This window comes from Erpetoichthys calabaricus, chromosome 9 (assembly GCF_900747795.2).
Source record: "Erpetoichthys calabaricus chromosome 9, fErpCal1.3, whole genome shotgun sequence".
NCBI classification, from domain to species: domain Eukaryota; kingdom Metazoa; phylum Chordata; class Cladistia; order Polypteriformes; family Polypteridae; genus Erpetoichthys; species Erpetoichthys calabaricus.
In genome coordinates this window covers 63043550-63187728 of record NC_041402.2, presented here as the reverse complement: position 1 = coordinate 63187728, position 144179 = coordinate 63043550, and the positions used below count along the sequence as shown (strand labels likewise).

Below are 144179 nucleotides of genomic sequence, written 5' to 3'. Positions count from 1 at the left end.
TTATCATCAGGCTATAACTGAAAATAAAATGAGATTAAAAAAATGCATCAGTATAGAATAACCAGTTCCACAGCAGTGCAATTTTTTTCTCTCTTTATAGCCTCTTAAATTAACTGATTCAATGTCTGATGAGAATCATCTCAAACATCCTGATACTGTAAATCTTGCATTGGTTAAATTCTGCACTAATATGTCATGGACAAAGTTAAGTGCTTCCATTTTAAAAGCAGGTGTTTGAAATAGTAAAATGACACAATTTATAGATGACATGGAACAAGAGTCTTTACTTTCACTGCTGGATATGCCACTAATGAGCTGCTTTCTGCCCATGTCATATCATTCCTTTGACAGGTCCTCTTTTAAGCAAGTAATTTTAGCTTTTATGAAAAGATTGTAAATATGGTTAATTTACATGATCAGTTCATCTAATAAGTTTATGGGCTTCAGTTATACCGTAGGTGTTGCAAACATTGCATGATAGTCCAGCAGCTGCTAGATTGCTATAGACAGATTTAAAGGCATGAATGTTAATAATGCTTGGATCTGTACGGTGACAAGATGTCTGGAGTCACAACATGACTTGCATATAAATCAAGCTCACAAGAGTCTGGCATCTACAGTACATCATGCCAAATTCGCGGACCACATTATAATATTTTACAAAGCAGGTGTCATTTTATGATGTTGCTGGATGAACAACTACAGTACATACCGTAGTAAAGTTAACTTTTGCACTGATGGGCTGACATGCACATTTCAGAACAGCACAAAGAAGCAAATGCTTTACAGTCTTGTTTAGTTTTCTATTTCTGCCAGGTCAGGTATCTTATTGGGAAAAAGCTTCCAATGAAAGTGATCTGATTTCCCATGTGCTCTGTAAGATTCTATTCACTTTTGTAGCAAAGGTGCCACATCAGGACTGTGCTCTTTATTTGATTTGTTCTGGGCATTTTGCCACTGCGCTAATGATTTCTTGCAGTCACACTTGTTTGATTTCGTCTTATATATTGTGAAATGCCCTTGTTCAGGAATTTGTTGCAGCATCTGGTCTTTGAAGTTCTTACTTCTTCTGTTTAAAATTTTGATACAGTATTATTAATTTTAAAATTATGTTGTTTATTATCCAATGAAATAAAATAAACCTAATACAAATAAGAGGGCATAACATTTGTCAGTTTTTCTGAGTTCTGGTTTTCTATCTGGGAGCACTCTGTGTGGGGTTTTGTCAGATTCTCTCAATTTCTCATGGACTTTTCTCTGAGACCTTTAGTTTCCCTATCCATGACCCAACGATGTCTGTGTTAGGCTGATTGCAGTCTCTGAACTGGCTCGACATGAGGGGTTGAGGGACTGTGCATACACCATGACCAATGTTGACTTCTGCCTTGAGTCAGATGCTGTCAGAATAGGCAACAGCTCTCTGAAAACTTAACCTTGATTAAGTGGGTTTAGTAATTGATACATAAAAATATTCAGCTTAATGGAAGTGCATTTTGCTTAGAGATTATTATATACGTATACTCATTATTATATGTTTTTTTTCTCTCAATGTTAGTTTTCTTTATTACACATTTGTAATTATAAGAATTGCTCTTACACACCGGGTGGTACAGTGGCACAGTGGTAGCACTGCTGCCTCGCAGTTAGGAGACCTGGGTTTACTTCCTGGGTCCTCCCTGCGTGCAGTTTGCATGTTCTCCCCATGTCTGCATGGGTTTCCTCTGGGTGCTCCGGTTTCCTCCCACAGTCCAAAGACATACAGTTTAGGTGCATTGATGATCCTAAATTGTCCCTGGTGTGTGTGTGCCCTGCGGTGGGCTGGCGCCCTGCCCAGGATTTGTTCTGGTCTTGCGCCCTGTGCTGGCTGGATTGGCTCCAGCAGACCCCTGTGTTAGAATATAGCGGGTTGGAAAATGACTGACTGACTGGCTGTTTCACACCTACCATAATGTATTTAGTTAAGACTTCACAATTTCAAATGTACATAATTTAATTCTAATAGCCATTCTAATAGTGATTTTGCTCACTAAAGCCAAAAAAGGTAGGAAATTTACCCAGCAAATAAATCTAGTAATATATGTACTGATAATACTGGCTAAAGTATAGTTCAAATGACACCTTCCGAAGTTATAATCATGTTTTTGAATTCCTCTAAACAACAGCTCAAGGACTGAAAATGAAACTGCTGCTTTTAAAGAGATGTTATGCAACTAATAAATACATAACCAAAAGGTTTGCAGCACTGCCTTATTGTTAGTAACTGTTTCCGTACAATTTACATAATAGCAGCTTTCACTCTACCTTTAAAGTCTTGTTATTTAGGATCATGACAAAGCGCTGCTTGGAAATACATTTCTTCGTTAAATTTTGCATCATATTAAGAGCAAAATTTTATTTTGTACAGAGACTTTCAAAAGTGAACACTATTCCAAAGTATTTTACAAGTATTGAGAAATGTAATTGTTTGTTGTCATATTATTTAAAGGCTGTCACACACGTGCGATTAGGAGGGAGCTGAGTGGACCAAGTGGAGGTAATTACCCACCAGGCCAGGGGGTGGAGGGGAGTGCTAAACCTACTTCTGTTATCTCTGCACTGCTGGTTCTGGTGCCATGATGGACATCACTTCCGGTTCCGATGCCACGACAGACATCACTTCCAGTTACAGCGTCAGATGACATCACTTCTGGTTCCGGCAGAAGATGACATTGCTTCCGGGCTTTGCCTTTAAATCCGCCATCTTTTCCTCAGTCAAATCAGTTCAGTCTGGAACTCAACCTATGCATATCAGTGCTCATTACAAGACCCTTTTACAGCCAGGGACAATATATGGGTGGCTGCCTCAAACCTTTTACTTTGTGTTGAGACTATTTCTTTCACAAGGCAGAATACAGGCAAGTTAAATGACATGCTTAGGGAAGATCACACAAAGAGTCAGTGATGAGAGTTAAAGCAGCAAATTTACAATTTATAGATTAAGTGCTTAATCATTCTATACTGGGCTTTACAGTAATGTTACAGAGTGGACAATTATAATTTTGGGAGTGCAAGCACTATATTAAAAGCAACATAAGATATGGTTTACAAGCTTGCATCCAGACTGACTACAGTGACCTGTAAATGATTTTTCTGGACACAGAGCTGAGCCATGAAATCCTGTGAAGAGCAATGCTGTGAGTGACACTCTGGGAACATTTTCTGTTTTTGTTTGAATTCTCTGTCATTTGTATTTTTTTCCTTTTTATGATATCTAAGTGTATGCACATTTTCTTTCATTACCATTTATAGCAGGAATTCTTAAAACTTTTTTTGTCACAACCTCATCTTGCACTTTTGAATACCCGGATGATCTTCAGAGGGTCCCCCTTGAAGAATCATGTCCGAACGTCAGCTGAGGGTGCTTAGTCGAGGATGATCATGGTAGCAATGTTGATTGCTTAATGAACCTGCAACAACCCACTGTGTCCCACTTTGCAAACCATCCGCGCATAACTCAAAAGTCTCATGGGAGTAAAGTGAATTTTAGACAGAAGTATCTCTTTTCCCAAGGGAACTGGAGACACCACAGATAGTGCCTTGACAAGATAAATTGTTTTGTATATATTTTTGTGATCAAAGCTTTTAGGCAAAGATGGAATAGCTAGACAATTATCTGTGTGTAGCATCACAAGGTTCAAAACTCTATGTGACCATTTGAAAAATACAACAGACCGTCGAAGAGAGAGGCGACCTCAGAGACAGAGAGAGACTCTCCATTCCATCATAGACAGGCTGTCCATTACTTTCTATAATTTATTTCATATACAGTACTTCACTTGCTAGTGTACAATTTTAATAGATACTGCTTTGCTTTTAAATTTGCTATACTTTGTATATTTTGAATGATTAAAGTAATAAAGTAGAGTGAAGGTAGCAAGTGTGGAGAGATTGACACTTTGTTTCTCACAGTGTTAGCAGGCTAAGAGAGGATGCTCTCAACAGAGGACAGCACGGTAGGCGTAATGCATCATTTGCTGGTAAGTTGTATTGTCCAAGGTGTTTCAGCCTCCATGTGTTGAGGTTATTCTCTTTGACCATGGTGTGTCAGCATATAGTTCGAGATTCTATCCAGAGACACAATGAAGATGTGTCAGCCTTTATGTATTTAGACTATTCTCAGGGACCAAGGCATATCAGCCTTTAGGCCTTGGTTATATCTAGGGAAACCCATGTGTTGTTCATGCTAAAGCTAGTGAGTCCCTGCATGGCATCACTCAAGATCCTTGCTTAAGTGGATGGGTCTGTGTTTATGCATCTTTGTGTGTGTGTTTTAGGGATAGTGTGCTAGAGTAGGCCAACCCATAATTAACTTGGTGAGTTCAACTCGCCTAACAATAACCGTTCAAACTACAGATACATTATTTATGTAAATACAAATATATTTATTTTTTGCCACATGTAAAACAGTGTATCTCATTCTATACTTATGTCAATGCTGAACAAATCTGCCCTGTTAGAAATTCCAGCGATCATCCATTCGTTCCTTTTCTGAACATTACAGGGTTACAGGGAATGGAAGCCTAACCCAGCATAACTGACTACAGACATGAATAGATCATATAAACTTGGCACCCTCAATTGCCAGGCTGGAATGTGAATCCAGGAGCAGAATATTAGCTATAGTATTAATTGTGTGTTATTGATTCCTGTGTGCAGGACTCGCATATTTCTTTTTATGTTAGTGTTGTGAAGGGCTGTTATCTGTGAAAGCATTATGAAAACTGGGAAAACAAAAAACTGAAACCTAAAAACCTGTAGTGTGCAGAAAAGACGAATTTCAGCATTTCACAGGGTGAAGTGCCAGAAAGAATAAAAACGAAATCCCAGAAGAGTAGTAAAGGGGTGAGCTTTGCCAAAATTGGGATTCAGGATCCATTGCATAAGCACTTTTCATGGATGATTAAACAGTTCAGCACTATCAGCATGTGTGGGAAGGTTCCAGTGCTGTCTGTGGAGTAGTGCCAACATGAAATGTTCAGCATCATACTTAGTGATGGAATGGTCCTCCATGCAGCTTACCTGAGATATTGTCTTATTTTGGCCTGACATAACCTGGGAATCTTCATGGTCCAAACATAATAGCAAACCATTAACTCCATTTTAAGAGCTAATCAAGTATTTTAAATGTAAGGAATTGAAAACAGAAGCAGAAGTGAGGTCAAAAAGGTTGGCCTGAGCAGAGCTTTTAGAAATTTCTTGAGGTAATCTCTTGAAGTAATATTACATCTTGCATGAAGAAGGGGCCTGAGTTGCCTTGAAAGCTTGCATATTGTAATCTTTTTAGTTAGCCAATAAAAGATGTAATTTTGCTTGACTTCTCACTACATCCCAAAACATTAAAACACAAATCATTGTGAAGCATGTAACTTTATAACAGCTAAAAGACTACTTTGCTTTGAGTAGAACACTCACAGCACACTTGTAGGCAAGGAAATTGTGAAACAAGAACCATTTGCTTAGGGGATTTTGAAATGTTCAGAATACTTTATGGTGTTCTGGTATATAAAAAAAGAAAAAGAACCCTTCTTTAGAAATATTAAAATCAATTAAGTTACAGAATAGAAAGTGGACATAAATAAAGGATGATCAGAGTGCAAATGAATTTTAAGTATTTAAGAAAAATTACACAAAAAATGTTTTAGACTTGCCTTATAAGCGAACAAATGTATAAGCCCTGAGTATCTGGGAGCTATTTGAATTTCAAATGGCAAAAGTCACTTGCTCTGAGAAGTTAAGATTACAAAAAAGCAACTGTACACCTCTGAGCCGAGCCACACACCATTACATGATGTTACATGTTTTCTGGATCCATTCTATAATGTGATGATGTCCAAATCTTAATGGACAATTCAGCTCTCTTCGCTTATAGATATATTTTATCAAACTGGGGTTACGTAATCAGACACCAGTCCCCCTCTACTTGAGGAATGTAAACTGAGGGGCAAAGGGTTTTCCCCGGTTAAAGAATTTTAGGCTTCAATAAGTGCAGGGTGTCGTTCATCTTCAATTAAATATAACAACTTCGATTATTCTACATGCTCTTACCTCAAATTATCTCACCTCATCAAAACATATAAATATGTCATTAATTACCTTTGTGTGTACTGAAAGCTATTTCTTATTCTAATGCTGTCTCCATTTTTTATCTGTCTGTATGCATTTACTTCTTATGTCAGAAATCTCGACAATCTCAAATACCAACACAATTTTTCATGAGCTTTTCTCCACATTTAATTCCCAAAGCTTGCCTTCAGCCAGCCTCAAGACAGAGAGGAGGAGAATATGCGGTAATCATCCAAATCCCAAATGTTCAGGTAATTAAGCTCATTTTTCTCTTCCATTCAAACTCAAAATCTACAAAGATGTTTTAAATTTGCTCTCAGGCTCCTCAGACCAATGATTTAAACAGCAAAATAAGGAAAAAAGCACAACTTTTTTTTTTAATATTGCCTTTTGCCATTGGCAGAAAAATTATCTTAAACACCATGTGTATTTTTACATTTCAAAGAAAGACTAAACAATCAATGTTTGTTACAATGCCAGCAAATTACTGGTCGGCAAAAGGCATTTCTATGAAGAGGTGTTAAACTGAAACACTACAAACACAAAAATCTGTGGTTTTCGGTGGCTAATGTATGTTCCTATGAGATAATTAAGAACATAATCTTTAAATGCTATCATTTAAAGTATTGGAACCACAAGCAATCTGCAATTGCTGGCTAAAGGTTATATGTTTAGGAAATGGCTTTATAAATAGAAATTAACATACTATATTCAAAAATAGTTGTATTCTCTTGGTAGACTAATCTTTTGTATAAGAGTAATCCTTAATTATTTTAAACAAATAAGACAATGGGACAGCATAGTAGTACAATACCTAGCACTGCTGCTTCAATGATCCAGCCTATTGGATTTAAATCCCATGTCCAGTCCTTTTCCATGTACAGATTGCACATTATATCTAAAGGTTTCTTCGGGGGGTTTGGAGGGGCTCCACTTTTCCTCACGACATCCCCAAACACATGTATATGAAGTTAATTGGCAACTATAAATTATATTCAGTATATGTATGCATGACTGAGCTCTGCATGTGTTTTGTTTTTTGCCTTGTTAACGTGACCATGAAATGAAATTAACAGATTTGAAGATGCTGTAATGAAACTGCATAATCATTTTCCTTACAAATTACCTGCAATTTATATAATTTATACAAAAAATAGTAATGTGACTTATGTGCTGCCCACTTATCCATCCATCCATTGCTAGACCTGCTTTCAACATTCTAGCGTCAAGAGAAGAGAACAGGCGCGATAATGAGCATCCAACTCATGTTATGGCAGTATCTAAATTATTATAAAATTAAAGGATACTGTCCTATATTATGAAACTGTTATAGACTGAAATTAAAAGCCTTAAATATCATATCCTACCCATCCTCCTTTGTCCGGTAGACACCTTAGGCCTATTGAGACCACAGCTAACAGGATTCATAACAGAACAATCCTCTCAAGCTGTGAAATGTTTTGATTTTAGCACCCTAACCTTAAGAGTCTCTTGCACTAATTTGATGACTGCTATATGTCTAATTGTTTTTCATTAAATTGCTTGCTTTGATAGTGCTGGTGAATGTTTATTAATGTCTTTTTTAGTTATGAGCTTAATCCAAACAAATTCTATAAAGCCAATCTAAATAAGTATTCTTCTGAACGCTGCTGAAATTTTTATCTACAATTGTTTCTGTCAAACTGCACAGTACTCTGTATAAAGGTGCTTTCAGCCTTCTAGTTCTGTGTGTTGTTAGAGTGGAACCATTTTGCTTTTGTACTATTGCAGAAAGTGAAAACTATTCAAATAATATATTCATTTTTGCTGTGTGTTACAGTCGTTTGAATCGTATTACTTCTCCCAGATATATGACTTTGCTTTTAGTACAAGTCATTTCTCTTTAAGCTCTATGGAGCCCTGGTATCTGTTTAGGCTACCTGTTTAATTTGGACTCATTTGCTTTCAGGAAGAGCACTGCTTCTGTGGAGTCTGTACATTCTTCTTTTGTCTGTGTGAGTTTTTTCTAAGTACAGTACTCTGTTTTTCCACCCACATCCCAAAGCTCTAAATAGACCATGTGTGGTTGACTAATGTTATATCCTGAATTGGGTCCTGCCTCATGCTTAATGGTAACAACCCAATATCTAGATAGATTTGTAGGATCATGATTTGTCATTTGTCCACAGTCTACATTTGCTGCCACTCTGTGCTGCCATTATTAGTTGTTAACACTGAGTCAGTATGCATCAGTAGTCTGTATGAGAAATAGTAGTCTGTATGTAGTAGTTGTATTGTGTGTACAATCTATATGAAGAATACCGTAACAGCACTGGTAAGTTGCATCAACCTGGGCATGACGTTGCAGTGAGTCACTAATAATACAAGCTGGCATTCCATCTTGAAAATGAGCAGCTTCAGAGCAAACTGCAGGAGTGTCAATAAAAATAACAAGCCTGCCAAAAAAAGAGGATTCCAACTAGCATGTCGAAGGCAAGCCGTCCTTCTAAGGGAAGTGAGCTACCTAAAAGAGAGACTTAAAAGTGCAAAAACAAAGTGCAGCACTACAATATTACAGGTATACAGTTTACATAGAAAGGTCTGACAATAGTTTGGGACAAGGCAGGAGAAAACTCAGTGGTGATCAGAAGTCAAAAGTCAACAGATGGGTACATTTTCTATAGATCTCATAATATTACAGCCAAAATAGTTTGAGTAAAGGAAAATCAAATACAAAATGAAGGCAGTTTTAAAACATGCATTTACAAAAAAAAGATAATCATAGTGAATATTGTGAATAAAACATTTATAGACCTTTTATATGAATATTTTGGCTTTGGGAAGGCTCAAATAAATATTCAACCTCTCTGTAATATCTAAAGCCAAACCCTACAAAACATTATTCTCAACATTCAATCACCAAGCTAAAATGACAACCTTTGAGTGCTGATATATGCTCATCATATATCTCCTAAATGAATTTGAACACAGATGACCAGGATGAAAGCACTTTTATTTAATAAGTGACTGCAAGCCCTTCTAGTATAATGCAGATCTTTAATTGGGTGAAGGCCTGGAGTGTTTTATTTGGACAGTTGCAAGATAACAATATACAGCAGCAGCTGCTGTTTTTTTATCTTAGTATTTTCCAGAACACCAAGGCTAATGCTGTTGGGCTCTTAAAGATGTAATATTCCTTTGATCTCTGCCTGAGACACTGTGTACTCTTAGTGGGCTTTTTCATGTAGTAATATTTTTTAACATTTCTTATCAGATCCATTTTGTTTCATTTCTTTTTTACAAGGAAACTGGCCAGTACTATACTTCCATTGAAAACTGGAACCTTTACTAGTGCATTAAAATTACATCAAATAGATAAAAATCAATCAACCCATTTTTTTAACCCACTTAATACTATACAGAGTATATATACTACTACTTTACAGATAAAGAGATCTGTTCACACTAATATCTATCAACAATTTTTCTCTGGATGCTGACAAATTTGAATTTGCCAAATTTGAGGGGAACAATAGGTGTGTGCATGACATCCTTTTCACTCTTTTGGGTTTGTGTCTGATGCAACTAGTATCAGCTCCAAGTGTCTGCACTCATTTAATGGAGAATAGCAGTTTTGGAATGTAAGTAAATTGAGTAAATACAAGTGCTTTAAGATATCTTTTCCCATCAGCATACTCAAGCAGATTCACTACGCAGCACTGTGGTGCCAGCTTACTGCCTAGCCATCTTCGAGGCTCATTAAAATAGACATTTTCTTAGAGAAGATACTTTAACCTTTTCAGCTGACAGATATCAGGTGATACGTATTAGCCTGTGTTTGGTTCATCTGAACAGGAGGGCATTTCGAGAAAGCTGAATGACAAAGCAGGATTCTGAGTGTTTTGCATAGTTAGATGGAGCAGCTTTCAAAACTGAGGGAAATCGATCGTCTGATTGAGTGATGAAATTGGAACATTTTCTGTAACTATTTTGATGTGTTTTAAGTAACTGCAAAATATCAGGACACCCTGCTAACAGAGATGAAACTCACTAAGTGAGGTGTTCCATGTCTAGTATGTGCTCATCTGGGCAAGAAGGGAGGAGAACCCTGCACTGTTGCTTTAAACAATGACATGTTGTTTTTCAGAGCTCTCTTTACATCTCTGTTTGCAACTAAAGAAAATAAGTAATCTTGGAATGTTAATCAGCATCTTGATGTTGTTAATGGGACTGCATGAAGACTTAACCCATCCAGGAATTTCTATGTATCACTTTATATTTGCTGTTATTTTTTTGAATGCAAATGAATTAAGTTTTTGAGTGAAGGCTTAAAGGCCAGTTTGTCTGTCTGACTGCTACAAGTGAGCCTGGAGGTTTAGACTGTTCATTTCTTGTCTAACAGTAATCCTTTAAGGTCTCAAGGGGATGCCTTTGAGAAGCCCTCTGTTGGTGTAATATGGATAGAAACAAAAGAGTGAAAGTAAAGAGGTGGAGTGACTAAAATATCTGGGCTGGTAACTTCCAACTTCAAATCCCGGCAGTGACCGAAGGAATGCTACTCTGTTGGGCCCTTGAGCAAGGCCCTTAATCTGAAGTTGCTCCAGGGGTGCTATGCAAATAGGTGACCCTGCACTCTGACTCCAAAACTCTCTGGAGAGTAAGTTAGGGTATGCAAAAAATCACAAGAAATTGTATATGGCAATTAAAGAATTAAAAATAGCTAAAGACAGAGCTCCAGTTTGCAAAACAGCCTGATATAAGGGTCTCCAGGGTGAAACATATGTGATACAGCATAGACTGTCATGATATGGAATCAGAACCATAGCAAGAAAGGATATGAGGCCTTCTGAACTCTCACTAGCCATGACAGCACTCTGTTACCTGCCTAGAATAAGCCTCACTCCTAAGAACTGAATCACCCCAGGCTTCACGTACCCTAAAGGCAATTTGGCCTCAAGAATAAACTTCAAAAGATGCTTTTCAAAGAATGAAAACTGTAAAAACTTTTGGGTGAAGAGACCAATCTATCAAATAAACTTTATAAAACTATAAATAAAAAATGTTCATTTCAAAGTACCAGGTTTTTATTTAGTTATGTTTACACAAGAAAACATGAAATTTGCCTTCTCAATTGCATCCAATAACCAACAGAAATAAAATAAAATAAATAGAAACAACATAGTTTAAACCATCCATTATCCAACCCGCTATAACCTAACTACAGGGTCACGGGGGTCTGCTGGAGCCAATCCCAGCCAACACAGGGCGCAAGGCAGGAAACAAACCCCGGTCAGGGCGCTAGCCCACCGCAGTAGTTTAAACCTTACACAGAAATTCTAAAATATTTACATTATTTGAAAAACAGATTTTTTTCTGTTTCTAGCAGTTTAATAATATGTTTTTATCTAAAATGATTACATGATAAATATTTAAACTGTACACTTTTGAAAATTTTTATTATCTCTGATATTCTGGAAAGACATGTATTTCTGGAGCTATTTATATGGGCTTTTAAAATTTGTCGTCTTTTAAAAGACTATCCACGATGATTCACTAAAATTAAGTTCTGTGTATAATGGGAGTCAGTCATCTGCTGAGATGATTTCCAGTTTTTCAGTAACGCATTCTGACACACACTTACCAAATCGTCTACATCACCCACCAAAAAATGTACCTGCATATTTGGTAATCTGCTGAAGCTTTTTAAGCTTTTCATTTTGACAGACTACGAAGCTAGCCAATGAAGTTAGACGTGACAGACTGAAACCCACTGCAATTAAAGGACATTATCCATCCATCCATCCAATTTCCAACCCGCTGAATCCGAACACAGGGTCACGGGGGTCTGCCGGAGCCAATCCCAGCCAACACAGGGCACAAGGCAGGGAACCAATCCCGGGCAGGGTGCCAACCCACCACAGGAGACACACAAACACTAAGCACACACTAGGGCCAATTTAGAATCACCAATCCACCTAACCTGCATGTCTTTGGACTGTGGGAGGAAACCGGAGCGCCCGGAGGAAACCCACGCAGACACGGGGAGAACATGCAAACTCCACGCAGGGTGGACCCGGGAAGCGAACCCGGCTCTCCTAACTGCGAGGCAGCAGCGCTACCACTGCGCCACCATGCCGCCTAAAGGACATTATGTTTATCAAAAAATAAAATAACAAAGATGCCCAAAATTATGTGAATTTCCCCTGGCGATTAATAAAGTATCTATCTATCTATCTATCTATCTATCTATCTATCTATCTATCTATCTATCTATCTATCTATCTATCTATCTATCTATCTATCTATCAAAAGAGCAAAAAGGAGTTGCCTGAAAAGTCAATCGACATAAAACTAGCCCTAATATGTGATCCAGTTACAGTAAACCCAAAACAGAAGCAAAACCCCAAAAACCAGAAGGAAAAATAACAAGAAATGCAAAACCCACACAAAACATAAAATCAGATTCAATGTTTTGCTGCTTAGTCTCTCATTCCTGTCTGAATATAAAGCCAGAAGAAAGACCCAGAAACAGATGTCTCTGGGGAGCCACCCACAAAGTACACAGTAAGACCATACATTTAAAGTTACAGGACAGAATTAGTAAATCATAGATAACATAACAAAAATTACATAAAAACATGAAAAATAATAATTCATAAAATATATATAAATTCTGTCTGTAATATAACACAAACAGTTAGACAGGTAAGTATTTACAAGTAACAGCTGTATGTCTGGTTTTGACATTTCTTCCTATCCCCTTTCTTGAAAAGAACCTAAGAGTTTAGTTGGTACCCTTTGTGTTAGGTAAGCTAAAAACATAATAAAACAGATTTTTAACACAAAACCATTTTCACAACTCTTTTACACGCTTTATACAGGTATAAACTGCACAGCTCAGTGGTGCAGGTGCAGCAATGGCGACTCACAGCTCTTGATCCTAAGCACACTCATTGTATGTCTGGAACTTCTGAGTTATCTCCGTGACTCCGTGCATCATGTGCTCCTGTTTCCCAATGTGTGACAAAAAGGTTGTCTGGCAACTCTAAATGGATCGTATCTTCATGAGTGTGTTCTGTGATGGCCTGGTGATCTGATGCTGCAGAAGATATAACTTGCCACAATATTGGATTTAATGACTTCTGTAATGGATGGAGGGAGATTGTTCTGTATTCTGTACAGGACGTTCCATGTTGTTTCTGTTGTTTTGTCAGACTATGAGGCACCAGTGATGAGTTTCAGTAGATAATTAAAACTTATTCTAGAAATGTTTAATTCAAAACCAAATGTTAACATCTTGCCTTGCTATTTCTGAAATGTATACAACCCAAATTTTGAAACCATAATAATAAATAAACAGCCAACAAAAGATATACTGTACATAATATACTGAAAATGGGGAGAATTATAAAAAACAAAGCATGGATAGTTGCAGAAATATTGATTCTTTTTCTCTGTTTAATTTTCATTCATTATAATGAAACCTTGTTAAGTGGCTGAGACAGACTATCCTGCAGCGTGTGCTGCATGTGTGTATGAGCCTGGCATTATAGTCTCCTTTACTTAATACAAAGTGCTTAGCTGAGCAGGTTCCACTGAATGACGCACAAACATTCAAGAAAATTGGTCACCTCAAGGCCCCAAGGGGTTTCTTCCAGCACATAAAAAACACATGGCTTCGGTTATTTCAACACATAGAAAAACTTGCATGTGGCTATGTTGGTAAGCGTGGGCTCTTATTAGAATGAGTTCACAAGAATAATGCGCACTTATTGCCTTAGAAGCAGTACCGAGTAATGATTGTCCTGACAATTCATAAAAAGTCATAAAAGAAAATGAAAGTCTCTTTGTTTGCACCATTTCCCTTTATATATTAAAATATGACAACTATAGTGAGAATGTTCAAGTTCACTTGTATTGAGCCTGATGAAAAAAGATGTTTAAATTAAATGTCAAATTTACATGGTCATTAATCTTTTGAATAACTGAGAAACACATACTATTGGAGCTGTTTGATAAAAATGTTCATGGTACTTACAAAGAATATGCCACAGAAACATTGTACAAAAGATCATGAGAAGACAAAACAGGGTATATAAAGAGATTAAAAGAGATCTTACAGCAGTGAAAAAGGAGAAGAATTTGAAAAGATGGGACATGGTGCATGCGCAATCCACATCTTGGCAGTGTGCAGGCAATTAAAAATATATTATCATTTGGTGCAGCTCTCCAAAGCAATATTTACATCAGAAAATGTGATTCTGCAGCAGTTCAGTGACTCATGTATGCCCTTAAAAAATGATGACTGTTCAGTGTTCCTTTACAAAAAGGGAATCTTCACTATCTATTGCAGTACTCCCTTTACATCTTTTTAAATGGCTCACTTTTTAAACACATTTTTGCTTTGCTTCCTCTACCACCATAACTTATCGCCTACGGGAGAATAGCGAAATCTTTAGATTAATCAAAAATTTCGATCTCCAGTTTTCAACTGATCTCGACGTTTCAGGATCCCGATACCAGAAACATCAATATCTTGATAATGGGTGTGTGTCTGTGAGTCACAGTTTCTTGAGTACTGTCTAGAGCAGGGGTCCTCAATCACAGTCCTGGGGGGGCCGCAGTGGCTGCAGGTTTTTGCTCCAACCCAATTGCTTAATAAGAAGCACTTATTGCTCAAGTAACACTTCTGTTTCACTTTGTTTATTTTAGTCTTAAACAGCGATATTCTTGGCTTTTAATTGCTCTTAATTAGCAATAACCTGCAAATGACAAAAGAGACCAGCATTTCTCCATTTAGCTTGTTACCATTTACACCTGTGTGTAATCATGCACTATTGGAAGGAAATTGAAGAGGAAAAAGTGAAGGACTGAGAATTACTCATCCATTTTAGCCTTCAAATCATTTGGATGATATCCTTAGAAAGGGAAAGAAAATCCAGGATATAAGAATTACCTGACATAGCAAGTTAAAGCACTAACAAGCCATGAAATTAAATTATTGGCAAGAATTGCTTTCTAATTAAGCAACCAGGTTAGAAAAAAAACCTACAGCTACTGCAGCCCTCCAGGACTGTGATTGAGGACCCCTGGTCTAGAGGTAAAATGGCTGGATGGAAAAATACCAAACTCAAAACTTAAGCCTGTTATGAGATGATGTGCTGATTAGTGTTTGAGCAAAATGGTGCAAGAGAATGAGGAACTCTAGAGGAGCTCTCAAATACCATAATTCTGCAATTAATGATGTATTCTTCTCATCAAGTGCTATCGTAATGACCTATTTTAGGATCAGAAAGATCAGCATCAGATTGGTAAATGTTATAGAATAGTTTGGGTAACTAGGTTCCTCGGGTGCAAAGCCTATGGACACTCATGTCTGAATTTTTAATCTTATGCCTTAAACGTTTTATCAACAAATTGTTAAAGATTGAGAAAGATTTGTACCCTACAAGGGTGCCTTACTTAGTCGGAAACAAAACTACTGTCAAATGAGTAAAGTAAATGGGTGGTATGTTGTCTTAACAGCCAGCATGTTTTAAATAATGAAAGCTTGTAGGAAGGTCTCTTTCTATTGATACATTCTTCTGGGACTGTTGCTCTTTTATGTGGAATGAGGCGGAATGGGGGGGAGGGGGTCCTTACGAAACTGCATTTAGGTCATGTCACGTGTCTTCTGGGCATTAGATCTTGCCTGAAGAAGGGGCCTGAGCTGCCTCAAAATCTTGCATATCATAATCTTTTTATTTAGCCAATAAAAGGTGTCATTTTGCTTGACTTCTCATTACTCTCTCATTTTAAATGCTCCTCAAGATGCTGGGAGGATGGCAATGCTGTATTAATGTTAAGATTTAAATTCTGTTCAAAGTTTTCTATCTGTAGGTCAGCTCCACCCCACCAATCATCCAATTCAAATTAAATTCCTTTCACCAGTAGGTAGCACATTGCTCATGTATCTTGTTAATGATATTTTCCCAGTATTTGCTGGATTTGAAAGACTGTCTAGATCTTTATCATTTGTTTTTGCAGTCTCCTTGGTATTTACTATTCTGTAAATAGTAGTGCCATCTACAAATTTCACAAGGTTTTTTTTATATAAATTATAACAGTACTAGCTCATACCCCTGTGAGATTCTAGTGTACTTGCCTCCTATCTGTGCTCTTTGTCTAATGCATATTAACAAGCTAGAAATCTAGCTTTCAATGTTATCACATTGATGTTATCACGGCTGTCAATACCATCTAGCTCCTTAATTAATCTTAACCCACAGCACTCTTGGCTATGAACCTCTCCAAACTGTGCAAGAGATTATAGTCAGATGCACTAAAGAGAACAATATTATACACAAATATATTGAATATTCAAGACTTCAGACTGGATGCGCAGTAAGATTTATGTGTTAGTATTCTGTTGATTAGAATGACACCCTGAAAGGGAGCAAAAATGTCATGCCTATCCTGAACTGATATGATCTACCACTGAGAACTTAGTCACAGCTCTCACTCTGCATGTACTGACTGCACAGGGCAACTGCCATTTAAAGTAAGATGAGTTGTATTATAACAAGAAGGTAACCAGGAGGCGAGGAATTATGTAAACAGCCCCCCAGGGCATGAGACAAAATTGTAGAACAAGAAGCATAGGAAGAGCATCAGTAATCAGAATATTTCATACTGCCTAAGACAAAATACAAGATGTTTATCAAAGTGATAGAATAAAGCAGAAAAGAATCAGTAACTAGAAATATCTGAACAATAATAATGTGAAGGAGTTTTTGTTTGATTTTCCACAAACTTGAATGGTTAGGAAGTGAATGACGTTTACCGTTACTTTACAGCATTACTGTAAAGATGTCATGTGTCACATACCCCTGATTGCCCATGCATCACAAACAGCAAATAATGGTGGTGCCTATAAAAAGAAAAATGGAATCACAGGAAGGCATATTTCAAAAATATCCATCTTTGCACCTTCTTAACCCATTTACACGAGGCAAGGTTGGGAGGCAGCTGGAGCATATCCCAGACATTAACACCTGGGTAGGGCACCAGCTTACCACAGAGTGAACATACACACTCACTAGGGTCAATTTAGCAATGCCAGTTCACTCAACCTGCAGGCCTTCTAGGGGAAACCCACACAGACACTGGGAGAATGTGCAAATTCTCCATTCGCACACCAGTCTATTTTTTGTGATGCAGCAGTACTGCTCATTTAAAAAATAATGTCTGAAAATACATTTCTAAATCAAACAATCACTAAGGCCATTTAACTCCTTGACCTCTAAAATGCTCAGAATGATATCACCATTATTTTTTGAAACCAAGGAAGAGAGATTAGCACCACGTGCTGATACAGCACTTTGCCGCACCCACCACATGACAAACTAACTCAGGATCCCAGATTAGGACCCGAGTGCAGCCATGCAACAGGGGACACCTTAGTACCACACTAGTTCAGATGGAGTCTAACAGTGTGATGTTTTCTATGGTGGCTGGACTGCCAAATTCTGCCACCAACCCCGAGGTTTTTCCCCTGTAAGTTGAAGGACCTACATGCAGGGCTGGATGCAGATTAACGGCATACCCAGGACAGAGCAATTGGAGGTTAAGGGCCTTGCTCAAGGACCCAATGAAGTAGAGTCACTTTTGGCATTTACGGGTTTTGAACCAGCAACCTTCCAATTACCAGTGCAGACCCCTAGCTTTAGAGCCACCACTCCACCCAAAACCAAGGGAAAGGCTGAATAATTGTAAAAGAAAGTCCAGATCATGATCCTACACATAAAGAAATCAAAAACCACCATACTCTTGTACTGTGTCCTCAAATACCCAGCATACACAGTCATAATCTTGCTTTAAATCCATTAATACAAATGGTCACTGCTCTCTGTTGGGACATCTAGTAATCATGACAAAGAAGGACCAGGGCAAGTGAAGAGGCAGACATGACTTTCAGATCAAAAGTGTAACATGAATTTATTAAAATAACAACAAATTAAAGTGTCAAAGTGCAAAAGAGCATAAATTAAATCAGTCAATGAATAATTCCTCCTAAAATCATGCCCATGAAAACAGTGTCCTTGAGTGTGCTTCATAAATAAGTATCCTAATTAAATAAGTGAATAAATTCAAAGAAATTATTCAGGAGGTATTTATAATTCTCCTCATCAATACATCATAAAGATGTCCTGTTACATAGTCTGCCATCCTGATCTGCCATCTCGGTCAGTACACCACAGACCTGAACAGTGTCCTCGGCCAGTGCCCACAACTCCTGAACTGCCACCTCAATTGGTGCTCCACAGCTCACATGGCTTCTTGCCCTATATATGGACACTGCTATAATCTGCATCCTCTTTTCTTCTAATTGTCCCTGCCACCCCACTCCACTCTCATTTACTCATTGAACATAGCCACACTCTGGAGCCACTGTACCAGCCATCGGTCCTGCTCCCCTTTTGAACCACAACAGAGCAAAAGCTGCATCTCTTGTTATGCCAACAAAGCATACCTCTCGTCAAAACTAATCTTCATACAAGAAATTGCTCTTTCTTGTTATCTTTTCCTTCTCTTGTTTTCTTTCCTCCTAAGAATTTACTCTACCTCTTCACCTTTACACACTTACTGCTCTCTGCTTTGTATCCCACAAGAATTACTGCACTGCTTCTACAATATTAACTGCAGCAACTTCATGCACTTATGTGCGACGCACTACCTAAAAGCCACTGGGTAAATCTTTAAATCTCTCAAATCTATAAATAAGTTACATTTTTAAAATACCCCACACGGCAACATGACTTACAACACAGACTCCCTCAGATCTGTAAATATCACTGTAAGAATGCATGTGGTCTTTTGTTCCATGTCCAGTTTCTTATGTTACCCCAGGGAAAAGCAGGCGGATTCTATGCAGAAGGCACATTGGTTTGAGTTATAGATAGGCAACTTTTCAAGGTCCTTTGTATACCGTATAATGTATGTGCCCAACATATATTCCCTTAATTAGAAAATGTTGAAGAGGAGCTGCACTAAAGACTGGAAAACTTTAACATTCACATAAGTGGATAGATCTGAGTGGTGAATTGTTTACTAGATAACTTAATTAGTCATTGATTGTTCATAGAAAACTTCATGTTTGAACACCAGAACACTCATAAATGCGTTCTGGAGGAGTATGGATCCAAGTAGTCATATCACCTCATCTAAAGCTGTTTATTTTGGGCATTCAGATAAAATGCAGATGGTGACCTTTCATATGATTATTTTAAGTCTTACTAATTCAGAGACCCAAATGGCTGCAAGTGTTCACATGTTCCACATTTTTCTTTATGTGACTTGTGTTCTGAATAGGTGCAGTTTATGACCTTGAAAGTGGAGACAGCGGCAAGGAGTTGTGACTAAAACAAGTTCAGTGCCTGGAATACTGGCTAGAAACAGTTGGTGGACACCAGCAGTATATGAGGATATTCACTTCAAAAAGAAGGCTTCCAGGCAATGTTATCAGGTTCAAATATGACTAAAGGTTACCATAGAAAAAATAATGCAATGCAAGCCCAGATTTAAGATGAGTTCAATGAGGCCATGGGAAATTAATTTTAAACTGCCTCAGGAAGGTTCTGATAATACATTTTAATAACCTCAAATGCAGAAAGTGCTGGATGTTGTTGTGGTTGCTTGGTTAGTGTATTTCTTCCAACATAGCACTGAAGGCTGGGATAGCATCTTGAAACAAACTAAATGAAATAGTGCTCCTCCTTTCCAGAAATGTTTGTTCCATTTTTGGAGGAGTTACATTTCAATAATTACATGCATGTATCTGACTGCATTTGAGTATGGAATTGCCAGTAACCCATATAAAAGCACCAAGTATGTTCAACACCTTAGCTTTTTTTCCCTACTGTGTCTTCAGATTCCCCTCAAAGTACATAAGTAGCGCTTATTACAGTATTGTTTAAACCTACAAGTACTTGGCCACTAAACACTGCGTCCTTATCTGATCTTTATGGAAGTTGGTCTGAGAGAATTTTGATATGGTATACCCTAAAACTAGGCAAGTATGATGTTGAGTCTCTGATGCAAACTAAGCAATTACTAATTTCTAATAATTCTAGCTTTTCCTTTGTAATCATCTCACTTTATTTTGCTTTTCTGCAGTCTCTGAAATGCTGCATGACTCAGAGTCGCATAGCCAGCGCCTTCATGCCTTAGAGCAGCAAACTGATTTGTCGTCTTAAGAAGACAGGAATTTAAATCTTTCTGGCATGCACACCCTCGCTTTCTCAAATTAACTGATTTCCCATCTGCAGCTCTCTTTTTGTTTCTTTCATCCCCAGTCACAAGTGTATTGTCTTCTCCCTAGTTTGCTAATAACATGCATCTCAACCAGCTGTCACTTAAGGTCACCGACATGAGCCTTGAGTGACACACCAAGTGAGCACTTTTCACAAGTGGAGACTGTAGGTGTTTCATCGACTATAAAGGTGTTCACTCAGTTTATCCTCTTCTTTCAAATGATGTTACAGTGTGAAATTGGATTTTATTTACATCTACCAATGATCAACTCAAAAAATATGTCAAAGTGAAAACAACATTCTACAGTATATACAATAATCAAAAGGTATAAAGCTGTTAATGAAGAATGTTCAGGATATGACACATCCATGGAAGTGAGTCTACACAGGAGCAACTTTATTATTATAGCTCATAGGGCTCCAATATTGATCTATGGCATTGAGCTGGGTTTGGGAACTAAGTGAATGGAGCATTCTTTTTATATTAACAATTTTTTTTCTATTAGCAAATACTCATTGTTCTATCCTCCAGACTTCATGTTTTTTAAAAATAGATAGATAGATAGATAGATAGATAGATAGATAGATAGATAGATAGATAGATAGATAGATAGATAGATAGATAGATAGATAGATAGATAGATAGATAGATAGATAGATAGATAGATCGACCATTTTTTGTTACCAGGGGAAATTTTGGCTTTTTAGAGAAGCTTGTTTTAATAAAATAAATAAATAAGTATACAGTATATATGCACACATTATGGTCTGAACACACACCAGAACGACCAAAAAGGAAGAAAATTAAAAAGAAAGTTTATTGTCATTTGTATATAGCCTAATGACATTAGTACTTGCATTTCTTCTCAGAATAGTTGATTAAAATGCATTAGGAAAATAAATAAATAAGTATAATATAATAAATTCACAACATATTGACCTCTACATTTATTGGCTTTGTGCATGCTTTTATCTAACATAATTGAGTGAACATCAGATAGGAGGACTGTTTAGGAGCAAGTGTTACACAACATGGTTAGAAAATACAAGCTAGTTACAATTCCTAGGTTACAACATCATCAGTTACACAAAAATGTACCATGAAGATAGTCTACAAATGCTTTTTAAACACTTTAAATGAGAGGTTCGATTGGAGGTGAGGAACTCATTCCTTCAGCTTGGAGCTACATGTGAAATGAATTTGATTGAGATTTGATACCATGCAGAGATGGCATCACCAGAGGCCTTTCAACTGTGTGCAAGTAGTGAAACTGGACCATATGTTTAGCACCATTTGCCTTTCATCAGCAGACTTAAGTGGTCAGGCAAGAGCATAGGACCTCAGAACTGTCTCTGTATTTATAGGTGCTGACCCACTGACTACTCTGTAGGCCAGCAGCAAGGATTTGAACATAATATGGGTTGCTACAGGGAGTTAGTGTATTTATCTGAAAATTGGAGTGACATGTACCCATCTTGGCTGGTGGAATGCCAGACATGCCACTGCATTTATAATCATCTGCAACATTTTGGTGACAAATGGAAGTGCTCTGGTTAGTGGAGAGTTTCAGTTGTCCAGATGTTCTAAGATGAAAGTCTATATCAGGTGTAGTGTTGCATTCACTGTTAGATATGATCTTATCTGGGGATGTTGCATAGAGTGAAACTGCAAGACTGAAAACACACTGTGTTTGTGTGTGTGTGTGTGTGTGTATATATATATATATATATACAGTATATATATATATATATATATATATATATATATATATATATATATATATATATATATATATATATATATATATATATATATTAATATGTACAGTACTGTGCAAAAGTTTTAGGCAGGTGTGAAAAAATGCTGTAAACAAAGAATGCTTTCAGAAGTTTAAATAATGATTGTTTATTGTTATTAATTTACAAAATGCAAAGTGAGCGAACAAAAGAAAAATCTAAATGAAATCAATATTTGGTGTTACTACCTTTTGCTTTCAAACCAGCATCAATTCTTATAGGTACACTTGCACAAAGTCAGGGATTTTGTAGGATTATAGTCAGGTGTATGATCAACCAGTTCTACCAAACAGGTGCTAATGATCATCAATGTCACACGTAGGTTGAAACACAGTCATTAACTGAAACAGAAACAGCTGTGTAGGAGGCTTAAAACTGGGTGAGGAACAGCCAAACTCTGCTACCAAGGTGAGGTTGTGGAAGACAGTTTCATGTCATGGCAAGATTGAGCACAGCAACAAGACACAAGGTAGTTATACTGCATCAGCAATGTCTCTCCCAGACAAAGATTTCAAAGCAGACTGGGGTTTCAAGATGCGCTGTTCAAGCTCTTTTGAAGAAGCACAAAGAAACGGGCAACGTTGAGGGTCATAGACGCAGTGGTCGGCCAAGGAAACTTAGTGCAGCAGATGAAAGACACATCAAGCTTATTACCCTTCGAAATCGGAAGATGTCCAGCAGTGCCATCAGCTCAGAACTGGCAGAAACCAGTGGGACCCAGGTACACCCATCTACTGCCCGGAGAAGTCTGGCCAGAAGTGGTCTTCGTGGAAGAGTTGCAGCCAAAAAGCTATACCTCCGACATGGAAACAAGGCCAAGCGACTCAAGTATGCACGAAAACATAGGAACTGGGGTGCAGAAAAATGGCAGCAGGTGCTCTGGACTGATGAGTCAAAATTTGAAATATTTGGTTGTAGCAGAAGGCAGTTTGTTCGTCGAAGGGCTGGAGAGCGGTACAATAATGAGTGTCTGCAGGCAACAGTGAAGCATGGTGGAGGTTCCTTGAACGTCTGGGGCTGCATTTCTGCAAATTGAGTTGGAGATTTGGTCAGGATTAATGGTGTTCTCAATGCTGAGAAATACAGGCAGATACTTACTTATCCATCATACAATAACATCAGGGAGGCGTATGATTGGCCCCAAATTTATTCTGCAGCAGGACAACGACCCCAAACATACAGCCAAAGTCATTAAGAACTATCTTCAGCGTAAAGAAGAACAAGAAGTCCTGGAAGTGATGGTATGGCCCCCACAGAGCCCTGATCTCAACATCATCGAGTGTGTCTGGGATTACATGAAGAGACAGAAGGATGTGAGGAAGCCTACATCCACAGAAGATCTGTGGTTAGTTCTCCAAGATGTTCGGAACAACCTACCATCCGAGTTCCTTCAAAAACTGTGTGCAAGTGTACCTAGAAGAATTGATGCTATTTTGAAGGCAAAGGGTGGTCACACCAAATATTGATTTGATTTAGATTTCTCTTTTGTTCATTCACTCAATTTTGTTGATTGATGAAAATAAATGATTAACACTTCCATTTTCGAAAGCATTCTTTGTTTACAGCATTTTTTCACACCTGCCTAAAACTTTTGCACAATATTGTATATATATATCGTGGTAGTGAAACAGGACAGTGAGGAGGGCCCTGCCCGGCTCCCTACTTCTGACGTCACGCTCCCAGCCTGTGTCTCAGATTATCGCGAATATATCTCTCCTGTAAGCGAATTATGATTCTTAGTATGATGAGAGAAATTGCAAAATCAACCAGAATGTTTAAGCAAATGATCGGAAAAAAAACCTGATCTAAATCCATTGAATAGTTCTCTCATTCGCTAGCTAAGCGGAGGTAAGGTACATGCCCTGAGGCTGGTGCGTGAGTGAGGAGGTCTCTGCTCCCTCTCCCCTTGGCCCGTTGCATGTCTCTCGGATATGTGCAAATAAATCGGTACTGCAAGCAAACTATGATACTTAGTGTGATGAGAGAAGTCGCAAAATCAACCGAAATGTTCAAGCAAATTATAGAAAAAAACAGATCTAAATTCGTTAAGTAGTTCTCTATATCAAATGTTTAATTTAATCTTCATATAAAACGTTTAATTATATTTAAAATATACAACATGTATTTGCAAGTATTATATTTTTATACACAGTGTTTGTTATGTTACAATATTTCACTTTGATTGGATGTCGAACAACCTTATGACTTGAGGACAGAAGCTCCCTCTGAATCTACTGATGTTAGTTACAATGATGGAAGGGAGGAGTGAGAAAACAGGCTCTGCAGGAAGGCTAAGTTGTTTAATTACGCTGTTTGCCTTTTCAAGGCAGTGCATTTTGTATATGTCCTGATTAAAAGGCAGCTTTGTGCAAGCAATGAAACTGGACCACATTTTAGTACCATTTTTTAAATACCTCTTCTACATTTGATAAGCAGTAGTTCCAAGGTTATTTAAGTAATTTATTCATTCATTTCCCAAACTTGTCATATTGTGATGGGGCCAATCCTGGCAGTATCAAGAGCCAGTCCTGAATGGTGTGCTATCTCCATTGGAGGTCATTACTTCATACACATACCATCACCCCTACACCAGCTGGAAATTGAATTTAGTCTCCTACAGGACCAAGGTGGCTGCAGCATCATCTACTGACTCACTAAGCTCCCCTTGGGTAAACTGAATAATTTGCACTAAGATTGTAATTGTTTTTAAATATCTTACACTTCAGCATTTGTGTTAAAATTCATCATGGGTATGCATTCCTGATACTCTTATGATACTAGTGCACATGGAAAAGGCCATTAAGATTGCTAACTATAGAAATTTTCCTCTGGGTGTTTTCTGAAAGCATTCAGGAACTGGAAGCATAACTGAACATAAGGTAAGCCATTTTTTGTTTTCTGCATCTTAAATTGAGTTGCTTATCATGGTTCTAGAGACTGGCAACTTGGACATGCAAGCAAAAATTTCAGTGCTTGCACATGCAATTAAAAATTATATTGTTCTCTGTCCACGTTACAAAACTATTACCACTACTTCTTTATATAGAAAAGGAATACAAGTATTAAAAGGTAGAAAATACATCAGTCTTATTCACCTAATTTCTCCAAAGTGACATACTGTAAAGTTTGGAAGATCCCTGAAGTGATTCTTTTTACCACAGTACTTGGTAACTTATTCCATGTATCTGTGGCTCTCTGCATGAAGAAAATCATTCTAACATTTGTGCAAAATCTGCCCTTAACAAGTAACAGTTGGGATCAACCATACAAATTCCCTTCATAATTTTAAATATATCAAAAAAATTTTTCATTTGTTCAGACTAATCTAAAAATGTTCAACTCCTTCAAATTTTCCTCATACCTCACAGTCCTTGAAAGGACTTGCGTATCTCTATACATTTTCAAGTGCTGTTATGTGTTTTTGAAATATGAAGGTCAAAACTACACAGAGTACTCCAGATGAGGCCTCAAGAGTGTTTGGTACAGCTTAAAAATAACCGAAAGAGTACTTTGGTAAAATAACTTTTTAGTCTCTTTGAGCTGCAAGTAACACTGGAGTTAAGGTTGCATCTTATAACTCAATTTCTAAAACTCTTCAAAAGGTGTTCAAAAATGCTATATATCTGATGGGTGAACTATGTATTTAAGTCATATATATACTGTATATATATATATATATATATATATATATATATATACAGTATATATATATATATATATATATATATATATATATATATATATATATATATATATATACAGTATATATATATATATATATATATATATATATATATATATATATATATATATATATATATTAATTTAACGATAAACCCAACCCCCCCTTTTGATCATACGGACTTAGTCACCTCCACCCACCACCCCCCTGAATGTGTTGCTATATATTGCCTTTGATTCTTGTAAGTCTAAGCATTATCCTCTGATGAAGACCCCTGATAGGGGTTGAAAGCTCAGGAATAAAACTATTTTATGATACGTGATTCGTTTTTTCTCCCTTTGTGGATCTCCAACTGCAAATATGCAAACCGTATCACAGACCTTCTCTTCCATTCATATATATATATATATACAGTATATATATATATATATAGTGAAGAATTGGCGGCTTTCTACTCCGGCCCTCACCCCCAGGCCGCCAGGAGGAGCTCTCCCGGCAGCGTGGACGTGCCCCGAATTCCAGCAGGGCATCAGGGACTCTGTAGTTTATATGCACAGCCCTGCTGGATACCATGGGGGCCACCAGGAGTCGCTGTAGGGAGGCTGTTGGACTCTTACGTGCCCTATAACCCGGAGGTGCATCATGATCACATGACAGGAAACGACGTGCCTCCGGGGTGAAGAAGAGTTTTTATATGACCCGGAAGTGTTCCTAGTCTCGTGGACAGAAAGGGCGAAACACTTCCGGATCAGGACTATAAAAGGACTATGGGAAATCCCAGACGTCGAGCTGAGCTGGGTGGAAGGGTGGCAACGCGTCTGGGAGTGGAGGATTGATTATTGTGTATTGATTAGTTATATGAGTATTGGGGAGTGGAGGGTGCTTTGTGCACATTATTGTCTAAATAAAAGAAATATTTGGACTTTTACCTGGTGTCTATATATATATATATATATATATAATATTGTAATACACATGTGCCTGACTTGCAATTTCACCCTGAGTTGCAGGTTGGCACTGCCACCTGAAGTCCCTCCTCTCCTTCCCACTGCAGCTTCGGAGAATCATAGACAGTTCAGGAGCCTGAACCTGCTCTTTTGCCTCATTGACTTCATAACTGGAATCACCGCAACCTCTCCCCAGTCTGGTCGGAGACTCCTGTCTATAAAGACATGTTTTTTTCCCAACTCACCTGATTTTTGTGTTCAAAGATTTATGTACACAATTCGGTGCCCCAACACTTCATCTTTGCTTCAGTTTTCATTACTATATACTGTATATGAATAAATAAATAATGTATGAATAAATACTACTATTTAAATATCTTTGTATAAATTGCATGGTGTATTTGCATCCAACATTGTGTTTTATTTATTTTGTGGTTGGCATTTAACTTTCCCCTTGGGTGCTCTTAATTTTTTCCTCCCACATCCCCAAAGATGTTCATATTAATTCAATTGTCAGATCCAAATTGGCCCTGCATGAGTGTGAGTGTGGGTGTGTGCCATGTGTGGGCATTATAGCCCTAAACTGGATTGTGAATATTATGTTAATGTGGTATTTATTGCCATGAATGTGACCATACTGATGTGTTTACTTGAATAAAGGAAACACAGGAAGGGTTTGTAAGGCTGAATGCTGGAGGTATGGAATGCTTGTCTGGTTTTCTCGGAGTTCAGAAATCTCTTAACTGATTCTATACACCAGTTCACCCAATTTATACATCCAATCAGTCACTTCTGTCTTTGATTGGCTATCTCATCCAAACGTCAACTGCAATGGACATTACACACCTGTCACACTTTCAGCATCTGTATATTAAACAGGTTACCCAATAATTTATCCTCCTATGTGTGTTCTTTTCACACTGTGCTTTATTTGTAAGTTCATACAATAAGTCAGTGTCCTAGGCTTTAAGAACGTGTAATTAGTGTAAAAATCAATTAAACTGAAACCATACTTGTATACAGTATGGTGTGATTCATAGTGAAGCCATCACACTATACTAGAAACAGAACTCAGGGATGTCTCATGTGATATTGTAGGATTTGGGTTCCATGCAACAAAGCGCAGAAATACAAGATGAAAATATCAGTTATTTTATTTCCTTAAAACAATCCTACCATGAGAAAAAGCTCAAGTCAAAAAATCACTTTAATAGTTTCTAGAGTAAATTAACATTGTGTAATTGTGCTAATAGGTTTGCATTACCATTGAATTATTAACATGCCGTAAAATAGTTCAATTTCAAATAACAAACACATTGTGAATTATGAATGTGCACATTTAAGTTTTTGAACTAAAACAGTCTAAGCTTTAACCCAAAGAGGTGAACAGACAAGTGATTTTGTGACCCATGTGCAAGAGAGCACATCAAGCTAATCAGACGAATGCCATTGGTGGATTTGTTTATTTGGTTAGCTGGGCAGTGAAAGAGCATTTTTCCCCTAATTTGTGCCACTTTAACTGTAAATAAAAAAATGAAGCACAGTTCATTGGGTAAAAGCATTACTGATTAGAGAGGCTTGCTTCTGACAGTAATGCGCAAAGGGAATTGACTTTCAGATACCTTCCATTTTCATCACTGTGCTAAGAGGCAAGGATTTTAACTACCAAAGGTGAAATCCATTCAAACGGCCAATCAGGCCTAATCTACTATTCTTAAAATATTTACAAAGTAAAGTAATCAAATTTACAGAATAAACAGTTCATCTCTTTGAAGTAGATTTGTATACTTATTGCAGATGGTGTCTTATTTATTCTGCTACTGTGATCATTTCCAAAAACTAATTAAATTAGATATAATCAGAAGAGTGCTTGCGGAAATTGAATATGAACAAATTTAAGTATATTAGCGGAAATTCTCTTCACATAGCTAAGCTGTCACGATTCAGAAAGTTTCCTTCAAAATAAACTAAGAAACATTTAAAAAAAATCAATTCCTATATCGTTATATTTTTACGGTTCTTTTCCTTGCACAATCAAGTCAATGTAGGTAAAGATAGATAGATAGATAGATAGATAGATAGATAGATAGATAGATAGATAGATAGATAGATAGATAGATAGATAGATAGATAGATAGATAGATAGATTCTTTATTAATCCCAAGGGGAAATTCACATTTGAATGAAAATGAGCTGAATGCCAAGCTTTATGTCATCAGCACAGGTGGGTGCCATTTTAGTTACACCCAACCTCTCTACACACTTTACTTTCAAAAGAAATGTTATCCACAGAAGGGTGACTACAGAAAGGTGCGCTGAATCATAAAGTGCTTGTTTTCCTTATAAGCGACTGTAAATGGTGTTTCTCATGAAAGGTCCACCCAACTGTTTTCAAACACATCCCTTCATTTTGTAAATCTGCTGATCTAACTCACGGCCACTAGCTGCTACAACTTACTGTGACTGCATTGAGCATAACACAGCCATTCTTCTTTGATGTAAGAATAAAAAATAATAATTAAAATGCTTTATACAGAGGATAAAGAAAGTAAACAGACCCCTTCACTTTCTGAACACTTTGTTGAATGTAGTTTTAATTTTAAATGGATAAATGTGTCATTTTTTCCCATCAATCTAAATTCAATAATCCATAATGACAAAAAAACATGTTTCTTTTACAAATTTATTAAAAATCAAAAACTGAAAAATCTCACGCATATAACTATTAACAACCTAATTTCAGTACTTTGTAGGAACCCCCTTGGCAGCAATTACAGCTTCAAGTCTTCTTGGGTAAGTTTCTACAAGCTTTGCACCCTGTGATTTAGGCAGCATGTCTTGTTTTTACTGGTAGATCCTCTCAAGCTCAATTAGATTGGACTTAAAGCATCTGTAAACTGCCATCTTCACGTCTCTCCACAGATGTTCTGCGGGGATTACCTCTGGGCTTTGGTTAGGCCACTCAAAGACAGTCAGAGACTTGTTCCAAAGCCACTGTACCATTGTCTTGGCTTTATGCTTTGACTCATTGTCATGGTGAAAGGTGAACAGTCATCCAAGTCTGAGGTCGGATGCAATCTAGAGCAAGTTTTCTTTATTTGGCTGCATTTATCCTCATTTCAATTCTGACCAATTTCAATGTCTCTGCTGCTGAAAAGCACCTCTGTAGCATGATGCTGCCACCTCCATGCTTCACCGTAGGGATGGAATTAGGCAGGTAACAAACAGTGCCTTGGCTTCGCTTGATATAATGCTTGGAGTTCTGCCTAAAGAGCTCAATTTACAGTATGTCTTCTCAGACCAGACAGTCTTTTTCCTCATACTTTCATGATATTTTAAATGCTGTTTAGTAAGCTCTACCATGAACACCTGAATGATGGACTGCTGCAGAGATGGTCGTCCTTCTGACAGGTTCTCTCATATCAACAAAGGACTTCTGAAGCTCTGTTAGAGTGACCATTTGGTTCACCTCCGTGACCAAGGCCCTTCTTGCCTGATTACTCAATGTGGCCATACAGCCAACTCTAGGTGATTCCAAACTTCTTCTGTTTCACAATTATTGAGGCCACTGTGCCCCCTGGGAACAGTCAAAGTTTTAGATACAGTTTTATAACTGTCCTCTGATCTCTGCCTCATCAAAGTTTGGTCACAGTGTTCTACAGGGAAAGTTTTGGACTTCATGGCTTTGTTTTTGTCCTTACATGCAGTGAGAATTGTGGGACCCTATATACACAGGTGTGTGCTTTTTTAAACTTTGTCCAATCAATTCAATTTGCAGCACGTGGACTCCAATCAAGTTCTAGACACACCTCAAGATAATTAAAGCAAACTGGATGCACCTGAGCATAATTTGGATCACCACAGAAAAGAGTCTGAATAAGTTAGAGATTTCAGCTGTTGATTATCAAAAAATTTGCAAACCTTCCTGAAAATATGTTTCCACTTTGTCCTAATCAGTTATTAAGTGATGGGCAAAAATTGCAAATATATCCAGTTAAAATTAAATCTGCAATGCAATAAAGTGTGCAGAACGGGAAGGGGTGTGCATACTTTCTAAATCTACTGTATATAGCTTGATCTTCAAAACTCAAAGATGTGGTACAGGTTGAACTCAAAATGATGAGCACATACATGAAAATAAATAAATAACATTAAAAACAAAGATTGAAAACATTTGATAAATTGGTATAGTACACTGATGTGGTTTAAGCCTGCTTTTAAAAAACAGGAAGAGCTTTACATTCAAAATTACACTGAGTTAGGCCTGCATTGCCCATAGTAAACAAGCTGACCATGGTGAGACATGCCATATAAAATTAAAATTCACTAATATAACAAAGATGCACATTTATGGCACTGCAAATATAGCTGTAATCTTGGTACACCTTTACAGAATTGTGTTCTGAACATTAATTTAATGGACATGTGACAAATTAGACACTGAAGAGCAGTGTCTATAAATGCTTGTGGATCACATTGAAGATGTTTTTCAAAGTGGGCAGTGTATAACCATTATACAGTATATTGAAAGAAATGGATCGAACTGTTGCCTCACAGATCCACCATCCTGAAATCGCATCCAGCATATGGTCACTGTCTGTATATTGTTTATACATGTTCTCCCATGTCTGCATAAATATTTCTCTAGCCACTTAGGGCTTGTCTTCGAAATCTCAATTTGCAATTCAAACTTGCTATTTTGGGGGTGTGTACATGAGCATGACATTCAATGAATTTGTGCTCTTTCTCAATTTACTTCTTGCCTTGCACTTGACCTTTTTGAGTTATGGTGCAGAACAATGAATTAGATGCAATTACTAACTGGAAGGATGGATGGATCTTGTTCAATAAATAATTACAAACTTGTGTACCAGCGTTTTGCATCCCATACCAATGCCAGCTTTGTTGCACATCGTGCAGTTTATTTTTTTTTGACCACAACTCATTTACTTTATGTGCATTGTGGTGGCATAGAATATTGAGTGCCTGTATTGCGCTCTTTTTCTTTGCTTCTTCTGTTTTATTTGATTCTGTTAATGGCTTTTGTAAGTAACATTTCCATTGTATTGTTTAAACATAATCAAGTACATACATTATATTTTGTTATCAAAACTGAAATTCAAATAGAGAATTACTGTTTTAGTTGTCATATAAAAGCTTCAGAAAAAGTTAAAACTGAAGAGTTACTTTTTTTAAGATTTTGGAATCACTTGCCATGTTAACCATGCCCCCCCCCATCCCCCTCCCCCCATGAGGCCTCCACAGAAAATCATGTCAGTAGCATGTAGTTCTTGGCAAATTCAGCTTTGTGGCTCTTTCTCTCTGGATCTTTCTTCTGGCTCCATCTGTCTAGACTTTCAAATCCAAACTGAACATCCACCTGTTCTCTTTGGTTTTTCTGGTTGCTGTCCCACCATCTGTGAGTTTCAAGATTGCCTCCTATTCACTGTGAAACTAACAACACCACCATGTTGGACACTGTCTTGGACTACTAGCTGTCAAGTTTCATGTTTTACCCAGAACTTTAGAATTTTTTCCTGTATTTTTAACTTGTTGCACCCGTTGTGGTAGCTTTATATTGTAATTCTGTTTCATTTGTAAAGATACTTGCTATTTATACTAAATGCTTAATTTATCAGGCATACATGCTGTCATACTACAGTACATTATTTGCTTTTATTTGTGTTTATTTTTCCTATTTTTATTTTATGGTTTTCACTGTATTGTTATCGTGTTCATTTTGTAGAATTCCTGGTAATGGTGCATACTGTTAATGGGACTAAGGCTGACTGAGAGATGGCATGGTGGTATAGTGGTTAGCACTGCAGTCTCACAGTAGCAAAATCCCAGGCGCAAACTAGTCTACGGACACTGTCTTGAGTTGTTGAGTTTACACATTTCCGCATAGGTTAAGACTTCAAGCGAACGGTTTTTGTCTGCTTCCTGGATTATGCAATTAGTGACACTGAATTGGTCTATCGTGAGGATAGATTTTGCCGTATGATGAAGCCACTTCTAATGATGAAATAGTCTCTGGACTCCTGCTGACACTGTATAGGAATAAGCATATTTGAAAAGCTTTTCTTTAAAAACTGGAGTATACTCAGCAACTAAAAATCGTTTTACGCAATAAAATCACCAGTGTTAAATAATTCTCAAAAGTGTATATGGAAAAAGTGGACCTTTGCGTAGATTTTATGTGGTTGAAATGACAATAACAGGAAAACAAAGCATTACAACAAAAAATTGTGAACATTAACAATAGTTGACTTACAGTCTTGCAGTATTCTTTGCAATCACCTTTTTCAGCCAACACTGCTAGACACCTCTGGAACATATAATGAATGAGACTTTGAATCTGAAGCTGTGAGAAGTTATTCCATTTGTGCAAAAATTCATGATTGAGTTGCTGGCCATTGACAGACAGGGTGTGATGTGTCTGGATGTTGAAATCCAAAGTGCTCCATGGGTCAGGAGAGGTGACAGGCAAAACATCACCTGCATGGCATTGATGACCATAAAAGCTTTGTGTGGTCTGGCACTGTCCTGCTGTAGGGCAAGGTCATGTCGAACGTGTTAGCAGAAGGCCTCTGATGGACCAGCAGCATGCAGCCTTTCTCTCACTGTACTCTGATCACAAGCATTGCATGTACCAGCAGTTTCAGCACCAGCGTGGGTGGCAAATCTGGAACAATGTCTCAAAAGGACCTGATATGTTGGTTTTTCTAAGTAAAGTTCAACAAGGTCTTCAATGGTCATCTGTGTTTCAATTCTGCTAAAACCTTGACTGCATCTGGGACACAATGAAGTGTTTTAGACTAGAGAGGCTGAGAATGTTGGAACATGATATGCCTGTTTGTAGCATGCCAATGGCCCATTTCTTTGCTTTTGGTGTCATTCAGACTCACTACAGTAAGTGTTACCTTTGCCTTTTTATGATCTAAGGTTTGAATTAAATTAGCACTACGCTCACTTTTTTAAAAATCACTTTGTGTATAATGATGTTAAGGACAATATCTGAGCCAGATGATTATTGTGTGCACAAGAAGAAACGACCAGGAGATGATCATGGAAGGAGAAAGCAAAAACTTAGTTAGCGATGAGAAAAAAATCAGGAAATCAAAAAGAATACTGAAGTGTCAATATTCAAGGGGTGAAACAAGCACAAAGACATAGGAAAAAGGAAGGTAAAAATCGAAACCAAATCTTTTTAAATCTGATTATAACTAATAGGGAATTTGTAACATGGATACTGAGAATGAAAAATGCATTTTTCCATATTTTTCTAGATTTTATATAATGTATGTGTTTATTTATATACAACATATATTGATCTTATAAAACACAGGACCACTGTTCTATACACCTTAAAATGTGACCAATTTGATAACTTGTTTACTCTAATGATATGTTCACACTTCTGTGTCTTCACTGAACAACAATATTTTTGAATGAAAATTATCTCCATCTATACTAGCATTTTAACATTATTTACAAAAATATCTTCATCCACATTAAAACAACTGAAAACGCTTATGATGCAGATGTCTGCCTACACTGGGGATGTGCGAAACATAGGAAAAATCCTTGAAGGTATGGCAAGGCCTTTGGGATTTATCACAGAACTTTACCGACTGGTAAATGACTTGTCTTTGTACAGATGCAAAACAATAAGCAACACAAAAAGCACCTTGGAAAGCGATTTTTCTATGTCTGATATATTGGAGTATGGTTTTGTTCTCCAGTCAGGGAAAGAGTCATTGTAATGAGCAGAATCCAATCAGGTAAGGGCTATGTAATAAACATGAACCATAATAAACATGTGATTATAGTCTGCATTTTTTTTAATCTGTTGTTTTTGCCCACCCCTATTACAATGCATTTTCAGAAGTGTACAACTCTGTAGACCATTTTCAAAAGTATCAATTCTCAGGGGTTGAAAATACCAGTGCAGTGTGGATGAAACTCGAAAAGTGAGACAAATGTTTGTCTTTTTGAACAAAACAGTAGTGTGAACAGGTCATGAGTTTCTAATTTTCTTCGTAGCTTTCCACAGTCAAAAAGATATTAGCTACTCTCTAGCTGTTGTTTCTTATTTATGCCTATATAAGTCTAGGAAAGTCTTCTTCTATTCAGAGCAACTTATGAAAAATAAGAATTCACTTGCTGTTCTCTAATAAATGTATTGAGTAAAAGAAAAGAGACCTTAAAGAACGATTTCAAAATGATTATTTAAAAGAAATCAACAATAATGTCCACCATTATACACTAGACGCCATATTTATAAATGGTGCCATATTTATAAAGAATAGTATAATGATGTCACTGACTGCAACTGGAAACTTCCAGTAGTTGCAGTAAACAAAAAAAATGATGTTAACAAAATTTCAGCTAGTTGAAAGTTGTTTTAAATTACAAAATAAAATATAAAAACATTTTTTAAGTAAAACAATTTTATTTACTTTAATTATAAATACACTAACAACAAAAAAATACATTTTTCTTTCACCACAATTTCGTGGATACAGTATATGTGACTAAATAAAATTGTGGGGTGCACATAAATTAATTGATTTAAACAATTTTTGAAAAAGGTTTAGCATGCTGGGGAATTACAATGCTGTTGTTTTTTTATATTTTATGATGAAAGTAGCTATTCTATTAATTGATTGAATTAATTAATTTATGTTCATCCCACGATAATTTATGTTCATCCCACGATTTTAGTTAGTCACATATAACCGCGAAAATTGTGGTTAAAGAAAATGTATTTTTTGCTTTTTAGTGCTTGTATAACTAAAGTAAATCTAATCATTTTACTTAAAAAAAATTTTTTTATATATTTTATTTTTTACTTTTTGAGAATTTTGCAAATTATTTTTCTTTAATCATTTGTCATGAACGGGAAGCTTCTTTAAAACAATTATATATTTTCTTTGCAGAATTTTTTGAATACTAAAAAAAATTATATTTCTGTCTCTATTTTTCTGTTCAGGCTCTTATGGGATTAGCGCTCGGTCGCGGTGAAAAGAAATATCGATGACAGAACGGCCAGCTTACAGCAATACATCCTCACCGTAATCACCAAAGCTACTCCTTCACAAAAGTAAACAAGTAAAGTCGGTATGCATATTTACCCACTCTACTCACTGGAAGAGGCAAGTGTGGGCAATCCGATGCGTCTCTCAGTTGTATGCTCCTATATCTCACTATATTCTCTCTCCGTCATTGTTGTGTATGCGTTAATTGGAATCGCATAACCATTGATTACGGCAAAATTTGTTATGTAATTCCATCGGTTTTGACAGATTATTGTATTGTCATTGATTCTGAACACGTATGCAGAATTTGAAGAAATTTGTTTTGCCAAAAGTGGGTTTAAAATCAGTTGCAAGATTTGACCCAGACAAACAAATAGACAGAGGAGTCAAGTTAAATAAAATTGTTTAGCAATACATTTGGAATTTTCATGTTCCATGACTCCTTTATATATTTTTCTTACAACAAAGAACAATTTATAATTACCAAAAAATCAAGAAAACATAATTAATAAAATTGTGATAGAAAAGCTTTTAATCACATGTTTTCATGGAGATCACAAAATTCCTGATACAATGGTCTTCAATGGTGGCCAGATTTGAACAACAACAAATAATATCAAACATCCATGAAAAAAATTTCGCGTTACTCATGTTGTGTAATCCAAATGTCATGTATCAAGTTGTAGGCTCTCAACACCTCTAACATATGCATTTTGGCTAAATTGTTGTTAAATAAAGCATTTTAGGCCTTTAAAGCCTTTTCAGTGGTGATCTGATCAGGCATGACTCTACTCCTTGGGTAAAAATGCATCCAACAAGGTTTTAGGTGTTTGGCAAGTTGCAATGCTTTACTGAACAAGCTTTGTCACCAGTCAAAGAATCTGAAACAAAGTGAAAACGTTTTGTTAAAGTGCACAAGCCAAAGATATAGCGTTCTCATTTCAAAAATTCAAATTTCTTTTTACCATTGGTATATTATACATTTTCTTGTTAAAATGTTTCTTCCTTTGTACCCAGAATAATGCTAAGGACTAAAGGCTCAACATTTTCAACTTTGTAACAAAAGAAGTGAAATACGCTTTGTAAGCTATACTCATGTTTTAATAATAATATGTTTGGTTGAAAAACAGAATGCAGTGTCTGATGACAGAAAGGGATGCACGCTGTGCATAAATGTGTAACAATGACAAGCTCCTTTATCAGGGTAGACAGACAACTCAAATATATATGCTTCTTTTTTTCCTTGCTATTAGTCAATAAAAGAGCTATGCTGAGACACTTTTGTTAAAGTTCCCTTTTATCCATGACCCGTCGTGGCACCCTATGCTACCTTTGTTTCCACTCCTGCTGGCTTTGATTGTAACTTAATTGGACGCAGAGCCTGGCAGCCTCTAGGGATGCTTGCTTAATGGCATGTTGCTATCGGCAAGCTGGTTGGAGTCATCCTATTGATAGAATGAAATGTACTACTCTAAAATAATGGCTAAACGACTTATTTTTAACAGGATTTGTCAGACTTAACACCCAGGTAGGAAAAGAGTGTTATAGATAGTTCTAAACAATCTAAGCACAGTATGATGAATCTCTGTTACATTTATGAACTTTCAAATTATGTGCATTAAAAACTTTCATGTTTGTGTCACTTATTAATTTTATACTTGATATATTGGATATTGGTCATTTCCACCTTTTTTAGTGGTGCATTTAAAAATGATAATTTTCATTCTGTGATTGCATACCTGGCGGCACGGTGGCGCAGTGGGTAGCACTGCTGCCTCGCAGTTGGGAGACCTGGGGACCTGGGTTCGCTTCCCGGGTCCTCCCTGCGTGGAGTTTGCATGTTCTCCCCGTGTCTGCGTGGGTTTCCTCCCACAGTCCAAAGACATGCAGGTTAGGTGGATTGGCGATTCTAAATTGGCCCTAGTGTGTGCATGGTGTGTTTGTGTGTGTCCTGCAGTGGGTTGGCACCCTGCCCGGGATTGGTTCCTGCCTTGTGCCCTGTGTTGGCTGGGATTGGCTCCAGCAGACCCCCGTGACCCTGTGTTCGGGTTCAGCGGGTTGGAAACTGGATGGATGGATGGATTGCATACCTTGCAATAAATTAAACAAGAGAAACTTTTTCTTGAGAATGACCTCTCTTTATTTTTTTGCTTTCATTGTAGCCCACATTAGTCACTTTTAAAACAATTCCGGAAGTGCAATTCTTCTACAAGCAAGTGAAAATTAGGCAAATAAGGTATCCTGGAAGACCCATCTTGCCTCCACGGACTTCATATCCCCATTTCTTGTGCTGACTTGACATGAAACAATGCTTTGTAAGCTTTAAAGAGGTAATTTCCTGGCATGTTGTTCTGCCTACTACAGAAACTGCCTTTCTTCACTGCTTCAGTAAAGTCTGGACAATGTGCTAACAACTAAGCACAGGTAAGTTCTCTTGTCATACTTCATCATGGGATGTGAGAGAATGTCAGACCATATGGAGAAATGCAACACAAAGTGAAGGATATTGTGCAAACTCCAAACAATTACCCAATTAAGAATTGCTCTGAGACTATGTGTCTGCTGTGCTGCCAAACAAAATCAATTGTAATGTAGATTGACCTCTATTGTGGGAAAGAGAAAGGTAAAAAAGTATACACTGCATATATATGTCATACATTGTAGGAGGCACACGGGATGAATAGGAATCCCAGCAGGTAGTTGAGAAGAATCTCTTACCCGGACGGGAAGCTCTGAGAATACAGAAAGGCAAGAGAGGGAATGAGGTCTAAGGCTACCCAAAGGGATGGATGGACATCCCAGCAGGACTTGATTTCAGTACCATCCCTGGCTGGGATAAAAGAAGATGACAGGGAAGGAGTGTCACAGATGCAACAGATAGCAGCAGCCCTCCAGATTGGTGCCCATTCTGGAGCCAGCAGGGAATGGCACGAGTTGTTGTCCGGCAGCGCATGCCTGCTGGAGTCCGGGGGTGCTGCAAGGGGCAAGCTGCTGTACAGGCTTTAAAATGTTTGAATCGCAGTGAGAAGTGCATGGCACGGCCACAATAGCAAGCCAGCAGCTGATCAAGCAAAGAGGAGGTAAAAAAAAAAAAAACTGTATTTGTTTCCCATTGTATCACTGTTTAAGAGGGGGTTTTAGAGGGGCAACTGCACCTCTTCACAATGCAAGCAGCAGAGATGCGAGAGGCTGGCAAGCGAAGCAAGGGGGGAGCCCCCTAGTGTATATATATTGTCACAGGTTGATGGGGGTGGTACCCAGCCGGGATGCCCAGGAGGATTGGAGGAGGGCTTACACCTCCCTCAGAGCACGTGGGGGCGACCACCCTGGTGGCTTTGTGGAACAAAGGCTTAGAAGCTCAACCCTGTAGGGGCCCGTGGTCACCGCCAGGGTGTGCCCCAATGCCTTTGGAGCCCTGGACCACAGCACTTCCGCCACACCCGGAAGTGCTGGGGGGAAAAGGATCGGGGACACCCGGAGTGCTTCCGGGTGCGCAGCCGGTACTTCTGCCGCACTGGGGAGTGCCGGCGGAAGATTGTCGGGAGGCACCTGGATCACATCCGGGTGATTATAAAAGGGGCCACCTCCCTCCATTCGATGGCTGGAGTCAGGTGGAAGAGGACAGAGCTCGGAGGAGAGGAGTGGAGGCGGTCAGGAGAAGAGAAAGGCATTGTGAAAGGGCCTGGACTTTGGGGTGATTGATGCTATGGCACTGGGGTGTGCGTGTTGCACTGTGTATATATATTTGTAAATAAACGTGTGTTGGGTGACAAAATGATGTCTGCCTGTCAGTGTCTGTCCTGTATCCCACAATATATATATATATACTAATCATTTAGCCCGTTACAATAACGGGCGCTAGAACAATAGTGCATAAACATTAGTAGGAACAGTCTATATTAAATGGCAAGGGACTTTGACCTCATTCTTTATGTTGGTCGTACTTTTCTTTCTTTCAGCCTTTCTTTTGTTGATGTTTACTTGCTGAGCTGACCGTTCTTCATGTGCTGCCGCCGTGTATTGTGTGTCTTTAATTTTCTGTGACAGTAATACTGTCTTGTACGGCTCCATTCAATAAGGGCGCACACAAAAAGCGAGCTTCAAAAGGGCGACCTCAATTGAGCGTGGCGAATAAAGGCGTTCGTAGATAATTTAGTTCAAATGGCTCTGGAATATGTGAAGAGCAACAAAGGTGCAGATCTATTTACGCACGCCTTTATTCGCTGCGGCCAATTGAGGTGGCCCTTTAGAGGCTCGCCTTTTTGTGCGCGCCCTTATTGAAGGATACTGTCTTGTATGTCCGCTGGCTTGTACGTCCGTAATATACCTTTAATTTTCTCTGGCGGTAATACAGGAGTGCACGTCGGTAATATGCCTTTAATCTCCTCTGACAGTAATACTGGCTTGTATGTGGCTGTAATATGCGTCACTGTATTGTGTACCTTTAATTTCCTCTCGCAGTAATACTGGTTTGTATTTCCGTAAAACGCCTCTAACTTTCTCTGACAGTAATATCGCGCATCGCACCATGCCCCGCGCATGCGCACTTCACCAGAAGACACCCACACACGGACACCTGGACGCACACAGGGATTTTATATATATAATATATATATATATATATATATATATATATATATATATATATATATATATATATATATATATATATATATATACACCAGTAATGGTGCACTGCAAGATAATGTGCAGTGAATACACTTGGCTTGAACATTCATAGTTTTCATACTCTTTCTCTGTATGTTTAGCATTCATTTGCTCAGAAGTTGATGCTCTTCTTTTCTCCACTCTAGCAGCCCACTTCTTCTCTTCTTTCGTCGGCATCTTTTCATGTTAAAACTGATTGAGTCAGTGTTTGTGTTGCAATTACTTACGTTTTCCTTAATTTTTCACTTGAGCCTGCACTTAAGCCATCAATCTGCCTCAAGAGTGATTTAAGATATGAAGAGGTAAATGAAGTGATGGCAATGGTGGTAGGGATGAGCTGCATGGCTGCCTGTCTGGCCGCTGCTGAGAGTTGATCTATACTAATAAAAGGCAAAGCCCTCACTGACTCACTCACTCACTGACTGACTGACTGACTCACTCATCACTAATTGTCCAACTTCCCGTGTAGGTAGAAGGCTGAAATTTGGCAGGCTCATTCCTTACAGCTTACTTACAAAAGTTAGGCAGGTTTCATTTCAAAATTCAACGCGTAATGGTCATAACTGGAACCTCTTTTTTGACAATATACTGTAATGGACGGCAGCTCGATGGCCGTGGGAGGCGGAGTTGAGTGTCACGTCATCACGCCTCCCACGTAATCACGTGAAAAGACTGTGAACGCAGTAGGGAGAAATGAAGGAAGAGCCGCAGACAGCGAAGAACAAAAAATTCATTAAACAATTGAGAAGGGAGCGAAACAATAAGAAGCGAGCGAGTGAAGCATACAAGCATCTTCATAAGGGAAACAAAGCATGGTGTAAAACGTAAGTTTAAATTAAGTTTATAGAAACGCTCCAGCTGCGGATTGCAGTAACATATTCGCCAGATAACAGAACACAGTAGGGAGAAATGAAGGAAGAGCCGCAAACAGCGAAGAACAAAAAATTCATTAAACAATTGAGAAGGGAGCGAAACAATAAGAAGCGAGCGAGTGAAGTATACAAGCATCTTCATAAGGGAAACAAAGCACGGTGTAAAACGTAAGTTTAAATTAAGTTTATAGAAACGCTCCCGCTGCGGATTGCAATAACATATTCGCAAGATAAAAGTTTAATGTGAAGACACGAGGTATAAACGAACCACACGCCGTAGCGCAAACGTTAGGGGCTTCACCTCTGGCGCTGACGTTCGAGATTCGATTCCCGAGAGGGGATGCAATGAGTGTGTACGCATGAAGAGCACAGAATTAGGGCGAAACACGTGTCGCGTACTCTTTGCATAATTTGAAAGTAAACAATTTCAACCATTCTATGATCTGCTTCTCGCAACTGAAAGAGGGCACGTGGCGGACGTAAGGCGACTTGCTGACCAACCACAAGCGTAACCTGGCAGGTAACCACCCATACAATCAGATTGTGATTCAGAAAACGAATGCCATGAATGGCGGATGTTAACTGACTTGCTGACCGCAACGTTAGGGGCTTCAACTCTGGCGCTGACGATAGAGATTCAATTCCTGAGAGGGGATGCCGTGAGTGTGTACGCCTGATGAGCCCAGAATTAGGGAGAAACACGTGTCGCATACTCTTTGCATTATTTGAAAGTAAACTATTAAAACCATTCTATGATCTGCTTCTGGGAACAGAAAGAGGGCACGTGGCGGACGTAAGGCGACTTGCTGACCAACCACAAGCGTAACCTGGCAGGTAATCACCCATACAATCAGATTGTGATTCAGAAAACGAATGCCATGAATGTAATTACCACGATCTACATACTGTCAAATAAACGAAACACACGCCGTAGCGCGACAGCTGTGAAAAGGGAGGTTCACAAAAAAACAGATCCTTAACAAATTGTTATTGGTATATTTTCGATCCGTTTAAAAAGGTTTTCTTTTCTTCTTAATAAAAAATTAAAAGCAGTACTTCGCCGCAACAAAGCGCGAGAATTTGGCTATATATATCTGCTTCTCGCAATTAAAAGAGGGCACGTGGCGGATGTTAGACAACTTGATGACCAAGCATAAGCGTTACCTGCCAGGTAACCACCCATACAATCAGATGTCGTTTTACTTGCTGTAGATTTTAGTCAAACATTACCAGTTATTCCACGAGGGAGACCAGCAGATGAACTCAACGCGTGTTTAAAATCCATGCTTCTCCCACGGTCGGTTATATGTCACGTGTTCTCGGGTAGGTACACCAAAAAATGTATACATTTAAGCATGTAATGGTCAAACAAAAAATGAGGTATACCCGAAGGCATTGCAGTAGTACTCAATGTAACTTTACTTCTTAAATGTTAATGTTTTACTGTTTAATAATTTATACGCTTCTTATATGTTGTTCAAATTCTTTTATCTAAATACCAGTGACAGCGCAATGCACGATAACATGGAGTGAATACACCATACGCATCTGCCCACGGCCTCCCTGGTGTGCGCAGATAGGAGTTGATTCTACAATAAAATAAAATAAAGATAAAAAGAGTAATACAATCATCACCCATAAAGCAGATAGTAGACGTGACGTACTATTTGTGTACCAGATTTCAAGTCAATAGGTGAAATGGTTTGCGAGCTACAGGTGATTTAAAATCCTGGACAGACAAACGAATAGCCACGGTAGCAAATTATAGAAGATTTTACTGTTTAATAATTTATATTTATATGAAATGTGCTTCTTATATATTACTTCATATTCTCATATGATAATGATGTTAATGTTGTTTATATTGATTTCTATGTTATTGTAAGTGCATGTATGTGTGTATATGTATGTATGTATATATATAATATATGTGTATATATATATAATATGTGTATATATATATAATATGTGTATATATATATAATATATGTGTATATATATATAATATATGTGTATATGTATATATATATATATATATAATATATGTGTATATGTGTATATATATATATATATATATAATATATATGTATATATATATATATATATATATATATATATGTATATATAATATATGTGTATATGTATATGTATATATATATATGACAGCAACACTCAGAACAATGACAACACAATTACATTGACAATCATGATACGTTATTTTTAAAATGTTTCCTTTACTTTTTCATAACCTCTTTAACACACTACTTCTCCGCTGCGAAGCGGGGGTATTTTGCTAGTATATACATATATACATATATATATATATACATATACACATCCACATATATATACATATATATATATATACACATATCAACATATATATACACATATATATACACACATACATAAACACACACATATACATCCATCCATCCATCCATCCTCTTCATATATACATATATACATAGTGCGTTGTAACACGGGCTGTGATTGTTACATGGGAGGGAGACGACAAATCACAGCTTCCCGCTTTCTAATCGGGCCTGTGATTGGTGCTTTGACTGATGCCTAGATCCCACAGTATGTCCCCTTAGGAGAGGCGTTAGGCAAGTGTAATTGAATAGCGGTGCTGCAAGTTTAGCTTTACACCTGTTTTTAAGGCTTATTGACTGAAAGGGGCTTTCATGAAAAAACTTAGGGCTTTGCTACAGGATACACCCTCCACAAGTTAAGGAAGTAAAAATAAAGGTATATATTTCTGTTTTATTTAAACCTTTTAAGTTTGTATGCGGGCGGCATGGTGGCGCAGTGAAAGGTGCCAGGTAGGAGACCCGGGTTCGCTTCCCTGCGTGGAGTTTGAATGTTCTCCCTGTGTCTGTCTGGGTTTCCTCTGGGTACTCTGATTTCCTCCCACAGTCCAAAGACATGCAGGTTAGGTGCATTGTCGATTCTAAATTGTCCCTGGTGTGTGGGTGTGTGCACCCTGCGGTGGGCTGGCACCTTACCCGGGGTTTGTTTCCTGCCTTGTGCCCTGTGTTGGCAGGGATTGGCTCCTGTATTTAGGATATAGCGGGTTGGATAATGGATGGATGGACATTTGTATGCATAGCCCTATTTGCCCGTTTTCGTTTTTTTTTCTTTCTTCAGTAATATTTCAGCAAACCTGGAGCTTGTCAGTTCAAATCCTGGTACTGACACCACTGTGTGACCCTGAGGAAGTCACTTCACCTGCCTGTGCTGTAAAAAACAAAAGTAATGTAACAAATTGTACCTCAGATGTTGCAAGTTGGTGGAATAAAGGCATAAGTAAAATAGATAAATATGTATTATACACATAGGAACTATTCATTTATTTTCAGTTAAGTCATCTGCAGCAAACCTTTATAAATGAGAGTTTCTTCTTCATTGAGGTTTTCTCTTGGAGAGCTTTTTTCATTTCATTGAAAATTAAAGCAGCAGCTGCCAAAATATGTAGCTTTCTTATTAATTTTTCAACATTGTGTAAAATAACTTTATAAAGTAACATAAAAGGTTTAAATACTGGTTATCCTTTTACACTAAAATATTACTAAAGAGATACAAAAAAAGTAAAATGCATATGTTCTTTTTCTTTAAGGAGATTAAATATTACTGAAGACAGAAAAAAAAACACTAAAACAGCCAAATGGGGCTATGCATACGAACTTAAAAGGTTTAAATAAAACAGAAATATATACTTTTATTTTCACTTCCTTAACTTGTGAAGGGTGTATCCTGTAGCAAAGCCCTAACTTTTTTCTTGAAAGCCCGTTTCAGTCAATAAGTCTTAAAAACAGGTGTAAAGATATTGACAATAAGCTACGCAAACCCACCAAGACATGGAATCGTTTAAATCAAGTATCATTACGTCTTCCTTTCTTAAAGAGAAGTAAGGCAGTACTTATAAGCTTACATATATATATATAGACATACATACATATATATATATATCTATATCTACATATATCTATATCTATATATGTATATCTATATATCTGTATCTATATATATCTATATCTCTATATACATCTATATATATATATATATATCTATATATATATATATATATATATCTAGATCTATATATATATATATATATATATATATATATATATATATATATATATATATATATATATATATATCTAGATCTATATATATATATATATATATATATATATATATATCTATATCTAAATCCCCGCGAAGTACTGCTTTTAAATTTTTATTAAGAAGAAAAGAAAACCTTTTTAAATTGAGGGAAAATATACCAATAACAATTTGTTAAGGATCTGGTTTTTTTGTGAAGCTGACTTCACACAGCCTCTCCGCTGTTTTATAAATGAACGCCATATAAGGTCTTCCTTTTTTGTTGCTTCGCCAACAGAAGCAGCCTTTTTATTTAATCCACGGGTTGTCCGCTGTTTTTTTTGTTCGTTTATTACGATTGTTATAGTTCTGTTTGTATACCACGTTGTCAGTTCAGCACTCCGGTTGTAATATGACCAAGCTGTGCAAGCACACTCTTGAGAATGCAACGTATAGTTGTACAGGAGAAAAGCAATCTTGCCTGAAATCAATGGCAACCTTTTGTAGGTCTATGAACTTAATTTAAACTTTAGGTTTACACGGTGCTTTCTTTCCGAAGTACCTGCACTCATGAATATGTCTGTATGCGTCAGTCGCTCAAATCCCCGTGCTTCGCACCGGCGAAGTACTGCTTTTAAATTTTTATTAAGAAGAAAAGAAAACCTTTTTAAATTGAGGGAAAATATACCAATAACAATTTGTTAAGGATCTGTTTTTTTGTGAAGCTGCCTTCACTCGAGTGATCACTTCGAGCTGACTTGATGGCTAACCATAAGCGTTACCTGGTAGGTAACCACCCATACAATCAGATTGTGAATCAGACTACGAATGCCGTGAATGTAATTACCCCGATCAACATGCTGTCAAATAAACGAACCACACGCCGTGGCGCAATTTTAGGGGCTTCGCCTCTAGCGCTGACGTCCGAGGTTCGATTCCCGTAAGGGAGTGAAGTGAATGGGTGGTTACCTACCAGGTAACGCTTATGGTTGGCCAGTAAGTCAGCTAACATCAGCCACGGTGCCTTCATTTGTGAGAAGCAGATCATAGAATGGTTGAAAATAGTTTACTGTCAAATAATGCAGAGAGTACGTGACACGTGTTTCCCCCTTATTCTTGGCTCATGAGGCGTACACACTCACTGCACTCGCTTACGGTAATCGAACCTCGGATGTCAGCGCTAGTGGGGCTTCGCAGAGGTGAAGTATTGCTTTTAAATTTTAATTAAGAAGAAAAGAAAACCTTTTTAAATTAAGTCTTAAAAAGAGGTGTAAAGATATTAACAATGAGCTACGCAAACCCACCAAGACATGCAATCGTTTAAATCAAGGCGCGAGTCGAAAAACACCATCCCATAATATTAGTTAACGATTAACACATTTCTATATGTATTGTAAGCGTACAATACAACTGATAATATGTTGCGCTTATTTATCTGGTGTACCGACATTTTTGCGCATTTAACGGCTGAAATCTAACGTGGTTTGTGCCCTTCAGAATGAAAAGAGTTTGCATTTACCTTTTTAATAAAAGGCGAGCTTTTAAGCCTGAGAAATCACCTCGTCAATGCACACGTTTAATTGCACATGTGTTAATATGTATGCTTACACAGTATTAAAAGACACTCAACAATTAACGTCATTAACCTTCGTTCCCGCGTTTGACTCGTGCTGTAAATCTCTTCCTTGTTTTCAGTTCACGTGATTACGTAGGAGGCGTGATGATGCGATACGTGACTCCGCCTCCTCCATTAGAGTGTATGGACAAAAAACAGGTTCCAGTTATGACCATTACGCGTAGAATTTCGAAATGAAACCTGCCTAACTTTTGTAAGTAAGCTGTAAGGAATGAGCCTGCCAAATTTCAGCCGTCTACCTACACGGGAAGTTGGAGAATTAGTGATGAATGAGTGCGTCAGTCAGTCAGTCAGTCAGTGAGGGCTTTGCCTTTTATTAGTATAGATATAATATATATATATATATATATATATATATATATATATATATATATACAGTATAGTTTATCAGACTCTGAGGGGAATCCCACTTGCGTTCAGCGACTGTTAGTGTATTATAGCACTCAAGAGTACTGGCCATTAAGTATTTCTGCTTCAGGCACTAATTGCAATTATACAGTACATATTATGCTGTCTATAATTATTACATGTAATTCATCCATCCAGTTACAGAACATACATATATGTAGGAATATCAAGTAAGAATTTTAACTCTGTACATTTACCAGTGAATTTGAATTTGAACTTGTATTGTCACTGTAAACAAAAGTATGTCCAAGCAGCATCAGGTTCAAAACAGAAGCCAACTCATGAATGGCCATCAGACCATTAATAGGCTCACTTGCAGAAGTACTCCTGCTCAGTTATACTGGGCCAATATAGAGTTAGTGATATAACACATACTTCATTGGATTGTGAGTGGAAGACTAGAGTAGCAGGAAGAAACCCAGTTAAGAACATGCAAACTCCACAGCAAAAAGTCATAAGGCTGGGATTTAAGCCCTGCAATTGTGATGCAGCAGCATCATGCACTCCTTGAAATTACCACTTTTTTAAAGCTTTATCAAGACTGCAAAATAAAAACGAAAATGAAACTACCCAGCTGTTAGTGAGATACTGCCAAGTAATATAATCTTAAAACATGCTTTGTTCGATCTTGCTAAGCCTTAAATCACCAAAGCCCTTTTGAATCGGGACTACCTATAGTGAATCTATTAGTAACCTGCTGCTATGTAACAATCTAATAAGAGCTTAACCGATGTTTTGTTTTTTGTTAAATAAGCAGTAAGTCATCAATGCACAAGACTGAGCCCTTAAAGCTCTTATTCTAAAGTGCAGCTAAAAAATGGTTACATTTTAAAATTAAAAATTTCAGGTGGATTCCTCTCTCAACATCAATAATGGTGGAATAAATTACAGCTCCATTTGAGGCTTTACTGTATGAAGTAGGTGTTGAAAATCAATGGCTGTAAGGATAAATAAATACTAGTATATATTTAAATTAAAATATTTTCAGTTTTGGATTAAGACTGTTCTGGAATGGGTATATGAATGGATGGATGTGCTCACTTGATCTGTCTTGGTCCAATTTATGACAAAATATTAGAAACTCCTGAAGTGGCTAAAATGGTACTATACATTAATATGTCCTAAAACCAATAACAACACTGTTTAGACAGCGTGTGATAAAGTAATGGGTCCCAGAATAGCAAACTTCTAAATTAAAATGATAATTACTTTGCATGCATATTTACACCTATATTAATAGTAATGAATAGTTGAATCCAATACCAATAATTCTGCATTAATATTGAAGCCTAAATGTCAGAAACGACAGAGAAAGAAGATGATTTTGAAATAAATCTGGATATTTAATGTTGAACATGCCTAAAAAAACAATCTGCACTTTAATCCACACAACACACCCTTAGCTAATTTAATTAAAAAGCTTCAACTAAAAGTTCAACTAAACCTGAAAGTTTAATGTGTTTCAGGAAAAAAATAATTACAGTTCTGGAGCATAATAAGCCTGTGCAAGCATAGATTTAGAAATGGCTACCACATACAGTATGCCTTGGCAGAGGAAGGTGGGTGATGGAGTGTTCACTGATTGATAACTTTAACAATGTGCTGTATAATGGGTGAGGTCAGTCAACAGAGCAATTCTGTAATCATAGTTTGCTTGGAAAGAGAAAAATCAAAAAATGTTTCTAGCCTTTTGGAATCTTGACAGTGCAATGGAACACTGGGGTGAGAATGTCGTGGTCTGTACAGCAGAGCCCACATGCACCACATATGGAGGACATGAACAGAGGATGGGTGCAATAGGCTCTGCATCAACCAAGAGTAGATCAGAGTGGGTGACTGCTTTCAGCAAAATAAATTTCAGCAGGTTTCTATATATGAAGTGGAGAGTGAGCATACCCTGTGCTTATTAGGTGAGAAGGGGACCTTATCAAATGGCAGGCCATAGACTTCTTCCTAATTTAACTGAAATAAAAAATATTACAGGCAATGTTGATTCTTTATCTCTTATGAGTTTATTATAACAAGGCCAGTGTTGATACTCCAAATATAATCTTGTAAAAAACAATTCCAAGTCCTCAAATATAGAAATTTTAAAATAAAAGTCCATGTTACATACCCTTTAACATCTCTTTAGACTTCTCGTTGCTGCAACATGTCCATTATAAATCAGATGTAGCATGATTTTCATTACACTGATTATTTTATTAGTTCAAAATGAATACATTGTTTACATTTTTAAAATAGTGCATGACTTCTGATGAGGACTTGTCTCAATATAACAAACATGCTGTGTTTCACTTCACTTATGTGCTCCAGTCTCCACATACCAAAAGAGGATGCATTGTCACAGCTTCCATGAGCTTGAAAGAAGATTGAGATTGAAACCAAGTTGCCTTTATGATTTTCAAAAAACTATTTCTTTGCATTCAGTGCAGTGTTTAACAGGGTTAGAGCCATTCCTAAATTGAATTGAAAGCAAATGGTGAATTCCAATTAAATTCAAGAAGTTGGAATTTCACCCACCTCTAAGGAAACCAAATTGGAATTTAATTGGTGACAGAAATTCCATTAAATTCCACTTTTAAAAAGACATAGTTGTGATTTGCTAAACATTGTAACTCAAACATTAGGTTATCAAATAAAAGAAAGTCAAATAAAACACATATATTCAATCATAATGCATGTATTATGATTATATATTATTCAGGATCAATTCTCAACTCATTTGCAGTTGTTTGATGTTTTATTTTCATCTTCCAGTCTGCCAAGTTATTCTCCATACTAACATTATTCAAAATCCCATACGGTCTTTCTGAATTGAGTCAAGGTTCAGGATTTCACCTGAGAAAAGTTCATTACTTCTCAATTTATTCTCAAGGACTTCAGAAAGTGCACTGCAAAATCTTCACCAGCTACAGAACATCCTAGTATGGCACCTGCTGGCTGAATAAAGTAAAACCATGTAGAAGAAGTTAGTAAAGGCATCACAGAACATTACAGGCACCTAGCTGCCTTCTGTTCAGGTCTGTCACACACGTGCGATTGGGAGGCAGGTAAAGGGCCTGAATAATAGTAGTACCACGCCAGACCAGGGGGTGGCGAGTTGCACTGACTTTCTGTCTCAATCCTCTGCAGACCATCCACGGGAAATCCCACTAGGTTCCGGCGCTATTGATGATGTCACTTCCGGTACTGGGGCCATTGATGACATCACTTCCGGCACTGACACTATCAATGACGTTACTTCCGGTCCAGAAGACATCACTTCTGGGTCCGGCGCTATGGATGGCGTAACTTCTGGTCCCAGTGACATCACTTCCAGTTCTGGGCCCAATTACGTCACTTCCTGTCCCCGCCTTTAAAGTCACCATATTTTTAAACTCAAATCAGTTCTGTTTTTGACTCTGACTTGTGAACATCTCACAACTATTTATCCATTTTGTAGCCAGGGCATATTATACGGGTGGCTGGCCCAAACCTTTTTGATGTCTTTTGGTCATTTTTGTAACAGGACATATGCGCCTTCTACTGCCTTAGAAAGGCAAAAACTATTATTAAAAACCTCTGGCACAACTGCTTTTTCTTAATTCTTCCAGATAGCAAATAGAACAGGACCAGTTCCAGGCACTCATTACAGTAGATTTAGGGCTTGTTTCCAGCCAAGCATAATAACAAGCACCGTCTCACGCTTGAGCATCAATGGATCACCCTCCAGGCTTGTCTAAAACTGGTAATACCACTCTGGGCTGAGAGGGGGTGCTTGTGCTAACCTTCTCCTCTTCTTTTCCCTCTGCAGTGAGAAGACCCCCAATGAGACCAATTGACTCTGCCCCTTCTTGTCTTCTACTGTTAAAGCCCACCGCTGCCGGAGAGAGGCGTATGTCCTGACTTGACTGAGCCAAAAGATGGAGCTTCGAAATCCCTAAAGAACATCTGCCAGAAAGGATTGGCTTATTTGTTTTGATAACTATTAGTCGCAGAGGTGTGTATAGCAGCCCTTTTTGTTTCATTTGCTGGACTACATTAAACAGGGATGAGCGGGTTGGTGCCCCAATATTTCCTGAGAGAACTGAAGTCCCTTATTTCAACCACAACTGTTCCACCTGAACTTAAGCTTGATTTTAAGCCACAATAGATTTCCTTACTTGGCCCAACTTGTATGCAACTATTTAGCCATCCTTGCCTCACCTGCAGCCGTGGAATTCATTTTCAGTGCTGCTGACAAGAAACCTAGGCCTGAGAGTTGAACATGTAATGCAAACAAGATCTGACATATATGAATGAATGAACATTAATGTATCAATGAATGTATCAATACAAACTGCGTTTTAAGGTTAGAGGCATCATGTATTACAACATAGCAGCAAGACCATAAACAGCATAATCAAGTAATTCTTTACAAGTAGAAACAATACATTGGTGCAGATTTCTGTCTGTGTCTTGTTTCTACTATTATACTGATCACTCCTCGTTCCTTGATCGTCAACCTCAAATTCAGATTTTTATCCAATTTAGTTCTTCATGCATCAAATAGCATGTGAAAGGTACTTTTAACATTTCATTATATTCACTATTGGAAGTATGTATCACTACATGTAATCTCAGACAGAATTTCCTTAAATTATATTCAGCTTTGTGAAATTACAGTTCAATTCCAATTCTGATTCCTATAGGTTTCTCCTTGGTTGTTTTAGAATTGGTGAGTTTATTCATGATTTGACCCCAATCCTGGTTAATATAATGGTAAGTTAAAGAAACCTCTATCAATTTTCAGGACCAGTTTAAAAAGGAGCATTTTGGTAAAATAATACAAATACTCCAAAATTCCACAACAACATATTATAACAGTTTGGGTATCTCACTCACAGTGATAAATGGTTTAATGAGTCAGTCTCAAAAAACAGTGAACAGTAAAATGCAAGTCAAAGTGAACAGTGATAATGAAATAAACAGCAATGAAATGGTTTGTTAAAAAATATTAAAATGTATGTTTGCTGAATTTAAATGTTCTACATGTTTTTCTGTAATTTGCCATACAACACAAAAAGTTATTCACTTTAAACTGTCAGTCTTGAATGGTTCTGAGAGTTTTCGTTTCTTGATCTGCATTTGATTTTCACACATCTTCTTTATTGTGATTTTAGATGACTGGTATAATCTGTTCTTGCATTTTACCTTGTAGTTTGCACTAATATATTGTATTTCTGAGGTGGAAATGATAGACTGGCCATCTAGCTCTGTGAAGAGGATTACTTGTGTTCTGTTTTGTGCATTGTATTTACCAAATTTTTGATACCCATTGTACACCCAACCTACCTGGATGGGGGTCTTCCTCTGAATTGCCTTTCCCAAGATTTCTTTCATTTTTTTCCTACAAGGTTCATTTTGTTGGGAGTTTTTTCTTGTCCTCTTAAAGAGCCAAGGCTGTGGGGCTGTTAAAAACCAGGGCCTAATTAGGCCCATCGAGGCATTCCTTGTGTGATTTTGGGCTATAGAAAAAATAAATTGTTGTTGTTGTTGTACAAATTATACAAGAGACGTTCAAAACATTTCTGCACTTTTATATTTTTGTTGGAAGCGGTGAAGGCGGGAGGAGTAGTAATTGGGCATTAAAAAGTTAGTACAACGCTGGGAAAATTGCATCGCAAAGGATGGTGACTATGTAGAAAAGTGATGTCATTTGTTTTTGAAATTCTTAATAAACAGTTAAAAAAAAAGTGCAGAAACTTTTTGAACGTCCTTCATACGATGTTTGTAAAGTCAGCGATATTTAGATATAGTCAACCAAAGGAGGAAATGTCTTGCAGTGAAAATTTAATTACAAAAACATTTTGGGTAACACTTAAAAATAAATATATTGAGGAATTATATCTGCAAACAATTTAGTAAAGCTACTTACTGAGATTATGAAAATGATACAATAACATCTGATCTAGTAATTACTATGAAACTTACCTTTTCCTTTTAAAATCTGTTATAGCAAAATGTGGTCTTGTCATCCAATAATTCACCAATTCGTTGCTTATGCACAAACAGTTTTCTCTTCACTATGTAAGCAGACCCACTTTGTCATCACCTTCTCAAATGTTTGCTCCATAATGAACTTGCCGGTATTATAATTCCAGAATTGTTTTCCTTATAAATATCAGACAGAAGACCATCCAATTTATTTCAAAATCCTTTATTTCAATTGGTGTTGGCAATATACCAATACTGTTTATAAATGAATGTCATACCTTGTTTACCATCTTTAATAAAAATAAACATTATTGATGGTGGATAGTAACTATGATAAGGTGTGCCTTATTTAATCAAAATATATTAGAAGGTCATATTTTATATATAACATAAAATGCCTGGAAAGATTAATCCTAGAACACACAATCTACATAAATATTCTTCTCTTTCTCCCGTACTTCATTTTGTTTGACATGTAAAAGAATGGCTAACTGCTCAACAGTTCGTGCAAAAAATAAAGCAGAAAAAAATTACAAAGGAAAATAGTTTTACTTACAATAATTTAAATAATAGATGCCATGCACACAGCAGGGCTTGACACTTTAGTATTTGGAAAGGAGATGCATCGTTTTGTGAACGTTGGCTTTGTGCAACACTAGGTTTCCCACAGTCGTGAAGCTTGGTTTCACACAAATTCTGTTTTCATCATGCTTCTAGTTCCTTTATATCCGGCTTCAAGGCAGTAGGCCTCCAGTAAATCACAGTTTGTAAGTTTACTTATTTTTCCTTGCTTAGTTTATCCTACACAATGGTGTCCCATTATCTTTCATATCCCTTTGTAGACGGTATATAAGTGGAAAAAAAAAATTGAGGATTGTTGTTTTCTTGTCCAGAGTCTATCAGTGATTCACTACCATGGAGAAAAGGCTATGCAAGATTAAAAGGGAAATGTACAGGAAAGGGTCTGTGGTGCACAAAGTGGTTCCAGAACCTGCGAAAAAACAAAAAAGAATAAAAGAAAAAATTATTTCATTACTTTCTAAAATATACACTGTGAACATTTTTAGAATGTCATTTACGTGTATGGATTCTTACTTTACAGACATTTGTACAACGTTCATCTCCTAAGGAAAACTGCTGACAACTAAACAAAAAAAATATTTCGTAACATGTGAAATTTCCCTTTTGTAAAACCACCAGCTTTGCAGTTTATATAATTTAGTTATTTCCTTTTAGGGATTCTGTACAGTATCACAATGCAGTCTGTCTCCTGGCACATATTGTTCTGGGTGTTTCTGGGAAGACCACTAGAAAGGGGCTTGAAAATTCCAGGTGCCTTAGATTAGTCTATTTCTCATTGCAGGAAAACAGTAGCAAGTTGTGCCTGGAAAGGGAAGCTGCAAATGTGAAGAGTCCGGCATGGCCCAGGAAGGTCTCAAAGGGCACTATTAGGACCTCCTGTTCCACTTACATCCCTGTTGGAGGATATAAAAAGTTAAATATGGATGGCAGTGTGTTTTTGAAGAAGACAGGAACTCTGCCTGCTCCAGGCATCCCCTTGGCAATGAAAAGAACAGTATAGTGGGATGGAGGATGAGAGAGTTTGCAGATCCTTGTATTTTTTAGTGAATAAATGATTCCAAATGCCTTGGGCCAAACAATTTCATCTCATATCATGCTGATCACCTCTTACTAGTCACAATAGTAATAGACAACACATACTACAAACACATACTGAGTATCCATCCATTATCCTACCCACTTTATCCTAACTACAGGGTCACAGGGGTCTGTTGGAGCCAATCCCAGCCAACATGGCAGGAAACAAACCCCGGGCAGAGCGCCAGCCCACCGCAGGGCATGCACACACACACCAACACACCAAGCACACACACTAGGGACAATTTAGGATCGCCAATGCACCTAACCTGCATGTCTTTGGACTGTGGGAGGAAACTGGAGTACCCAGAGGAAACCCATGCAGACACGGGGAGAACATGCAAACTCCACACAGGGAGGATCCGGGAAGTGAACCCAGGTCTCCTTACTGCGAGGCAGCAGTGCTACCCACACTGAGTATAGATCCTTGCAAATTAAATTCTACTAAGGAAGATCAGTCACTTATATCACTTCATGTTTTGGGGTAAATATAAATCATTCTTAATTTACACTTAAAGATTTTTGGTCTGTTTCTTGAATGCTGTTATACCTGCCAGAATGGTTAAAAGGGGCAGTTAATTTTTATTTTAAAATAGACATTTTCTACGCAAATGAATCAGACAAAATCTCTTAAGAAACAGAATGTGGAAATTTTCATCAAATATTCTTTATAGCATCATTTGTTTTGTATTTTCAAGACTTTGGCAACTCAGAGAGCATATAAAAAGTAAAAGAAACTGATAATTATTCCTAGAAAGGGATTTTTTTATGAACCAACCTATAACTGGATTTCTGTATTAGGCCAGTGTGTCGACTCCAGTCTTAAGACTTAAGGAACTGAAATGTGAAGCTCCTTTCCTATGTGCTTCCAGCAATTAAGGTAAAGTAAGGCTTTACAGTTTTCTCTGTGTTCCTAGATTGTGATTTGTGCATTTAAATGTTAAAGTGTGTGTGAGATCACGTACACCAAGCCATGGCTATGTATAATTTCCATGGTCATGTTTCAAAGCATTTCTATAAAGAGTAAACAGGCATCAGAAAACTTTTTTTAGTAGTTCCTTTGCATAACAAAAGAACAGTGTGAACCCTGGCAGACATTTTACATATTATGTATATAAAATGCACTTTTCTTCTCAAGCTTTGAGATCAGCAGATTATTATGCTGCATTTCAGTAAATGGTGTCAATGTTTCCCCCTTACATAAGAGACACATCTAAGAGTAACAGCATAACCTTTCTCCATAGTAAATGTAATATGACCACAGGGATTTGTAAATGATTTTTAGAACATTTATCTGAAAAAGATTTTTGTAAAAATAATTTTAGGACACTTTCTGTAGAAACAAAAGAACTCTTTCTTTAATAGGTTAAAAGTTAAATGTACATTTGCTTAAAAATAATAGGCTTTATTGCATTTTTGCATAGTAATAGCAGTACTAGGGTGTTGTACCTTGTTAGCCATTATGAATGTAGTGAGAAGTCAAGCAAAATTACACCTTTTATTGACTAACTATAAAGATTACAATATGCAAGCTTTCGAGGCAACTCAGGCCCCTTCGTTATTACATCTTGCCTGAAGAAGGGGCCTAAGTTGCCTCGAAAGCTTGCATATTGTAATCTTTTTAGTTAGCTTAGTAATAAGAATACCAAACTTAGTAGTTGTCATAGTTGTCACAATTTATGCAATTCACAAATGCAGAAACACACATGGATGCACTAGCTGACATGTGCACACACAGAGACATCATATCAGAAATCAAAAGAACACCTTCAGGGATGCATAAAAATGTAAATCCATTACAACTTGAGATTGAATAGCATTTGAACCCCTTTACAATGCTTTCTCATGTTACAAATAAATAACTAACTAAGGATGCAGAGTTTTTCACTCTGTATTGTAAACCTTATTGTTCATAGCGGTTACCTAATGATTAATAGTACTATGATCAACTTTTGCACAAACAAGTAAACAGTCATCAGGCAGCAGATAATGATAATGGCAGATCTTGAGCTCTTACACACTATAACCAATTTGACTTAAGGATAGAATTGTTGTTTCGTGATTGCATTGATCCATTTTCAGATAGTAATGAGTGTGCTAAAATGCATTATCAGCTTCCAAGGGAGTTTCTTCTGAGTTTCTAAAATTCAGCAAAAAAAAATAAAATGGAGCACAGACTGGTCTTGTACTACTAAGCACACAGAGATTTTCAATGTAATCTGATTTTGTTTTATTGCAAGAACATTCTAGCAAGAGGTAAAAGATAAATTTAGCATTTATCATCACTTTGTGAGCTACATACTGTCAAATGTGTAAATGGCATTGCCTAACTAATGCCAATTTACCTATAGTATACAGGAAGCATGCTATTGCTGGACTAAATTCGAGAAAAATGATAACAAACCCTCATATTTCAAGATCTATCATTTTGCTAAATGTGGAATGGCAATTAGCAAAGATCATCCAATATATAAAATAATTACAGTTCATTTAAAACCAAATTAACTGTTTTGCCTCCTGGAATTCTAGTTTATGATCACAATATAAATATACACTGCTCGTGAATGCTAACAGGCTTTAACATTATCTGTTTCTGCCAGCAAACATTTTTTAGGTTTACGTCTATGTAAGATTGCAGTTACCACATTTCCAGTAGCCTGAATTTAGACATTCTTGGTTGCCAAAACATTTGTCCTGTTTTGTTTTAACCTTTTAGGTTTTGCATATAAAGTATATAGTGTACTAAAACACTATGAAAAGAGAACATTAGATTTAGTGGAGGAAGGATCTGGGACGCCATGACTCCTTAATGGACAAAGCAGGTTCAGTGCACTGAGATAATACAGCATGTGTCACTGCAAATTTCTGTTCGCAGCTGTGTTTTCCGTGATGTGCACTGCCCCCCATTTGAATTGTCTGGTAAGGGTAATCTAATTGAGGTACTGCTGAAAGTGAAGAATTTCGAACAACGGCCAGCTCAATAAGGGCCAAGGTTCAGGGGGCCCTCTTAAGTCTTGGAAACTGAACACAGATGCAGTGATAAGGATTTTGCGTCCCCTTCCATGGTTGACTTTTCTACTGTTTTAAGACCTAGTGATTGTTAAGTTAACATATTAAACTGAGATAATACTGATGGCCACTGTTTGTTCGGCTTTAGTGAGAACAGTCTTGGACTGAACTAGCAACTGTGATTTGGTGATTGCTTGTGGAGAAGGAAGGCTTTTTTCCCAGTTCATATTACAGGTGAAATTCCGTTACAACAAATATCGTTACAACGAAATTTTCATTACTACAAAGTATTTTTACGGTCCCGACAGTGACACGAGTCTATAGAAATCTCGTTACTACGAAATACATTCAGCAGATACTTTCATTACAAAGAAATGCCCAAAAGACCGTGAAATGCCTGAATGAATCATCCACAGAGCAGTTAGTTCTGTGGTTGCAGCTCAGTTGTGCACAATGATCCCTGAACACAAACATTGTAAATTTTTCTCTTTCTTCGAACTTTCCTCAAATTGTTTTTTTGTTGTGTTTGTTTTCTATGGTTTTCAGTGATACATTTTGCTTATTGCTCATCAACATTTTTAAAACATCCATTGGAGTTTAACTCATTGTCACCCTCCAATAGAAATGGCAGATGCTTGTTCAAGAAACATTCCTATTAGTGTACTACTCATTCAAGAAAAAGCAAAGTCCCAGTTGTGAGGTTTCTAAACTCTTTTAATAATAATAAGAATAATAAGAATAATAAATAATTAAAAATAATTATAAATAATAAATAATTATGCCGAAGATCGTCCCAAAGTAAGATCACCGTGTCTGTAGAAGACTGTTTATCCATTGACGGGGCAACTGCAGGCTCACAGCACTGCAGCGGCTTGCAGTTGATGCAACTCCAAAAGATTTCGATGGGTGATGCAAGGAACATTATAAATGCAGGGAACAGTATTACATGGCCACTCACCTGGCTTATAGCGTGACCGCAATGTTTTTGGATTTTCTTCCATGGAATTCTGCTGCAGCGGAGTGAGCCTGTGGTTGCCCTGCCCCGGCAACGGACAAACAATCTTCTATAGATGCTGCAATCGCGCTTCAGACACCTCACAATATGAAGAAGAATTAAAGGAATATTCTGCTTCTGACTGATAACGGTGCTGCCAATAGCATGCTTAAACATTTAGATAGTGCTTCAGCCATTGGATTTGGGCATCATTTGGGCCCTGTAGTGTATTATCGCAAGGAAAATGCTGAAAAAAATTCTCGGCAGCGTAACTTGTAGACAGGAGGAGTTGAAAACTAACATGAAAGAAGCTATTGAAATGATTGCCAACGCCTGAACGCAAGTTAAATCAACAAAAATAGAATCTCATTACTACAAAATTTTCATTACAACATTTTTTTAGGTTCTTGGCATTTCGTTGTAATGGGATTTAACCTGTAGTATGGTGCATGTTATCACATGGTTTGACTGTATTTGTATTATAATATTGAATGCAAAGCATGTTTGGTCTAATGTGCATTTCCTCAATTGCCAGTTCTTACTGTATATTACAAAGTACACTAATCCCATCACAGCTCTTACTTCTGCAAATTATGTAGTACTGTATGTGTTGTCTATTCAGCTAGTATAACATTGTATATATTAGATTATGTTTGATGTCCTTTAATGTCAAATAAACATTGACATTGGGTTGAATAATACATATTTATTTGATGTGTCTGTTGGCTGGCTCTTACTGGAGACAGGTGTTGGAAGTGGGGGAGCCTGATGTGTTCTTAACCCCAGGGGCCCATGGACTCCAAATACAACCCTGGTCACATACTTAAAAATGTGACTTTCAAATGTGAAAAGTGGTAGGTGTCAATAGACTAGTATTTTTCTCAGTATTCTAATATACTTTCACTTATTTGTGTCAGAGGCACCTTCCCTGGTCCTAAAAGGTAACCACTACCACCCAGGGACACTAGGAGGCGTAACTGCTAATTAAGGTGTCTCCTTTTCCTCTCACAGCCCAGAGGCATCACCTAGTGAGAGCAACTAACTCCGCCCCTTCCAGTCCAGGAGCTATAAAAAGAGGACACCCCTGAAAGGTGGAAGACGTGGCTCACTTGAAAGACGACCCACCTACGGGAAGGAAGTCCAACGACAAGCCTGACAAACCTAATAAGGAAACATTATAGTAGCCAATGGCTTTATTGATTTCTGTTTCTATTTCTTTTGTCCTGTGGGACCCCGGAGGCAGCTGATAGGTACCGGCAGGCCAAGCGGAATGCGGCTTTGGTGGTTGCTGAGGCAAAAACTCGGGCGTGGGAGGAGTTTGGGGAGGCCATGGAGAATGACTTTCGGACAGCTTCGAGGAGATTCTGGTCCACCATCCGGCGTCTCAGGAAGGGGAAGCAGTGCAGTGTCAACACTGTATATGGTGGGGATGGTGCGCTGCTGACCTCGACTCGGGATGTTGTGGGTCGGTGGGGGGAATACTTTGAAGACCTCCTCAATCCCATTAACATGCCTTCCAATGAGGAAGCAGAGCCTGGGGACTCAGAGGTGGGCTCCCCCATCTCTGGGACTGAGGTCACCGAGGTGGTCAAAAAACTCCTTGGTGGTAGGGCCCCGGGGGTGGATGAGATACGCCCGGAGTTCCTCAAGGCTCTGGATGTTGTAGGACTGTCTTGGCTGACACGCCTCTGCAACATCGCATGGACATCAGGGACAGTGCCTCTGGATTGGCAGACCGGGGTGGTGGTCCCCCTCTTTAAGAAGGGGGATCGGAGGGTGTGTTCCAACTACAGAGGGATCACACTCCTCAGCCTCCCTGGAAAAGTCTATTCAGGGGTCCTGGAGAGGAGGGTCCGTCGAATAGTCGAGCCTCGGATTCAGGAGGAACAGTGTGGTTTTCGTCCTGGTCGCGGAACAGTGGACCAGCTCTATACCCTTAGCAGGGTCCTGGAGGGTGCATGGGAGTTTGCCCAACCAGTCTACATGTGTTTTGTGGACTTAGAAAAGGCATTCGACCGTGTCCCTCGGGGAATCCTGTGGGGGGTACTCCGAGAGTATGGGGTACCAGCCCCCCTGATAAGGGCTGTTCAGTCCCTGTACGATCGGTGCCAGAGCTTGGTCCGCATTGCCGGCAGTAAGTCGAACCCGTTTCCAGTGAGAGTCGGACTCCGCCAGGGCTGCCCTTTGTCACCGATTCTGTTCATATCTTTTATGGACAGAATTTCTAGGCGCAGCCAGGGTGTTGAGGGGGTCCAGTTTGGTGGGCTCAGGATTGGGTCACTGCTTTTTGCAGATGATGTTGTCCTGTTTGCTTCATCAGGCCGTGATCTTCAGCTCTCTCTGGATCGGTTCGCAGCCGAGTGTGAAGCGGCTGGGATGAGAATCAGCACCTCCAAATCCGAGACCATGGTCCTCAGCCGGAAAAGGGTGGAGTGCCCTCTCAGGGTTGGTAGCGAGATCCTGCCCCAAGTGGAGGAGTTCAAGTATCTTGGGGTCTTGTTCACGAGTGAGGGAAGAATGGAGCGTGAGATCGACAGGCGGATCGGTGCGGCATCCGCAGTAATGCGGGCATTGCATCGGTCTGTCGTGGTGAAAAAGGAGCTGAGCCGCAAGGCGAAGCTCTCAATTTACCAGTCGATGTATGTTCCTACCCTCACCTATGGTCATGAGCTATGGGTAGTGACCGAAAGAACGAGATCGCGAATACAAGCGGCTGAAATGAGTTTCCTCCGCAGGGTGTCTGGGCTTTCCCTTAAAGATAGGGTGAGAAGCTCAGTCATCCGGGAGGGGCTCAGAGTAGAGCCGCTGCTCCTCCGCATCGAGAGGAGTCAGATGAGGTGGCTCGGGCATCTGATCAGGATGCCTCCTGGACGCCTCCCTGGTGAGGTGTTCCGGGCATGTCCAACCGGGAGGAGGCCCCGGGGAAGACCCAGGACACGCTGGAGGGACTATGTCTCTCGACTGGCCTGGGAACGCCTTGGGATTCTCCCGGAAGAGCTAGAAGAAGTGGCCGGGGAGAGGGAAGTCTGGGCATCTCTGCTCAAGCTGCTGCCCCCGCGACCCGACCTCGGATAAGCGGGAGACAATGGATGGATGGATGGATGGATGTTCTATTTTTGAACCATCGTGCATTTATTATTTAATTCTTTTATCAAAGAAGTAAACAAGGTGGTCCAGTTGACACCCTAACATTTTGCCTGTGGTCTTGTTATTAGAAGTCGACAAATTTATTTAATTGATCACTTGAACATTAATAGTAATTGAATGATTAACTAAAATGAATTGAATGAATGCACACATTATTTGAAATAAAGGCTCATATATAATACCATTTTGTGCCAAAATGAAATTAATAAAAAGGCAATTATGAAATAAATAATCATGTCAAAAAGCCCAGTGATATATACAAATGAGTCTTTAAATTGTTAGAAAAACACGTAATTAAATAAAAGCCATCTAAATATTATGAAATACAATTTCATCATTTTGATTTGGTTTTACAATTTAGTTAACTTACATTTAATTACAGCTTTTATTTTACAATTGACCTTATTTTTAAAGACCATTTTTATTTAACAATGGGATTTGCGAAAAAACAGATTTCTGAATAGCCATGTGTTACTTTGTGTTACTTTGTCTGGTGTCAATGAAGACCAACGGGCTGAATCTTTTCATTTGGGTTAATCATCTACAGGTCTTAAACTACTAAGGACTTCTTCATTAACTTTTTGAAGAGAACCTGTCTGTCTGTGCATTTGCAATATATTGTCAGTTGGTCTCTGTATAGCATCCTGTGTTAAATGAGCTCTTTCTATTTTGTCTGAAAAACTATCAGAACTCCTAACTAGCATCACATCTTTGTCAGTTGGAAGGCAAGTAGCCTTAAAATTCCTTGGTAGAAAAAGCAAACAACAGACAAAGGATTAACCAATAAGAAGAGCCTCACTCTGTTTTTCGTTGTCTTTATTGGCAAATGACAAAACCATCATGAAAAGTGACCTTCTCAAGTGAACAGTGCTGGTTTTAAATGAGCCATTTGAAAAAGTTAAATAGAAAGTTTTTAAAAACAAAGCCATTTGAAATAAAACCTACAATTAAGGATAAGGCAAGTACATTTTTGAACCAAAATAAAATAATGACATTGTATTTCATAATAGTTAATGGACTGGTATTTAATTATGAAGTTTTTCATAATTTAATGACTCATTTGCATACATCACTGTAGTTTATCCTGTAATTATTTATTTCATAATTGACATTTTATTTATTTCGATTTGGCATAAATAGTACAGTATTTCATACCATCAGGTGTTTTGTGATTGTAGACTAAAAACCTGATAGAAAACAAAACAACACTGAATCTGGAAACTAATCATTTTATTGTTTGCTCCTACAGAAAAACTCTGGCAAACATCCAAAAATTACAAAATGCACACTTTTATCATTCTGGTGACCATCTGAGAAAATAAAAGAAATTTTAGAAACACTTTACTGCTGATTGTTAAAGCGTATTACTTGTTTATACTTGTTGATAAGTGTATTTGTGTTATGGTGTATATAGACTGTGACGTGCTGGTGTCTGATCCAGGGTTTGTTCTTGGCTTATGAAAAAATGCTACTAGAATAGGATCCAGCTCCTTGAGACCATGAAATGAAAATGAATGGATGGATGTATTACATACTGTATTATTACAGCATAAAAACCCATCTGAAGGATTAAGAGATAGAATGATGGTAATATACTGTATACTACAGCTCATCAAGGGCTCATTTTAATTGCTGTGGGGATAACGTTATGCCGTAAAATGATCCTGTATGTGTATATTATTTAGAGTGTCAGTGTGGCCTTAAAAGGACTTGCATTCTGTTCAGGGTATCTTTAAGCCCAATGCCACCAGAACAGCCACCAGCTCTCTGAAACTCTAAACTGGATGAGTGGGTTGGAAAAGTAACGTTGTAGAATAACCTGAAAAATATAACACCACTCCAAGTTACCATTTGTATTATTAATTCATAAAACTGCAAATTTATACTAAAGCATTGATCAGAAAAGAAAAGACTACCTCTTCTTGTTTGCTCACACATTTAACCCAAAGCCAAAAGTTCTACATAATGAATAATGTAATCGGAAATAAAGACAAGGCTTAGTCCTTTAGGGAGGTCCACAGGAGCTGCAGGTTTTCAGTGTGGCCTTGTCTCTTTGTTTGTTTTTGATTCATAAGGATAGAAGAATCTCTGTCCTTAATTGAAGTTTATATTGCTAGTTGGCCAAACTTTCTTTTTTTTTAATATACTAAGAAATGCTGCTGTATTGTTTTCCAAGGGTTCGTTTCTATGATTAATCATCAGTAAGAAATGCAACATGACTTCTCAGCTGTGAGTTTCTAAATCCAAAGAAAATAGAAGCGTAGATACAATCCTTTCAAATAAAAAGACACAAAACTACAGGAATCTGTATTATGGGTTGTCAGAAAACACCTTGAGCTATTAGTATCTTTGAAATTCTGCAAGGAGCATGCACAGTGCTGCTATTGTGTAAGTCAATACTCTAAAGCACGTCAAGTTTTCATGTGTGTAATTTACAAAATTACATGACAAAGACAAACATTTGTCTGCAACTGAATCCTTTTCTGAAGCACCTTTCGAAAGCAAGAAGGAATTAATCAGTATAGATGAACCAGTCTCGCTACGCTCCTCCTGTTGCCTTGAGCACTACGTGAGAATGAAACAAAATATGTCTCTAAAGCAACAGGAATTTTACTAAAGTGTCCTTGTTTGCAATGCTTTTAGTCTGAATGTATGACAGTTCTCATCTCTTCATTTTTTAAGTATAATAAAATGATTGCATGTACCTCAAGTGCAGCATTAAATAGACACGCTCACTGGAAACAGAATACCAGCCACAGACCAGCAATACTGGGAAGTGAACTCAAACATGGTGAAATGTGTTAGTGGCTTTAGCAGACACAATATCTAGGAGAGACACCAAATATACAATATGACCAGCTGCCAGAAATACCCCAAAAATCTTGATATGAGACCAAAGCAATGGCTGATATGGGCTATCCCATCTTAAAGGGAAAGCAACACAAAAAGAAAATATAAAGTAATTCTACATATCCCTGCAATATCAGCCACTTCATAACTCCTCCTAGGGAATTTAAAGAGTGCCGACTCTGCTTACTGCCAATGTTCAGACAGTACCTGCCTATCTAAGCTGGCACCTTAAACAACTTTGCTCATTAATATGAAGTACCTACACAGTCCATCCATCCATCCAATCCAATCCAATTTCTAAACCTGCAGACATCACAGGTAAACCAGAAAACATCTTCAAGAATATAAACAGCATAAACACATTTTTGTTTTTATGTAGTTTTTTTTTTCACAGAGCATACCATCACAATCATGTTTTAGTTCACAGAATTATATTTCAAAGAATTAAGACATCTTACACTCTATAAGATAACTAAGACACAACCTTTTAATTTATTTTCTTACCTATTTATTTAATTGCAGGGACAATGGGAAGTATTGCAGCCACATTACATGCATTCACCCTAAGATGAAATTTCTGTCTATCACTGGGCACACCCAGATAATCAAACACACTCATGTCAAGAGAATTTATAAATGCCACAACCTACATGACTCTGGAATATAGAAGTACAGTATCCCTTTAGAAAATTCACATGAAAACAGAGAAAACACAGAATCCACATAGACAATGGCTTAACCAGGAATCTACTGTAAGTGTGGTTATGCCATTGTGCTACCCAATTACGTAGTAATATTAAAGTTTAATATATAGATGAGCTATTGAAAATATTAAGAACACAAAAACAGTTTGGACGAGAACCAAGCATTCAGCCACCCATAGTATTGTTGCTTCATAGTCACCTAATATTTTTCAAAATATGGTTAAGTAGAGGCCTGAAGTTCTGAGAGGTGGTCAATTCATCTTCACCAATTTTCCACATGCCTGCAATTGCCGGTGTGAAAAAATGTTTTCCTGATATTGGTATGAAATTTACCCTTACCCACATTTCATATCTGACCATTTGTTCTAACTGAATAATTTTTAAAAAGCAAGTTGTATCTAGCAAGCTTACACAATTCTAAAACTCCTGCTTCCTTAACATGAAAATATATACACTTTCTGCTTTTTCTCTTAGCTCATGGCCTATAGTCCTGGAATTAAATCCAATAGCTCTTTTCTAAAATGTCCATTGTTCTGGTACTGCAAGCTCACTTCTCCATAAGAAGTGCAAAACTACACACAATATTCCAGATGTGGCCTCACTGGTGCATTATATTGCCTATGTTTAGCCTCCTTTTATTTATTTTATACACAGTACATTACCCAACCCTAAATGTTATTCATCAGGCTCCAGTCTTTACAAACTCCAGCTGTAAGTTGTGATGTGTCCACACAGACACCAAAGTATTTCTAGGTCCAGATGCCCCTTTGTATAATAGTATCAACTCTTTTTGACTCTTACTTTTGAGAGTTCATTCTTTCTCTCATTGAATTACATTTGCCGCATATCTGTGCACACTTCACTTTCTTAAGTGCTTTGTAGGGATTTTCTGGAATTTATGGTAACTGCATCTTCAAATACATAGTCAATTGTTAAAAGCTGGGAAAACAAGCTATGTAAATAATTTTACCTATACAGCCCCTTGTGATGGTGTTCACTATTGAAAAACCAATCATAAAATAATGGAATGTTTGTTTTAAGCAAGCAATGTCAGCAGCAGCCTCCTTAGTGTTATGTACATTCCTGAATAAATTAACCAAAAGCGATGATTTTTTTTCAACAAGAAACAATGTTATTATATATAAAGGAAACATGTATTTACTAAAATGTCAACATAAATACAGTAGGAAAGGTATGTCTAGTGTCCACGACTGTACTGATGAAGATTTTAGTACATGTCCTTCATGTCATAAGTTTCAAAGCACTCACCAACACACAGCCTGACATTGCAACTGGAATACCAGAAGTGTGTTTTTCTTATTTTTCTATAGATATTTTATTTGTTACTTGCATACAAGAGGGTAGAATGTCAGCGCCCTATCTGCACAATCTGATCTTTGGGTTATTATAGGCTACAACAGCACAAGACTTAGTGACGTCCACATTTCTAAGACACAAACATTGACAGTTGCTACATTATGAACAGTGCTTAGGGGGCTCACACTTTTCTTGTGCTTCCACTATATCTCAATCATTTTACCTTTTGCCATGTAGGTATTGTACCCCGCTGCAGCATTCCGTGACTTAAGTCACCAGGCATATTACGGCAGTTCAATCATACAGTCCTGGATACATCTATTTCACTTTCTATACCAATATCTGATGACCAGGTCACATTATCTCATTATCACTTGTTTCAACTAATGTTTCAGTTTCAGTTTGTTCTAAAACTGGCTTTACGGCTTTTTCTTTACATGCCACTGTATGTTTTGGTTGAAGGCTCCGCCCCAGTCATGATTATGAATAAGTTAACACAGAGTGGCAAAGCACATAGAAATATTAATAATTTTTTGCAGCATGATGTTAGTTTATTCGCTAGCTATCAACAGAACACTGTCATGAGAGTTTTTGGGTTTAACAGTTTAATTCAAATCATAGCAGCTTAATGCAAGTCATAGGGACAGGCTTGTGTGCATGAGAGCTGACAAATAATTAATACTCATCTGGAAGCATAATGCATATAACGCAACAATGAGGAATATAGAACAGGAGAGCATTGGACTTCACAAACAGAAGAGAAGCTTGTCTGTCTGATGTCTCAAGTTTTACATACCACAACAGAAAAGAAAATATAAAAGGGCAGAGATTGCGCCTGAACTCTCTGTACTTGTTAACACTTCATAGAGCACATGTTCCATCAGGCAGCTCATAATTGGCTGTCAGAAAAAGGTGCAAGCAAAGTAAATGTGACATGGCCAGCAATTTTCAGTTGAGTAAGCTGACACGACCAAGTGACAAGATCAGCAAATGCACTCAGCAAATCTGACATACTGCATGAATAGAAGTTGCATAATGTGCCATCATCTTAAAATAAGACTCCCTACAATATCCATTACCTTCTGATTGCTTCTCAACCATTACAGTCACAGAAATTGATTCAGCCAAATTAGATACTTCTGGCACTTTTTCTATTCTAAATATAGCATATCCAGCAGGTGTTGCTCTGCAGTATTCCCACTTGAAGTCAACATTTCCCGCCATTACTGAGAAAAGCCACATAACAACCATACAGTGAAACTGATGTGGCCAAAGATCTGCCCCGTGACTTCAAGTTGCTTAACTTTGAAACTGCTTTTCCAAAATCAGCCAGAAGTCATTTTACGCCCAACCAGTGAAAGGGAAATTCTGCACTAGCCACGGCTGTCAAATCAGCTTCCAACTATGCATTAAAGCTACCACAGTCCTACATAAAGAGGATTTCGGGATAAAAGACTTTAAAAGAGTCTGGTGAGACTGCTTTTATTAAACTCTTTTGAGACTGGAAATCCTAATACTGATTTTTTTGAGAACAAAAAAATTCCTTTGGGAAAAATAAATATCTTTGTTGTTTCATAATTTGTCTAAGGTGTGAGTTTCTGCCCTGGTCATCTGAGTGCCTACCATGGTGACGCCAGTATATTTAGAAAGGAACTGCTGCAGCAATAAGCCCTGTAAATGTAGACTTAAGTGACACATGACATCATTTTGAATTGTGTTTTATATTTTTTTATATTTTCAGCAGGGTGAGTTCTGGTAAATCTTTAGTGTATTATATATTCACATTACATTATTTCTCTTAGGGTATATTTGATTTGTGTAAGTACATTTTTTAATGAAGCATGTAAAATTTTTTTAATTATTTGAATAAAAATCTGAATATTTACTTTAAAAACACAGATGCTTATCTGGATTCTACAGAATTGCTGTTGAATGTGAAGCTATGATTTTCAATGGAGTAAATCACAAAGCACTGCAAGCCAGATGCTCAGCTAATCACCAAATCTCTTCCTTGGCAACACAGGGGAAAAGCAGCAGGGGGTTGGGATATATGGATCATATGTTAAAAGTGAGCATTTATAAAGCTTTGAAAGCTGTCCGCACACGTGGATAATATGTGGGCTCAAAGCAGAGTATGTAACTTGTTTAATTGGTATGGTCTGCTTTTTGATTTTATGGTTATTCATTCAAGCATATATATATATATATATATATATATATATATATATATATATATATATATATATATATATATATATATGTGTGTGTGTGTGTGTGTGTGTGTGTGTGTGTGTGTGTGTGTGTGACCCTTCATTGTGAGCCCTCAATATAATTATTTACACTATTGTAAAAACTGGAACTGGAAAATAAGATAATGAGTTCACAGCTTCTCCACATAAAATACCCTAAACACAGTGCTAAAAACATTGCAAATATTCTGGGACATTAGTCTGAGAACATAATCTTAGTCCCTCTAGATCTATTGGTTACAGATCAATGACATATAGTACTTAAGGACATGGCAAGTTTACAAGTGCTAATCAATCAAATATGCACAGTATGTCCATTGCATATGGTTAGAAAACTTGTGAAGCCAAGTACAAACATGCAGAATTTAGCCAGTCTACAAATCCTGATCTCGGGAGCTAAGGCTCTACAGTTCTAAGAATTTGTGTTGATTGTCGAAATTGGTTTTCACACCAAATATGGTGTGTTCACCGGTGATCTTGTTCACCAAATATTTCCCTGGAAATTTGCTATGTGGCTAGCTTAGGTGAACATTTTTTTCCAAACGCCCCATGATGCTTTGCGAGGCCAGTGTGACATCACAGAGTTATATCATTCATGCGCAGAACTTTCAGGTATATGCCTACTGTAAAAGTGTTGCTGATGTGGCCATTATTGGGCTGCAACAACATAAGAAAAACAAAACAAATGCCATTTCAGCTATTGAGATGTGCTGTCTCACAACTGAGATCACATTTTTGGCAACAATAATCAGTCCAGCGTAGTTGGCAGACTTTTCCCTATCCCTCATGGACACTTAAAAGACCACTGCACCATTATAATCAATTCAAAACTAGTTCAGTTCCTCTTTCTCCATTGACTTCAATGCATTTTTGAGAAGTTTGGTGAAGTGTGATTCTGCAGAAATCGAGACAAATAATTTCAGCGGGGTTCTCTCTCATCACTACTAATCATTTTAAGAACCTTTTCAACATCTTTCCAAAATAGTGGGAACTATAACATAAAGGAGGGCAACATCATCAAGGTCACTTGAGCTTCAATAATTTGTTTGTATATAATTCAATACCTGCGGTGGGTTGGCACCCTGCCCGGGATTGGTTCCTGCCTTGTGCCCTGTGTTGGCTCCAGCAGACCCCCATGACCCTGTGTTCGGATTCAGCAGGTTGGGAAAATGGATGGATAATTCAATACATTCCCAGTTCAATAAGAATTTAATGATTAGTTCCAAAATCTCTTTAACCCTTTTGGTCCTGACATCCTATTACTAGTACATATATATGCAGCCGTTTTTGTAAAGCACAGGTACGTTTGTAGCCGTTGGAACCGGGTGTGCTACTATGAGTGCAAACTGGAGAGACTGACATACAGTGTGTGAAACACGGAAGTGAAAATGGACCCTTCCGGATTGTGTGCACCACTTTCGATTTTATTTCCTCAAGAAGATTGAAGTATTTGGCAGCTATTGGATACTAATAGTGATATATATTTTTTTTTCATTTTTGAATTTCCTAGACACCCAAAGGTAGAACATGTCACAAAATCATTTTTCCCATAAAAACAGAAAATCCAGGGCCGAAAGGGTTAAAATTAGAGCAACAAAAACTGAACATTCTACTAAAAATCTGCAAAATCTTTAGACATTAATGATACACAAATACTGGAGGTGGCATGATGATACAGGAGTTAGCTCTGCTACCTCACCGATTTGGGGATCTGGAATTTTGATGTGTTTATTGTCTTGTCCCAGTGTATTACATAGGAATTTGAGTACACCACTTTCCTCTGAACTCACAAAAATGTGCATTAGGTTAATCAGCATCTTGAGACTGTTATGAATGAATGTACTGTAGGAACAGTATATGTATGATTGTGCCATGTAAAGGATTGGGAACCCAATCAAGGTTGGTTCCTACATTGTGCCAGTATGGCTGTGTTAGGCTTCATGCTCTCTGAAAAAACAGATTGATGGACGGATAACAGGGTGGTAAAATAATTAATGTGAAGGAGAATCTTAATGAGATTGAATGAAATACAATAATATATTGTGTTCAAAACCTCAGAGTTGCAGATTTAAATTCAACAAATTGATTTCCACTAAATAATTACTGACAGGAAATGTCCACCCGTCCATCCATCCATTTTCTATATTCACTTTCTTTAAATCTGGGTCATGAGAGCCAGAGCTTATCCTAACACACATGCACAAAAGAAGACCAAACACAGACAGATCATTAAAGGGCACCCAGCAGTGGGATTAGTCTACCTCACTTGCTCATTTTTGGAGACTTTGGAGGAAAACTGGAGTTCCTGGACATAAATCTGTGCCAACATGGAGAGAATGTTCTGAATTGACATAAACAAGGATCAAGCTTGGTATTCAGAACAGACTTCTTGAGCTGTGAGGCAGAAGTGCTGATCACTGCACCACCATGCCAAACACTAGCAAACATGAAACTCTTTAAAATGGTGTGTAGTGTCTTTTAAGAGTTCGCCATGAAAGAGCTTATGTGAAAAAATTAACAAACTGAGGAACATTACAGATTGAGTGCTGTTACGTAGTAATTCACACTGTTATAAACATAAAGCCTGTTAAAATGACACAAACCAAATTATATATGCAGCATCAAATAGATATTATTTTCCTCAAATGTGCAATATTTTTTTGTTTTAAATTTATATTGTTACACAAACAGACAGGTCAATGAGGGCTTACAATTTGCCTTTGATATTAATTATCTTCCCTTAATTCTAAATACAGAATGTACCCTTGCTTTTGTATTATCATTTTCATTATCTCATTCCTTAGTGCTTCTTTATCAATCAGTTTTAACTTAAATAAATAAATTAACAAAATTTTACATATGTGTAGGAAATTATATGCAATCTAAAAATAACCAATGCAATGAGTCATTCTGCAGAAGTGATGTAATAATTTAGATACAGTAATGTGATCTATTCGTTTATGTATTTGCTTAATCAGGGTTTAAGGTTTTGTGTGCTGAAGCCTATCCTGGGAGCATCAAGCAGAAGGTAAGAGCTAACTCTTGGCTAATTCGGTCCACTTTCAGAGCACATTCACTCACATTGAGATAATTCAGATTCAGAAATCAACCTAACATATGTAACTTTGGAATATGGAAGAAAAATCAAAGGCACTGGAAAAAAATACAAACACAAAGATATTGAGAAAATATGGAGACTTCATACAAACACTGAGTGGCAGCCACTGTACTTTTAATATTTAGTCTGCCTGATATCCGGGTCATGAATGGAACTAAGCAGGTTTAAGAATGCTATGTTATGTTTCAGTTGAAGTTATACATATTTCAATATTATCATTATTGCTATTTTGATTTGCCAATTTAGAAAAAGGCTTTTAAGTGAGAGTGTTTAGCCTTTCTTAATTTTACAAACCCCAGTTGAGTCTTTTTGAAGCACTTGTTTCCTTTAAATGAAGTAAGATACAGTAGCTAGCTTTTCTGAAAGAAATGTACAAGTATACAGTGCAAAAAATGAATTCCTAAAGTTACTGGAATAGGAAGGAAGCTAAACAATGATGAGAAGATCCAAGGCCCACAGAGACAACTGGTTACATTAAAATCAAAGATACTTATCAAAATATCTGGCTCAAGGGACACACAACATTTGCCGTAATTTGATTACATTCTGCGGAAGCACATCTATGCTCCATGGCCCAAATGTATAAACAACAAAACCAGGATTAGTGCTCACTTGGCAGAAGTTAACACAGCATAAATGGCTGTTATGTGCAGGGGACTGAATATTGGGTGTTGGTAACACGCCAGGTCCACTTGCCAGTGATTTCAAGATTCCTTTCATTGTTTAAAAATGATTAAGGCTAAAAAAATTTAGAGAATATTTCAGACATTCTTATTCCCAATCATTTACAGTGCCAAAAACAGCAATTTTTTCTTCTAGGTAAATAATAGCAAATTAGAAACAGCTTGAAATATAGAACTTGTTTTAAATTAAATTTGTGCAATCAGTGGATACATGAACAAGTTATATATGCACATATACAATACAGGTTATTCAGAAAGCATTCAGGTCCCTTCACCTTCTGAACATTTTATCTTGTTGAATTAATTTTAGTTTTATAAATTTGACATTTTCGCCCATCAGTCTATGCTTAATAACTCATAATGACAAAGTAAAAATATGTTTTCAGAAAGGTTTTCAAATTTATTAAAATGAAACTCTGAAATTTCTCGTTTATATAAGTATTATGAATCTTTGCTGTGTCACTCAAATTGAAGTCAGTTACATCCTATTTGCTTATAATTATCCTTGAGATGTGTCTAGAGCTTGACTGAAGTTCACTTGTTGCAAACTGATTTGACTGTTCAATTTAGAAAGGCACACATCTGTGTATATGAGGCCCTGCAATTCACACTGCTTCTCAAGGCAAAAACCAAGCCATTAAGTCCAAGAAACTCTCTGTAGATAGATAGATAGATAGATAGATAGATAGATAGATAGATAGATAGATAGATAGATAGATAGATAGATAGATAGATAGATAGATAGATAGATAGATAGATAGATAGATAGATAGATAGATAGATAGAACAAACTTTATTTGTCCCCATGGGAAAATTTGGCTTTTTAAAGATGCTCTTTAAATAAATAAATACATAGATAGGTAGATAAGTAAATTTATTCACTGAAAGTCCTCAGTGTTAGTGTGTCAAAGAGAGGGTGTGTAGCATTGTTCATACTGACAGTCAGTTTTGTTTTAATTCTGTCCTTGGCAAATGCCTCCAGGGGTCCAGAGTGCGTCCTATAACTGAACTTGCCCTTTTAATTAGCCTTTTGATTTTGACTGGCCATCACAAAGTTTTAGAAATTGTCCCAAATTAAAAGAACACAGTCTCCTAAGGAAAAAGATCCTGTAGACCCCTATGATAAAAATGTGGTGAAGTGTAGATGAGGGAAAGGCATATAAAACCATTTGTACATTTTGAGTGTTTCCATCAGCACAGTGGGCTTAATAATTATGAAATGGAAGACGTCTGAAACCATCAAAATTTCTACGAGAGTTGGCCAACCAACCAAACTGAGTAACAGGGTAAGAAGGGTCTTGGTCAGGAAGGTGACTAAGAACCCAACAGCCTCTATAAGACTCTGCTGAGATGACAGAACCTTTTCAAAGGACAACCATGTCAGCATCACTCCATCAATCAGGCATTTATGGTACAGTGGCTAAAAGGAAGCCAGTTGTGGGCAAAAAAGGCATATGATGGCATTGAAAAGATTTTGAGAACATGAGGGAAAAGATTCTCTAGTATCATTGAACAAATACTCAATACCTGCCTAAAATCATCTCTATGATGAATCATAGTGGTGGTAGCATCATGTCATTGGGGTACATCTCTGCAGCAGGGATAGGGAGACGGGTCAGAATTGAGAGAAGGATGAATGCAGCCAAATACAGAGAAGTCCTTAAGGAAAACCTGCTTCAGAGTACATGTGTCCTCAGACTAAACCAACAGTTCACTTTTCATCATGACAATGATCCAAAGCATAAAACCAAGAAAATGCTGGAGTGGCTTTGGAGGAAGTCTCTCACTGTTCTTGAGTGGCCCAGCCAAAGCCCAATCTTAAACCCCATAGAATATCTGTGAAAAGACCTGAAGATGGTAGGTTACAGATGCTTCCCATTCAGTTTAATAGGGCTTGAGAGGATCTGCCGGAAAGAATACGATAAACTGCTCACATCCAAATGTGCAAATATCGTGCAGACTTACTCAAGAAGAATTAAAGCTGTAATTGCTGTCAAAGCGGCTTTTATAAAATACAGAATTAAGGATCTGAATACTTATATGAAGGAGAGATTTTAGTTTTTGATTTTTAACTAATTTGTAAACCTTTCTGAAAACATGTTTAAACTTTGTGGCAAATGTATCCATTTAAAATGAAATCAACACAATAAAGTGAAGGAGTCTGAATACTTTCTGAAACCACTGTATGTGAACATCACTCCAGAAATGGTCTGATGATGCTCAGGAAAGCATAAAGTGTCAAAGTATGTCAAAAACTTGTCAGTATTTCATGCCCATTATAGTATACCAGGCATAGAGAAAGTAAAAATTATACACAGAGGGAGATAAAAAAGACCATACCGTGTATTTACAGATGCAGCAAAATCCTAAGTCTTCCTTTTTGGACTAACTACTGTATACAATTAAAAGTAAGGGAAGCCATCAGTTTACTACTCTCCTCCGTACTGAAACGGATTGTTTCTAAAATCATTTCCACTCTGTTATAAATGCCTACAAATCCTAGCTAGTCTTCTCCTCTGCTAAAATACTGTTTTTGCATCCTCCAAAACTCACCATTTAGAAAGTTTTGCCAAAGGCAATGTTATAATCTGTTTGAGAGGAGTAATTTCTGAGATCAAGGTGCCACCTAAAACTAGTTTGTGTTTCCCAAGGGTGGCACTTTCTACGCTCTCCAAACTGAACTAGTTTATACCTTACCTCTACAGGCAGACAATTAAAAGAAAATACTGACCTGTTTTTCTGGAAATTGTGTCCAAATGCTGTTTTGATGGGGATGATGGCAAGAAGCATGTGCTTCTCCGCCCAGATGATATACTGTACATGATGGATCTTTGTCTGCATTTAAAATTTCTATACACTGTTTTCTCTCTGTCTTTTTAAATTCCTTCTCTTCTCTGTGGTACACACAAAAAGTATAATCATTTGCATTTCTAACAGGAACCACTTCCCTGACTATTTGTATTAAGCATATTTTTATTGTAGAAGGTTAGTCTAGACAAATTTCACTGCTGTCTGGGGCAGCTTAACATGCTAAATATAAACAATTACAACTTTTAAGGAGAAGACCTCAGCATTCTTTTTATTTTTAATATTAAAATTACCTTTTAAATGGATGGTATTTTTATTGTTTACCTTCAATTATGATTTAAGGCAGGATTACCCTAGCAACTCAATTTATCTGTGCTCTGTTATCTATTCAAATATTTCTTGATTGGAATGATAAGGTGAGGCCGCCAATGCCCATCAGCAGCCGCCATTGCCATAATGCCAAAAACACGCTAATGTGCAGCAGAGTCAATCTAGATTGGCCAATTAACATAAAACCACATCTTTGCATTAATGGAGAAACAGAGAACAAACTCAGTTGGTAATTAAACAAAGGTCAAAGTACTGAGATGTGACACTATGCTATCTTTGCTATATTTAGTTTTAACCACAATTTTAATAAGACAATTATATGTTTGCTTTTAAGCACTATGTTTTGGCCATATTGAAGGTAATGTTAACAACATACATTATATCTGACAATGATTTATTTTCTAATTATGTACATAAACCTGAAAAAGATAAAAGAAAAATCATTTGGTGACACAATAACCAGAATGTCTTGTTTCCAATTACAGTGGAAGTGGTACTAATATTGGCACATGTACAGAGCACAGGGAAATTCTTACCTGCACATCCAACCAAGATACAACATGTTACCCCTCTCCAGCACCATAAAAAGCAGGAATGTATTATAATACATATTCATAATATTTAACAGATAATTTCAGCATTTTTAAGTCAAAATTATTTCTTCACAGTCATGGTATATGTTAACAAGACTTTCATTTGCCACGTGAAATTATGTTCTAAAGTTAGGTGTTTTCTATAAAGTTTGAACCTATCTTACCTGCACTGGCACTATATAATGGAGGCAATAGGGCATGAAGCACCTCTGGAAAATAAAAGCCTAAAAACTTAACGAATACACCCATTTTTCAAGCCAAAACAGTTGTCGAATATTGATTTGCATCTTATAATTAGACACATACTGTACAATAGCTTATACATGTTAGTTTTGAACAAAATTACCGTTATTTTCAGACTCAGCCATTTTAAATGCAGACTAGCTATGCATGTCACCTCAGTGTTTGTCTTCTTCTGCAATAACCTTTCACTCCCGCTAGGGAGTAGTTTTACAGTAAACTGTTTGTGACACTTGGTTGGTTTTGTTTTGATTTATTTCCTTATTTATGTGAGAAATCACAATAGGACCAGGAACATTCAACAAAATGGTTATTTCCAGATCCCTTTTGTTGTCACAAATATGTGTTGGAAGCACAGAAGGCATATTTTCCTTTATTGAAACTCAAATAGGATGTATTTGGTATGTTTTTAGGCTTTTATTTTCTGGTGGTGCTTCGTGCCCCATTGCCTCCATTTTTTTAGAATCAGTGTGGGCAAGATATTTTTAAAATTTATAGAAATCTCTACACTTTGGAGTACAATTTTACAAGGCAAATGCATATATACCATGTTTTTGAAGAAATAATTTCAACTAGAAAAATACATATCCTTTAATTTTCCTGCATTTTCCAATATTAAAACAAAAGTCTTAAAAGTGACAGAATACATTTATTTTCAAACCAAGAGTATTATTGAGTATCATTCTACATCTTGAAATTACACATATATCGCAAAACAGATTATCGACATCATTTTATGAAAGGAATAGAAGAAAAATATTTGTGTGAGATTCAGTTATTTTAAAATGAGAAAAGCTGTGTGCTTCACCTCACTACATGGCAACCCTTCAACCCCAGGAGCACAGTTTCCTCCAAGATGTACCTCGAAAAATCATCTTGATGTGCTTTTATTGACATTACTAAATGTTGATACTCATATGCAAAAAAAAAATTGCACACAATCACTAGCAGTCTTTGTGCTTCCATACATAGCAAGCTGCATATCCAGGAAAAAAGGGGATGAATGTAATTTATTTCATAGCACGTGAATGACTAGACTTTTTGGTAATTTAAAAGTAATACTAACAAATTTCAGCAATTAAACACACTGGTACCCGTCAATCCATAGATTCACAGGGAGAATATGCAAACTTCATGTAGACTTTCAAGTGGTGAGGCAGGAATGACAGCTCTGTGCTACCATTCACCCTTTGTTATAACATTTTTTACTTAACTTGATTAAAATTAAATATATTCTTATAATGTCTGATTAATTCTGTCATTTGATTGCACACTACACACATGCTCAGTCTCTCATTAGCTGTCACTAAAATGCTAAAATATACATGGACAGCAGGCAATATTTTTGCTTATGAATGCAATAATTATTGGGAAATAACACAATCATTTTTTGAGTGGTGGGAATAAACTTGTATATGATTGAATATGTGTGCAAGAATTAGAGGTGCACCTAGGGTAAATGTCAAAACTCTACCCACGATGGTTGCAGTGAGCAGATAAGCGAACAGGAAATGCATCCTTACCAAGCAAAAGTACCAACAATCTATATAATTTTATTAGTTACAGCTTAATTTTGTTTTCACAGGCATGTCACAGATACACACAAGGCACACTTTCTTGAACTGAAACCTTTACTGTTACAAAGTAGACATAATGTATTACAGGATGGACCCCGGTATTCTTCACCTCTGTTTTAAATTTCAAGAGCAGGATAGGCATATTTGAAAATTTGTAAAAATTGCTTTACTTTTTTTCACACAATTTTATGTGCAAATTAATATATGCCATGATTGTGAAGAAATAGCTCTGACTTGAAAAATGCCTAACTTATCCTTTAAATAACATACAGTTATCTATCATTATAACATTTCTTGTTTTTCATGATGCTGGAGATTGACAACATGTTGCATGCTGGTTGGACATGCAAGTAAGAATTTCACTGTACTCTGTAAGTTATCCTTTAATCCAAAGAACAAATCGGCTTATCTGTTGTTCTCCTCACTTACGTTTCTATGCACTTTGCTTGAACAGGCTTGAATAAACGTTATACATATTATTTAAATAAAAATCTATTGTTCCTTTCATTCTCTCAACCTACTTATTCCATTAAAGGGTTATGGGAAGTTGGAGGGTACTACTGCATCAACAGATACAAGGCAGGAACTAAACTGCAACAGGATACTTCTTCATATTTAATCACTTAATACAGGCCAATTAATTACCACCAAATAACATAACATGTGTCTTTACGATGTAAAAAAAAGTTGAAAGAAATGAGAATATCTAGTGAAAAACAGTGAGCAAATGGGGATATTATGCAAACTTCACACATGTAGTTACCAAGCTGCGATTTGAATCAGGTCCCTTGAACCTTAAGGCAGCAGAGCTAAGCACTGCACCACTTAAAACATCCATCCATCCATCCATTTTCCAACCCGCTGAATCCGAACACAGGGTCACGGGGGTCTGCTGGAGCCAATCCCAGCCAACACAGGGCACAAGGCAGGGAACCAATCCTGGGCAGGGTGCCAACCCACCGCAGCACCTAAAACATGTATACATTTATATATTATTAGTAGGGCAATACTAAACTATCAAATATTGATTGTTTAAAAAAATAAATAAAATTTAAAAAAAATAAAATCATGCATGAAAATCCCAACAAATTTCTTCAAATACAGGGTGATGTATGAAGAACTAACTCCGAGCTTTAGCAGCCGCAAACTTAGTCAGGTGAAAGTTCTGGGAATCCCCACTGGCTTTTCATTTTGTTAACTCGGTTACAGTATCTGTGTGCTTGCTGGACTGAAGACATACCTTATTTATTGGAAAAACATATATTGAACGTGGAAATGTATGCTTGACCAGGCTCCTTTCAGCTGACACATCAGGGATTCTTGGAACACTATCCCTTTGCAAGTGCTCCTGCCGCTAAGCAAAATTTAGCAATTGGTAAAAAAGCGGCACACTACTGGTTCTGTCTGCAATGCATTGAAATTAAGAAACCCACTTTTTGCAAAGGATCATATGGAGAGTTGTCCTTATATGCCTTCACAACAGATGGCTTGAGGATAGTTTTCATGAATGTGTTATATCACACAAAACTTTATATCACTGCTAGTGCAGACCATTTTCAACACAACCTTTAAAATGGTCACATTGCATTCTTTAACAACATGGACACAATCACTATTAGTATTTACCTGACACCTTTATCCAAGGTGACTTACTTCTTTTGACATATGATTGGTTTCATTTCTTTTTTTTTCAACTGAAGAACAACAGATGAAGTAACTTGCTGGTGGTTACACAGTGTCAGTAGCAGGATTTGAATCCAAAAACTCAGAGTTTGATGTCCAAAGTCTTAACCAGTATGCCACACTGCCTGCACTACATTAAAACTGGGATGGCTTTTTTTGAACCACTCTGTATGTTGCCTTAATTAACCAATATATTAAATGGTTTTATGTTTTATTATTATTATTACATTTTTGACTAATATGGCAATTTACAAGAACAGGATAAGATAGGAATGTTTACATACATTTTCTTGGTGAAATTTAAGGACACACAATGAATTAGAGGCAGGAACTGAACTGACAGCTTTGACGCATAAGGTCCAATGCCTTAGCCACTTACCCAATAATTAATCTAACACATATGTGTCTTTACAATGGGTGATGTGAAGAAAACCCCATATAAGACCTGCAGATCCTTCATATATAATCACAGCCAAATACAAAACAAAAAGATTGAAAAGGATATACAGAATGGTGACTTTATGGTATAGACAGACATTAAACTATAAAAACTTTAACTGTCAATAGCTCCTTTTCAGAGTTTTCAGTTGTTCTGACTGCTCTCCCAAAAATGATACAGTATTAATTCTGCTACTGTAATCTTCTAGAGTTTGTTCATTTAATCATTCTCTCCTCATGATTTGCAGAATGCTTGTTTTATAGGTTTTAAAGTAAATATTTGTTTTGTGCTTTTATCTCAGTCTTCCCAATATGTGCAACTGAATTATACATTTACTTCTAAATAAATGTCCAATGGCAGCAAATTATCCGGCAAAGCAAAATTCTAATTAAAATGCTAATGTTCCCGCTGTTGATATTTATAGCATGCTTTCCTTATTGGTACCATTATGTTAGGTGTTTTGCAATGGCAATGACCATGAAATGTTTTCAATAAAATCAAGATGAAATATACAAAGAAGAGATAGCCTAATATAGCTGCTATGATTTCATAAATATAACAAAAGCTAAAACAAAAAATGAAAATATTAGTATGAATTATTCTTAACCAGACTGATTCTGTTTAATCTTTTGCTGCAGTTTTGGCCTACAGTATCAGTTATTTATGTAACATTATGGTGATTTATTTTGTAGATATGATATTCTTGGCACACCTACTTTTTTAACCAAAACCTGCAATTTCCCAGTTGAATGCCGTTTACATCTCCACTTTCACAAATGCCTGTCACAATTCACAGCCAAATCATATCTGACTCTGGAAATGCATTCTTATCACATCAAAACAGTGGTGCTTCAGTAAATTCTTGCAAGGGTTTGCACAAAGCAGAAAGAAAACAGATCAGGAGGAAGCAGTTTGATCCATCCTACCCTTCCATATTCAGAAGATACGTACTTAAAACATTTTAAGCATCAGAACCATTTTTCACAGTCCTCCTCATTTTTAATATGTTTGCTTACTCAACCAATTTGTTCTTTAAAAGAATGACTGTTCTAATTGCATAATTTCCAGATTTATTATTCTGTGATATCCTGGTGCCCACAGCCATGTGCACTACCCTCTGTTCCAGAACATTAGTAGTCATGACTGAGATGGACCAGGACATATGAGGAGGTAGGCAAGACTTTCAGTTCAGAAGTGCAACAAACTTTTATTAAAAACTAGGGGGCTTCGCTCGCCAACCCCCGTGTTTGGTTGTCCGGATACACACTTTTAAGATTTTTTTTCTTTGAATTGTTGCTATTTCATTAGTTTCACTTTTATTTCAGAACTTCTGTAAAAACAATATTTGTAATCTTGCGAGTCCCAATATGCTGAATCTTTTTAATGAGGTCAGGATAGGTTTCTCTGTTTTGAATTTCAGCACAGACAAAACGATCTACATCATCAGCAGTTAATAATTTTTTTTTTACAAAGTAACAAAGTAAGTAGAGTTCTGCATTGGACTCCTGTCTGTAAAGTCGTGCTATTTTCCTCTCACAGTTCCAAAAGTACATGAGTTTACCAAGGTGATACCCCAGCTTTTCTCTAGGTTTTTGTACAAGGTCTAGACAGAACGTTTTTGACTCCTGGGGTAAATTTAGGTTTTTAAATAAGCAGACAGATAAATATATATACACTAACAAAGTAACCAATAAATGCATGTGTGGTAAACTCCGTTTTTGAAATTCTCAAGATTCTTTATTTGTCACATGCATAGTTATACAGGACAACACGCAGTGAAATGCATCCTGATCCACTTATCAAAAACTGTGCAAAGTTAGAAGACTATCAGCTAGATTAACAAAAAGTCATAGATTGAAAGATAACAGTATAGTAGAACATAATAAATAAATAAAATTATGTGAATGAAGTAGAATTAAGTGTTAAGGTGCAATAGTGTAGTAATTATTGTGCAAAACCAAAGTTAGACTGGTGCATAGTTAAATGAGGCAACTTGTTTGTTTGTGCTACTGCGATTTTTACTTTCTTTTTTTATATTTTCTAATTTTCCTACTTTCATACCATTCACACCAGCCATTGGTCCTGCTCCCTTTTGTAACTCAACAGAGCTGACACTGCCTATCCTGTCACTACAGAATGCCTCTCACCAAAACCAAACATCTAACAATTAATCACGTTTTACTTTCTTATTCTCATTTTTGATCTCTACTTTTTCCAGTCTCCTTTAAGCACTGATTGCTTTACCCTTATATCCCTGCTTACTTCCAGCTGGTGCCTGGTACTTATTGCACTCCTCACCTCACCAATATGACACTACCACACATGTTCATTCAGGCACCATAATAAAGCACAGGATAAAGAGTGCTTAAAATTGTAAAATAAATGAACACATTAGGATGTCTTATCACACATTCCAGCCATCCATTTTCAAAAGTACTTCATTGAAAGGAGCTGAAGCCTGTCCTGGTAGCTCCAACCACAAGACATGAACCATACCCAGTCAGGATGGCAGTCCATATCAGCGCATATAAATGTATACACTTATATTCACTTATACCAATTAAGCTTTCATACTATAAACCTAAAATTGAATAAATATATATAGTTGGCAAGGATGTTTTTTTGTGTGTGATGCAAATGAAACCCGAAGATGTCCAGGATGACAGTTGGAATACATTTTCCTTCATGCTCTTTTAAAAAACTAAATCTGATTACATTTTTGATATGGTAACCACATCACACGCATACTTGATTCAGGTGAGAATAATCTACTTACAGCATCAATCCATCATACATATTTATAACTGGTGTAAAAATGACGGCATCACTATGATGGCCTTCATCCAACCTAAGCATAAAATCTCTCAGAAATATAGAAACCTAATTTATGGCCAAACAAGCTGAACTTACCAACAAATTGTATGGGTATTTATATTTGCATATATATTTCTAACTTGTTTTTTATTATTAAGCATGTCATTATGAAATATTGTTTAATGTTTTCTATATCATCCTTCCATTCATCTATTATCCAACCCGCTATATCCTAACTACAGGGTCACAGGGGTCTGCTGGAGCCAATCCCAGCCAACACAGGGCGCAAGGCAGGAAACAAACCTAGGGCAGGGCACCAGCCCACCGCAGGACACACACACACACACCAAGCACACACTAAGGACAATTTAGAATCGCCAATGCACCTAACCTCCATGTCTTTGGACTGTGGGAGGAAACTGGAGTACCCAGAGGAAACCCACGCAGACATGGGGAAAACATGCAAACTCCATGCAGGGAGGACCCGGGAAGCGAACCTGGGTCTCTTAACTGCGACGCAGCAGCGCTACCACTGTGCCACTCTTTTCTATACTATTTATATTGTAAATTATGCTGACATGGGATATCCCAGTGTCTTTGGACAGTTTCCTTTGAAAAGTTCTGCTTTTGCAGCAAACTGGAGGTATTAACATAAAGGTGTCTATGTCGTTATGCCCCAGCAGTATCTCTAAAATTAGAACTGAGAAAAAAAAAACAAGTTTGAGAGAAAAAAAAAACAAGTTAAAAACACAGAGGCAGTGCTGCCTTAGCAAGTCCACTGAGCATTAGAGGCTGTACTCTTGTACCAGAAGGCGGACCACGCCAAATGCATTAAATGTCACAGCCTATTTGTCTAAAATAAAGAGTGAGTGTGTGCTAAAATGGAAAAATCTCTGATTAATACATGGAAGTATAGCATACAAAGTGTACAGTCAAGTGCATATTTCTAATATGAAATATAATGAGCCCAAGTGAAAACAGCTGGTGTCTTGTCAATCCTGGCTTGAGTTCATCTATCAGGTGTCTCCGGCCAATTTGTAAACCACTTAAGAACAGCATCAGCCCCCATGCACTTGGGCTGTATGACAATAAGATTAAACTCTTTTTATATTCTGTAACAAATTGGAAAAATTGATTAGAAAAACAGGTCATTTTTTAATGTAGTGGTGCAGTGGTTAATGCCAATCCTCCACAGTTCTGGGACGCTCCAGGCCCTTTTACTGTATTTTTGGAATCTATGTGTTCTTCTGATGTCTTTGTGAAGCTTCTCCTGGCCTTCACATTTTAACCCATATCCCAAATATGAGCTTTTTAGGTGAACGGGCAATTCTAAATTTGTCTGGTATCTTGATCAGGGCTGGTTTATACCTTTTTCCACATGGCTACAGGGAGATGCACTGGCTCACTAGAGGACCAAAAATTGACATAAATCAGGTTGAGTTAATGAATTATTAAATGAGTGGACGTGACCTGTGTTTTGTGCAAGGGGAGTGCCTGCCTTGCATCAAATGTTGCTGGGAGAAGCTTCAGCTTCACAAAAAGTGACTTTACCAAATGGATGCCTTGGGTGTTATAAATGATTTTAATGTCTGATACACAAACGTATGTTTCTTAAAATGTTACTCTGAAGGATGTCTGGACCACAATAATTAGTAGTGAAATGTGTCATACATCACACAAAAAAAACCCATAAAGACTTCTCTTTACGTATGTGAAAAATAATTAGACTCTAGTTATATTAAGGAAAGACCACATTAAGACAGTTGAGTTTGATGTGAAGTATGAAAGTACCTAAGAACTAAGAATATTAGTGAAAATAAATATTCATTCATTTACTGAAACCTGCTTCACCAATCTCATGATCAAAGAGAGGTACACGTAGTCAGAGCCTGAATTGTCATGAAAGAGAGGGCATTCCAGGAGGGAGACCTATAATAACCTGACCATTCCAGATTCCAAAAAAGGACAGAAGTAAAGAAACTCAAGAGACAAAGTACTAATGGAAGAAAAGTGTAAAGTGTGAGACAAAAGAGATCCTCACAATTGTGCACAGCAGGTGACAGGTGTCTGTGGCTAAGATTCCCTGCAGTTTTCATTGGCCTTTTTATAATCAATGGGCCATAGATTTTCAGGACACTCTGGACTATGACCCAAATAGTTTAAAATGCTATTTCTGGCCTGGAAGTACTTTTGGATGTGACCAAAAGTGATACTGGGGGTACTACTGAAACCAGACTTATAAGAGGCTACAGAACATACAGTGGATTCAGAAGGTATTCAGACTTCTTCATATTTTTACATTTTGCTATGCTGCAGCCAAGCCCGGATTAGGACCCTCACAGGACTCTGGGTGACATAGCTCCTTAACAGAGTGCTGATGCAGCATGGTGTTCCCCCTTGTTCATTTTGGCACACAGACACTTGATTGTTTCATTTAGTGGACCACCTTGGTCATTTTTGCATGCTGACACTCGCACATTTCATGGGTCGTTGATGGGGGGAATTGGTGAAAAGGGCCCCTTGCCACCACAGGGCCGTGGTCACGCATGCTGTATGCCCTGATGGATGATCCATTCCTGGTTGCAGAGAGAGAGAGAGAGGTTAGGAGAACGTGCTGATTGCAGGTTTGAACTAAAATAATTTAAAATCATTTTTCCCCAAAGCAAACAACACTCAGTACCCTGGAATGACAAAACCAAATTAGGATTAATTTTATTTTGTAAATTTATTAAAAATAAAGCACTAAAATATTACATTGATACAAGTATTCATACTCTTTGCTATGACACTTGAAATTTGGTTCAGGTGCATCTCATTCTATTGATCATCATTGAGCCTGACAGAGCTTGAGAGGATCTGCAAAGAAAAATGGCAGAAAATCTCCAAATCCAGGTTTGCAAAGCTTGTCACATCATACCCAAGCAGCACAAAGGTGTTTCAACGAGTACTGAGTAAAGGGTCTGAATTTGGAAAAAAGATGTCTAAAATCCTGTTTTCATTTTGTCATTCTGGGGTATTGAGTATTGTGTGATGAGGGAAAAATGATCACAAGGATGCAACACAGCAAAATGTGAGAAATGAAAGAGTCTGAAAACTTTCTAAACCCACTGTAGGCCTGGCATGATTAGAGCTAGATGTAGAGTACAAGCAAGGGCCTGCCTGACAGAGAGGAAGAAGGAAAAGCCAGTTTAGTACCTGTGGATGAAGACAAAAGTAAGAGGATTGTTTATAAGTGTGTTGTGTGAGAAAGGAGACCAGCCACTGTACAGGGTTCCAGAGAGGCTGCAGATTTGTTATTTTAGTTTATAGTACAATGTTGTGTCCCTACCATTCATGAATTACTCTTGTGTATTTATTGGTTTACAATAAATTCATTCTTTATTACTACTGAAGGCCTTAGGCTTTCTTGGTTCATGGATCACTACTTCACAGAGATCAGTCAGACAATTTCAGGATTCAGTAACTTGAACATCCACAGTTACTTACAGTAGCAACAGTTTAGAGTGACCAGTTAACTGAACATACTCTTCTTTCGGATGTGGAAGAAAAACTGAAGAAGCCTGATATAAATCAATACAAGCACAGGGAACATCCAAACTTCACACAGACTGGGTTAGGATTCAAATCTTGGAATCTGGAGCTACGAAGCAGCGGTAGGATGCTTCCGCTAACCACTCAACCACTGTGCTGTCCATATTGTAAATATAAACATTGCAAAATGAGCTGTGCAAACATATAAATATCACTGATGCAACAATACAAAAGTACATAAAAAGAGGCTCTAGCTAATATAGATGTGATTAGCTTACTTCCTTAAATAAATTATGTAAATACAGTTAGGTCCATTAATATTTGGACAGAGACAACTTTTTTCTAATTTTGGTTCTGTACATTACCACAATGAATTTTAAATGAAACAACTCAGATGCAGTTGAAGTGCAGACTTTCAGCTTTAATTCAGTGGGGTGAACAAAACGATTGCATAAAAATGTGAGGCAACTGAAGCATTTCTTTAACACAATCCCTTCATTTCAGGGGCTCAAAAGTAATTGGACAATTGACTCAAAGGCTATTTCATGGGCAGGTGTGGGCAAGTCCGTCGTTATGTCATTATCAATTAAGCAGATAAAAGGCCTGGAGTTGGTTTGAGGTGTGGTGCTTGCATGCAGAAATTTTGCTGTGAACAGACAACATGCGGTCAAAGGAGCTCTCCATGCAGGTGAAAGAAGCCATCCTTAAGCTGCGAAAACAGAAAAAACCCATCCGAGAAATTGCTACAATATTACGAGTGGCAAAATCTACAGTTTGGTACATCCTGAGAAAGAAAGGAAGCACTGATGAACTCACCAACGCAAAAAGACCTGGACGTCCACGGAAGACAACAGTGCTGGATGATCGCAGAATCATTTCCATGGTGAAGAGAAACCCCTTCACAACAGCCAACCAAGTGAACAACACTCTCCAGGGGATAGACTTATCGATATCCAAGTCTACCATAAAGAGAAGACTGCATAAAAGTAAATACAGAGGGTGCACTGCAAGGTGCAAGTCACCCATAAGCCTCAAGAATAGAAAGGCTAGATTGGACTTTGCTAAAGAACATCTAAAAAAGCCAGCACAGGTCTGGAAAAACATTCTTTGGACAGATGAAACCAAGATGAACCTCTACCAGAATGATGGCAAGAAAAAATTATCCAAAGCATACCACATCATCTGTAAAACACAGTGGAGGCAGTGTGATGGCTTGGGCGTGCATGGCTGCCAGTGGCACTGGGACACTAGTGTTTATTGATGATGTGACACAGGACAGAAGCAGCCGAATGAATTCTGAGGTGTTCAGAGACATACTGTCTGCTCAAATCCAGCTAAATGCAGTCAAATTGATTGGGCGGTGTTTCATGATATAGATGGACAATGACCCAAAACATACAGCCAAAGCAACCCAGGAGTTTATTACAGCAAAGAAGTGGAAAATTCTTGAATGGCCAAATCAGTCACCTGATCTTAACCCAATTGAGCATGCATTTCACTTGTTGAAGACTAAACTTCAGACAGAAAGGCCCACAAACAAACAGCAACTGAAAGCCACTGCAGTAAAGGCCTGGCAAAGTATTAAAAAGGAGGAAACCAGGCATCTGGTGATGTCCATGAGTTCAAAACTTCAGGCTGTCATTACCAGCAAAGGATTTTCAACCAAGTATTAGAAATGAACATTTTATTTCCAGTTATTTAATTTGTCCAATTACTTTTGAGCCCCTGAAATGAAGGGATTGTGTTAAAAAATGCTTTAGTTGCCTCACTTTTTAGTCTGCACTTCAACTGCATCTGAGTTGTTTCATTTAAAATTCATTGTGGTAATGTACAGAACCAAAATTAGAAAAAAGTTGTCTCTGTCCAAATATTTATGGACCTAACTGTAATTCAATCCTAGTTTTCAATACTAAAACAAAATAAGGAAAGCCATTATTTAACAAAGCAAAATTCCTCAAATTCAAAATCCTAATTACTGATATATAAATCATCAAAAGTTCAAAAGATTACAAAACAGAATAGACAGGGAAGCACAAAAGACAGCCAAAGAAGAGTGCCGCAAAATTAAATTCATACCACTGCAATTTGTTGTGACAGGCAGAAGTCTTATATAGGGCTCTCAGGTAACTGCAAATTTAATCATCCTAGAAGATGTAAGTCCTTTTTGACACAGAAAGGGTAAGGGAAAGGGATAAATAAAAACACATAGTAACAGATGGCCAGCTAAGAGGAAGGGAATAGGGAAAATAAGAAAAACAAAGAGAATATAAAAAAAGACATGATAAAGATGAAATCGTAACAATACAATGCAATGTCTGTGTGTGTGTTTGATATTTATGGTGTGTGTGTGTGTTTATGACTCTCTGTCCAAGAACAAGTGCATTATTGGTGGCAGCTGAGGTTAGGCCAGTGGCCGGGTCAGGGATTGTTTTAGGTTTTTGACATTGTAGATTGAATTCCTGCAGCTCCAAGGTATTACATGTCACTACTCTATACCATTCTTTCCAGTGACACGTCCCTGAAAAGAAAAAAAATCTTTATTTCTAGAACATCATTTTTACTCTACACATGAACTTCACTTGAAAAGTAAAAAAAAAAATCAAAAATCAGAACTTAACCTAATATGTACAATACTACTGCTGACAAAATTGATGAATGCATTTTATAGTATACAATCATATATTTATATAAATTTGAAAATGTAGCAGTAAAGAAAAATCACTCTTGAGTAAGGATGCTTCTTTTGTGGCAAAGTATCAGTAAGAACACAGGACAGAATATTTTAGGAAAGGCTTTCTTATTTGAACACTGTCATAGCATAGCAAGACCAGGCAGTGCTTTCTTATTCTTTTTATCTTTATGATGCACTTGTGCAGCATCCAAGCTATTAAATTTCATAATATGAGTTTGGCAGCTCACAGACTTCTCCATTGAGTTATGTGTGTGCGTGTGCATGTGTGTCTGTGTGTTCGTATACATACTTAATGAAAAGAATGTGTAAATGAATGAAAAAAAAATAAACAGCTTTCTCCTTCAGTCCTGCATAACCAAAAACAACTGAATATGGCGCTTTATCCAAACCCAGAACTCAAAGGAGGAATAAACAAAGGGAAAATACAAAATGACAATATGCTTTACTAATGAAAAACATATCCAACTGCCACTTTGGGTCTTACCATGAAAACTGTAATGCCTGTTAGTTACAGTAGCTTCTCACTTTCCCATCATCTAAAGTATAATTTCTGTCCCACTCTCTCTGTCTGTCTGTCTTTCTTTCTTCCAGCCTCTCTTCTATTCGGTCACTGGGTCATTGATCCAAACTCCTGTCTATACATATGCTATATAGTTTTAATTAGATTTTTAATGTGTGTCCTTTTTGTTGTTTTTGTATCGCTGTTACTTATCTTAGGAGGCATAGAAGTAACTATTTCATTATACTATATGCTGTGATGGATGGCTGGCAACTCAACCCGGCCGGGATGCCCAAAGAGTAGAGGGATGGGGGAAGGCAGCTACTTTGGGACACTGCCTCCCCCAGGACACTAGATTGCAATTTCCCTGCAGCACAGCGGTGCCCCGGATTCCCTCAGGGCACCCTGGGATTTAGATTTTGGCTTCACAGTCCTGCTGGGTACCATGGGTGCCCCCAGGAGATGCCGCAGGAGGACTGTGGAACTCTTATCTTATCCATAGCCTAGAAGTACTTCCAAGTCACGAGGATGGAAACCCCAAAGTACTTCTGGGCTGAAGAAAATTCAAGTTCTCTATCCGACCCGGAAGTGCCGACAAGTCACGTGATCGGAAGGACGGAAGCACTTCCTGGTCAAGGACTATTTAAAGGACCCAGCAGCGAGCCAGAGTCGGGTGGAGGTGGACAAAGCTTACTGGGAGGTGAGAGAGAATTCTGTATTGTTTAAATTATTTACCTGTGCTATTGTGGCTGTGGTGCTTAAGGCACTGTTACTAGGAAGAAAAGTAATAAAAATACTTCTTGGTACTTTTACTCGGTGTCCGGAGCATCTGTCTGTTGGGGTTAACAGGTTGACATCGACCCCTAGCGTTTACAATGCATATGACAATAAACCTGAACTTGACTCTAGACTGCCATGGCTGTGGAAAGGAATGGACCTGAAGACTCACCTTCATTCCTATCCTTGGAGTTATCTGTAAAGCCAAGGTTGTGCCTGTAAGACAGTGTTCACACTGCTTTCACAGTGCAGCGCATACTGTATAGTGGCATGCATCCAATTTTTACTTTCTTATATACATAGTATAGAGAAAGTATAAGAATCGTGAAAAAGTTGACCTTGAAATTTTTTAATTATGTCTGTCTGTGTTTTTAAAATTTTTTGACAGCTAATGAAGTCAATACTTTTTTCTCTAGGCTATACACCAATAAAACATAACTTTCTCAAACCATTTCAGCATCAGGCATAAGGTTGCATCCAGCACATGCCAGAGTTTACTCTGACTTGACCAGTTTGGAACTGCTAAATAGCCTACAATGCACCTCTTTTGGGATGTGGAAGGAAGATGCATGCAGAGTCAAGATAAAGTATTTGAACCCAGAATGCTGGATCTGGGCAGCAACAGCACCAACCATTGCAGCCTACACACTGCATTACACACGCCAGTATTGAATTGTTAACCACGTTACTCACAGGTGGTCCTGACAGACACAGAGACCATAACTATATAAAAGGTTAGGCCTTGAATTTGATGGGTTTTATTATCAATTGTGTGAATTTAGTTTGTAGGAAGGTATGGATGTTTACTGACTGGACTACACAAAGAAAGAATCACCTGTCACCTATCATTTTTATTTTTACAGAACTGGATAAATGTAGTAATAAATTCTGAGTTAAGTGGTAATGTGTCTATTGAACATTGGGCACATATGCATGGTATTCATCCGTCAGTCATCTTGTAATTGCATTCACCTGCCTGAAAGCATTTTTACAGCGTTGTAAAACTGCCAAACATTATGCTGTTTACAGTGTGCATTTATTGTTGCCAGGAAGCTTCTGCGTCACTTAGTATTTTTTTTGACTACATACAAACTGTTATATTATCATCCTGCTCTGATTCACTTGTGAAACTCTAAGGAACAGGTGACTCCTTTTTCCTAATGGAATGACAGATTTTCAATAACAGGAAATGAAAAGAAACACTTTTTATCTATATTTCACATCGCTGTCATTATTTTATTGGTTTAAATATGAAATTGTACTTGTTATTTCAAGGGCATCACTTTTATTTTATTTTTATTTTGTATTTTCCAGTAACCTTTCATGTGTATTAACATTGTCAAACATGCTTAATTCAGATTAGGGCCATTAGCGCCAGAACCGCCGTGTGCTGGATGAAGCCCTGGAAATGGTGTCAGTTCCGTTCTTTGACTTTGATTTACGTCATGCGTTTTGGCTTTGGTTGCATGAAATATTCTGGTTATTAACTCGTTTGCTACAATTCTCATGATTTTGTCTCACTTCCCGGCCTTTGCTTATTTAATTCCTCCATTCCAGGTTTACGACCTTGACTAGTAATTACACGCATTGTCCATATTTTGATTTCATTGTACTTTAAACTGCAACCCTCCTGTGCAGTCAGTATAACCACCATGCCACCCTCATGAGGACAGTTACTAGGAGCAAAAGTGAAACCAAAGTCTTCTTTCCACAAAATGGGCCTTTCCTACCAGAAATAGTCATCATTTTGTTTTCTTGCTGCTATTTAAAGTGCACAGTGTGGAGTATGGATTAGAAATTTACATATACAGTATCTTGTACTTCATCTATGTTTATGGCTGCATGTATCCATCTCTTTGTGAGCACATTTGACTCTTACACCCCCTGCAAGAGTTGCAAATCAGCCAATCAATAGAGTGAAATGAGAAATGGCATTTTAGTTAAGGATATTTCCCTTATTCTATCAACTCATGCATACTGCTTTTAGAAATCCCAAGATGCTATATTAACACTTCTCTACTGGCAGTTGTCCAATTTATCCAATCATTTTCTCCCTACAAAAAGCACCAATAAAACTAAGTTTATGTCAAACACTTTTTACCTTACCATACTTTACAAATCTTCTTCTCTAGAACCTGTTCACTTAATCTTAATATTGTTTTAATTAAGAAACAAAAACACTTTTACCTTTCCACATATATTAGTGAAAGTGGCTGCAATTTCTATGAATGTGTGTTTGATGCCATTATGATAAATAAGACGACACTAAGGCTTTTTACCTAACCATAACAATTGATTTTTTAACCTGTTCTGTAATAAATATTTTTAATTTGAATTTTTTGGGACACTTGGCACTTTGTACAGAGCAATTCCTAGGTGTGAAAATGATGATGTAGGTATCTGGTTAACAACATTTTTTTTGCAATTATTTTCCAGGCTTGGGGTAATATTACACTGCTTGATTAATTTTAAATGTAAGCACCCATGACGTGGACAGGAAAAGGCAGCAATAAATGTGTCACGGCCAAAAATAAAGACTACAAATAAATATTCTAAAGCTCTTATAATTGTCTCTGTGTTTGCATTCCATTAGCATGCGGCATTTTGCTAATACACTTTAAGTGAATAATTTGGCAGAACAGAAGTTGCAAAATGAAAACATAAATAATGGGGAAGAAAACGAAACTGCCATGCTGCCACTATCTGCTGCCCATGACAGTGACGCTTACTACACTTATGCATTAACACTGTTTTTTTCAAGTACTGACATTCACAGCTTTTAAAAGTGGTATAGTGACAGATCAATGGTAATAATCTGTTGTCACACTTGTGAGTTCAGATTAGACATGTACAGTATGATGCTCCGTATGCAATTGAAATAATGCAGCGACTTTGACTCTCTTTCTTTTTATTGCTCTGCTTTATATTAGTGACAGTGATGTACACTTCACCTGATGCAACACAATCTGTTATTAAGCAGACTAGAAAAAATAAAATATCAGAGAAAACTTAAATTTGAGGTTAGATTTGCTTTGTGCAGTAAAACTGTGCAATTAAATGTAACATTTTACCTGATTGTGTTACAATCATGCTCAAAAGCAAAGATTTCCTTCCATTGCCAGATCACGGCATAGCACAGCATGCCCTTTTTTAAATAAGGCAAATGAATTCTTCTTTGATTGAGGCATAATGGGAATAGAGGCACATTTCACTATTGATTTTTGCACGTAAATTCTAAATCTAAAAAAAAAGTGATCTTATTTAATATTGTATGCATTTAAAATGTTTAATTGGTAGTGTTCAATTCTTCACTGGGAAATGATAACATGTGACCTACATTTCATAGCCTCTTAAAAATGATAATGATGCATTTTCTTTATAGAAAGCAGATATCATTTGAAATTTTGTAGCATGTGTAATATTCCCAGGATAGAAAAAAAAGGTTTCCCATTCTATTTAATCTTTTATTTGGCTTTCTGAAAATGTAGATTTATAAACCCCATGTGGTAGCTTATCTCTTTGACCAACATTCTTGGCACACAGGCTCTCCCTTAAGACCCTTGTCACACACTGTGATGGGGTTCCATTTATTGTTTCAAGCTGCAACATCTATCAGAGATTGGGGCTTACAACACCATTTATAAAAATGATCAAACTTGTGTTGGTCTGGTTTTAAACCTTTGCTTGGAGCTTTTGCTAAGTTTTATTTTAAAAGGTTTGAAATCAATTTTAGAACTATAATAAAAATGTAAGCACTATATTCATTTATCACTTTTTAAACCATATTTCAGCACATTCATTTTTAATTATACTCCCTATTATGGGGCATTAATGGTATTATTCCAGTATTCATAGAGTAACAATTAATGAAATATTAAAATGTTACGGCCAATTTTAAACACCTGGCAGTGTGTTAAAAAGTACGCTTTTCTGAGACTTGCCTGTGGCATTTTCTATTTAATATTAATTGTTTCTGCCACTCAACAAAATGACATTGTGCAATGTGACAGGGAACTGCTTTAAGTGTTTTTATGAATATTAGTTTTATTCATTTGCCTTGTTTCTGGAAGAAATTGTACAAACAGGAAGGGACCATTCAGTCCATCAAGGGTTTTTTTGTAAATTCATATTAAAGACATTTCAAACATTTCAAATTACCACAAATTAAAACTGAAAGTAAAGACAGTTGACTTGTTTTTATTTAATATGACTATGCAACTGTCAGTTTTTGAAGTGAATACATTAGTGACAGTAAAATCAGTACCTGCGCTGAAACACTGAGCCTACTTAAGCTTGTATGAGCCTTCAAGGTCACAGGACTGCCTCCTAACGATTGTTCCTATCATGTTTCAGTATGTAAGCAAAGCAAAACTAGGCAGCTCTTGTCAAAAAATCCTCCCAGAAATTCAAGAAATAATAATAAATGTTAAATTATAAGCACACATATTTTGAAAAATATCAAGCACTACTTCATGAAAATCATTTTAGACATCTTGAAAAAAATATGGCCATGATACATTAACTACAACTTATTATGATTGTTATGGAGCTTGTATTACTGAACTACTTAATACACACCACGCTACTTGTATATAATACATGAGAATGGCCCTCATTGCAGTCCACCATGCTCAGAATCAGTCGATAAATCCCAAAAGTAAGCAAAAATTGTGATACACATAGAGAAAATACAACATACCAAAAAAAATGGAGCAGAAACCATATTCTGCTCTTCACCAGGGCCTTCCCTTGGTCTCAAATTTATTTCTGTCTTGTGGTAGTAGGATTGCATTTTCCCATCTACCACTACCAAGTACCATAACATGCACTTCTCTCATCTATTTCTTGCTTACTTTTGTCACTTTGCTTCACCTATCTGTAGAGACCTTGACCCAAACTCTGTTACTGACAACTTCTAGTCATGAATTGTCTTTAGTGCTTCTGACAGTGTCTCTGCTGGTCAAGTCCTTGAATCCATTTAAGGGCCAATTTTTTTACAACCTGATTAACCTGTGCTACCTACAATTCAATTGTATTTAACTGGTCAGGTGTAAAAGGCTATACCCGTGCCACTTGCAATACTAAAGGGATAGCAATATAGTCTTACTGTATGTTTTCTCATTTTAGAGATTGTGCCATCTACCAACTAGATGTTCTTGCAAGCTGCTCCTTTTAATCTCTGGCTTAATACTTTCACATGGCCTAAGTATCAGCCAGGTGACCTTCATTCCAGCAAGGCACACCTATGAGTTTGGAGCCAGGCCACGAATCCCACTCTCTCTCTCACACACATTTAAGCTTGTGACTTTGCCTAATGACCTTCCATGACACCAAGCAAATAGAACCCACTACAGATGTACTGATGACAGAGTGGCTCTCTCTGCCCTGGAGGTGTTTTTCAGGACATCTGACTGCCCTGACCTGCCCTGACTGATCCCATGCTTTCTATTTATAAACATACACTTCCTTTTTTTTAGATTGTATGAGGTATAACTAATCATTATTGCAAATACCCCTCTCCACTAGACAACTAATCAATATACTGCAGATAAGGACAAGATGTTTACTGCTGTTCAATAAAATATTGGAAAGTAAAAGACGTATGAGCTAAGTGATGTTGACCTTGGTATGATTGTTTGTGCCAGACATGGTGGTTCTAGCACCTCCGAAACAGCTCCCATCATAAGATTTTCAGGTCCTACAGGTTTGAAAGTTGTAATAAGCAAAAAACGATCCCACAAGCAACACCTCGGTTAGTGAGAACATCTTGTTTATGAGAGAGGACAAAGAAGAATGGCCAGAATCATTCAAGAAAGGCTAACAGAAAGGCTATAAATACTGAAACAAAACTGTTTTCAGCAGTGCCAAGCATTTCTGCATTTAAAGTCCAGCACATACAGTAGCAAGAAAATGTACGTGAATCCTTTGGACATACAGTATGTAAGTATGCATTTTTCTAAAAATATCTTCATAAAAGTTACAATAATGAACAAAAACAATTTGTTTTAAAAAATAACATACAGATTATTGCATTGTTCTTGTACATACTGAATATATCATTCAAACATTTATGGGTGTAGTTTGGAAAAAATATGCAAACCCCTAGGCTAATGTAATCCACAAAATCTAACTTTGCTGACTAGGGGCTGGACAGCTTACCATTATTGAGGGGAAAATTAATTCCCAGGTTTATCAAGGTGTCCTACAGAATAATGTCAGGATGGCTGTCTGCCAGCTGTAGCTCAGTATAAGTTGGGTAATGCATCAGGGCAATGACCGTAACCATCAAAGTAAATCTATTACAGAATGGCTTAAAAGATGAAAATCTGCCACTTGAATAAACTCAAGTGACCCATTCACCCCAGACATCCAAAGAATATGGCTGAGCTGAAGCAGTTCTGAAATGAAGAATGGTCCAGAATTCCTCCTAAATGTTGTACAAGTGTCATCCACAGCTACCAGCAGTGCTTGCAAGAGGTTACTGCTACCAAAGAAGACTCAACCAATTATGAAATCCAAGGGTTCATTTACTTGTTCCACAGTACACTTCAAATGTTTTATGGGTGTGTTTAGTAAAGACATGAAAGATTATACATGTTTGTGTGTTATTAGTGTAAGCAAATGATGTTTGTCTATACTTGTTTCTTAGATGTGTCCATTGGTTCAGGCTGGTGATAGAGAAAAGGTGGGGATAATGTTTTCTCTGCACACATAAACTCTCCTGATACTGATTTAGCATCATTTGGATGCCAAAGAATACCTAAATATTGTTGCTGACCATGAGCCTCTCTGTACGGCCACAGTTTATCTCTCCAATGGATACTACAAGCAGGATAATGCACCATTTCACAAAGCATCTCAAGCTAGTTCCACACACAAAATAATGATATCATAGTACTTCAATGACCTGTACATTTTCCAGATCTAAATAGAATAAAGCACCTTTGGGATGAAGATGAACAGGAGGTTCACAACATGATTATGTGGCTTAATAATATGCAAGAACTGTGCGATGATGTTGAGTCGGGGTGGACCAAAATCCAAAATGATGCTTAACAGCACCTTGTTGAATAAAGGCCTCAAAAATCCAGCCATTATATAAATATAATACAGTATATGTTCCATAGATAAATACATATTTCAATGCATTGGCATAACATATAAATGTCATATAGACAGTGCATGAACTACTTGAACCCATTCATTCTGATACTTCTTTCATCTATTGCCTTTTCATAGTAATACTATCCATCCATCCATCCATTATCCAACCTGCTATATCCTAACTACAAGGTGACGGGGGGCGCAAGGCAGGAAACAAACCCCAGGCAGGGCGCCAGCCCACCGCAGTTCACAGTAATACTATTGATTCATAATTCTTAGTAGCGCTTGAATTTGCATTCACCAATATATTCACTTATGTTCTCTACCTACTAATTCCCATATAAGATTAAGGAAGAAAGAATTTATTTCTGCAGCATCAATGTTTTGCACTTGATGTGATCTTTAACAGGAAAAATGGAAAGAAAATGGACTGACTACATGCTATCCTGTTAGAAACCATAAAGTTTGTTAAACACAATCTTTTTATTAAATCTGATTTATTTAATCAGCTTAATAAAGAGATTGATTCTTAAATAAAAAAGATTCATAATCTATTGTGATGTCACCTGCATGTGCATTGTGCTTTCATTGCTCTAGATGTTTTTTTTATTGATATGAATGTGTAAATATCTAAGAAGAAAGGATTCTAATCAACTGACCAAATCATTTGCAAGCATACAATGCACAAATAAAGAATATTATTTAAAGTATAGCAATGTCAAATTAGCTAATTGAAAAAGAGACAAAATTCAAATTCTAGCATTATTGTATAAGCTTCTGCATGTATAGAAAGCATACTGTATTGATGGTGATGAAAACTGCAGACCATAATGCAAACATTTTGAGCATTTGGTGTTCAGAGTAAATTAATTAATCTCCAATGAAGCATTCATTTGGATTTTTGTACCCAAGGAAAGTATATAAAGTACTGTAGATAAAAGTATAAATAAAAAGAAACGCATTCCATCATTGCTTATTTTCATGAATTCATTAAATCAGAATTCCACAATAATTCATGCAGCTGATGGAGTTTACCAGTCTGTTATGTAAAATTTGAAAGCATACATAGTTTTATTATGGACATATAATTGTAACCAACAAAAGTGTTGCCTGAGGATTCCCCTCCCCATGCATTGTTTGTAAGTCACAGAAAGAGAAACTTAGATGACAAAATAAGACTTCTATTCAGTTTTTATCCATACTAAAATTTCAGATGCTTCACAGATTTGGCACAGTAAATTGCTTAGTTGCTTAATTTTGCAAGTAGCAATTTTTTCTTTTTTTGACTCACAGAAACTTCTTCTTTCTCCAACTCTTTAGCCTTGCAGCATTGTGCATATGCGAGACTTGACCCATGTCCATCAAATGATTCTATCAAAAGTCATCCTCCTTATCTGTACAACAGTCTTATTATCCTCTCTTATCAATCCCATCATGTTGTTCCAGTAGGTGATCCTGGGTCTTCCTTGTCCCTCATGTCCTTCTGGCCTTTCCACCATCATCTGCTTTTTTAACTTGTCTTTTTGCATCATCATTACATGTTCAAACCATTTCAACTGCCGCTCCTTGACAGTCTTCACCAATGGCACTTCTTCCACCTCTGCTCTGACCCTTTCATTCACCCACCTGTCTCTCCTTGTCTTCATAATCATTTTCCTTAGGTAGCACATTTTGTTGGCTGTAATCCTGTGCTTAATCCTATCTATAATCAGTCAGCTTTCCATAGCATACATGAATACTGGCCTGTAGACCATCTCATATAACAACTTTTCAGCTTTGTAAATTATACTATTAAGTATATGTCTGCAAATACATTATGTACCTAAATGTTAATTATACCATTTACATACTTAAATTTACTGGCTTCTTGCACACTGTTACAGTCCAAAATGATCAACTACATGTCACCTACAGATTCTGTAAGAATAGTCAAGACTGATGAGGACACCATTAAGATGAGTCTGTGTGCAGGAATGAGGTAATAGAACTGGCAAATGGTTTAGCCTATAGAATCTAAAATTAACACTCAAAAAAACAAAAAGTATTAATGGCCAAATTGTGCAAGTAATGAAGTATGTGAAGTTCATGTGAACAACAGTACCATGTACAGAACTTTACCCTGGTGGTAAACACATCTGATACAATCAAAAAAAGTCAGCTGTCTGAGACAGTCAAAAACATCACCTGAACAAATGATAATTTTCTACACATCTGTAATTGAAAGTGTTTTGATCTTCTTCAATATAGCAGCTTTTTAACTTTGCAGAGACATCCCTCTTTCCTAACAACATCTGATTCATACTATAAAAAATTATACTTACTTTCCTGGCCCTGTTTGTGATTTCCTAGTCTACCCTGAAATCCTTATTTAGTTTTAATATTCTTACGTTCATATATACAGTACATGTTTTATATTACCAACGTATTTCCACATTGTCACCTACTCTAACTCCCTGTCTCCACACTATATGTACACTTAATCTCCTCTACTTCCTGCTCTCCCTTGGCTACCAGCAAAACTTTAGTCTTACCCACATTAATTACCCTCTGTGTCCTTTCCAGCTACTGTTACAACACTTTATAAAACTCTGTCTAAAGTTAAGACCTTATACAAGGGAGCACAAAGAGCAGTGATTCTCAATAGAGTAGTTTCTAGCCCTTTCCCTATGGATAAAGGAATCAAGCAAGGAAACCACTTGATTTCATTGATATTTATTACTTCTATGGAAGAAATACATTAAAACACCCAGATCAAAAATAGGAAATTGGATGTTGAGGCCCTGTTTTTGCAGATGATATAGTCCAAAAAGTTTACACATTAGTCCTTATAATTTGTTATATAATAAGTACATATGTTAAGTTATTTCAAGCTATATTATACTGTATGTCATAAGCATCTATCTATCTATCTATCTATCTATCTATCTATCTATCTATCTATCTATCTATCTATCTATCTATCTATCTATCTATCTATCTATCTATCTATCTATCTATCTATCTATCTATCTATCAGCAGTATGTTTTAACTTAACTTTAGCTGAATGGCAATTCCAGATTGAAAACATAAGCCTTGTTAAATCACTAAATGCATGATGACTGCATTTAAATCTCCGCAGGATCCCTGTTACAACAAGCATAGGCAAATGATTCTTAACCTTTTCCTAATGGATGTGATCAAGCAGTGTGACACTCTTTCAGCATGATGGGAAATAATTAAACACACTAAGGTTTTTCTTTTGTGCTTTATGGCACTGCATGCAGGAAAGATGCTATAAAATGCAGCTGGTCTTAAACACAAAAATGAACATAAAATGCTGATGTTCCTGCAAAGATAATCATAAAACCAGACAGTCTTTGCTTTCTACTTTGAGTCAATTTGAGCAGAAAACACCAGAAAAATGAATGTTCACTGCTTAAATGGTATGTTTTCGAGTGCTGCTGCAAAATTCTTTGGACAGACATGCAAGAGGCGTTGCACACCTAGTTAGATTGCTTCTTATATCTACAAAATTTGAAAACATCATTGTAATCATAAATTAACTCCTGACCTAACTCGCTGCCTATGCCACTGAACCTGCTAATTTTTAAATTAAATACAATTGTCCTTATTAGCTATTACCATTACTTTTTCCAATATTCTGCATACTATCACTTTGGGTTTCATTTTTAATTTTTTCTTAAAAATTATACCATTTACAGTACATGCCTAAAATTACTGCCTTTATGTACACTGTTACAATTCAATATGATCAACTACATGTCACCTATGGATTCTGTAAGAATAGTCAAGACTGATGATGACACCATTAAGATGAGTCTGTGTACAGGAATGAGTTAATATAACTAGTTAAATGGTGTAGCTTATAGAACCTAAAATTAATTTTCAAGAAAACATAACAGTATTAATGTTTGTGATTGTGAAAGGAATTGAGAAAGTTTAGCGTTACCATTTTCACATTGTATTTCACCTTTTCACAAGTTATTTATTTATTGCTAATCATTATTAATTAGTCCTGTGATGGACTGGCACCCTGTCCAGGGTTTGTTCCTGCCTTGCTGACAATGCTGTCTGGGATAGACAACATCCCCGCAACCCTGATCTGGATTAAGCAGGTAAGAAAATTACATGGCATGACATTATTAATAAGACACACTCACACAAGCCCCTTAAGTTATCAGTTGTTATAATTTAAGGCATTTAAGACTTCACATTATTAATAGTACATGCACTCTACTGAAATGCATACATTGTATGCTGAAATTCTGTCATATATACTGTGAATGCATGCATTTCATAGTGCACATTTATTTAATTGACTGTGGCAGACTTAAGATGACCTTAAAATTACTTATTTTTGAAAGCATTAGCAATTAAGAAGTAGCTAAACCAATGCAGGAGGGTGAGAATTTGAACGTACTGAGTTGTATGTTTTTTGCAGCCGCGTCTCAATATATAAGGTGTGTATTGTAAAGAATGATGTAGTATATCCTATAGATAATCTTTTTCCCTGATCTTTTTATGGAACGCCTTGAAGCTGTCTATGCTCTTTGTTTTGTATTTCTGAAGGTATTTTTGCTCCTGCTTGTCTTTTTCATTTATTTTTATCCCATGTTTTTGTTTGAAGTTCATCCTTGTTAGCTATTTTATGATATTTTTTAATTAATTTTTATTTGCTTTATTTTAATTTCATTTATTTTTTAAATGACTAGCTGTACTCATTGTTAATATGGCCATGTGCCATTCTGTGAAAAAAAAAAAACGTATAATAGATATGTTGCATTTTGCCGACACTTAAATAAAAAGTTTTCTGAAAAAGGCAGTTTTTAGATTTGTATGTGAAGAGCTTATAAACTTTTTTTACTTACATTGTCAGTAGATTTAATCGGAACAAAAACTTAATTGTTCTCAGTTTGATTAAAAAGGTTATATAGAATTTGCCGTTGAAACTCTTGAATTGCACATTTTTGTTTTCTTCAGTATTTGTGCTTCACAGTTTCAGCCAATGCCTACATATCAGTGTTTTTCCAGGCCTAAGGAAATGTTTTCAGATGTGGTAATTTGGAAACAATTGCCATACCTTTGAAATTTTTCATAATTCTTTCAACTAAAATTGAATTTTACAGTGGATTAAAGTAGAGGTTTCTTTCATCAGTATATATAAAACTGTCTAAACTTTCAACATGATGAAGTATAGACTTAATTACAGTATATAAGTTTTATTTACACATTGATGCTTCCTGTATTGTGAAATTAGTTCCTTAGCAACCCTCAAATGTATGGTCAAAGCACTGCAACTAATTTAAATATGAAAAGTTGCTGAAAATAATTTATTCTGCTGTAAGACGAGGATTTGAAACAACGTTCAAAAAACAAATTATGAACACGGGTATGGACATGAGAAAAGGCAGCAAAAGTGAACATTTAGAAAAACACTGTAATTGAGCTTCTGGACAGAGCAATTGTTTTGGCACCTTCAAGACACTGCATTATCAGGCTGTTGAAGGTCACTGTGAAGTCACTTAACAAAGTGACCATATGCCAGCTAGAGAACTATTTCAGCATTACTGCACAAGCATGAGTTGAATAACAAAGCTGCAAGATGAGAGCCTCTGTTGAACAAAACCCATATGTTGTACCTTGTAGTTCTTGCAGAGAAGTAAATGGGAACACATAACACATAGAGCATGGTAAAAAGGCTGTGTAGTCTGATGAGGACAGAATGGAACTTCTCATTCTCAATGCTTAGTGATATGTGTGACGTGAGTCAGATATTTCACTGTTAACAATACCTTTATTGTAGTGTATGGTGGTGATAGCATTACAGTATGTCTTGAACATATTTTGCAGGTGCAGGGGTGTGAGTGCTTGAGAGAAAGGAATAAAACACAAAGAACATCACAGTCAGGCATATCTTGAAGGGAACTTAATAAACGGTGTTGAAACTATGGAGAAGATCAATCAACATGAACATAAAGTAAAAGAAGTGTAGACTGTCTTAGTAAAAAGAAAACAGGTAACACACCTGTAACGTATTTACTCTAATGTTACAAGATCTTAACAAACACTTATTTACAAAGCATCAGTAAAATGTTCATTTATCTCTGCAATGTGACTTACTAACAAAACTTCACTTTGGAGTTGTCTGAGGTGGCTTAACTGAGACACATTTCTTAATATTACATATTTAATATAAGACTTGTGAATCTTTCATATTAACAAGTAATTTTCCCATCATGTCAATATGCCACACAGCGCAGAGATAAATAACCTATCTACTGATGCTTTATAAGTGTTATGAAGAAACCTTTATTATTGTTTTGTTAAATAAGAGTACATGAGTAATAGATGTATTCTTGTAGTACCTAAACTAAAATGTTACCAGAAAAGTAATGTTTAACAATAATTCAACCAAAGAGTCTTTCACACTGTGTGGACCAGTAAAACAATCTTCTACTACAAACATAGATTGAATAATATTTTGATTCAATTCCATTTGGCATCAGTTACTTTTTCCACTGGTGCAGAAACATGCAGCAACAATGTTAAACATGTGACAAAGAGAGCATAAAAAATTACTAAACAAAACAATATCAAATACACCTGGTCAGGACAGGTTAGGTTGGGGAACTTGAACTTGTACAGCGCATTGCTGCACCCACCAAATGATGAAACAGCTCAGGATCCTGGTTGGTAATCCCCCAGGCAGACACGCGGTTCAGTCCCACCCTCTGTCGTAGCCAGGTGTTACGTGGACATCTCCTCAGATCACCTTCGGGGAATCACACCACATGGCCATAGTACTGTAACTGATGCTCCCTCACAATACAAGTAATGTGCATCATTCAGGACTCCGTGAGTAACCACTCATTCAATGCAAAGGCAAACCAGCGGTACCCAAGGATCTCCGAAGAGACACAGTACCAAAGAAGTCCAGTCTTCATCTCAGGTTACTAGATAACGTCCATGTCTCGCAACCATATAGCAAGACAGAACGCACTAGGACTCTAAAGACTTAGACCTTCCTCCTTTTACATAGATATATTGAGAGTGCCACACACCCCATTCCAGTAAAATACACTTATTAATTAATTATGTAACTTTTACAAATTAACCATAAGCATGTAAATCAATAAACATATAACATGTATAAGAAAGAACATATAACAACTGCATGATATAAAAAAATTACTCATCCAAACTGAATAATCATATGGGTGCTATCATAATTTAGTCATAAGCGCAGGCAGAATAAGGAAAACTGATAATTATGAGATGGTTCTAAGAAGGCCCTACTTCTGGGTTAACTAGCCAGACTGTAGTATATGTAAACAGGTTTGTGGGAAGATAGAGACAAACAAAAAATATGCTGGTGCTTACTGAACCCCAAAAATTTCTTTTTAGTATATATCAGGAAGGATTGTTTCCCAAAGACCAGCTCACAGTTCCCTGTATTGTAATATTGAATTTTAATGTATCTGGAATGTTCTGTCACTAGTTAACATAAATACATTGATAACAGGAATATGGTAATACAGTATTTAAAAAGTGACATTATTTGTACATCTGTAGAAAGCTGTGGTCCATCATTGAGACAAATTAGTTATTTAGCTAACAGACTCCTCTTGTTTGTAGAACTTAACACATTTTAATGATGTTAAATACAGCTGTCTCTGGAATGTTCCACTGCTGGTTCACACAGATGATAAAAAAAAGTATTCAAAATGAAGACAAAGAAAAATGTAAAGCAAATTGGGAATACAATTACTGATTACAAAATATGACAAAAATAAGGCACAACTATACACTTTTGTAGAGAAGAACTTAATGCAAAAATTATCATTTGAACAGAAAGTATATTTTTCAGGAAGGTCACCAACATGATCATGGCATCACTGAAGGAACTATGATCTCGCACAGCATACATGGAGCAAACTGTGCACAGTAGGAAAACTATTAGGAAAATTAAAGCTATTCTTCCAAGAAGACATGTGTGGGACAGTGAGATAAAGTGAAAGATGATTCTAGTTTACTGAGGTCAATGTTAAATAAATACAACTGTGTCCGTTTTGTGAAGTAAGGTGGCATCATTATTGTCATTTTATGTCAGCGAATCTCTGCATCAAAGTGTGAACAACTTTAAAGGACAGAAGATAAAATGAATGTACTGAAGAACTGTCAATCTGCTGCAGCATACAAGTGACAAATGATTAGAGGGAAAATCCATCTTTCAACAGGACAACAAACAAAACATATAGACAAAGTCATAATGGCTGGCTTACAAAAACTAACTTGCCATAAAAAAAAATTAAAAAGTAAAGATTATCATCTCATTATCATGATAATTTATCTTTAAATATACCAGGTTATCATAAGAATAACCAAGATTCAACAATACAGTGACTATTCCTATGAAATACCAAATTGCTTCCACTTAGTAAAAACTGAGTTATATTTTTTCATATCTATCTATCTATCTATCTATCTATCTATCTATCTATCTATCTATCTATCTATCTATCTATCTATCTATCTATCTATCTATATGATTGCACTTAATACATTTAAGTCAAATTTAAAGTAATAGATACAGTGGACTACACATTAATTGCAATATTCTTATTCAGAATTACACTTAGAGCATAAAAATGGGAAAACAAACAAATTAGGTGGGTTTGTACTACTAAATTGGTTCTGGATAAGATGATGGAACAATTGGTCATGATTATGGATGAGCAAAAAAGTTTTGTTTTAGTTTCATTTCATGTACAGTTTTTGTGAAGTTGCACTTGAAATTGGTTTTGCATGCAATTTTGCAATTGTGAAATGCAAAAACCAAGAAATTAGGTGTTAAAGTTGTTTGCACTATAAAGCAAGGAATGCTAGTCCCTAAGAGATATTCAAAGGACAAGACCACTGTCCCCTTCCTTGGTTGCTGTCCAGTGCTACTGACACCTTCCTAATCATTCACAGCTCCTTCCTTATTGGACTCATGAACTGTTTACCTGCATATTCAGGCAGCCGATTCTGCTTCACAATGCTGATATCAGAGGTAACCGCATTGGCGCTATCTTTACCCTGCTCAATGAGCTGATCCAAGCCAGGATACTTCCAACGACTCACTGGTGGCCACACACCTGCTGAATGCATTATTAGCAAAGAAGACACACCTCCATGTGCTTTCTAGTTGCATCCTTCTTTCCACACTGTACAGCAGAATAAATTGTGCCATGCTTTTGTACATGGAGAAGAAGATTGCAGATGAAATGAAAATATGCATGGTAATAGTGAGAATTTCACTGGTTTGCGACTGGTTTCACTGGAAGCTCAATTTTGAGCAAAACATTTTGCTCATTATTAGTCATGTTTCAGGTCAAAGTCATATTTCTTGTAAGGTACTACATATCCACTGGATATTCACTATCAATTGAAATACTTTTTTAACTGTTTTCTCTTCTTTTGAAAATATACTCTTGGCATCATTGACAATGTTTTTCATAATTTGTGACATTACAAAGATAAGATAATCCAATCTTTACTGTAAACTGGCTGCTGCAACTAAGTTTTTTATTGAATATTTTATATGAATATCTCTCATCGCCAATTATTCCCATATGACAAAGTGTGCATGTACATGATATTGTCTTATTATTTTAGCCTACGTTTCTTGAAAGTCTGTAATAAACAATCCAAAAGAGTGAAAATCCAAAACAAAGGTAAAAAAATAGTTCTGGGAAGAGAGAAGCTCCCTTGGTAATATTAAGGAGAAGTATAGAACCTGAGAGAGGAGTGTGGGAAGGCTAGGAATAAGCTGATAGGCGCATGTATAGACCCTCACTTAATATAATTCAGCAGCAAATGTATCATTCATCAACGGTAATGCAAAAAAGGCACTGTTATGTGTTAAGTGAGATATCTTAGTAGGATGTGAACAACAATTCTTAAAGACCTCTGTGTATAGAGTTCATGTTATTGTTATCTGGTATAGATTTATAGATGTTGTAAACCTGAATAATGTCTCTTGTCCAGTATGTGTAACTGGGCAGTATTTAACATTTACATTTACTTATTTGGCTGATGCCTTTATTCAAGGTGACGTACAACATTTGTGATACAATTGGTTTCATTTCATTTGTTTAACCAATTGGAGCCTAGGCAGATTAAGTGACTTGCTTATGGTCGCACAGTCTCAATAGCAGGATTTGAACTACAGCCTCAGGGTTTGAAGACCAAAGCCTTAATCACTACACCGCACTGCCTAATGTACTCTGTCTTGAAAGCAATACACCACAGGGTTTAATCACATAGATTTGTACTTAATGTAAACTGTCACATTACTTCAATTTATTAATATTACTAAAATTAATTACATATGACAGATGTATCACTTTGGGGATTACTGATGCTGTTGTTACTTCTACTGACTCACAACTTCCAGAAAGTAGAACTGAATCCTGGCACAGTCAAAGTCAAATTGAAGTTTACATATTCTACCTGCACGGCTTTTACAAGAATTTCTGGTCTTCCAGGTAGTTTGAATTTTACACCACATGTTATCATCTCTTAAATTGCGTTAAGTCATTTCTTAAATTGCATTAAGTGCATGGTATATTATTTTTTCATTATAATGATGACTGATGATATTGCTTTCAAAATCCAGTAATATGGTTTTGGGAGAATTTGACATAAAGTACAAAAAATAAATCGTGCTGGTATTATTGGGATGTACTGTATAGCAATTGTAAGATTTAATAATAGTAATCAGACGTACTGGTACAATAATCACAAAGCCAAATTATGTACTAGTGTGAGTTCATATATTCAAAGCACTCTACAAATGTCTGTATTGTAGTAGTTGTTGTTTAAATTCTACATCAAATAATGCAGCATGAGGCAGCAGTGAACAATCAACATCCATTCAGAAAATACAGCAACTATATGTTGAGTATTAAGATGGAGGACAACTGTAATGTCGACCTTTCCATTCTGTGATACAGTTTATCCCATTAATAGGTTGACAAAACCCTTCGATTAAATATTTTAACTAAAAGCTACTCACATCCTGTCTGTGTTTGTGGATGACTTAATGAGAAGTCAAGCAAAATGACACCTTTTATTGGCTAACAAAAAAGATTACAATATGCAGGCTTTCAAGGCAACTCAGGCCCCTTCTTCAGGCAAGATGTAATGACTTAAGAAATTATTATTATTCACTCAAATAGCAAATTAAAAAAGAACAAACATAGACTTAAGACACATTGTTTTTTCTTGTTTTAATGAGGTTTCCTTATGAATAACTTAAAATAGAACAACACTGTACAGGTTTATATGTCTACATACTGTAACAAACAAAAAAGAGGGCACCAGCTTGTTACTGTATGTGGAGGGTGGATTATCTTATATTTTAAGACAGGTCATTTTGTAATGAAAGTAACATGGAAAAGAGGGAGTATTTATGCTATTGTTTTGTACACATAAGATTATTTGTACAATGTAATACAATATATTAATGGCATATCTAAGTAAAATGCTAAAAAAATCATTCACATTATTAGCAGGTATAGCAAGTCATTATTGTAAAATTTCACTATTATAAAAAAAGTACTTGGTATATAAATACATCAAGAAAAAAATGATTGCTAAATTATATCTAACTGCATGGAACTTTAAGATTTGAAAACACTAGTAGTGATTTATGCATTGTTAAAGAATAAATATAGCATGATTATAATCTGACTCACAAAATACTACAATTACTATAAATTTAGTCCAAACTTCATTTAACGACAATAAAGGAAACTGTTTCCAGTCACTGGTCTTTTTTAAAAAAAGTTAACAAAGGATATAAAAACAGCATACAAAGTGCAAGAAGGCATTTGGAAAAATATGACACACACTTTCACGTTTAGAAAACATATAAAATAGCTTATAAAATAACATCATCTGCCACTAAAATCTTACAATGTATTCAAGGCACAGACTGTTATATATTGCAGCGCATTTTTTTGGGCTGCTTGGCTTTTATATTTTGTCAGATGAAAAGAACTCTCAGTAGTTGAATAACGAATCTGAGTTTTGACAAGGGCACAGAGTCATGTGACTAGAAGGTAGGCTGACCCTACTCATCAGACACAGGGCAATAAAAGCTTGTAAATGTAAAATGGCACAAAAGACCTAGAAGAAAAACATAACAATACTAAAAAACAAAGCATAAAAGTTGAAAACAGGCTTACTGGAATATCTGGTGCAAGCAGGAGTCACTTACTGTACTGTAAAGCAATCACTGCACAGATTGAGGCATGATCAAGCATGAAAAAAATATGAATAAGACTTATTTTAGAAACACAAACTTTAACTGGAGAAACTACAGGCTCACCAGTATCTACAGCTGGACAACTCACCTAGAAAATGACAGTTTCTCATGATTTGGAGAAAGAGAGAGGGAGGGGTTAGGAACACATGCTGATACAGCGCATTGCCGCACCCACCACATGACAAACCAACTCAGAACCCCAGATTAGGACCCGAGTGCGGCCTTGCAACGGGTGACACCTCAGCACCACCCCAGTTCAGATGGGATGGAACTAATGTGAGGTTTTTTATGGTGGCTGGAGTGCCAATTCTGCCATTAACCCCCTGCAGGTTGGAGGGCCTACTTGCAGGGCTGGATGCTGATTAATATCATACCCAGGATGGAACAATTGCTGGTTAAGGGCGTCGCTCAAGAGCCCAACGGAGTAGAGTCATTTTTGGCGTTTATGGGATTCGAACCAGCAACCTTCCAATTGCCAGTGCAAATCCCTAGCCTCAGAGCCGCCACTCTTAAGTATGGGAGGCATACTTAAAAATGTTTCAGAGAATAACTGAAAAGGAAAGCTGACTGCAAAATAAGTAGACTGGGTTTGCTGTTACTTGTTATACTGATAATGAATAATATGATCTGGAAAATGACAATAATTGGTATAGTGACACAGTGGTTAGCATTGCTGCCTCTTAGCTTCAAAGCTAAGTGTGTTTTTTCACTGCCAGGTGACTCTGTATGTAGGATCTGCAAGTTTTCTCAATGCACACAAGGGTTTTCTCTGAATATTGGGGTTTCCATCCATATTCAAAAGATGTCAATTGTAGGACAGACTGACATTACCTGTTTTGCTATGCTTTGGTACACAAATCCTTTGCTTCAAAAGCTACTGTCAGCCACTCTTAATCTCAGCACAGGCTCTCTCCACGGGTCTCTTTGGAATTCAACCTCTGGGCCTTATCTGAAAAAGTGATTAATCACAAAGTGACACCCAGAGATGTCTCTTCAATGCACCATCCAAACTTGATCAGAGACAAAGGACCATAACTCAATAATGGGCAACACTGATGTACAGCACTTTGCACCATTTGTAAAACAAAAAGTTGGGCTTACGTACACCCAAGAAGCCAATGACAAAACATCTGCTCCTTCCTTTAGAAACCATTGCAAACATTAGATCTGTGCTCTCTCTAAACACTCACTGCGGTCAACCTGGCCATAACTCTCCTCCATATACAAGGACTTGTTGCCAAGGGTGTGGCCGTAACAAAGGCAGGAGCAAACCCTTTTACTCCAAAGTGCAACTTGGTGCTGGACTGGAAGAGTGAAAGACTTGTCTATATTGTAGTTAGACCAGTGTGCCTTTATTCCAAACCTTGATAAGGAATAGCAAGTGCAACAGCAAGAGAGAAGCTCGCGTAACACATTCATCTTGCTAAAGTCAGGAGCTGACTGATCGCCAGCTGCCCCACAGACATAAACTTTGCTAGCAGAGGAGACACTGTGTGTATAAAATCTCAAAGAGAAAACTGTAGTACTTCCTACAACCTAAAGATCAAGAACAAGAAGAGCTCCAAAGCAAATAAAGAAAAGTGCACTGAAGATCTTTCCACATCTTGGAGAAAGCCGACCAGGCAAGGAACAAAGCATCGCTTACACCAAACCATAAGTACACTACTTTGATTCCACCAATTATGAATTGTAACTTAACAGTTACAATAAAGCTATTTAATGCATTATGGTACTGAAATCAATGTAACTCAAAATTAAGGATTTGCGAAGGATACGTTTTTAACTGTTATAGTTTTCTCTCCCTAATCCAGTAGGAAGTTTAGAGCAGCATCTCAATCATGTGCGTGTGTGTGCGCACGCTTGTGTGTGTGTGTGGTTAAACCAGTGCAGACTAGCAGAGAGCCAAGTCATGGTGCAGACACTTGTTTATAGTTAGCTAAAGAAATTATCCATGTTGGTCCAAAGAATTAACAATAAGTCATGTGACTTTTTCTATAGGAGAGGAAAAGCTCAATTAACCTAGCATAAATTTGTTTTATTTTGTTTGTTATATAAGTGTGTGTGGGTGTGTGCATGAGTAGGACATGCAATGCTTCTGAGAAAGGTACTGGCTCCCAATGACCCTGTAATAGAGAAAACACACTTGAAAATTGATTGTTGGATGTAAAATAAAAATGCCACGGATTGTGAGAGATTGGCATCTGAAAAAAGAACTGACTTAATTAAGGGGTAACAACTGCAGTCCGAGCTCAACACTTCCCACTATTATCACAGATTTTTTCTAGAAACAGAAGGCTTTTTACGTTCAGATATACTGTAGCACAGAGATGAGCCTCTATTTATAGCAAGACACCTACCTCAAAAAGTTAAAAATGGCAGTTGCTCTACATCTGAGCAGCTATTTGATTAAGTGCTGAAGTATTGAATGTCACAAGCATTATTGCATGACAGCCCAAGGGTCAAAGAAAAATATTATATAGTCTACGTTGAAATAAAACAAAGGTGGCTACAATAACATTCAGGAATAATAAATATATAACAAAAAAACATCAGAAGAAAAATATTTTTAAAACTAAAATTTCCATTTCACTATGTGATTAGACATTTCAAAGGGAGCAAAAATATATTGTAAGTGAGAAACTGTGACACTTGTTTTAGCACCAGGACACTATAACAAGGGTCAAAAAGATGTACCTAAACTAAGAAGGGAAGAAAGGGATGTGCCTATTAAAAATTCTGTACGGGTGTTGTTTGAAAAGTGTTAGGACCCCACTGAAGTAGTTCGTGAAATTTCCGCATGATTTTTATGATGATACATCTTCCTCCTCTGTTATTCCCATTGGGATTAATAAAGTATCTATCTATCTATCTATCTATCTATCTATCTATCTATCTATCTATCTATCTATCTATCTATCTATCTATCTATCTATCTATCTATCTATCTATCTATCTATCTATCTATCTATCTATCTATCTATCTATCTATCTATCTATCTATCTATCTATTCTTTGGCCATACCCTTTTTCTATTTGTCTGGCTGCAACGTTTAATAAACTCTCCCTCTCTTTCATGTTTTAACCTACAAAATGATATTAAAACAACTCAGTTTTTTTTGGTTGTTGAGTTCTTTGAAGAGTTTGATGTTATACTAATTTCCTTGTCCTTTGTTTTTTTCTGATGAAGTTGACTCCATACTTAACTTTCCTAACTTTGTCTTTGACCTTTTTTCCCTGTGTTTACCCGGCTTATGTATCAACTTTCAACTGATCTGAGCACATGTTACTGTATTTCTGAGGTGTTAGCATATTGCATTTATTACTTTTTAAAAGCTGTGTGACTTTCATTTCCCCATAACCAGCAGAGTAATTTGTATCCTTGACCATTTTGAGATCAAATCTACAATTTTTAAAAATGTTTTATTTTTTTCTTGGAGTATAATGCTTCAGTCTCAGGCTTTGGGTGCTGTAACAAGTTAAAAAGTAAAATGCAATTACAACTTTACAAATTATTAATTTTATAATGCATACAAATGAAGACCCAAAAGTATTTAAACACATTGTAAAACAAAGCAGTTCCTAACTGATTAACATAAATGGATCCTAACAGTATAGTTCATTAATATTATCACTGAACTAAGCTCCATATTTATCAAAAATGTAAAAGGCTTATGGCACAGTGGTAGCGCTGCTGCCTCACAGTAAGAAGACCTGGGTGTGCTTCTCGGGTCCCCCCTGCGTGGTGTTTGCATGTTCTCCCTGTGTCTGCGTGGGTTTATTCCGGGTACTCCGGTGTCCTCCCACAGTCCAAAGACATGCAGGTTAGGTGCATTGGCGATCCTAAATTGTCCCTAGTGTGTGCTTGGTGTGTGGGTGTATGTGTGTGTGTGCCCTGTGGTGGGCTGGCACCCTGCCCAGGGGTTTGATTCCTGCCTTGTGCCCTGTGTTGGCAGGGATTGGCTCCTGCAGACCCCCGTGACCCTGTAGTTAGAATATAGTGGGCTGGATAATGGATGGATGGTAAAAGGCTTAAGGACCTGAATTCCTTTAATAAACCATAAAAGATGTAAAAACTGAAGTGTCAGGTGCTGATAGGGGTGGCATGTTAGACAAAGAAGGGACAGGCTAGGAAATGGAAAGATGAATACTAAAATGGAAAAGATGGTGCATTTTCCAGAAGTTACATTTTGTACGGACAATTCCATGCACCAAACTGTACATATAAGCCAAACCCCAAGCGGTTTATGGGAGAAGCAGAACAAGCTTGTTCTAATCTCCTGCTTTCAGGGGATATATTGGATAATACATAGAAAACACATGATCCTTTGGAAAAAATACACGTAAATTTTCACATAGCACTTGAGTTCATTTGGTGAATTTTCAGGTGACACTTGAGTTCATTTGGTAAATTGCGCTCACTTTATCTGTATTTAGTGGTCAAACAAAAGTATGATATCATTCAGGACAGAATGGTGGCTTGGTTGCTGACAGGTAAATAGATCCAGAGTCCTGAGTGCAAATCCTGTGCCATGTTTAAACCATTGTAGGTGTATTGTTTTTACATTCTCCTCGAGTCTGGTGGATTACCCTGCAGGTACTCCAGATTTCCTTCAACATCCTAAAAATAGGCAGGAAAAGCTAATTAGCAGTCCTTAAGTGGGTGTACGTATGATAGTCTGAAACCCCAGGATAGGCTACAGTCCCCCTTACATTTCTAAATTGATCTCACTGGGCTTGAAAATTTTATGCTCCAAAATGTTAAATTGACTCAGTAATTCTGGCAGATGCCATTAATGACAAACAAGGTAGAAAACCAACTTTTCCACCCACATACAGGCTTTATGAATACATATGTTTGGATTTCACTTGGCTTCTGTTACTTTAGTGTATAGTGCTGAACATTCCATCAAAATTAGGAAACTGTCTAGATAATGTGATGATTCATGGCCTAACATGGAAAATAAATATGTTAAACGTGTGTGCAATGACGCAAGCGCTATGACAGATGACAAGATTCACAGCTAAACCAATGAAATGAAGAGGTGGGAAAGACAAGGTGAAACATCTGGAATTTATGATTGACATGAGATGAAGGGAAGCTGAATGCAAGTGTCCTATCCACACTACCTCTTTATCAATTTCCCTGCTCTCATAAGTCAAGAATTTGTACTTTTTGCTTATGATTGGACTTCATAATTGTGGTAACTCCTTGCTGGGTGTGAACCATGAATGCTGCTACTTGTCTTCCCTGGTTTAGTGTGGTTTAACAAATATATATTTAATCCTACATTAATAATGTGGATGGCTTGTTGAATTACTGGATTCAGACCTCAGAAAGCATCTACAGTAGAAGGGGCATGGGAGAGTGATGTTCAGAGACATTGCTTCAAGAGTCTGAATTCTTACAGGAGATAGTACCAGTGGTGGTATTTAATAATGTTATAAAGATGATGCAAAGTTGATTCATTCAATATTAATTTAAAATTGCTACAAATCATAATGGTGTTTTGTTATCAAAGCCTAAAATTGCAACTTCCTCATCATAAAACAGATTTGAATAAATGTCTACTATCAAGCAACAGTAGTTTTCTTTCTACCATATTCTGAGCAGTGACTTGGCATGCACTAAAAAAATCATGTTCACTGTGTTTCATTGTGGCCTCTATCTCAGGTAATAATGATATACAGTTGTACAATAGTGTTGTCTTTTTCAAAAAAGAAAGGTTTTGCTTTGATAAAAATGTAGTGCCATTAATTCATTTCAGAGTTATTGTCACATGTGCACAATGCAATAAAATTTATATCTGCAAATTTATCCAACATACTGCCACTGTCCTTGTCTGGCGGCCCAAATATTTGTTGGTTATGTATAATTGAGCATCACAAAATTATTGGTAGTGGTAAGTGAAATAGGAAAATATACCTATAGACAAAAACTGTAATCCAGCAAGGCAGTTCAATTTTTATTTAACAGTTGCTATTATTGTGAAGAAAACACTGAACCTGTGGTCTTAGACAAGATTCTAGTTTGGCCTGCTGCTTCATGGAAATTGTAGTCCATGCATCAGTACTAGTTTTTGGGTTTCCTCCCCCTTTACAACTGCTCTATTCATACGTTTATATCGTAAGTTGGCCAAAATTATTTGAAGATTGGCTCAGACATTTTTGCGTGATTGATGAACAAACAGTGGTTTTATGATTTCATATAGCTTACAGTGCAAACATGTTGTTTAACATGGATGACCTAAGAAATATGGCTTGGCTTGTGAGGAGGGAATGTGATTGTGTAGAAAGGACAAGCTTTACAAAACCATTATATATACCAAGGTATGTGGCCTTCCACATTTTCTGGGAGGGCTACAACTTAAAGCAGCTGAACTAAAGTATCTATCTATCTATCTATCTATCTATCTATCTATCTATCTATCTATCTATCTATCTATCTATCTATCTATCTATCTATCTATCTATCTATCTATCTATCTATCTATCTATCTGTCTGTCTATCTGTCTGTCTGTCTGTCTGTCTGTCTGTCTGTCTGTCTGTCTGTCTGTCTGTCTGTCTATCTATCTATCTATCTATCTATCTACAAATCAAAAGAGCATGATAGGAAATGGTGCAAGAGATTCTTGTGAGTCTACCTGAATATAATCATTAAAGATTGCTGTAGGTCAAGAAGTTATTGATGGCTAACAAAAAACAGATTTATTAGTGAAAGAAGGAGGAAACAAAAATAGAAAAGCCAAAAATGGAGCTGAGAGGCCACAAATGAAAAGAGAAATTAAAAGTTAAAAGAAGTTATAAAATAGCTAATCCAAGCTGTAGGTTGATGCATTTACTCCATCCATCATCACATTGTAAGGTGGAAGTTAAAAGCAAGAAAAATACTGTAGTGCTTGTCAAAGAATCAAGGGTATATAATTAATAAAGAATGTATCAGATGAATAAGATGTACTTTGTGCTAAAAGCAGTGAACTGACCAGGTAATGACAAGGAATAGATTGTAACTTAATAATAACTGTAGTGTATTATTTGCATCGGCTTGTGTAATTTTCTTCATGATCTTTTTATTTGTAGTTTAACCAGAAGACCTCCCAAAAATGTAGAAAAAGAAATCAACTTTGGAATGTAATGGTTCTGTAAGGCTTCTCCTTTTCTAGATGCATTTAAAAGATAAAAATAATAATAATAATAATAATAATAATACATACATACATACATACATACATACATACATACATACATACATACATACACAGCTACAATCAGAAGGCAAACATTATACATCAATAACTGACATGACAACGCAAACTAGAAGACACATGCAAACCATATTTTAAGTACACCTACACCACAGTACCAGAAAATTCTACACACAAACTATACTGTGACAGAACTATACTGTCAGACAAAACTATCCACCATAATAGACCAGACAGAGCATAGATAGACATACAAATTAAAACTACATATATTAGTGAAACACAACTTACAAAATACATACACAAATAAAATGCATAAGTGCTCAGAACTGACAGAAGAACTATGTCGCTTGTGGAGAAAGGACAAGGTGGTCATTTTGCAAATTGTTGTATCCACCACTGGTGTCATCCCACATACACTACTTTACATATAAACCAATACACATACATAAAAATACTCAAAGCTGCTATTTTTAAAAACATTTAACACAACACAATCCCCTAAAACATATGCACATATACACACCACATAAAACTGTCCTATATCATGGTCTAGGCCTGGTATAGGCATTAATAATAACAAAAACAACAACAACAACAATAATAATAATAATAATTAATTAATGCTGAAGCTTGAGCCAATATTGTTGCGAAAAAATGGCATTCTTTCTATTGTTCTGCACAAATTTGCTCTTTATAACAGATATGGTAATAAGAATCAAAGGCAAAAAATACAAAAGTATTTATTTATGTGATATTAAAACAAAACCAATAAAGCTCGCCATTCTTATCCTCTTAATTCTTCTAAAAAAGCATCAAGTCAAATTTTGCAGTCCCTAAAGTCCTAGTGTCTAACCACACTACTTGGTAACTTATTACGTATGCCTATGGTTCTCTGTGTAAAGAAAAACCTCCTAATATTTGTGTGAAATTTACCCTTAACAAGTTTCCAACTGTGTCCCTGTGTTCTGGTTGAACTCCTTTGAAAGTAATGGTCTCAATCCACTGTAATAAATCCATTCATAATTTTAAAGACTTCAGTCATGTCTCCACTTAATCTTTTGCTTAAACTAAAAAGTCTTTTAATCTTTCCTCATAATTCATCCCCTGTAGCTCTGGAATCATCCCAGTCACTCTTCTCTTGACCTTTTCTAGTGCTGCTATGTCCATTTTGCAGACCAAAACTGCACACAGTACTCCAAGTGAGGTCTAACCTGTACGTTATAAAGGTTAAGCATAAACTCCTTGGACTTCTACTCTACACATTGTGCTATATAACCTAACATTCTGATAGCCTTAATGGCTTCTGAACGCTGACTGGAAGTTGATAATGCAGAGTCCACTACAAACCCCCCCACCCCTTTTCATAAGGTGTACTCTTCATTTTCAGACCCCCCCCCCCCATTGTGTATTCAATCCTAACATTTTACTTCCTAATGTGTAATACTTTACATTTACTTACATTACATTTCATCTGTCACAAATCTGCCAAAGCCTGTATGGTGTCCAAGTGTACTGTATTTGTTCAATGGATTTTAGATTATATGTCAGTGCACCTTGCTTGGTACCATCTGCAGACTTAATGAGCTTGTTATTTAAATTCCTATGCAAATCATTTATTTATATTAAAAATAGCAGCATCCCTAGCACTGGCCCTTGTGGAACACTACTCAACATCAGCCAACCCTCTGCTTCCTGTGTCTGAGCCAATTCTGCACCCATCAACACAAACACCCTGAACTCCCACTTCTTTTTTTTGATACCCAACTTCTTATGTGGCACCTTATGAAATACTTTCCAAAAGTCAAGATAAATAATATTAAATGCTCCACTTATGTAATATATGCTATATTAATAGAGTCTACAGAAGTATGTATAAGAAATGAGACAGACAATCATCACTGAGAAGCTTTTTAATAACTACTGTATATAAGTACCTAACACCAATACATAATCTATAAAGAGCATACTGTATACAGCATCATTGGCAGCTTATCACTATTGTATATATATAACTGAAAATATGCTTTTGTCACTTTGTCATCCTTTCTTCATAAATCTTAACCATTCAGTATATAACAAAATTCACACGTGTGCACTGCACCTTTAAAATGCTTTGAAAACATTTACTACTGAGAGACCAATGAACCATGACAACCACAGACTTAAAAGATTGCAGTTGTTTAGAATCTGATCTCCAAACAATAAACTCCATGTTTTCCTTTACCTAATTATTATTAATGGTGCAGAAAATAAATCTTTCTACCTGCTGATTACAGAAGGAAAGCAAAAGTGTATGGCATTTAAACATGATACGTAGAAATATTCTAAATGCAAGCTTTCAATATCTAAATTTTACTGTTCTAATTGGATTTATTAACCATTATAAACTCTGACCTCTTAATAAAGTATAAAATTTCAAAAATAGTCTGGTAAAAACATCCATCAAATTGTGATGGCTTTAAAACAGAAGTTTGTATAACACAGCAGGAAATCTAGTCCACAGGAAAGTTCTTCTGTAGAGCAAAGATCAGTTACTTCAAGCGTGACTGGAAGAAATCGGACACATCTTCCTTTCCTAATGCAGTATCCTGACAAAATGCGGGCATAAGTGGAGCCACTCAAACATCAAAAATAAGAAGCATCATTACCCCATTTGCACTGTAGCTGCAAACATGCCAATGTATAGAAAGTTCTTTGCCTATAAATATCTCCACTTATGTACTCACCAATTCCAGGTCATGTCAGGCACTGAATCACACGAATAAAAATAAATTTTAGCATATTTATATAAAATATTTAGATTTTAGTTAAATATATCAGCTAAATCATCACAATGAATTTAATATGTTAACTGATACTTTAAATGTTTAATTGAGAATGTAACATTTTATTCCATATTCAGTATATAAAATGGGTTTTCTATTTATGCAGGTGGGTTTGGGAATGTGATCTGTTCTCCCATTGACTCAAATGATGTATATGTGCCAAATGTAAGTAAACAAAATGTCCTTATTTTCTAAACAGAAGTCCCTATTGGCCATTATTTCTGATTTACTTAGATTATCCATTTAGCTTATGCAAAGTGTACCTTGCATCACAAGGCAAAGGCACATTTTGTACTGCTCACTTTCTGTTGCAACAGGAGATTACAATACAATTATATTCCATCCATCTACTCATTACCATCACATGTTTAAGAGCAATTTCTCTGGGTTTAGTCAGGCTATCTGGTTTCTCCCTAAAATGTCTCCACTAAAACGTGTTCCTACTTTAGCAACCTTTGAAGTTAAAACCATTATTTTGGCATTATGTTACATCACCTTCAACCATGACTTTTTGTTCTCCCTATTGGCCTTATCCATTTCCATCTTAGTGCACCAGTTCACCCAATCATTTCCACCTGTCACTCCATATGCCCAAACCAAACTTCTATTGATTGCCTCATGCCAAGTCTTTTCCTTAACTCAGCATGTGTCTTCTTCTTCTTACTCATTCGTACACATATTTATATTACGTTATATTTAAATTCCATAAAGGATCCTTTAAAAGTCAGAATGAGGGAAAGTACATGGAATTTCGTCCACCAACCTCTCACCCTGGCTGCACTCTATGTGCCATCTAAGCAGCAGAACTTCCCTACTCTCTCCAAAAACAGCTCTATCGCTGACCTCAAAACTTATGTCAGCAATCTGCACCCCTAACCTACTTTTTACTATTAAATATCACCCTTGCCACCTGTAGACTATCCTTTACACCATTACATATTTTATGCATGCACTTTCCATATATGGTGCACTGAACTAAGTTTCAACAAGCTCCTTTACCACCCATGCCACATGGCCATGCACCCAACTCTTGACACCTCCTATGCCTTCCCCTCCAACCATCACCTTGGTCTTTCCTGCATTTATCTTCAGGACTTTCACTTCCAAACTAGCTTTCAATTTTAATATCTTCTCCTTCATGTCTGCTTGAGTTTTTCAAAAAAAAAAAAAGATCATTAGCATACAAGTGATACCATGGGAGTACTTCACATACTTCTCTGGTCACTACCTCCATCAAAATTATGAAAATTATGCAAAAGACTTAGAATGGATCCCTGTTGAAGCCAAACTTCACTCAGACCTTTAACTATCTCTGCTCTCCTGACCATTATTTTTGCTTCCACATACATTGAAATTACCTCAGACATGAATCTTTCATTCACGTCTAACTTTCTCAATGCCTGATCACAGATCTATAACCAATCCAAAAATCTTATTTACTACATTTCTTTCAGAAAGAATCCAACAAAGTGAAACAAGGAGAAGGCCTGTAGATCATTACAGAGAGCACATTCGAGCTGTTAAGATCAAATATCTTACAAGGCCTCATGTAGAACATTTCACAAAATTTGATCACAGCAACAGTAATCTTTCTCTTTGTATACTTTAACGCGCTTTCAAACACAAGGTTTAAGGAAAAACAGAAGTTAAGATCATTCTCAGACTTGGTTCACACGTTTCTCCAGGATTAAATGATTGATTTACTGTAATATCTCTTCATTCAAGATCTCTAATGGCTGCTTTCTGCACCTACTCTTTGCATTCATTCTTTTCATCCACACCAACTTTGCCACCACCTTTCCATCTTATTAATGTAACCTGATTTCTCATTTTCAGCCACACAACTGATGAGGGCTACACAGATGAAATGTAATGCCTCTAACTTTCTCTTTTTTCTTTATTGTGGGAATTACCTTCAGCCTTTTCCTTAAATAATTTCATTTATATTTTGAATGTTCACTATGTACAATATACAACAGTGTGCATATATAATGAAATCTACACTCATCCATCCATTTTCTAACCTGCTTATCCATATAATGACACATAATTCTTTAAATAATTTAAAACTAAACTGCTAAAGGTTTTTTTTAAATATATTCCAATGTGAAAAATAACTTGTTAAACTTGTTTGCTTTAGTAATATCACCATCTATTACAACAAGCAATCTGTATACCTCAACTATTTGTACAAACCTGTAATTCAGTGTAAAGCATTAGGTGACATTGATAAATCACCAGTGCCATTGTTGTCTTGATTTATTTGTCAGCAGCCCCCCTCATCAAAATCAGGGCATTATTTTACACAGCTGGGTGGACATTGTTCCTTAAATAATACATGGTGAACAGTTACCATAGTGGAACCGGCAAGGTTTTTTCTGTCTTACTATATACTGAATACATTCTAATTCTTGACACTGATAGGAACTTAAATTGAAAAATGAAAAATGTTTCTAATCAATTATGTAAAGACAAACCTCCAAAGGGGTTTTAAGGTATGAGTCTAAAAATGAATAGTATAATGGAATTCAGTTTTCTGGTATATGATACAGTATGAAGAATTTCACCAAAAATAATTAAATTATATTATATTTTGTTTAATAGTTAAGCTTTTTTATATCATAGTGATGGCACTACATAAGAAACAATCAGAAAACAGACACAATTTTTTCTTAAATTGCTCAAATACTGAAGAACAACACAATGGAAAAAATATTCCTATTGACATAAATAAAATAGCTATAAAATGCTAAATACAGCTCAGAGATTGAGTGTTAAAAAATATAACATTAAACAACTTAAAAAGATATAACAGGAAAGCTTCACATAGCTTTCTCATCTTTGTCTAGTATTTTTTCATATGTACTGTACATAATATATACTAAAAGCATTTTTCTGCTTTCATACTGGGTGAACAGATCGCTAACAAAATGGGTCGCTGCAGCATCAGATTGAATTTCTAATTCTGTGCTGAATCAGAATGCACCCTGAGTTGATTTCACACATTTCAAAAAACTGCAACTAAAGTAGAAAGTAACAAGCGTCCGCACCTGCACAGTCCATAGAAAAAAAAAGTATTGACATTTTTCATATATCAACATTTTTCAGATGTGACATTTGTCTTGCTGAGCCGTGATTTACACCGCTATCCAGTGAGTCAACAATTTCACTGTGCTGTCCCACATGTCATTCATGTCACTGGTACTTCACAACTTTAACATTTTTCTTCCTTGACTGAATTAAACTCTGCACATACTATACTTTAGCAGACACAAATAAATAGATTAATGCAATAATCAATGCATTTGGCTCAACTCAAGCTATGCCAATTACATGAGCTATTGATACAAAACATCAAATATTAGTCAAACAGGATTCTTAAGACAAGCTCTGTAAATGCTGACAGACATATCAGCAATTTAAAATGTATATCTAATTTGCATTAATTTGCTTAATTTTACAGTTTAGCTGAATATTTTCTAAAACATGTGTTAACAACATATTGATAAATGGGACCTTTCTTAAAATTTGATGATTTATTCATGTATGTAAGCTAAGAAAAAGTGAGGAAAATACCACCATGTGGGCTACTACTTCCAATGACATTAACGAGTTGATTCACAAAAAGCATCCAATAAAGAAACAATGGCGTCATTTAAATATAGCTTTCTAAAATAGCCAAAACTTCCCTAAGCAATTAACAGGATTTCCCAATGTGCCTCAATGAAATACTAAAGCACTACAAATGCCTGTAAACTGAGTATTATAAACAGCAGCACAGATTCCTCATCATCCTATATGGAATGAAGTATGTTCATCAAAAAAGCAAAACCTTCTCAATTTGTTTGTTTAGAATTACTGATAGTATATAACTAGCGGCTTTTACACATTATACACAATATATTTTCTTTAATAAAAAAAATTGTCACATTATGTACTGTTATCATAATCAATCAAACATAATTTGCTAGGTGGCATTATATTTCCGCCCATTCATCCATTCTTTTTCCAAATGAATATTGGGGTCACAGGAAGCATCAGGCACAAAGCTGGAGCCAACCCTGGACAAGGAAGCCTTTTCATCTCAACATGAACTGACACACAAACACACACACACACAGAGATGCAAATTGTCTCTTACTTCTCTCCCACACCCATATAGTATTAGGCCAGTTTGGAATTAATGACTAACCCAAAACCCATGTCGATGAGAGGAGGGGTAACACCATATTGTAGAAGGACAGCATGTAAACTACTCACAAACAGTGACTGGATAATGTGCATTCTGCAGTACATAAAATACTCTTGTATAATTATGAATTAAAAATAGCAACAGGCAAGTAGACACTGCTTCAGATGTAGAAAAGGCAATTAAAGAAATCAAGTTTAATAGAGTAACACAAAGATAAAACATTATCTGCCAGGTTAACAAATAATGACTTCAATTAAAAGTAATTAGAAGATGAACTGTGCTGAATGAAATACAAGTGAAGAGTATTTAGAAATGTGATTTCTTTGAAAGTTGTAGTACGCAAGGAACGTTCTAACAGTTGTTTATCTTGGTACTAAAATTATGAAGATCAAAGCGATGGCGTTCTGTAAAGACTCATAAGCCTCATTTTTAAATATGCATTACATGGTGCTCTAGGCAAGAAAACAAGCAATCAAAAAAATCAAATTAAATGTAACCACTGAAAGTGATAATAATTTCACAAAATTTGTTGATTTCCAAATCCTATGGGCTGGCTTCTAGGCCTGTCTAGCAAAGCTTAACCTCTAATTACCCACAGTGGTTGTGTAGAGAAGCCTAATTTACTTTAGGGACACGCTACATGTGGCACTAATTCATGGAACTGCATATAAATCTGGAAAATTAAAAATAAACGGGGCCAAAAAATAATATTAAAATGGGATGTCAACTTTTCTTTTAAATGGTATTAGATTAGAGGTTGTGGATTTCTATCAGCAGATCCAAAAATGACATCAGCCCGATACTCCAATCTTCAGTGTAGAATATGAACACTTTTGTCTCTCCTTCAATTCAATTTCAAGTTCTAAACTCTACCTCAACCATAGGTTTGGAGTTGCAACTCATACTTTTTAATAGAGCAACTATCATCCACACACTCCAAAGGGAATGGTATCTTTATTCATTTTCAAAAAATGGACACAGCTTCACTTACACAAAAGACTGCAAGGTAAGGAATATTTGTTAATTCAGAATACAGAGACAGTGAGCCAAAGTAAATAACGGCAATTGCTCCGGGGTGGAGGTACATTTTAACTCCCCCAAGACTAGATGCAATTGTGTAGATACTGTCTTTTCCAAAATGACTGCCTCAAAAAGAACTTAATGGAATTTCAGCATCTGCCAAGAGCCTGGTACAGTTTTACTGGGCTGAGGCTTGCTGCTTCAGAATGAATGCTTCAATCACACTGAGATCTAGGCACAGATGTTTATTTATAGAGGACCATTTGGAAATGGCACTATTTTAAAATCAAAAGGTTTTACAATAAATTGCGGATTGCAGCCATACAGAATATTTCCAAAAGCACTTAATAGACATTAAATAATAATAATAATAATAATAGGGATGGATAATAATAATAAATGTGTCAATACAGAACATTTCATACTGTAAATGCAGCTCAAAGTGCTAAAAGAATTTACAATACCATTTACTTTAAAATATATAAAGATTAAAAACAGATGCTTGATTTACTACTGTGGTAATAATAAAACATTTTAAATAAACCAATATGATATACAGAGTACTTTAAATGTTTCTTAAAAGAGCATAATTAATTTAACCCACAAGGCCTATACTTTTTAACCCACATTTAATGCCTAAAAACTGAAAAATATCAAATCACACAAATTCTTTAGAGTACCCAGCTATTCACCATTCACAATCAATTTCAAAAATATGCTAGCAATGCTAATAATTCTTTTCATTTTTCTGAAGGTCCAACCACCCATTTTCAGAACCATGCTTTTTTTTATGATAGGGTTGAATGGAGCCAGAGCCAATCCCAGAGCACCGGTCTGCTCTGAGGTATACAGTATTCAAGCTCAAATCCACATGTCAGACCAGTACAAATGTCGCTAATCATTCTAATAGCATATCAGTGGACTATACGATGACGCCAGAGACCTCAGAAGCAATTCACACCAACATTGTGTTAATGCCAGTTTATGGCCAAGGGCACTACACTCTAGAACAGAACTGGGATTCAGACATTGAGAGACTGCAGTTAGGTCATTCACTGTGCCATCATGCTCCAGATTTTTCAGAGAATGTTTCTTTTAACATGAAATGAATGCAGTTATAAAAAAATGGAAATAGGTAAGATATTGTATAATGAAAAAGTATTGAGAGTCCAACAAATTATTAAATAGTCTTTAAAAATAACTCTGCATCTTGTCTTAAAATGTACTGAAAGCTCGGATGAGGCTACATGAGTATTCAACTAGAATTCAAACATGTATAGCACATTAAAGTATAGTCTGCACTGAATCATTATGTGGCCTAAGTGCAATCACTCACTCCTCCCATTTGTATTTTCCAGCATAAACATATTTTGAAGTGAATCCTTGTTTTTCCGACATTGCTTCTGCTAATGGATATTGATCCAGAGACTTTGTTAACTAGTAATGTGCTATGCATGATAAACCTTTCCACAGTTCAAGAAGATGGATAATCATTTTAAATTTAGTAAATGATGATGGGATTTTTTTTTAAACATGCTACTGCTTAATGCTACCGTACATTATTTATAATGGCTGATGTACCAAATTCTAAGAATGTTTGGCCCTAGATTTTATGAAAAGCAGAACGTGTAGCCACTGTTTTGGGTGTAACCAGCTTCAGATAACCAACGGTGATGAGTATCCTGAAGATGACATTGAGAAGACCAAGTTTGGGGCTCCCGGAACACACTGTACTGTACAGTACATTTCTGACAGACTACTATGATCTCACTCTTCACAATGAGTAATCAAATTCTGCTGTTCCCCGTGCATTTCAAATAGGTGAAGTCCTTCAGTGCAATCTGATACTTAAAAGGAGGCAATTTGTTCATCCAGGCAAGCAATGCAAAAGTTACGCAGCCAGCATAAAAAAAGAAAGCAAAGCAGAAAGAGAACACGAAATCGAAAATAACACTACGCCTCGGTTAACGTTAAAGAAACTGCTGCACAACTGCGCGTTTTTTTTTTATAGGTGACCATATTAAAATGCGGAGCCGTCTACAGTTTATAATATCGTTTGATTGCTTTGGCATGTGCACTCGCCATAAAATGAAATGCATTAGATATACTATTTTTTCGGTCAGTTACAAACCTCGACGACTGAATATATACCGTGGCAAACAATCGACTCAATCCCGTCGATGAATCCGACATTATAGAATTTACAAGGCAGCGTCAAAAGCAGTGTCTTCCAGCAGAGCTGCCTAGTTTTCTGCATTGCAAAAAGCACCAATGTGTAAAATTCTAAATGACAACTTATCAAGGCAGCTCACCGAGCGTGAACCACCACGGATGGCAAAGCAATTCATGAAAAACCGATTTTTCTCAATAGGCGAAGTACAACAAAACTCAGTTTGGTGATGTGTTGTTCTGGATAACTAAAAAGTGAAAATATAAACAGTAACGCCAATGTATATTTAGAGCCGGGAACGCAAATACAAACACACGCGCACATAAGATCTTAATTCTCTGTTCTAATAATTTTCAGACACGCAGTAAGAAATCTCCCTTGCCTTTCTCCCTAGTGGCGCGTGGAGGCGCTGTTGTTCTATCACTTACCGGCGCCGTGCTGCTGACGGATGGCAGCGTTACCCGGTCGAGGAGATGCTGAGGAAGATGCAGCTGCCCCTGCTGCTGTCGTGGAGATAGCGACTGGCCCCGCGCCTGCCGGGAGCGGAACTCGGCGTTTATCTTGTCCCGGCTCAGAAGTGGCTCTCCCGGCGGGATTGTTCCTGAGGGGACCGTTGCTCTTGATGTGGGACACAGCTTCAGCCGCCTGCATGTCAGGAGAGAAGCGGGAGGTGACTCGTAATGTCGCCTGGGCTTTGTGTTCCTGAGTCTCGTCGCCATTGTAGTCGGACACCCTGCACTCGTAGACTCCTTCGTCCAGCTTTCTTACGTTGGAAAGCCGGAGCCTGTGGGAGATGTCATTGCCTTGCACTCTCACAGTCTGGAAATGAAATAAGGAGATTGTTATTGTTTGAAATTCTTTTTCTCCCGTCTCTAATGCAGTGCACTGTGAAAAGAAATGCAATAAATAAGGGAAAGCTTAACCCCCCCAGGAAAATGCCCTTATCTTTGAGGAGTGGCAGTACTGGGAGTTGAATGGCATTGTGAAGATGTCCCATGGGGCATTTCCACAAACTTACTTAATGGACATGACTATTGTGTTTCATTGCAGTCAAGCTAGTGTGCATTAATGACAGGACGGCAGCCTTGCCGAAAGCTTCTTCTTCATTACTTTTCGTTTTTCTTGTTAATAGCACATCCTTTGCCTGCGTGCAAGTGTATTTTATGTTAAAATGTGTATAATAACGCTTCTACTTCTCAGGCACTGGAATGTGAATCTAGATACACTGGCTAGACTCATATATAGGGTATCATTTGTGAACATCATATGAAGATATGTAGTTTCAGAAAGCAGCATTCATTGTTTTCCCTCAGGCGTGCCCCTAATATGACTCCAAAGATTCAACTTTTCTTTTGTCAATATTTGCCTCTTGGGATGTTAAAATAAGAGACGCCTGACAATATGTATATGCTCATGTAAGTATGGCTCGAATCTGCCTTATCTATCTGTCTGTCTGTATGTCTATGGATCCCCACCCATTCATCTAAATCAATCAAAAAAAGCTAATTTTTAAATCTCACGTTCATTTTTTTCGGTCATCCCAAAGTAGTGTATGCTACAGAACGTTGATTAGCGATTCTGAATTGACCAGACGTTAGGGAGTGTGTGCGTGTGCAAGCGCCCTGCGAAAGAAACGGCATTCCGTCCAGGGATGGTTCTCTCATTGGCTCCGATATTGCGTAGACGTACTCCGGACCACGAAGAAACTGAAGTGGAGTAAGCAGGTCTGGCCACTAATATGTGTCTTAGCACTATATTAACAACATTGTATAACAGTTTAAAATATGTAAACAATAGACCATTAAAAGCTGAATTGCATGTTAACTTACTGTATAAGAAAGCATGCTGTTAGTGTGGTCAGCAATTTATGTTCTTTTGGAATCCTTAAATAACCGCTTATATATATATATATATATATATATATATATATATATATATATATATATATATATATATATATATATATATATATATATATATATATATATCGATCTAGATAAATAAATCTAAAACATTAATTAAATGCATATAGGATCTAAAACGTAAAAGTCATAAACAATAATTGCATATTTACTTTTTTCTAAAGAGCAAGTTTGTTTATTTCATACTTAAAATTCCTAAATTATTCATTTTGATATTTTAAGTTTTTAGTATTTTCGAATTAATGTAAATGTATTTTATACTTACACTTATTTTAGTTGCGTCTCTGGGAGTGACCTGAAATTGCAAGAAGTAGAAAAAATGAAGTGAGTTCAATGCATTCCTATGTATTTGTATTAGTCTGCCCTAAAATCGGATATAACAACACTTGTAAGCTATTGTGTGTTTTGAGCAGCCTTCAGCTAGAAAACAAAGTCTTTAAAAAACCCACAGACACAATAGCTCACATCATTTTGTATTACTTTGTATTCCAATAAAAAAAATTTCTTTTCTTCCTGTCTCATTTATTTTAAATCGTCTTATCCCAATGAAATTTAGCCCCTCCCGGTTTATGGTCAAGAAATTGGGGAGTTCTCGTTCAAACGCATTCTGAGCAATGCAAGATTTTGCACCCTAACACACTCATTCTACTAAGCCACCGCCCCCCACCCCCACACTAATCCATATTGTCTCACATTATTAGAGTATTAAATTATTTAGACATAACTAGTAAAATGCTGTATATGGCATAATTCAGTCTCAAATGTGTTTTTTGCTTTTGGAGTACAAAACAAGCGGAATGAAATCTATGCAAAAACATTCAGGTTGTTTTTTATTTTGAAAAGACATCAAGCAACATATTCCCAATACAAATATTTAATCTTTTGTTCTTTTTATCAACTGCACATTCATCAGAAATGTCTAATTTGACTTAATGCATGCATTTAAACATTTTGCTTATAAATACCTAGAATAGTTTCCAAAAATAAATCCTTTAATAAATCTAGACGGGTCACACATGGTCCCTTTTCACCTCAGAGAAACTGCACTTTACTACCATCTGTCAGAATTTTTCGCTGGCGCTTTGCTCAGAATACTGTTATGTGCCAGCTTATTGGTAAACAGTTTTTGCATTATTTTTTTCCTTTTGGTCATATTCTATGGTTATCTTACATTTCTAGATCTTAATTAAGGATGGAACACAAACTATTTGGGACTCTATGACATCCCCTTTTTCTGCTGGCTCTTTTTAATTATTGACTTTCCACAGATCATTTATTACCTTAGCTCTGTTTGCGGGGGCACTAATTGCTAATTCATGCGCAAGTTCCCTTGCTGCAGGTTCCTTAAGATACCACCACTGTATCTCCAAGGAGTAAGATGTGGATCCGCTGGCCCGAAAAGCGCAAGGCATCTCAATATCATCTCCCTCTCTGACAGTCACATCTTTGGGGACTTCAGTAAATGTCGCTGACAGAAAAGAGAGAATAGTGAGGCAGTGGTTAACAGGAGAGATTAACAGACAAGATGAGTCGTTGCTTTCCCTCTATAATCTGATCATGCTTCCCTCAAAGAGCTGTTTATTATTACCATTTATATTATTAATAATACGATTACATTCACAACCGCAGCATTACTCCAACAAATGTTATTATAAAGATAACGTCTGCGTAATATTGGTAATAACTATTATAGCAATGCATCATCTAAATCAATCACTAGATATCAGAACAGGACAACTATCTTATATCTTGATGTCTCCCGTAGTAACGACCCATTCAATTAATTTCAATACCTTATTAAACTTTAAATTATGTAAACAATAAAACAAAATGCACCCAGTTTAGACGAGAAACAACTAATTGTGGTACGTGTTGTCATTTTAACGTGTTATTCACATAATGATGGAAGGAGCTTATTCCTTATTATAAAATTCACAAGAAAACTATCCGTTTGACTGGATCAACTGGACTAATAGTACGTCGTTAGAAATAATTTTTTAATCAACAGAGCAGATTAATGCGTCCCGTTTCTAATAAGTTTTAACTGAGCTGAATGATGACAGAAAAAAAAAAAAACAGCCAGGACGACTGAATTATATGCTAGGGTAGTTTATACAAACAATCACAATGAAGAGTATAAAATAATCATAAACTTCATTATATTTAACACAGACAGTGACATTGCATTTTTATATATGGATTTATTTCTTTACCTTGGCAATTTAAGTCATTTTATTTTATAATATTAGCGCCACATCGCTCTCTCGAAATCCACATTTCTCAGTCTGCGCTGCACAGTTATGCAGACATAAACAGGTATTGTTTTGTTGAATAATATGCCCTCTTATATCTTTTCAACAATAAATCTACGAAGAGTTGCTGATAACATTCTAGAGAAACGTTACTGGCAACAGCAAATAATCCAACAATCCTCTTTCTTTGGCGTGCGCTTTAGATCCAGTGCAACGATGGAATTAATTATATGCGCAAACGGACAAAACACTATCTTGGGAAAAACGCTAGATTATTATTCAGATCAAAAATGCACACATTTGAATGAAAAGGCACAGGAAATCAATAATTCAATTACTTACCATTTACGTACAGTAGCAGGGGCGCATTTAGCATCAGGTAATAAAGGACGCCGTAGAGTCCCCGATTTTCCATTTCATAAATACAAGATTTTATAATAAATAGCAAGCAACGATTTTCATCTGATCTCTTTTGCTTACAATAGCTGAATCCCCATTGCAAACAGACCCCCAAAAAAGTCTATGGATTGTTTTCCTCTCCAGTTTTAGAGCTTCCAAAAATCCAGTGGTGTACTCCCCAGCCTCAGACAGACACAAATGACAATAATAAACACGCGCGCACATATAAACAGTGATAATAACAATAATATTAATAACAGCAATAAGATCCAGGGGAACTCCTTGTATTGAACAAGTGCGTTAGTGTCCACTGCGCTCCCTTCTCTGTTTATTCCTTTCAGCCCACTGAAGCTTTATTTCCCGATGTGCTTTAACTCAGCGCAAAACTTGCTCCCTGTAATACTGAGGAAAGTCGCTTTCCAGAGAATGGGAAGATTTCCTGCGCTTCTCTCCAAAACCCCCATCACCAAACCATCCTGGTCTCCGATCCAAGAGAAAAAGACTCAATGAGGGAGCGAAGTTCCCTCGGATTGCACTAAACCCGGAGATCAATCGATAGTCCCGCAGCTTGTGTTACCAGATCCCTCTGGTTTGTATTAAAGTGCATAACAGTCGGGAGGCGCTTTGGGCATCTCCGGAGCCGCACGCGCGGGGCGATGAGCGTGCGCGGGATGTCTCGCGGATGCGGCGGCGCGCCCGCCCTCGCGCACGCGGCGCCAATGACAGGAGGACGGGATCTGAACATCAAGCATCTCTACGCCAAAATCAACACTCAGCCTGGCCTATGAGAGGGGAATTTCATAAACTGACGTCCACATGGAGAGAAGCAGCCTTTCCAACCCCCGAAACTCGCGCATTTTTATAACCAATTTTAATCAGTAGCATTTTAAAGCGATTGCGCTCCTTCTCTGCATCAGTCCGTTTCCACACACCTAAAGGATCAAGTGTACCCTTCAGTTCTTTTGTATGTTTCAGAAAAAGTGCTGTTAAGCATTAGCTCCGGCGCTGACAAATACATCATCTTCTTCAGAAGACTATATATATATATATATATATATATATATATATATATATATATATATATATATATATATATATATATATATATAACCCGCGTTTCCTATTATTTCCTCCGTAAGTAATTATGTGAAGTCTGATCCTTGTAATTCACTTGCTTGTATACTGAATAGCTACAGCCTTTCCTCACACAGTAAGCAAACAATTCTGAAGTACTATTTCCATCTTGTTATATTTTGAACTTATCTGGAATGCATTCTTTGCTTTATTTGCACTTTTTTTTTTGTTATATTTCAAACTGTTTTTGGCGATGTCTGTCTTTAATGAACCGCCGTGGTTGTGTAAATGTGTTTCTATGTGCTCTGTGGTGAATGAGCAATTAATTTCTGCAGTTTTCAAGTAGTGTACTCTAGTAGGATATGCTCTGGCAACCTGAAGACATTGAAAGGAATAATAAAGTTAAGTAAAACTGACCGATCAATGCCTTTTTCTATAAAATTTCATTTGGAATGATGCTTAAATATTTTGCTTGCATGCATCTAAAATACTGTTATCATGCAATATTTAAAGATGAAATGATGTGACTTTTAAACAGGTACACCCCTGTTCAATCTAAACCTTTATACTGAAGGGTGGCATGGGAGAAAACAATAAACACCTGTCAGCATGACATCACACATGTCTGGATCACACACCGTGACTAGGGGACAATTTCCTTGGTTTTCCTTTAATCTCTTTGGTTCTCTGACCCTTGGACATTTATCAGGCATATTTCCTGGTTTCCTGATCTTCTTATTCTAAGGCAGTCTGTAAATATGCCTTTATAGCATCTTCATGTTTTCATTGACAAGTCCAGATGAAGTATTCCAACTTTCTCCAGGGTTCTTAACAATTTCCAGTGCTATATATGAAAAGTATTTGTGGGAACTGACTTTGAACAATGAAACCAGCATACCCTTTCCCTGGCCTGAGAAATGCTGACCTAGGAAGTATATGCTGAAGATGCTAGTTTACGCAGATCAAGTGTTTGGGATAACTTTACTTTAGTCATATTGCTGTCTCCTACTCATTGGTGGTCTTCTTCCCACTGGGTTCTGATTATATTTTTGTAACACCCTGTTAAATGATGGGCATACCATGACAGATTAAACCTACATACATTTTTAGAAGTGTATTCAAAGTTTATATACTAAGCAAGCATATTGGCTGTATATTATTACATTAATTCTCCATGTGTACCAGTGTTGTTACAATATTTGGGCTGTGAGAGGAACAAATCACCCCGATGCTTGAAATTGATATAATTAAGTAATGTTTTGCAATGCTTTTGCAACTACAAACACTCTGGGGTTACATTAGATGTATTTCATTAGATGCACTTTTTGAAAATTACTGTCATATGAGAGCTGTGAATGGCTTTTTTAACCTTAATTCAATTAAGCTTTGCCAGGGGTGGGTGTTGAGGTGGTAGCAGTTACTCATCCACCAATCATATCTCATATTTTGCATATTTTCATATTATCATCTAGGCAAAGAAAACAGTGTCAACATTTTTCTCTTTTTAAATTATTTTTGTGAAAAACTGCAATTAGGTTGTCTGATGGTAGAAAGTAGGTTAATATGAATTGAAAAAAGTTCCCTTTATATTGCATACAAGTTAGCATTTTCTTTTAGATTTTCTGTGTCTTTTGTTAACCCTTGATCAAATTAATTTCTCATTCTTGGATAATAAAGTTGACCATTACCTTGTATTAACATCTTTATGTATGACTACTCACTAAGTCAGGAATCACTTTGTTAAGTGCAACTCATTATGGAAAGACGCTGAGCCTCAGCATTACTGAGCTCTAAAGTTTAGGATGCAACACTTTTTCCATATCCTCTGGGGTGTTCTTTCTTAATTAAGGTGGAATGGGTACCATCTGTCGCAGCTGATATATGGTGGTAAAATTATATGTAATGAAATATTACGTTTTTAAATCCAAAATTAAGTATTAAAGGGTTGCTATGTGTTCTTGTATCTATGTATTTGTTCATTTAAACAAATGTTCATATTTTCCAAAACACTTTATAAATGCAGCAGATTTCATTAAGACAATATGAAGAAATGTCCAGATATTCAGATCAGAGCAGGTACTGCAAGATAGCAGTGTGTTTCTGCCAGAATTGAAAACAGAACACACTGATCTGCCCTGGTCTAAAGGTTAAACGGCCTTGCAAAACATATTGTTAGGAGAATGACAATGACAAGCTTGCCGCTTTTCTCAATGATGTCAGTGCCTTGAAATCAGCACACTATCCACAACTGAATACCAATTACATGGGATTGATTCTTATGGAAGAAGCCCCGTTCAAAAAGCTGGAGTCTTTTGTTTTGAATGTTGACTGAAACATAACATCACAAAATAGGGTTTTCAAACCTGCTTAATATGATTGAAGGTCAAGGGGGCAGCACCAGGCACAAAGCAAGAAAGAGCCCTAGACAGGGCATCAGTCAGTTCTTGGCTACAACAACTGCTTTGTAATAAGTTTAGAAAATGATCTTATTGTGTCTGTTCAAATGCAAAAATACTTGTTCATTCTTTCATTATTTCAGTGGTCATTTCATAGAAATAAGGTAAACTTCCAAATGAGCAAAGCTACTATTGTCCTTACCCATTTGTCCTCCCTCAGACATGTAATCTGTTACCAGATGTTTGCTCCATATCTGTGTCTTAATAGTTTGAATGATCCTGTTACTTCTTTCAAGAACATAGCTACAGTAGTAAGACCTGAAACTAATCATCTTGCTACTTGAAAGATTTAATTAACTTGTTCTTATAACTGCATAGTTATCTTTTCCATGCCCCCCCTTTGATGTACTCCCCCAGTGCCAATCCATGAAGCTGATTCTGAGCCAGCACTTAATTTCATCCACAAAGTTGTTTTCTTCTGTGCTGTAGTCAGAATCTGTTGTTACGTTTTGTTAGGGATTTTCATAGTAGCATGTTCCAAGGCTTGAGAAAAAAATAATGAAAAACAGAAATGAAATGGACAGCGAACACCGAGCTGTGATTAGAAGTTACATCCATCTTGCAGAAAGTAAAATTGACACCAGCTCCGGTAACCCTTTGATGGATAGGACAGACTTTTGTTGCTCAATTCTATGTTTAATTCCTCTTGTATATATACAAATATATTTATTTTATGCATGTTTTACATTCCAATAGATACAGTACATCAGAAGGCATACCTACAGTATATCACCAGAAGCAAGACAGGATCCAGCCCTGAATGGAATGCTAGTCCATCACAGGAAACATACCAATCCTCACTTACACCTTACATCTATCTATCTATCTATCTATCTATCTATCTATCTATCTATCTATCTATCTATCTATCTATCTATCTATCTATCTATCTATCTATCTATCTATCTATCTATCTATCTATCTATCTATCTATTATAACATAAGAATACAAAAGTATTTTTAAAACTGCTTTTTCCAAATCAGAGTTGTAGCCTTTCTCAATAGGATTCGAGCTTAAGGCAGGGACTGAGTGGTACACTAATCCATTTCATGGCACACTCATGCACCCAGCCATGGGGGGCCATTTCAGAATGACTAATCAACACGCATGTCTTTGCAATGTGCAAGGAAAATCAGAGCACCGGGAGAAAAACACCATGCGGTTACTGGGAAAACGTGTAAACTTTACAAAGACAGGTACAGGATTTGAACCCAGGATTTTGAATCCATGCAGTAGCAATGCTAACTTTTGCTCCATGCACCTTTTATTTCTGGAGATTAAATATTGGTGTAAGAAGAATTCTGTTTGCACTAAAGGAAGAGAAAAATAGAAATGACATTAACACTCACACAGCCTTACTTCCTTATGCATGGTGCATTTTTTAAGTATGTGGTTGATAGCTACAAGGAGGAAAAAATGCTGTTTTTTGAATTTTGATTTACAGTAAATTCATTTACAGGATTAACTGCATTGTTACTGATTAAATTTCTCCAAGAAGCCTAAAAGAGTGATATGGAAATGATTGGTGATTAATTGTTTAGCTAGAATACAGTGTAGGTACTGTATGATGAAGGAGTAATAATAGGCCGGTGATTGTTATGTCTTCTTTCTTTTGATGCCTCAGCAGTGTACTGAGAGAGGAAGTAAGTCCAGACAGTGACACAAAAGCACTGGCCAAATACATATGTACTAAGTGTTCAAGTCAAATTTAAGAGAAGACAGCTCATATAATCTAAATAGCAGCTATATATTGCCACATTCCCATAGCTTATGTTTAGTTCAGCGGCTGGTGAGCATGTAAAGTTTAGACAGGGATGAAAAATCTGTTTAGTAGAAAATAACTTTTTCTTTTGTATTTGTTAAATTGAAATTTCCGTCATGTCGACAACTCTGCTGATTAGAGGCTTACTATGTTGTTGAGGTCTCTTGAGTATTATTTCCCTGATAGTTGTAGAAAGAAAAACGAGGCAAGCTTTGGAGTGATTTTAAAGGTCATCATAAGTTTAAGAGGCAAGACTTGCTATATACCAGTAGGTGGAAAGAGCATTACTGAAGCAAACAGTTCAAAAACAGGAAAGATATTTACAATTGTGTTCTAAACCAAAAATGTATTTATACAGAATATGCAACATTATAAATGTTAAAATAACATTTGCAGAATACACATATAGGCTGAAAGCAGGTTGAAATGGTTGTGGAAAACAGAGTTAGAGGTGCTAGATCACTTATATACAGCTTTGTGCTTGTCAATATAATCCATGTGATTCTGAAAAAATCTTAAATCTAATGAAAAGCACTAACAAGTTTTTGTGATCTTTTTACTTTTCATGTTAATGCAATGAAAAAGAAATTAATGTCTGTTAGGTTTCTCTGATCTCTTTATTTATATGTGCCTATTATTTCCACCTGATGCTGGATGGGTATACATAGACAGCAGATATCTGGAAGTTACTATAAGCTGTATAACACTGAACCTGAATCCAGAAGTGCTCATAAATGGTGCCTCTTGTATAATGTATTTTTCATGTTTGATTGGGGCCAGCATTTACATTTACATTTATTCACTTAACAGACTCTTTTATCCAAAGCGACGTACAAAAGAGGTCAGCATAACTGAGTAAACATCATCCTGGGGACTGCTTTGAAACAAGTGCAAGGTTGCAAAATTGATCAAAAGAGACAAACTTGCAAAATTGATCATCACATGTGATGAGCTTTATACTAACAGAGCAACTCAAGATTAGTTCATTTTTCTTTATTTACAAGAACCTACAAAAGATATTATAAATTAGGCTGATATTCACAGAACAGAAGAGTCTTCAAATACTTCTTAAACATAATGAGATAGTCAGAAGTTTGGATGGAGGTGATCAGCTGGTTCCACCAGCTAGTAACTACACATGATATAAATCTGGATTGAGATTTGATTCCACGAAGAAGTGACATCACAAGATGCTTTTCATCCAGAGAATTGAGGACCTCAGAACTGTGTTTGAGTCTAGATTGGGATTTGGTGCCACACAAACAAAAAGCATAGCACCTCATGAATGCTTCCATATATATTGGTGTAGACAAGCAATAAGCATAAGAGATGAATACATGCTGCTACAGGAAGCCAGTGCAGTGACATGAAAAGAGGACCAGGTACAGTGTTTGACACCTGTGCTGCACTGCATGACAGTATAGCTCTCAATATCCCTACTGTGCCATCTAACAGTAAAGTGCTCAAGACCTTGGCTAACGTGCTTTTGTCACCAGCCGCAGGACCACAACAGAAACGAAGTCAACTCCAATGGTTTTAAAGATTTCTGCTCTGTTTTAAAAAGTTGGAAGTGGTCGCTTCGAAGTGACAGCTATGTAATGGCACTGACAAATTGCATCAGCCAGGGAAGATCCAACTAAATATCCATCTAAATTACAAGATGATCTGTTCTAGCACTCAGCACCAGCGATACAATATGTTATAGAGTTAAACATTACAAAATGTAATGTGGTACAAAGAATGCATTACTTTTGTGTTACTTTTTCTTTTTTTATATAAAAAATTAAACATTTCACTGACCAGCATTTGTTTTTGAATCCTAAATTCATGTAGTAACCTTCATGAAACTGACAAGAAACCTAGCTAAATCTGATCAGTTTCTTGTGTTTTATAAATATGTTTAGAAATACATGTGTGGTGAAGTAAATTTCATCCATCCACTTCTTCCATCGTCAAATGTGAGCCCCCGGAAATTCACAGTATAAACATTAGCCACTGTGCCACCAGATAGCACTCTTTCAAAACATCTAGAACAAATAAATGGTTTAAAGCTAGACTGATATATTAATGAAAAGTTTTCTATTATGTTAGGTATACACTGTCATATTTTTAGAAATTGTGGGCTGGCGACTACTCACACTAGATGACAGTGTTGCCAGGGGTATATGTGCTCTAACTATATAAATACATTTGGTCAAATTTACATGCCATGACACGGGTGCTATGATAATAACTGTAAATGGTCCCAATAAACAGTTTTATCCATTCAAAAAATGTTGACAAAGAAAAGAGCTGTGACCCTGACTCTTGCTGTAGTGCACTCTGAAAGTCCAAAGAAAAGAAAAAGGCTTAATTGGACATGCAAATGGTTGAGGCACAGATAATACAGTCTGTCTGTTTTGTAGAGAGAATTAAAGGTACGTAGTCTATTTATTTTACTGTTATTTGTATTTATTTTGGGTTCTTTCAGTAAAGGTTTCTCAGGATGCTTTTTTCATTGGTCATTTAATTGTATGTGTATGGCTATGATATTTGCATTTCTTTTAAATCAAAAACGTGAAAATGAGCATGACAACGAATGCACAATATACTGCAATCAATGCACAATTAAATTTTATAGTTACATCGGAAAATCAGTTTGTGAGACTGCACACACTATAAGACTGCTGAATGAATTTTCTGACATTACAGAAATTTTTCTGATTGAACGACAGCCCAATTGGAAGATCCACTTGGAAGTCGCAACTCCTCTCATACTGCACATGATATGATGGCCATTGAAGGTGAAATTCGGGCAGAAAATTAGTCAGAAGCTGAAAACTGGATGGAAAACCGTGCCAAAATCACACAGTGTATGCCTGGCATTAGTGTATCGCATGCAGCGCATTCTTTTCACTTAACTTCTTAACTTCTTTCTCTAGTTGTCACCAAATGGCTGAAGTATGATTTTTCGCTGCAGTAGACAAATGAAAAGGCAATACTTGTGTGAAAAAATGTAATATTTTTTCCTAAGCTTCCACAGTAATGCAGTAACTCATGTCTGATTTATTTTTATTAAGTAACACAAGTAGTTTTACTTCTGTAAAACAAGTATTGAATAGGGTTATTCGTAAGTGAAAATTTATGCTGTTTTCTAGAGCCAATTTCGTTTAGAATTTTTGCAATCGATTTATCTGCAAGTGATACATTTCTTATGGTGTTTTGGTTAATAATTCGAGGGTCAGCCTATCTGTGGATGGGCTTATCTGTGAGTATAAATGTATATGACAAACACCTTTTCAAGTACACACCGGAATGACTAAAAAGAAACTAAATTAGAAAGAAACAAAACTTCACACTTGGCTAAAGATAAGAAGAGCTGTCATGGTCACAATGAGGCATTATAAAGGTGTTATTGCTGCAGGTAAGAAGCATTTTTTGACACACTTCACTGGCTGAAAGTACTCAGTGTTAGTGTGTCAGAGAGAGGATGTGCAGCATTGTTTAAAATGACACTCAGTTTTGTTTTCATGCTCTCATTTGCTACTACCTCCAGAGGGGGTCCAGAGTGCATCCCATAACTGAGGCAGCCTTTTTATACAGAGTAAATCTGCATGAACAAGAGGCAGTTAGTGGCAGTGTGGTCAATGAATAATAACTGATCATCACCCCAAGGCTGTGCATTGACTTGGCTAGTGTTAGTGATAATGAGGCGAGCTGAACAGATAAGGGGTGTTGAACAAAAGGACTGGTTGAAATAACAAGGAGATCTATCTTTGTTCGGTTGAGCTAACATGGTATTTCTTCATCCAGGTTGAGATATTAGCTATACATGCTATTATTCTAGCTAAGACCATGTGGTCCTGTTGAGAGAATAACAAGCATAGCTGTGTATTCTAAACATACCATGGATATGAGAATCCATGGAACTGGATAATGGAGCCTAGTGAGGTGTTGCACAGAGAAATGCGAGAACCCAGCACTGAACCTTGAGTAAACCCTGTGGTTGCCTGATGCATCATAGCCATCTCTTCATGCTAGGACACCTGCTAGGAACTCAGCAAGATGTAGGGTTTCAAACCAAGAGGAGCCAGTAGTGCAGCATATACTGTAAACACAATAACATGTGCTGGGAAGCATTGACAGTTTGTTTTATCAAGAAAATGGTCTTTTTGATTGCTTGAAATTTCTAGAAGCCAATCAACAATCAACATGTTTAAAAGTCATTAATGCATATTCAATTTATTACTATTCAAATATTGATATTGTGAACAAGCTGTATCTACTTTTTAATGGAAGCAGTGGAAATTGATCATGAAAGTATCATATATGTAGAGTTTTTGTGTACTTCTGTCCCTTAGTATTGTCTATAAAAGCATAGTCAGAGCAGATAGACGTTTAGGCCACAGTTTTAGGCCTTGGGTCTGATGCACTATGACACCTGTGTGCATCACTGTCATAATGTTAGCAAGTTTTTCATGCAGATTAACTTAGTATAATTATAAAAGCTCTAAAATTGTTGCTCCACTTTGAAGTGAATTACCTTGCATTACTTAGGAAAGGGTTAAATAGGAAATTTATTTATGTATTTAGATCTCAATATTATTTCCTTAAAACCTGGGTTTATTTAGTCTTTTCATCCGAAATGTAGTCCTCTTTTTCTGTTGAAATTTGAACTATTATAATCCCTCCACACTTTCTTTCCAGTTTCTGAGAATCCATTTTCAACTAAAACCTGTTCTTTTTTCCTTTTCATTGAAGCATTCGCAAGCCGTAGCCTTCATTCTTTTGTTACTATTACACTGAGGATATTAAGAAGAATGAAGCACACTTCATTGTCAGGAACCTCAATATGTCCAATACGTTTTAACTGCTAAGACAGACATATCACAGCACACTACCATGCACAGCTTTATCCACTTTCTGACAAATATGCCTTTTCCCTCTTTTTGTCACATTAGGTGGCTGCATATCTTCGTTAACAATTGTTCCTTCACATTAAAATGCTTATTTTCTTTAACAATTGCTTCTGCAGTTTTTCTTTGTCATTTTTATCGTCTTAGCTGTAATAAATCTTAGCTTTAGTCAACTCTTAAATAACCCTGCTGTCCCCAATTCTCTTTGTACTGACTGTATACTGCATTTTTCTTAAATGCTTAACACGTAGAAACCTAATCTTTACTTTTTTAGTATTCTGTCAATGATTATGTAAACTCCATGTAAACACTTTATCTCCATATATTTTTCCAAACCAAAAGTTCTTTCTATTTACTAAACTTCTTGCCACTTTACATGGCTTGGCTTCCAAAAAATGTCCATGTGTGACTGACTTATGTATACAATGCACATTAGTTTATGCTTTTATTTTTACCAAACACTGCTCTCAAGTGGATTGGTGGGGCCTTACAAATCTGCACTTTATTATATAGAATAGCAGCTTTTATCTACAGCAATCATCATATATTATATGATGAATATATTATACATATTTACATACAGTGTACAATATATACAGTAAATCCTCATTATCCAGGGATTCCTTTCCTGCAGATTCACATATCCACTTGCATAAATGTGTAATCCATTTCACAACACTCACAGCCTACTTGCGCCTATTTGCAGTGTTGTGGAAAAAACTTTCCTCTGTTTTCAAAGAAGTCATTCATGGAGACCACATAAAAAGGCATCTCAGTCCATGGAGTGAGCAATCAATAAAACAATTCATCTGCTTTTATGCTTTTCTAAATTACCTCATCTAATACATCACGTCATCTGACTCTTAATATGCATAATATGCAGAGCTTCATCCACTTAATGAGTGACACCAGTATTTTCTGACTTCTTTTGACTGTCACATTAATCTGAATATTGCCTTGTAAATAGGGGTGATCTGCGGGCTCTTCTATTGATTTTAGCACTGCTTCAAAGGAGGAGTGTTTGTGCTTTCCCATTAGTTTATTCCCTCTTTCTAAAGGGGTGTTTGTTACTCATCTACTTCATTTTAACCTTAGCAATTATCTGGATGGCTTCTCTAAGATAAGGCAAAAGCTTTATGTGCCTGGGCTTAAAACAACATTTAGTTAACCCTTTAGTTCCTTTAGTTTCCTTATGTTTAATAATTCATTGTTATAACCTCATATAAGTATATACTTGCATTAAATTGTAAAATTATCATTTATTTATAAAAAATATTGATTAAAATTCTATTTCAGGAACGCACATTACAAATTTTTTTTTGAGAGGCTTATAAGCAGCAGCAGCATGAGGTTCACCAAGGGATGTTATGGTCTTGTTCTTGC

General features: G+C 36.8%; 1 protein-coding gene across 1 annotated transcript; it reads right to left on the bottom strand.

The window, feature by feature from the left end:
* Positions 1 to 53698: 53698 nt before the first annotated feature.
* vstm2b (V-set and transmembrane domain containing 2B) lies at positions 53699 to 133284 on the bottom strand. The gene is made up of 5 exons (XM_028809663.2): positions 132552 to 133284; positions 131238 to 131425; positions 130223 to 130252; positions 128464 to 128854; positions 53699 to 54482 (listed from the first exon to the last, which is right to left on the bottom strand). The coding sequence occupies exons 1-5, from the start codon at positions 132622 to 132624 to the stop codon at positions 54391 to 54393; spliced, it is 774 nt and encodes a 257-aa protein (XP_028665496.1). The 5' UTR covers positions 132625 to 133284; the 3' UTR covers positions 53699 to 54390.
* Between the last annotated feature and the right edge of the window lie 10895 nt (positions 133285 to 144179).

Bases quoted from the DNA above. Each gene is read 5' to 3' on its own strand.
- vstm2b (XM_028809663.2), bottom strand. From the start codon at position 132,624: ATGGAAAATCGGGGACTCTACGGCGTCCTTTATTACCTGATGCTAAAT. The intron at 130,253-131,237 runs GTAATAAATGAT...TTGCAATTTCAG, and splicing joins CCCCCGCAAACAGAGCTAAG to GTCACTCCCAGAGACGCAAC. The intron at 128,855-130,222 runs GTAAGTATAAAA...TTTCATTTCCAG, and splicing joins GAGACGCAACTAAAATAAGT to ACTGTGAGAGTGCAAGGCAA.